The sequence below is a fragment of the Dermacentor variabilis genome, chromosome 2, assembly GCF_050947875.1.
Source record: "Dermacentor variabilis isolate Ectoservices chromosome 2, ASM5094787v1, whole genome shotgun sequence".
Classification (NCBI taxonomy): domain Eukaryota; kingdom Metazoa; phylum Arthropoda; class Arachnida; order Ixodida; family Ixodidae; genus Dermacentor; species Dermacentor variabilis.
The window spans coordinates 103,086,737-103,230,915 of record NC_134569.1 but is presented as its reverse complement, the minus strand read 5'-3'; the positions used below and the strand labels follow the sequence as shown (position 1 = coordinate 103,230,915).

Here is a 144,179-nt window from a genome sequence, read left to right as displayed (position 1 = left end):
CCTTGGCTGTCTGTTCACGCCGCTCAAAGAGCGACCAGACCTTCCGCCGATCCAATATGACCCCGTCCAGTGCACCCGGCAAACGTGCCGGGCCATTCTCAACCCTCTGTGCCAGGTGGACTACCGCGCAAAACTGTGGGTGTGCAACTTTTGCTTCCAGAGGAACCCGTTTCCTCCCCAGTACGCTTCCATCTCAGAGCAGCACCAGCCGGCTGAGCTGATCCCGCAGTTTTCGACCATCGAGTACACCATCATGCGGGCCGCCTGCGTACCGCCGATATTCTTGTTCGTTGTTGACACCTGCATCGACGATGACGAGCTGACAGCGCTCAAGGAGTCACTACAGATGTCCCTTTCACTGCTTCCTGCTAATGCTCTCATCGGGCTCATTACCTTCGGCAAGATGGTTCAGGTGCACGAGCTAGGAAGCGACGGGTGTGCCAAGAGCTACGTGTTCCGAGGCACCAAGGACCTGACGGCCAAGCAGATCCAGGACATGCTGGGCGTAGGCAAGTTCGGGCAGCAACCGCAGGGCGTTGCACCGCAGCAACCGCGCATGCCACAGCATCCACAGCAGCCGCAGCACCCACAACCCGTGCCGCCGGCGAGCCGCTTCCTGCAGCCGGTGCACAAGTGCGACATGAACATGTCCGACCTCTTGGACAGCCTGCAACGCGATCCTTGGCCCGTGTCGCAGGGCAAGCGCCCGCTCCGGTCCACGGGTGTGGCGCTGTCCATAGCCGTCGGATTGCTAGAGTGCAGCTACCCAAACACGGGCGCACGAATCATGCTCTTCACTGGCGGCCCATGCACCCAAGGGCCAGGAATGATTGTCGGCGACGAGCTCAAGATTACCATCCGCTCACACCACGACATCTCGAAAGACAATTGCAAGCACATGCGCCGTGCCATCAAGCACTACGAGGCTCTGGCTCACAGGGCTTCTGCAAACGGACACGCTGTTGACATCTTCTCCTGCGCCCTTGACCAGACAGGGCTGCACGAAATGAAGTTCTGCCCCAACATGACCGGCGGCCATATCGTTATGGGTGACTCATTCAACTCCTCGCTGTTCAAGCAGACCTTCCAGCGGGTGTTTGCCAAAGATTCGCGCGGCGAATTTCGCATGGGCTTCAATGCACTGCTTGAGGTTAAGGCGTCACGGGAGCTGAAAATAAGTGGCTGCATAGGGCCGTGCATTTCGACGAATGTCAAGAGCTCCAGTGTCTCGGACACCGAAACCGGCCTTGGCGGCACTTGCCAGTGGAAAATGTGCACCCTCAGTCCTAGCACGACCCTGGGGATATTCCTTGAGGTGGCGAACCAGCACAATGCACCCATTCCTCAGGGTGGCAGGGGGTGCCTTCAGTTCATCACACAGTATCAGCACCCGAGTGGTCAGAAGAGGGTTAGGGTAACAACTGTAGCAAGGAACTGGGCAGATGCATCAGCCAACCTGCATCACATTTCTGCTGGCTTTGACCAGGAGGCTGCAGCAGTGCTTATGGCACGTCTGGCATGCTTCAGAGCACAGGGAGAGGATGACGGAGCTGACGTGTTGCGCTTTATTGATCGGACTCTCATAAAGCTGTGCCAAAAGTTTGGCGAATATGCCAAAGACGACCCAAGTTCTTTCCGGTATGCAGAGAACTTTTCCCTATACCCCCAGTTTATGTTTCACCTTCGAAGATCGCAGTTCATACAGGTAAGCAACACTGTAAATCGCACTGTAAATGTTGTTTGATGACATGTAAGGGTTGTGAAAACTTGCAGCCATGACCAGTGTTCATCAAAAGTTGCCTGGATGATGTATGCGTGCACCCTACAGGATTTGAGGATAGGGATTGGAAGCAGTGATATTGGAGTTAAATATTTAAAGTCTGTGCGATGGTTTCCCAAGAACTCGACTGCATTCATGGCAGGCTTGTATGTAATGAATTACATGTAATTAAATACTTGTAACCAATTACATTTCTTGGTACGCTTGTAATTGGCTTATTACGTTTTCCTCAGTAACACTCACAGTAATTCAGTTATTTCTTTCTGTAGCCAATTACACGTAACCATTTACTTTATTCATGAGACAAACTAACAAGCTGTGTGCTCTGAGCACTCTGATTTCATGGAAACTACAGTAGAACAGCCACAGGTGTGCCACCTCGCAGTTGTATCACACAGCACCCTCATAGATGTGCATGTTCAGACAGGCAAACCTGGGCACTCAGTATTTCTTTCCTGTACTTAATGGCAGGTTGTGTGACCTGTATTGTCAGTACCACATTCTGCTTCTCGTGATGGCTTCATGTCTCTGTGCTGCACAAGTGCCGCCATGTCGGGACAATTATGTTCACTGAGTTTGGACTTCACCTTCGTCATTGGATAGTTGCCGATCTTTGCTCACCAATTTCCCAGTCCATGCCTCGATGTTTGTGTTGCTGAAAATGTTGGAGCACCTTCTCTGACCCTTAGTAAGAATGAACCACTGCCCTACAAAGAGGACCCAGACGCCAGCATTGCGGCAGTAGGTAGCCACAATCTTGTGCGCAAGGTTTTCACATGTTACAGCATCACCCTTCCTCCAGCGCACACGTCAAGTGAATTTTCACTTTCAGAGCTATATCTTAACAAGAAAATGGGGAAAGATGACCAACGAGAATTTTGAAAACCAATTGTTAGTGAAGATAAACAATGTGTGACTGGCTACAGAAGGGCACACTGAAGGTGCCAGACCAGCTCATTATATTCACTATATTTGGGCAATACTAATAAAAGTTGGGAGAAGAGTAACATAAAAGTGATTGATTACCTTTTAGCAATTGCCCAGTTACTTTCGTCAGGCAGTGATTAGTCTCTCTAATTGCCTACATTTTTTAATAAAGTAACCACACTTGTAATTGGCATTTACATTTACATTGTAATTACATTTTTTTGTCTCGGACTTGTACAAGGCTTATTGATGCTAGATTGCTTTTAGCTAGCATTCACATTCCTTCACTGCGAATTTAGAAGTACAAATGCAGCCTAACATACATGTGCATTGTTATTTCTAATACTGCAGCCTAATAGGCACTTTAAAGTTCAATTAACAGCACGAGGACATCAGAGGAAACAGAAGAGAGAACAGAGCACTTCTGTCTGCTCTGGTGTCCTTGAACGGTGAATCGAACTTTAAAGCTTGTTTCACCAACAAGGGCCCATCTTACACCCTTCTAATAGGCACATATTAAAGGGCAGGCTGATGCCTCTGCCTACTGTAATGAGATGGTGTTAGCTTGGAACTGTTGCTGTTAATCAATTTATGTCATCCCACTGGTCCATTTAAATAAGGTGGTCTTTCTATGACACTCTCTTGGCAGCTTTTTATCAAGACCTACTGAACTAGGTTACAGTGCATCAACAACCTTTATTGCTTATTAGAATATGCAAGCCAAACCTCATTATAAGAAAACATTGCATCCAATATGGAAATATCATAGTTATGTGTGATATTTGTTATAAGCATATGTTTGTTACATGCTAAAATATCGGCACTAAAACATTTTAGATTTACTTCATTACATCTGATGATTCGTTGTATCCATGCTTGCTATGTCGAGGTTGAACTGTATTGCAGTGTTTCAGGCTATGAAGCTACATTGGCGTACTTGTATATTTGTTTTATCAATGCTCAATCTTGGCTTCTGGAGATGTGCTGAGAAGTCTTTTTCTAGTGAAACAGTGTTTTGATGCCTTTGACTTTTTTTTTTACCTGAAGACAGTTTGCACAACTTAGTGAAAGTCATAGGCGCAAATTGCTTGCTTTGTATAACTGTTGCAGGTATTCAACAATAGCCCCGATGAGACCTCGTACTACAGGCACATGCTGAACCGTGAGGATATGACCCAATCTCTGATCATGATCCAGCCCATCCTGTACGCATACTCCTTCAATGGACCACCTGAACCTGTTCTGCTTGACACAAGCAGCATCCAGCCTGACAGGATCCTGCTCATGGACACCTTCTTCCACATTGTCATCTTCCACGGTGAAACTATCGCTCAATGGCGCAAGGCTGGCTACCAGAACTCACCCGAACATGAAAATTTCCGGCAGCTGCTTCAGGCACCCGAAGACGATGCACAGGTCTAACTGCTGCACTTTTTCTCTGTTGCGTTATTGACGATTACTGCCAATTTATATACTCCATTTCATACAAAGCAGCCAATGCTGAAAATTCCAAAGAGACTACTCTAACTGTTTGCATTTATGACCAAAAAAATTGTACTTTATGTATGAAAGAAAGGTATAGGCATGCATTATGTAATTTGGTGAAAGATTAAGTCTTGTACTTTAGTGTTGCAAAATATGACGTAATTCATACATGGAAGGTGTTGCAGATCTGAACCAATTTACCACAAAATGAGAGGAGCGAGGCATTTCTGCAACCAGCCCTAGCCACAGCTCATTGCTTGCACTTGTGACTGAAACATAGTATGTCACATATTGGGAGCACTAAGGTGCACAAATAACATGCCATTGGATGTAACATTATGTTCACAAGTTATGGTATATGAAGTAGTTGTTCCATAGAAAGCATCACAGATAAAAGAACAACTGCACTGAAAAATGCAGGGATTGAGACTTCTATGACTGAATTACTTGCAGTAGCTTCTGCAGTGTTGCCTGCTAAGCATGTAACAAAGTATAGGTGCGTCACTTCTTGACAAAGAATATAGAAATAGTCAGTGAAATTTCCTCACATACTGTGCATCTTAAGCAATTCATGAGAAAGTTTACCAAGTTTGTCGAGTGCTGTTTCAGGCATTGGATGACCTGTTTTGTGAATTGTGTAACGGCTGAGCCATCGTTTACAACTGAGACAAATTTTTAACAGAAATGGCAAAGCATTGCAAACTTGTTGAAAACAGTCTTGGGCCTCACACAAGTGAGCAATGACATAACATGTAGTTGGAATACCCTCTGTGCCCTTGCATATTTCCTTAGCATCATACTCGGCGCTTAGTCCTCTTGCGGACTGGAGGTCAGAAATTCATCATAACTGTGGTGACAAAGGAATGTTGCAGAAAGGAGTCACTTTTTAGCACTGAGCTGCCTGGCTCAGTATTAAGTGGCAGTTGCTCTGAAGTGTGGGAAGGTGGTTGCCACTCACTTTCAATGTCACCGCTTGCTGGCATGCATCCCTACCCTCTGTGAGCTTTCCTATAAAAGAGGTCTAACAGTGCTCCAGAACCCTTAATCACTGCAGTGCACATTTTTTCCCCATGCATTGCATTGAAGAGCGGCAATTATCCGGTGCATTCGTGGCAATGCCCACTAAAGAGTTGGTGTGAAAGACTCACTGAAAAGCGACACATACCTAGTGCATTTTTGGTGCAGCTTGCCAAACCGTTGCTGTCTTTAAAGAATGCATGTGGGATGGGTTTGATTCGGTATGGGAGAAATTTAAAATGATCTCTAGTGGTACATTCTGCTAGTCGAAATTTCCTATTGCGAAAGGATCCTTCTTGTCATTATAGAGGAGCATATTCCCAGTGGCAGTTACCAAAGTTGGCATCAAATATTTTCATTGAAGGGTGGCACGCATCTACTGCCACATACCAAATTGACCCAGGCTGGCATCAAAGAGGTTCATTGAAGAGTAGCACAGACTGAGTGACAGATACACAGTGCTCCAAGTCATCTTGAAAGAGATTCATTAAGAGTGGTAGATACTCATGCCACATACCCAGTCCTGCACAGAGGCTGAGCCCCATACATTTATAAACGTACACTGTCGGCTCACTACATGTTGGTGCTATCGTGCCTCATTGGCTGACCAACTGACAACTTTTACCCTGGTGACATCATGCGTGGGGCCCTTCTGCCGTCACGACTTGCAAAGAGGAGACCGGGAAAGGCCAAGGAGCACAGGATTGGCAAAATGTGAACAGCATTCTTAGGGTACTTGAAGCACTTTCCAAGGCTTTTTTGTCTGTGTCTCTAACCGTTGTTCTGCCAACTTAGGTCACTGAGCAGTCCATGGTCTAATGGGTAGCGCATTGGGCTGCTATGCTGAAGGAATAGGGATTGGAACCAACTGTTGGACCAACTTAGGTCACTGTGCATATTCCACTGGGTATGTGCTGCTCTTCAGCGAACCTCTTTGACCCCGACTTGTGTCACTGGGTATGCGGCACTGGTTATGTGTGGCGGTTCAACGAACCTCTTTGATGTTAACATGGAGCACTGAGTATGTGTAACTTGGTCTGTGCCACTCTTTATCGAACTTCTTTGACACCAACTTGGGACAGAGGGTATGTGCGCACTTCAGTGAACCTCTTTGACGCCAGCTTGGGTCACTGGTTATGTGTAATATAATAAAAACTTAGAGCGCTAAAAGCACAAAGGACGTAGAAGAAGAAACACCACACGCTCTCACTCACAGCTGATGTTTATTGCACGTATGAAAAAATACGTATTGCATAGACAATGGATGCTTCGTGCATGTCAAGACGAGGTACAAAAAACAGCCGAGGTACAAAAAAAATTTTGTTGGTGCTTGGCGGAATATAACCTGCGCCATGCGAGAACTTCGCGATGCTGCTGCTGCTAGATGGTGCAGTGTGTGCGGTGAGAACCGCAAGATAGGAGACCTGCTGCAGACATGTTTTGGCTCTGACAATGCTATGTGTCAGTACAATGCTTCACTGCTGACCGCATCGACATTCGTCATGATGTGGGTTCTGCCCGAATTTTAGTTTGTGGCGTCCACGTGGTGCATAGTGCTTCCATGTTCGCGGAAAAAAAAAAAATATATTGTCCCGGTGTACTTCGTGCAATGCCTGTGTTACTTGCCGTGGTAGCTTAGTGGCTACAGTGTTGCGCTGCTAAGCACGAGGTTGCGGGATCAAATCCCGGCTGCAGTGGCCACATTTTGATAGGGCCGAAACGGAAAAATGTCTGTACCGGGCATTTGGTGCACTTTAAGAGAACCGCAGGTGGCCAAAATTTGTCCATAGTCCCCCACTACAGCGTGCCTAATAATCAGATTGGAGTTTTCTGGAACTTAAAATACCAGAATGAAAAGAAGAAGTGCCTGTGTTTATTTAAAATCTGTAAAAATTTCACCGACAACTACGATGCTCTCTAATGCAAATTTCGAGTGCACCTATTGTTTATTGTTTTCAATTTGTCATATATTATGGCAAACAATTCGATTCTGAAGGACAAGGTGCTCTCGGTGGTGGCGTTGAGCCTCTGCTCAGGCAGCTCGGTTGGCATCAGTGGCAGACTAAGCATTTCCACCGGTTGCTTCGCTCATTGTCCAGAAAGAAAGTGTGAACATGGGAACGCATGGCTCGTGCGGAGTGCATTCCCTAGCGGCAGTGGAAGTGTAGCCAAAGTAGCGCATGCGCAGTGGGTTTAAAGCCCACGCCAGCGCTTTGTTTCCATGCTGGCCACATGCTTGGTCGTGCCAGCACTCCGTTTTCCTCGTCACCCTTTTTGTCATGCCCTCCTCCGCTTTCCTCCTCGTGTCTTTCGTCCCCCTGCTGTGCTCCGCATTTGCTTTCATCTTTTGCTGTGCGCGTTCGCTCGGTTGTGCCGAGGCCAACGCTGATGCTCGCCGCAGGAACGGGCACCTAACAGCTGCGCTGTAAAATGTGTCGGAGGTTGTTCGGGTCCCTTTAACATTTCATCTCCTGTTGGCAGTGATTGTGGTACGTGGTTGCTGGGAATTAGTGGTGTGATGAAACAATGAATATCTTTTAGGGATATTTTTTTATGTGTTGCTCTCCATTGCCTGGCTTTACAGGAGATCCTGCAGACACGCTTCCCGATGCCCCGATACATTGTGTGCGACCAGGGTGGCTCCCAGGCCCGGTTCCTGCTCTCCAAGGTGAACCCGTCAGTGACGCACAACAATGCCTACAACTGGGGCCAGCAGGAAACCGGTGGTTCCCCTGTCCTCACAGATGACGTCAGCCTGCAGGTGTTTATGGAACACCTCAAAAAGCTGGCGGTTTCCAGCTCTGCCTGAGTCTCACATCAGCAGGCTCCTGTCTTCATCAGATGCCTTTCAGCATTGTTCACAAGTTTTGAGAATATATCAAAGACTGCTTGCCACAATACCTTCTTGCAAACCTGATCCAATCCGTGCTGTCGGAGTTCTTGTGCTGTTTTCTTGCTTTTTTTCAAGCCAAGAAACTGGCCTGCTAGACTTAATGTCAGTTCACATCTTGCTTATAGGTGGCACAGGTTGTAGTAACACCACAGAAAGTGGTTACAGTCATGCAGGTGTCTTCTACCGCATCAACAAGAACACTAGCGAAGGCACAAAGCCGGTTGTAACAAACACGCTGTTCAGGCAGTGACACAGTGGGTCGCCGTTTTAATGACCACAAGTGAGCCCATGAAACTGGTGGGGTACAAATGGCCGAGAATAAATGCAATGGGCCTAAGCTCTGTGATGTGCAATTCAACAGTGTGCCACAATCACTTGGTAACTGCAACGCTCCTTATCTAGGAGTTCACTGTGGCCTTCCTTAAAATAGAGCACACAGTGCATGTAGTCATAATGGTCAGGCACCATCTGGGACTGTAAAAGAGTTAGCACAACCTTTTGTTTTAAGCTGTTACTGACAAAACTATCTTCCCCACAATTGTTGTCATTCTTTTACACAGTCTCCTTCATAACTATGTGATTATGCCACACTGTCCATAGCCCAACAACATTCCTGTAGTTCACAAATTTATTTTGTGTAGAGATATTGGCCCCAACATATATCAGGATGAACCCAAGAAGAAAAGTCATCTGCATTACTCTATTTTTTTCCTTTGTTTTTATGCCATCTGGTGTTCCAATGCCGTTATGATCTTGGTTGGCGTAGTTGACATCTTTTCTTGCACATTCTTGTAGTTGTATGATGTGTAAAAACAGAGTGGGAATAAATTAAATTTTCGATGGAATCTTGGGTTATGTTAAAGGTGCTGTGCTACATTCATTTGACAAGCTGGTAAGTGGTACACACTAAGCAAAGTTCGCACCCTTTGGGGTTATCGTGTCCCCATACAATAATTGTCACCCTGTGTGCCTTCCTTTCCTTAAGGCACTGTACTAAGGCACTGTACTTAATGCCCTGTACTTCCAGTTCATGAATAGCATGCACGCTATCAGCGTGGCATAGCATTCTTGTCAGGAAAGTAGCGAGTACAGAATTTTGAAGAAAGGAAATGCAAACAAGGCATGTGACTATTGTTTCGGGATAAGTCTCGAAGAGTGTTAATTTTTTTAGCGTAAATTGATGTAGTACACCTAGCTATTTTCATTTCTTCTATTTGGGTTTCTATATACAAGCCTCGACACTGTTCTGCTGCAGGTTCTAATGTGCCTAAAGATTTTCTGTATGGTAACTTTAAAAATTGATGCTGGCATAAGTGTTTTTATTTGTTCATAAATAAATGATTCAATTTAATGAAATCATTCATTTCACATTCACTCTATGCTCTCTTAAAAAACCTATTCACCTTTTGTTGAAGTTTCTAGGGTCAGCAAGCATATGCAACCCTTATGAGTGAAGACACTGCTTAACATTGGTCATTTGGCTTTCATATATAGGTGAACAACAAAGTGTGTATGTTTGCGCAAAGAAGAGAGACTGAAGAATGCATCCTGCCTCTCTTGCATGCTCCATACTTTATGCAGGCAGTTTGGTAACGTACCAACAAGCTAATTTTATTAATGCTCTGGCATATGACACTCCAGTGTACTCTAGAAAAATTTGGTTGAAAAAAAACTTGTCAAAATAATTTTAACAGAAAAAAAATAATTATTATTTTTAGTAGAAGTAAATCTCATTCTGAACCTCTAAGAAAGCAAAGCTGTAGCTCATGTCCACGAAGTGGCCAGTATGCAAGGATTTGTGTGCGCTTCTTGAGATACTGGACACATACAATAGCGAACAGCTCTTAAGAACGAATATGTGTCTCACAAACTGCAGCTCAGAACTGCTGTGGGTACGTGTGGTGTTCAGCTGGGGTCTACCAAAGCAGATAAAAAAAAAACTTGCATCAAGAGGTACATCGAACCTAAGTTAATAAAATTACAGAAGTGTTTATTTCGCCTTGGATATTGGTCAGTTTGACGTAATGGTCTCTCCTAAGCTTTTCCTCTATGGCGGGGTCAGAGAAAGGCTAGTTGGAGGTGCCGCCGCGTGATTTGGCGTGCTGCTGAGAGTATTGTCGAAGCGCAGTATATTCGAATTAACCATCGCAAATGCTTCTGTGTTCGAATTACTGGGCGTTTTTGCCCATGGGAATACACATAGCTTTGTTGGGACAACTGCGTCAGTTCGAATAAACCGAAAGTTCCAATTAAGTGTGTTCGAATTTGCGAAATTTGACTCTGTGTGTGTGTGTGTGCACGTGCACATGTGTCCGTGCATGCGTGTGTATATATATTGGCAAACATTTGCCTGGAGTGTCCACATAAGTGCTACCACAATAAAAAGCACATATGGATCACAACACTTATATCATAATTTTTATTCGTGGTTACGATACTTCAGCACAAACGCAAGGGACAAAGAAAGGAAGTGCATGACATGAGCCGTGCACGACAAGAGCGCTCGTGTCGTGCACTTGTTTTCTTTGTCCGTCGTGATTCCAACTAGCCCAATCAGCAGTCTTGATTCACCATAGCTTAAACTATTGATGGAAACCTGTCATAACGATTGCATTTAATGGCTGAAATAAATGAACTGGAAAGTGTTATCACACAACTTCTCTTGGAGCATTAAACACAGTAACATGCTAATGGTGTGAAAGATTACATGCTATGAGTGCAAGCATTGAAATGTTAACAAGAATTAACCACGCACATTCACAAAACAGTAAGTTATTTAATGCACTGAAAACAGACTTGCAGAACTAATTCTGTAATAAACAAATGGTTAATTGCTGCAAACATGAGCTTACATGCAAGAAGACAATGAAAAAGGTGACACCATCATCATAATGAAAGGAACAACTCGCATACGTACTAGAAGCTCAAGGCAACAATAATATGACCCCAACACGAAAATATTGCATTTTATTGTGCGCCAAACAACAACAGGGTGCATCCAGATAAGTCTGGTCTGGTTAGGTTAGGTTAGGTCTAGTGGCCATATCGAATTTTTACCAAAAAAATATATTTTGCCGCCTCAGTGCCAAAAAAAACTAACCAATATCCCACAGTTGTTCACAATGTGCGCTCCAATCTGTCGGCTCACTGCAAGTTCTGGTGTGAGCTCCTTCGTTGACCAAGTTACTACCCGGTGTACAGCTAAAAACATTGTTTTTGCATACTCTGCGCTATGTTTCTAATGAATCGCATGCATGACATGCTCTTAAAGGCCTGATATCAAGAGCAAGTGCTCCAAACCTTGTGGCAATGCCCCATGGTTCTGTCACTGCGCCCATGCATAGATTATGCAATTCCTGTCTATAAATGTGCCGAGCGTTTTCACCCCCACACTTTCTCTTTTGTCAATCCTCGCTTTCAGAACCATGCTGGAGCATTTCTGTGCCACGAAAGAAAGGAACTTGCAACCATGAGCCGACCCTGCATGTCGCAGCAACAGTACCATTTATTCGGTCACATTTTTCACTTTGTAATCCTGAAACAAAAAATTAGTCAAAATGTTTTTTCCAGATTACATTAGTTCAAGTCAGACTTAATTTGGAAAATTACAGACATTTTGGTACAGGATGATGAAATTGGAAAAACGTGCTCTTTACAAATATGGAGGAAAAAGATCTGGACTTCGGCCAGTATTGTGCAATGTTTCATGCAACGTTACTGACCCATACTCTATCAATAAATATTGTTAGAGCCATAGCCACAACACTTTTTATTTGGGAGCTAACCCAAATGCGGATTCAGCAAAACTCACAAAACGTGCTTCCCACTGACTGGGCGGTTCCATATTTTTTTTCTGAAGTCAGATCCTTTCCTCATAAAGCTAAGTTTGGTGTCGTTCTTCTTGGTACTCAAGCGGCAAAATACATTTTTTGATCAAAATTAAATATGGTTGTTACCAGACATGGCTGGCTGAACTTGTCTGAACACATCCATCTACTCAAGGCACCAATGACGCAGATGCAAGAAAATTAACCGAGCTACAGCCACTAACAAAAATCAACATTACAAATTATGACCATGGCACCTACCAGTCACATAATCTAGGTACAAGAAATAAAAACAAAGGTGTTTTCAACAGTGAACTTTCAAGGCCAGCATCAAGTCACAATGCTACATGCACAGTGCTTGTCAAAAGAAACAAAGCCACTGTGTGAATTATGGCACCCTAATCTGAGAAGTCTGGAAATTTTTCTGCATTGCCATTGCCCAAAGCACCCGCAAGGAACATGAGCACCACTTCTCCCTCTTAACAGCTTTTCAGCACCTATAATTCATTTCTCCATTACACTCACAATGACTTGCTTGATGCTCTTTGGCCAGACCTGGCCCTTGTGCCATTAAACCTTACACAACAGTCAATCTATAACTCTTCAGAACTAAGCAAGACTCATGCTCTTACTGGTGTCATACCTTTTAAGAAAGAATATGTGCATACCAAGGTGCGCACAGTTGTGGCACCACATAAAGAAAATCACATGGTTATTGCCACTGTGATATGCCGACACTTATGGCAAGAGACATCTCTGCAACATTTAATATAGCTGGCCTCAGTTACTGTCTCAACAAAATGGAACAACTTGCCGATTTAGGATCTGTTCATTCCCACCACAGGTGCCATCAAAACTTCACTATGGTATCATGTTATAATCCGAACATGTTTCACCTCAGGTCAAGGTTATGCATTTCACTATATTTTAGCAGGATAGAACAACTTGTCAGATGATGCAGGCACATTCTGCAAAGTCACTTAGCAGTTGTACAATAATAGCGTACAACAGCCCCTGCGCTTCCTGATGCACCAGAATGCCATGCAGCACAGTGCACATCTATTCAGGTCCCCAGTTCAGACTGCATTTAAAATGTAAAATACACCTACATGGCTGGTGGCATACTTGATGGTATAATGGTGCTGTGTCTTCAGATGTGTTCAAGTGAGTGGCTTGCACAAAGGATTTGGGGCAGACAATGCAGCAGTATGGTCGCTCAACTGTGTGGATACACAAGTATTCCTTGAGCTTGTAACATACAGCATATTTGACTGGTCAGTTCAGGGCACTCCACAGGAAGATAAAAAAAAAGTCACGCAAGATAGTTGTTATGCTTTACCGCCAAGATAATGTTGCAGTTGTGATAATGCAGCCATATTTTTTATACTAGAACCATGGCTTTATAGTTGTCTTCAGACTCTCTTAGTACTGTCAAAATGTTCTGGAACACCCAGATGAATATGCTATTACAGAAAGGCTCCGACAGCAAAACTAGCACTGAAATGGTCACTTGCGGTTGTCGTGGTGCAGGTGCCTGTTGAAGTGACTTTTATTCACAAAGGTCTGAGGGCACAAGTGGCACTCGCGTGTGGCCTCTCGCTTGTGTGAGTGCACAGGTGATGCTTCACTGAGGAACTTTGCGAGGAGCTCCAAGGGTATTCAGGGCATTGAAACGGCCTGTTGCCTTTGTAGATGTGCAGGTGTTCCTTGAGGAAGTAATTTTATGAGAAACTCACGAGCACAAAGGGCACTAAAAAGGCCTCTTGCGTATGTGGGTTCGAAGGTGTCTTTTCAGATGACCCCTTTGTGAGAAGCTGTGGTGACATGAAGGGCATTGAAATGGCTTCTCACCTGTGTGGGTGAGCAGGTGTCTTTCTAAATGACCCCTTTGTGAGAAGCTCTGAGGACACAAGGGGCACGAAAATGGCCTCTCGCCTGTGTGGGTGCGTAGGTGATCACTCACTGAGGAGCTTCGTGCGAATCTCCGAGGGCATTCAGGGCACTGAAATGGCCTCTCGCCTGTGTGGATGCGCAGGTGTTCCTTGAGCACGTACATTTGCGAGAAGCTCCGAGGGCATGAAGGGCACTGAAATGGTCTTTCACCTGTGTGGATGCGAAGGTGTCTTTTCAAATGAACACTTTGAAAGAAGCTCTGATGACATGAGGGGCACAAAAATGGCCTCTCGCCTGTGTGGGTGCGCACGTGATCATTTAGTGTGGACCTTTTTAAGAAGCTCTGAGGGCATGAAGGACACTGAAATGGCTTCTCGCCTGTGTGTGTGCACAGGTGTTTGTTCAGCGTTTCCTTCAGCGAGAAGCTTTGAGGGCACAAATGGCATTCAAATGGCCACTTGCCTGTATGAGCCCTGTTATGTGCTTCCATATTACACTGTTTATCTGTCTCACAGTCATGGTCGACGTATTCTTGATGTGGTATCTCACGATCGACAGTTGCTGGAGAGCTCATCTGCATAGATGCTGCACAAGGAAAGCAAGACAGGTTATTTAAGTAATGCTTTTCATTTGAAACAAAACAGTAATTATGAAATGCCAGATAAATAAAATAACATGCATAATAATTTCAAAGATCAGCTTTTTCCCTCATTCAAGAAGTATTGAGGGTGGAGTTAGATCTGACAAAACAGAGCACTGCAGGTTGACCATATTTATTTGCCCCAATATATTTGAGATTGCTCATTAACAAAATTTGCAAAGTCCACACCTATTTTTGCTACAAAAATATTTCGAATAGCAAAATATAAAGTGAGAAGATGTGGAGTGTAGTATTAGTGCAAGCTGCTGCTGGCGGCCAAGTCTGACAGGATGTGACTTCAGTAATATTGTCATGGGACAATTACTACAATAATGCTGACAGTGATGATGAGCTTGGCAATCAGATGAAGACGACAAGGCGGCATCTCTTTTTGAGCTAAGATTCACTATATTGTATGTAATGATAAACTGCTACATATACTAATGATAGTAAATATATTTCAACCTTTTCCTTCCTCATTACAATATCTTGATGACACCCTTGATATTTTTCACCAAATAATTACACACACAATACATTACAATAAAAGTATGTTGCTGCCAGTTGTATGAAAATATTTTAATGCTGGTCCTGGGTTTGATTCTTGATTTAGGCCAAATTTTTCTTGAACTGGTAAGTTTACTTTATGAGAAACCCAAAGTACAATGCCAGAACAAGCATTCTGCTGCATAAGCATAAGCCCCTGAGTCAAAAACATAGTTGCTGGCATCATAAACATACACACATGAGCTGTACCCTTTCCACTGACCATACAAGAGCAACTCTTTTTTTTAATACAGGATGTAACACAGCACGGTTCCACATGTGACAAGAAGAATGCTTGCACGATGTAGTTTTGAACTGACAGTGGTTGCCTTTGGTCGAGTCTGCTGTGTTATTACCAGAATTTCGCACGTTTATGGTTGCTGTGTATTCTTTGAGCTATTTACTGCATAAAACTCTGTCAAATAAAATTTCTGTGGCAGCATATGTGCCATGACGTGGTGCCTGTTACAGACACATTTACTATGACAAGGCTCTGCAATAGATTGTACACATCTCTACTACACATTTAGAATATACAGCAATGTTCAACGGTCAGTAAGTATGCACACAGTGACCGGGTATTGCTTCAGCATGGCTCTTTTCATTTTCATTATCTGAGGTATTGTTACATACATTCTCCTGATAAGCATAAAAGACGTAAATAATCTTAACAACACATAGATAACACATGCGTAATGAAGAAAATGATGATGGCTAACATTGCAAAAAAGCTGAACCAGATATAATGTCTCGAAGTGCAGGAGCTAGCTTAACTCAACGTAAACAATGCACAATATCAGTGCACAAATCAGAGGCTTGCAGTACTCCAATTCTTGATGAGGAGCAAACAGCCACAGACATGCATGCATGGCGGACATGTACAAAAAAGGCAGCCGCACCAGATTATACAAAACACCAATAGAAAAAACAGCAAAGAATGGAAAGGCCCTGCTTGTCTGACAGTTGCGTTAATGCATGGCTCTTCTACCTTAACAATGCAGCGAATTTAGAATTGTGATGCCGAAACAGTAAAGATAAAAAAACAAGACTGGTTAGCATACAAATGATTTGTTTCCATTGCAGGACTATGGCTTTAAAAAATAAGTGTACCTTATAAAAAAAACAGAATAACAGAACATATGCAATTCTGTGTAATAGAAAGTAGATTAATAACTCTGAAGCTACCAGAATTTCACGGGTTCCAGGATGGTCCAACTCTTTTGGTGCAAACAACTAACATGTCGTGAACTCGCTATGCCTGGCCTGATGACTATATATAATTGTATGGTTGCAAAGGGACGAGTTCGTAGTGCTGCAAGGACGTGGCACCAATATAAAGGCCATGCATACCGGCCTCGTTTGCAATGGACTGGACCTCTGACAATGGTTTTCGAAAAACTCGTTAATCTATTGAAGACGCAAGCTCCATGGTCACGATTGCTTGAACAAATGACGGCACAAGACCACAAAATAACGCCATCAGATACACCCCAATGAATAAACATGTGGCAGAGAAGTGCTGTCACTTTAACATTGCTGCCTAGGGCTGCTGCAATGACAATGCAGCAGAATTGGACACTAGTTCCCACAACCATTACTCCTATGACTCGCCTGTGGGCAGCTCAGCTACATGCGATGTGTCATCAAGCTGTTATGATTCAAGTGCATGCCGTGACTGCGCAAGTTTGCCTGTTGCCAAAAGAAGTGTCATCATGCTGTGGCACAGATGACAAAACCCTGTATACAATAAAGAAGCCTGCAAAGCTGGAAGCACATTCTGGATACTCCTGCTGTTCTAAGGTGTCCATGCAGCTGGCAAGACCTTGACAACACCTGTTTACAACGCAGATATTATGCATCATTACGCAATATTACCTCCTTGGTGTCACTGCGATTTTCTTAAGTGAGTGGAACGAATGCTGAGGAAGCTCTCCATGTGCCTAACACACTGACACAATGAATAGTTAGGAGTGTGCGAATAGTAATTTTTAAGACCAAATTGAATCCAAATCGAATAGCACCAGTAACAAGTTGAATAGAATATTTTTTAAATAGTTTTCGAATAATGAACACCCATTCCTAGAATTAATATAAAATGATGTTCCCATTCTACAGTGTTCATAATGTTAGCATATTTCTGCCATTGCATTGCATGTCATGAAACATTGATTAAAAACGCAAGTGGAGCATTAGGAACAAATAATCAGTTTCTTTGCATGCACAGGATTCTGCAGAGGGCAAGATTTATTGTTAAATTCATAGCCAGTAAAGTAAGGCTCACTCAGTGACATAGCCTCCTCCACAGTGCAAGTTTTAATGTTTATTGCCTATACTACACCCATGGGCATAAAACTGATTGTACTTTTGCCCCAATCTTATGTTTAATTGCATACAGTTATCATTCCGAAATATTCGAAAACTATTCATATGTACTATTTGAAAACGGAATAGAATAGGACAATATTCGATTCGTTATTAAAAATTTTCTAATATTTGCACATTCCATTCAATGGTTGTGTGGACGGTTTCTCTGGTTGTACAGAAAATCAGAGTGACTGACTCCAGTTTCGCTTCCAAGATTAACCACATCCTTTCCCGAGCAACGATAGCATAACCGTCTATGACACTTATGACCAACTGATAACAGCCAGTTCTGCCCACCAGAGCCACCTTCGATGATCAAAATGCTTTTTAATAACAACCCTGACTACCAGGATTCGCAAACAAAACAACCTTTGAGCAAAAGACCTGAATTATGTGCATTCACGGCCAAGTGTGAAGAGGAAACACTGGGAAAAGAAGAGAGATAAGGAAGCATAGTAAAAGCAGGCATTGCGAGAAATGGCTGACTGTCTCTTCACTACAATATTAGCACTGTCTGAGAATGAAGTACAGATAAAGTATTGCTTCAGTCAAGCTAAAGTGAAAGTGTTTCAAGATGTGCAAGGTAACTTTCACCAAGAAGAGAGCTTTCCTATGTGCCAAAGTTAACGGAACGTAGGGCCAGATTAAGGGCCACATTTCAACTTCCACATAGTAAGGTTCAGCAAAGTATTGGTCAAGGAGAAGAAAAAATCACTGCCCAAGTGCTCTGTACAGGTGGTTAACCAGCGAAGCTGAAACATGGGGCCCCAGTGTTTGTCAATGGGTTAATCCCGACGGTTCATTAAACGACGGTTGGGTAGGCTACCGGATCCTCGGTATGCATTTGCTGCTTGTGTTCGGCTGCCCGAGCCTGTTGTTGTGCCCGGGCAAACGAGCTCAGTCCCGATTCTACTTGCGGCACTGCTGATCGAAAGCTGCCTGCTCCTCAGGAGTATGTATGGTGTGTGACCTACCCATTTCAGAGCCAGAAAGAAACTGCTGCGCGCTGGGTTGTGACAGAGAGCGACGTCATCACTACTGGCGCAGCCATGCGCGCCTCTCTATCTCTCTTTTTTGCCCACGCATGTGCATGGGATTGTGCTGGAGGAGTTTTTGGTGTACAGGCGATGGACGGATGGATGAATTGGCTAGCCATATACAGCTTTGCTGTAAAAAGATCCAATAACATAAATAAACAGGTGCTTGCATAAGTGCACTCAAACTATTCATGTTCTTGTGACTTGGAAATACTCTTAAGCTTACAAAAGAAGAAAAAAGAGAGAAAGAGAAGAACAAGTCATTCGCATACTGGTTGTACCATAGCACACAGGACTTTCCTACAAGGCAAGGCTATAACATCTTGGAGAAACGACATAATATTAGGTTTTTTTTGTGCACTCATAAACTTCTCTCAACTCTCAAGAATGTTTAAATAGGCAATGGTACACTATGAAGGACACCAGAAGATCCCAGTGGGAGGCTTAACATTCACTATTTATTTTATTTATTTATACATAATGCAGCCCAATTGAGCTATTACAGGAGTGGGTTTGTACGTTGGATATAATAACAAAACATTTTTTCTGCACAAATTAGCTTCAACACCGTAGGAATCATGACAACTTCAAAATAAAAGATACGAGTAATAATAAACACAACATGAATCAAGTTACATTATACAAAAATTCCTCTAAAGGCAGTGACTTAGTGTCACCTGGTAGTAAGTTCCATTTTTCAAATGTACAAGGAAAGAAGCTATACTTAAATAGGTTAGTATGCGGTTGAAATGGTGCAAGTTTAAGTTTATGGCTATACCTAGTAGGTTTCAATTTATCAGGAGAAACATAGTTGTTCTTCAATGAGTAGCGTGGGGTGTTAATGAGGTTACGCAACAAGGCGCTCACGATCACCTCGCTCGGACAGTTTGTAGACCTAGGGCAACAAGGTAAGATGTTCCAGTCATAACGGCAGTAATGAAACGGATCGCTTTTTTTTGAACTGATTCGAGGGTGTTAATGTCAGATACATTATAAGGGTTCTAGATGGGGCAACCATATTCGAGAATGAGTTGGATCAGCTATTTATACATTAGCAATTTTGTTTCGCGCAGAGTTTTCACAATGTGCGATTTAAATAGCCCAGTTTCTTTAGCGCTTTATCGCATGTGTATTCAATATGCCTTGACCATGACATGTTAGGTGTGGAGATGAGGCCAAGGTACTTGTATTCAGACATCCGTTCGAGGGAAGAGCCATTAAACGAATAATTAAAGAAACAGAAGTGAGCTTACTAAAAGATAAAGTGACTGTTTTTACAAAGTTTACATTCATTTGCCATTGGTCGCACTATTTGCAAAATTGTGTAAAAGAATTAATTGAAAGGTGGTCAACATTCCTGTTAAGTTATACAGCACACAGTCGTCAGCATAAAGACCTATATTAATGGACATATCATTCAGAAAACCCTTTATGTATGAAATAACAAGTGGCCCCAGCACTGAACCTTGTGGAACTCCAGACGTCATATTTACTACAGAGAAGTTTGAGGAATCAAATGAAACATACTGGGAACGGTTACGTAAAAAGCTAGTGATCCAGTCAACTAAGGAAAATATTAAGTATGGCACAAAGCTTATGGAGAAGTTTTGAATGTGTAACAGTGTCGAATGCTTTGGAAAAATTTATGAAAATGGCATCTATTTGATTTCCAATGTCAACAGCATGTGAAATGTCATGCGAGAATTCTACGAGCGAAGTTATTGTATTAAACCCGCGACGAAAACCATGCTGGGCATCACTCAAAATGTTATTAGTTTCAAGAAACTTCTCAATATGCTTAAAGATTATATGTTCAAGAAGTTTACATGATTGAGACATTAATGAAATCAGATGATAGTTTAATGGTGACTGCTTGTTGCCGGATTTATACAAGGGAATAATTTTTGCCAAATTCCAAACTAAAGGATCTGTCGAGGTAAATAAACTCTTTTGAAACATTACAGCCACATATTGACTACTCCAAACACAATATCAAACAAGAAAAGCATTGTTAATGCCATCAGGGCCACATGATTTTTTATTATTCATGGTTTATTATTTTACTGCATACACAAGTATTTCTAGGGTGTAGATGATGGCTCAGCTGTTCTAGTCGTGCGTTCACATGAAAGACAATCACATGAACATGGAAGCTGTAATGTGCTTCAAACTCTTAAAGAAACATCGCTCCTACCTTCAATATGGATTTAGCAGGATGGTGAAACTGATTAAATAGGATGTTACTTGGACGCTAGCCGGGAGAAAGCCTTATTATTCTTAGAGCTAGCTTCTGCAGTTGGTATAAATAGGTCAAATAAATTATGTAAGCTAATTCCCATGTTTCACAACAGCAAGTCAGGTGACAGCAAAACAGAATTATACAGAAACCAAAGTAAATCGCATGCAAAATCTTGCTGGGTACAATTAAAGGTGCAACAGGTAAAAGCAAATTTTTTTAAAACGCTGGACTTGCTCTTTCAATGTGGATGACACTCCAAAGTAACCCCAAGGCTATGGAAAATGTGATATCTCCCCAGCAAGCCGTTATCCAAGGCTTATTTGAATGATGAATATTTAAGTTTTTTTTTTCTCTCTGCAGTAATTGTTTTTTGTTTAAAGGAGCCCTAAGATACTTTTTTAACTAATAAAATGACATCATTACATAATTATGTTGCCTCACAAATCTCCTGCTAAAAATTTTTTTTGGATCCTACAAGCACATGGGAAGTTACATGTTATTGGCTCAATGAGCTGTTCTTTCTTTCTCCCTTCATTTTCACTAGTGAGCTGGAAGCTACACAGGGGCAGACGCTTTGCATGTAGAAGCTACACACACAGCAGATGCACAACTCTCATGTGTAGACCGACAGTGCAAAGATGAAATGGTTTTTCTGCTGTTTCAAGATCACAGACATATACATTTTTCATTTATTTAACTAAAATGAGCAATAACTGCATTACAGACAATGCTCTCGCAATCGCGAAATCAGCGAACAGCTGTTGGTGGGTCTAGCTGCTTGCGATGACGCTGTACGACATCTTGAAGGACATACCAAGTGGTTTTTCACTGCTCTTGAAACGAGATTGTAAATTTGTTGCTGCATGCACTGCAATAATATTTGGCTCACATGTTCACAGGAGCCTCGTTAACAGATTAGATTTGTTTTCTTACCATGTTAAAAAAGTGTTTCAGAGCTAAGTCTTGAGCACCGATTGACTTCCTGAAAACCAATCAGATACCACAAGCAGTTGGCAAGATATCGTGTCCTGCAATTCCAAGCACACGTTGCCTGTGTAACTAGGTCTCATCTGCACATAATGTGAAACTTGTAGATGAAAGGGTAAGGGGAATATAATTGATATGCAGGGAGGGGAATGGGGCTAATGACAGATCCTTGTGGCATGCCAGTTTTTATTGCTGAACACCAAATGATACTTATATAGTACAACTTCATTACTGCCTTAATTACAAAGTAACTAGGAGATGAATCAGAGTGAGTTTCCAACAAAGCAGTAAGATTTTAATTTTTTCTAAGAATACGAAATGGCAAATTGTATCAAAAGTCTTTTTGACGTCTAAAACAATTGGAACTATGATATTCTGCTTAATAAGGGTGGTGCTGACGATTTGTCGAAAGGTTGAAATAGCAATGCTTCTTGATTTGCTGTTATGGGTTAATAAATATGTTTGTCATAAACCGGGCCAGCCTCCTTGACTGGCCAGAACAGCAATGTTGGTGCTGCGCTCCATGCTGTTTGATATAGGGGGGTCAACTGCACACCTCCTGGTGGCTCTGCTGATGCAGCAGCATCTACAAACGCAACACTTCTTCCCTGCAAAGTTGTCTATGGCGAGTACCACTGAACTGGTCAGCACATCCTGGAAGACCTGCGAAGTGCCGTTGACAATGCCACACGCAGATTGTCTGTACATGCTGCAGCTGATTGGGTGCAAAATGTCAGTGGCACCGATTTCTCACAAGGGCCACTGCTTGCAAGCCTCCACCTGCCTCCTTCACATGCTTACATGTACCAGATTCAGGACATCACTCATCACTCTTCACAGTAAAGGCCAAACTACATGTATGCTTGCCAGCGCGTGCAAACTTGTGTCTGCAAACCTATGCAAGCAGAGATGGTGCACATCGAAGTGCAGCAGGAGCATGGAGATCTGTTCCAGACAGGTATGAGCTCTCAGGCTGGCTTGCATTGCTACGTGCATGGAGCCACGTCATGCCTATAGCACGACGTTTGCTATGTGCACAACCGAGGTGGAGTACGCACTCGTGCTCATCTGGGCAGGATGCATGGTGGGGAGCAGATTTGCCCTGCACCAGCATAACAGATAGAAGTCAAATCCACATAATGCACTTTGAAGCACTATTGCTAGCACAATAAAAGGCAATGTCTGCCCAACTAGCCACCACTCAAAGATTCAGTGTGCATTGGTGTGCGTCTCTTCTAGATGTGATGTGCCATTCTACAGGAGGCACAGTAGGTGGAAGGCACATAGATAAGAGCTTGTACTTGTCAGCAAGTGTAGGTGCAGTCTGGGGTTAAAGAGTTGTTCATCTTCCACCAGGATCTGATGGCTCATGTAGTCACAGTGACGGTCCCAAACCAAGCAATTAACCAACTTCACCTTCCTGGACAACACGCGGGTGGCTTCTCCAGAAACTGCAGGAACCCAACGAAGACCTGGCCTGAAGTTCGTTGCCGATATGGCCTCATCAGGGAGGGGTAATGGCTCCATTCTTGTCCCGTGGTTAGTCAGCAACTTCTGCTGAAGTTCTCAATGCTGCCTTTGGTCTCGAAGGTTTGGCTGCAGCATGTCTAGTGCAGTCTTCAGACACCGTCCCATAAGCAACTTTGCTGGAGAATGTACTGTGAGGCTGTGTTGGTAGGATAGCAACACCCTGTAAATCCTATACCCGAAGTCTCCAGGTTGTGATTTCTTGAATGGTCCTTGAATTATACACTACGAGATTTGCAGAAGTTAGGAGCCTTTTGCTTTCCTTAAACTCGGGTCGTTGCTCCGGTCCCCAGTGCCACTATCGATGCCCGTTTCTTTAACAGCTAGTGCAATGGCTGCAGTGCACTAAACAAACGTGACAAAAACCTTCTGTAGAAATTGAGCACTCCCCAAAAACTGCAGCTCATGCACAGTCCACGACTCCCGGACCTTGAAAATTGCCTCCACTTGCTCGGACGCCGGATGCACATTGTTCTTACTGATCATATAGCCCAAATGCTCTGCGCTCTATGCTCCAAAAAGGCACTTCTGCAGTTTAAGCTAGAGGTCCTCGTCACTCAGTCACACCTCCGAATTGTGGTGGTGGTCTTCGTCCGATAGCCTGTTATCAGTATACCATCAAACTAGACCACCACTCCGGGTCAATCTCGAAACAACTTTTCCATTTCGTGTTGGAAGATCTTAGCTGCTCAAGCCAACCTGAACGGCAGACGTTCACCTGACTGTACTGGGAAAGCCCTCGGCGCACGTTGAGCTTCACATATACTATTTTGTGGTATCGTATAGCTCTGCTTGATGATAAGCACCTCGAAGGTCTAGCTTCGTGAACAGATCCCCTCCCACCAATTTCGCCTAAATTTTGTCCATGCGCGGTATTGGGTATGTCTCGATGTCCGCCGCCACGTCCGCCTCCTTGTTTACCCACTCAGACGTCTGCACGGGGTTCACGATGGCTTCACATTGAAGCCTTTGAACTTCCTGGTCTTCAACGTCATGAAGTGCGAAGTACTGTCTTAAGCCAAAAAATCGCTGCTGCTTGTGCTCGGTCATTTCTACCTTGGCCTTACACCACGCAGTGTACCCATATCCATCAGAACACAATTCGGGAAACTTGCTTGTCCAGTCTGTCGTTCCGTCGACGCGATCGATACACATTCAAGAGGCTATCCAGCAGCACACCAGAAGCTACTGTTTAGTTTCTTTCAAGCAGGGCGCGACAACCGCTTCTGACGATGAATAACGGCGGCTGGGTCTGCTTTCCCCCGAACTTGGCGAGTAGTGTTGCCTTATAATTGCCAACGACGGATGACTGGTAGCCGAAATATCCATTGGACACTTCGAACGTTGGACACTTTGAGCGGCAACCCGGAAAAACGTATCACAGAGTACGGCGGCGAGTATGACACCAGTATTGCTGACTGGGAGAGTTGGTGCACCCTGTTCTTGTCTTGTTTTAGCGCAACTCTGTTTGAGTATGAAAGGACAGGGACAGGTGACAGGATGAGCGCTCATCCTGTTACCTGTCCCTTCATACTCAAACTGAGTTGTGCTAAAGACAAGAATACGGCAGCAGTGTCAACTTCCACGCGCACTGCGCACCGGCTGACACGCGCAAATCAGCACACACGGCCGGCTCTTGTGATTACAAAGCGTTGATGGTCTATCCTCCGCTGACGGTGCCGTTAAACAAGCCCACAGGCGGTCACCATCTGTCACTGTCAGCATCCAACCATCGCACGCCTGGGTGACGCCATGTTTGCAAACAAAATGAGCTCGCGAAAGTTGCATCCATCCAGCAGGCCCAGGCCTCAGTGCACTACCCACAATAAATGCTTCTATTGGTTTTCATTACACGAGGCTCACTCACATCAGCCTGGGGGTCGGTAGGGTCAACTGTGGTGATGGGTCTGCGCTAGGTGATGCAAGGTTACATGTCACAGCGACGGCTCTTTCTGGGTAACAAAAAGCAATCTCAAATGCTGTGCTTTTGCTGACTCCACGCACACAAAGTAATTTAGGCTGAAACATGTCATAAACGCCATGATTTCAGCACTATGTATGCCTTTTTTTTCGTTGTAGTGTTTTTAAATTATTTTATTAACTATATATATATAAATAACTATAAACATTCCATAATTAATTATCACCGTCAAAATTGACAAAAATAATACAATGAATAAATAATGTCCTCAGAGATTTTAAACAAAATAAGCTCACTCCGTTGCTTCGCTTCAAAGGGGGAACAACTTCAAAGGGGAAACTTCGCTTCATAGAGGGAACCTTGAAGAGTTTATCCACTTGCGACGATATATTTATTGTTTACGTTTGGTGGCAGCATGCGGCAGCATGTTATCGGAGCGAAGCTAGCGAAGTTGTGGCGAACTACCGTAGAGACCGCGAAGTTTCTATCTTGAACTTGTTCTGAAAACTGCTATGATTTGCCATTGCCACTACCAAATGTTACTGTAGTTTTTCTTCAGATAACAGCCTGGCGTGCGCTATAAATGCTGCGATGAAGTATCAGCGCAATATTTTTCTGGAGTTTCTTCCTGGTATGAAGTGCAAAGTGCAGATAAAGTGGCTGTAACTCGTTTATTTTGTTACTTTCATAGCCGGTTTAAATAAATTGTATTCAAGGTGTACAATATGGAAGCACTACTAGTGGCAACTGTAAGGTATTCTCGCTTCTCGTCGTGCTTTATTCGTATTCCTAAAGAATGGGCTCGACAAGCAACAATTTTCAATGTAAGTCATTTCACATGCGATGTGATAATGTAGTATTCGTTGTTGTCTTTGGCTTTCAAAGTGTGTTCTACATTTGTTAAATCTTAGAATCGGATCGCAGCTGCTTAAAGGTGTCGGAGTCATTTAGTTAAAGGTAACTGTCTCGTGGTACTGCATAATTAACTCGTGATGAATGACACTCGGTCCTGCTTCTTTTTAAAAGCGCTACAGGAAGTTGTATGCTACTTATAGAACTTGTTAAATAAAACAGCAAGGTTTTACAATAATGTGTACTTATGTATTTGTTTTGAATTAGAGCAGTGAGTGTTCATCGCGAGCGGATACTATTAACATGTATTCTTTTCAAGTAGCAGCACATGATAACAATGTTGGAGATACACCTGCTGGCTGTTACAAATGGTAGTAACAGCAGAGTGACGGCGACCAGATGAACTACGAGCACTTCGGGGCTATCACTTCAAGCCACAAAAAGAACACATGTACCTTGCAAAACCAGTGATGACACTTTATCGCGAGTTAGAGACACCTTATTGTGCTAACTCGTGCGCGTCAAAATCTTGCACTTACGCCCTACTTATTTATTTCGCGCTATGTTACAGAACCCGTGTTTCTCTAGTTGGACGTATGAAAGAAAAAGCTTAAAAACCAACGTAATTAAAAGTAATATCAGTTTTATAAATCTGCAGTATAATTAAAGTATTTGCATGCTATAGTTCTTTATTTAACTTCATTTACTAGCAGCTCTCTCCCTGCATTGTAGGAACAGAGAGTCTCAGCAACTTGGCTTCAGTACAGTGACCTTGTATGCTTGCCAACTCTAATGGTTTCTAAAACCATAACTGAGTAGTGCATAGGGCGACGTTAAACAATTTGAATCTTAGGAGGCGTGTGAGGCAATGACGTTGCTCATTGGTTGTGTATGTGCCAGCACTACTTCAGCCTCTTGGCAGTAATACAAAAGTGTGGAATTTACATTGACCCCATAAAAAAAGAATAGTCCGGTTGTTTGTCTGATAGATTGTTGAAAAGTCATGTTCTTCAGAACCATTTGCTTAGATGCGCATGGCCAGAACAAGTTTTATGCTGGTTTAGACTGAGGAGTTAATCTAAGAAAACTACTCTTATTGCCTTAGAATGCCTAGCATGTGCAGAAATTCCTGAAGTTGTATTATGCAGGATGCATATTAAAAGTGGGCTTGTTCTTGCTTTTGTTTTCAGGATGAGGTGGTCATCTACGAGTTAAGTTCTGTTCAAACAGCATGCAAGGCCTTTGTTTCCTGGAACCATGAAACAACATGCGATTATTGCATAGAGATAAGCACCCAGTTTGCTGAACTGTGTGGTTTTTGTGACGGTGAAGAGGTGAGAACAAGGCAAGGCAGGCATTGACAGGAGAAACGATTCTTCTTTTTTTTTTCTCCAATTACATTCCAAAAATTGTGATTGTAGTTCAAAACTTCATGCGCCTTGTTTCATGCACAAGGCCAGGTGCGATGGATTAAATCTGTTAGGTCATCTTTCCGTGCTTTCTTCTCTTTGATGCTTTTTGTTGTGGCTGTAGGGCTATGCCATGTCGCTCTAGCTGAGATGTTATTACAGCTCATGCATACTCTGAGCTACAGTTTCTGTGTAGTGCTGCACTTTCCTCCTCCTCCTCCTCTTGCTTTTTCTTTCGTTCTTTTTCTTTTGCCATTCCCGTTGGCTTGCAATATTGCCCATATTATACGTCAAGTTCCATGCAGTATCATCTTGTACAGGGCTTGGGATGTTATATCACTATTCCTGTCAAGTTTCGGTGTCAGTAGGCCTCAGCTTGGTAAGCAACATCAAAAAACCACCATAACACCAACCAAACCTTTGAAGCGTATTTGGGGCTTGTGTAGGATTGACTACCGCCTCGAAAGTAGTGGGCCAGTCGTGTCTTTTGAGTAAATGCCCTGCGTCCCGACTTTACAAAGCTGGGACGGCCAGCTGTCCAGACTTTCTTTTCTTCTGAATAACAATAAATAGACAAAATTTCCTGTTTAGAATGCCTGGCAGCTTGTTTGCACACTCTTTCTTGTGTTGTCATAGACATAAAGGCAGTTTTGTTTTTTTCATGGCTCTAGTTATGTTGTAGGCCCTAACCATTCATATTACCTCTATCTGTATTGGTCACTGTGTTAGCCAAGTAACTATACTGCGCCTTTCTTGTTTTAAATCATGACATGGTAGGACTAAAGAAAATGTATTAATTTTATTGCACATACAAGCTGGTGGCTCCTAGCACTGACAGGGTCCGTCGTCACGTCCCCCCTCCCACCCTGTCCCTACTTCAGCCACGCGAGAGTTGGTGACCCTGGGCTTGCATATTTGTACACTTGTAGTTTGAGGCTTGTCTGTTTATTGACATAAAATTGTTCTGTTTAGAGCTTAGGTCACCTGATTTACGCGTGTTTCCTTCGTGACGTGATTTTCTTGCAAAGCTATATGACTATTAATTCAATCTTAACTTTCGAAGAGGTGACCTGCATGTCAGAAATTTATTTAATGGCATCTCATTTATTAGGAGTTCATTTATCATATTTATGTATGCTGTCCTTTTCTGTAACTTAAGATAGGTTGAGTTGATGGGAAGTGCTTTGTAAAATGCATAAAGTAATAAGTTGATTAGTAATGGATTAAAATGGGATAAGTGCACTTAAGCCTTGTCCAGCTACTGTTTTGCCTTTCTTCGTTCCTGCAGGTCACAGCAAAGAGAAGAGGAAATGTCCATTGTGCAGAACAAGTCACAGTGCAGACATCAAGTCTTAATGACTATGAAAAGCTTGTAAGCACTACTTTTTACTGTTTGAAGTCATAAGCTTTTTCATTGGGTGAGCATTAGGAAAACCAGAAGATGAAACTGTCATGAGGAAAGTAGGCAACTCAACAGGCCTTTAACTTGCAGCTGAAGCAAGCTTTTGCTTTCTCCATCTGTCCTTACTATCGCATTGGGCTGTTTCTCTTGCATAATGTTGCTTGCACTAAGCCGTGATGCTGATAACATTTTCTTTGGTTTTGTAATTTTTCAATGAGGGTTTTGGATCTTATTGAATGCTCAGTCAAGGCCACCTAAAAATTTGACCAACAAGAATGGCTAATAAATGTGAGAATGTGAATCAAAGTATCATTTTCAAATAAAATATGCTTGAATGTAAACTAATCAAAGAAGGTGTCACAATGCCTAAAGGATTTTACAAGCGAATCTGAGAAAGCCACTGGCCCCCATATCCTCTTGTAATAAGCAAAATGAATCATGCTACTGCATAACTGCGTATGCAGTATGCATACATAACACTGTATGTGGTTATAAAAGAGCTTGTGCTTGTAGAGACTCATCCCCTGTGAGAAAACTGCAACTGTGTTGATACTGGGGTTTTCTTTTTTACTAGTAATAGCAACGGTTCACACTTAAGTAGAAAAATGACCAACTGTGGTTGGGCAGCCTGTGAATGAGCAAAATAGAGGAAACAGAAGCAAAATATTTTAGATTGTAACGATTGGAACAGCAGAAGAGAGAAGATTGCGCAAATGCAGCAGTGTGAGACATCGCTTTGGTGATGCATGCATGGTGCATTTCATTAAAGTATTTTCATATTAGTGAAGGCAATGAATCATAATTAAGCTCAAGAGCAACCCTTGTTGGTTAGGTCACAGCAGCTTACCCCACAAAAGGATTGAGTAGCAATAATAGTTGATGGAGTTTTGCATCACAGGGCCACTGTTTGATGAGAAAGGATGCAGTAGTAGGTGGCTATGTGTTAATTTGACTACCTGGGATTCTTTAACGTTGGTGAAATATTGTCACCCTTTAGTGAACGTGATGAGACAAAAATGCATCCTGAAAGAGTTAATAGAAGGTCAAGCTCTAGTGGGCGAATTGGAGCTTTAGAAAACAAAGCAACAATTAATCTATGATAGTGGTGAACCCAGTTGTAGCTCATCAAACCAAATGGTGGTGCTTAAGCCTGTCTGCTATTCATACATGTGTCATCGTACATTCTAAACCAATTGATGATTGTCAAGTATAATTATGATTGGTGCGGCATGATTACTGTTCGCCATGCAACTTCAATGGGGATGCCCGTCTTGCTATCGAATTGTTGACAACGTTTGCGAAATTTCTGATGTAGCAAGCATGTCTTGTGTGAGAGCGATAACAGTGATAATTCCATCAAAGCGATCACTGGAATAAAGTGAAACGATGCATGCTTGGGAAAGGGATGGAAGTGCTGCGGCAATTGCGCCATCTTGCGCCAGCATGTGCCAAAACACTAATTTTGAATGAAGTTGCCAAATTTCGCGGGATATCTGTGTTGGCAACTACACAGCCACAGAAATGTGTTGGTTAGTGCTTAGCCCTGCAATCCAAGCCTAAGCAATCCATTTCAGCGTCAGTGTCTTTGGAGTGTGGGTGTGTTTGGTAGTGTAATTGTAACTAGGCCACAAGAAAATGAAAACCATTTTGTGCTAAACAATGCATTACGAGTATTTTATAAAGGTTTTATGCATTTGTGTAAATGCGGAATTATTTGAACTGGCGCTCATTCCACGGGGCAGTTGGGAAGGAAAGCCACGCTGGATGAATAAAATCGTACAGTCTACTCATCGTGTAGCTCATCAGTTTCGTTATATATTTTAGCATTCAATTTTGCACCTTATTGGTGCATCAGCATTGATTAATGGGCGAACGCTGTGCGTGTGGCATTCTAAATCTATTTCGCACATGCATCACATTCAGTTACCGGGATGATAGTACGGCACACCGTCAAACGGCCTGCTTGCATTCATGAAACTTCTTGGTCACAAATATCCAGTGGCAACTGCAATCATCACTCAAATTTTGCGCAGGCTACGCTATTTTCTGCCAGGCCACACCACACAAAATCAGTTTCTTTCCGCCGCAGTACGCAAGCCAAAGATGTAAAGTTTCATGTTTAGTCACCCTTAATGCCCAAATTGTGATCGTAATTAAACGCTTGGCAAAACCGAAAACCTCTGAAATTGCGTTCATGGCAATGATGTTGCCAGATTGAGTAAAAAAATTTCAATAAACCATTGTTTGTTGCACAAAATATAGATTGCCATTTTACATTGGCTTTGTGGCGCCTGTGGCAGAACCACAAATAAGCCAGAATAATCTAGCTTATTCAAGATATTGGTCGACAACGCAGACCGGAAAGCCAGTGAACATTTTTATCCCGTTACTGTTTTCAAAAATATTTTGGAGCTTTTTCTCAGCAAGCGATGTGAAATATTGGCAAATGCACACTGACCAGCACCTCACTTCGCATTTATTCTGCGGTTTTCTGCTGTCTTGATTGAAAGGTACCAAGAATTAGAAATTACCTTAGAGCACTATGTGAACAGCATTCACTGTACCTTGATGGCTGTTGTTCATGGTGGCCACTGTGAATATTTCTCGTTCATTGTGCACGAATACGTTTGATTAGCAAAGTTAATAAATTTATGTAAATGATGAAATGCTAATGAAAATGCTGTGGATGACGTTGCCAAATGACCAATAACAACATTCGAAACATTCTAAGATTTGTGAAGACTTTTTTAATAGAAAGAAAGCCTTTGAAATAAATAAGTAAAAAATAATAAAATGCTTTGACTGTGACAACGCCTCTGCACACCAAAGATTGCATCAATCTTCACGCAAACCTCGTCAAATAGGGGCACTCGGAACGAATGGCCATGCTTTTTTCTTCAGCAGTTTTTGGTGCGTATCTTCGGTCCCTATTGAATATAAAGTAGCGAGATCGTGTAACAGTTTGGGAAGTTACAAGATGATGACCCAGGTTAGCACGCACGTAATATACGCAATGCACTGATTATGACGTTTATGTCTGGGATTAATTCCATTACTGGTGTGGGGACACGTCACGTAGACTTAAAAAAATTAGCAGGCCTTTCTCTTGTTCTTTGAAAAGAAAGGACCACGCAAGACCTGGGTTACTATATACGCTGTTATCGGTCATTTCTCAGTGTATTTCACAACCTTTGCAGGAGAGTTGTGATTTGGGCCAGTTGGTGCACATTCTTGAGATATAAACCAGTCAAAAGACGAAGGACAGAGGAGAGACGTAGCACACACAACGACTGGACTAACAACTGTTGTTAGTCCAGTCATTGTGTGTACCAGGGTGGTCTAGTCATTGTGTGTCCTCTGTTCTTCATCTTTTGACTGGTTTAATCCACAACCTTTGCATTGGCACCTTATTGAAAAAAGTAAGGTAATAAATGTTAGTTCATGAAAATTAAATATTAGTTGCTTGTTCACAACGAAAAAAAAAAAAATAATCTTGGCTAGCATTATTAAAACAGGCCTGTCAGCATAGAGTAGGCACTGTTCACGGAAAGCTCTAGGTTATTTTTTATTGGCCCACAATTGGCACATCTGATATGCAATTTAATGCTGTTTCTGAGAAACTTGTGTGTGGGCTTCCTTTGTAGATTCATGCTACAGTCGGCTGGATAATAATTTTTCCCTGTCAGAAATATTTCTTGCTCTGCAGGCTTCTGCAGAATTGATCTGCTGTAACCTAATAGTGTTCTGCAAAGGCAAATAAAGAACACATTTTCTTCATATGCCTGTATTTCCCTCACATTGACATTTACCAAGCTGCTCCAAAACATACAATTCATGTTCCAAACCTGCTTGAAAGTGTCAAATTTGCTGCTCCCAGAGCTGCTGCAAAACTTCCTTGGTTGCTTCCAACCATGTTAGAAACATCAGTACGGGAACGTTTTTGTATCGTGGCCCCATTAGAATGCTGCTGTCATGGTAGGGAACTGAATCTGCAATCCTTGCACGTAAAAAATAAAATAAAAAAAATGATTGCTCCACAATCTTGTTCACTTTTGAAGGCTTGCAGCCAAAAGGCACATTTGATGTCTTTTTCCATGTTTGTGCATGTGTTTGTAGTCATTCCATTTTTGGACATGGCACAGGCTATTCCTTCAAAACTTTCAGTAATCTATGCTTTCGAGCATTAGCTACATACACAAAATAAATTATGTATTATTGTTAAGTGAATTCCAAATGTGGTCTTGTTTCATTTATTACCTTTGTGCTTCTATTGTTTAGGTCGAGTGCAGTGGTTTTCTTGAAAGTCACCTGATGAATCAAATTCGAGTAGTTTGGCCTGGCATGAAATTTCTCATGTGGACAACACCTTCCTCCTCAATTTTAGTTGATGTCGGTAAGCCAGTACTTTCTTTTTTTACTCAGCTGCAGTTTTTTATAAATTGTTTAAAATGGTTGAATTTGTTTAAATTGTTAAAATGTGCCTCTAGTGACTTAAGTAAATCTTAAAGTTGGGCTGAAATACTAACAAACTTTGTGTATGGCCACTTATGATGAATACTGAGGAGTTCACTTGTAAACATACACACAAGTAAAGTAAATGTTTATCAAGTATGGCATTTATATTGACCACCTTTAATTCCGGTTTGTTCTTTCTGCTCTAAAATCCATACATTAGCAAAAAATGGGCTCTAAGGATATAGCTGCTTGCTGAAATTCAAACACTTCTCATTGCTATGCAGAAATACCTTGAAAATGTTGATTAAAATGCTGATATCATTAAAAAAAAAGAGCAATTGAGATTTCCAATTATGTTGACATTTCGTAAGCAAGTGAGACTGGTTGGTACTAATATAGCCATTTGGCCTCTTTAGGTCTTATTGGGACAAACATATTGAACCAAAAAATGAAGAAAAGCCTTTGATGCTTGCAATATTGACTGGTTTGTAGTACTCAAGCATCAAGCTCTTTATTTATGAAGGCTATCCCTGCGGTAACATGTAATTACAATAATCTTCAAAGATGCACCCACTATTTCACAAAGTGTAATCTCTCTAGCATGCTATACGAGGTGTCCCACGTAACTTGAGCCAAACTTTAGAGATATGCAAACGCCATGTAGCTGGACCGAATCAAGGTAATGTTGTTTGCCATCACTTAGAGATACTCAAATTGTTTTTGTCATTCTGCCTAACTAGATAATTATTATTAATTGATTAATCAGCTTCATAATTATTATAAATATATAAAAAGTGTCAATGAGAAAATTGTAGAGCAACATGAGAAAGTCCCGACACAGCTTTTTGTTGCTCAGTACATGCTAGATAAAAGTGTTTATGTGTTAACTTCTGTGGAATTGTTTTATTTTTCATTACGAATGGGCAGCTCTTTGAAAAGTTATTCATCTTTCTTTGTTCTGTGTGTAATTTCATGCATTTAGGCTTACTATTGTAAAGATAAGGAGGCTTACCCTTCTTTTTCAGTGTCTGCTGTGCCGAACTGTAAGCCTGTTCTCCTCATCAGGAACACTGCTGTGTCTGTAGTCCCAACCACCGAATCTCAAGCAGTGGTTCCAGGTCATACCTCACCACTTAGAGCCTCGAACGAAGGCAATAGCCTGCGCAACATAGCATCTGTTGTTGGGGCTTTCCCCTCATGGGTTTGGTCTTCGGTTCTGTCCAACCGAGTGGCAATGCCTCCGTTGCCTCATTCGAGACGTTCACATCCATCTCTACCTCCAGAGCAATGCGCCGAATCATCACTCACTTGGCGTGGCGACATCTGCTTCACTTCCAGGGTGATTCCGCGCAAGTTCTTCAGGATCGAGCCACTACCTGTACGTAATGTTGAAAAGCTGCTGCGCGAACATCCTACTACAATTTTTGTGTCAAGATCACAACTTCACCCATGTGATTTAGGCAGTGATAGCCAGTCTGCTGTGACTTTTGTTGCCAGCATTTCAAAGATCATCTCGCCTCAAGAGAAACTGGCAAAAGTGACTTTGGACTCAAAAGACGAATCAAGTGCTTTACAGAAGCAGGCAGCTCAGACGACGTTGCCTGATTGCGAAACTTGCTTTGTGAGAGTGTTTGCAGCTCCTACTTCATGGAGAGATTTTCACTCATTACATGGCTCTGACTTGGCCCTCGTCCCCGATTCTCTTCGACGGCAGCTGGGACTGGACTATGCTAGTAAAGTGAAGGTTCAGTCATTGTCAGCCTCTGAACAGCCTGTTGCATTGAGCTCAATCACCCTGCACCCAATAGGGAATACGGTAAGTGATATCGCCAGCATTTTCAGTGCTGGTGTGCTTATCGCATATTTTTTTTTTTGCATTAGTGTGTCTTAGTTGCCAACCATTGTGTCATTGTTAAGGGCAACAGTGCTCCATTATCATGTGTTACTAACATTATACTGTCTTAGGTTGAACAGGGACACTGTTCTTTGTTGACTTTAGTTGTGATTCTCTAATTAGCATAAAACCTTAAGTATTTGAGCAATTTAGGTTATTTCTACTTTAAATGTAATTGTTAATATATTTGGAATTACATTTCCTCATTCTTATCTCCAGTTTTAATACCGCATCTACAACTTTGTTTATTTATCATTTAATGTTTGAAGACCAACCACAAGACATGAAGGCCAGGATATCTGCTATATCTGTGTAGCACATCTGATGCTTATTAGTTTGCAAAATTAGATTATTCACATAACATAAATAAAGTAATATTCTTTAAATTTTCAGGACTCTAAATATCACCATTCTTAGCAGTAAGTTCTAGCGGTGTTTTGCTTGGTGAAGCAAATTTTATTTTCTGCCTTTTTTTAGACATTCACAGAAGAAAACATTGCCAGTACCTTCTGCTCGTGGTGTAGGGACATCTCAGCTTCTGGGTACCCACTTGTGCTTTCATCTGGTGGCCTTTTGAGGCTGAAATGTGGCGAGCATGGTGAGTTTAAAGTCTGACATAACGTTAAGAGGGGTATGTCTGTACATTCCTTTCTGGTTGTTCAGAATATGTAGCTGTGTTGAAGAAGTTCCAGGCATGTTTCAAGTTGATGCATCACAGGTGTTATCAATATCTAGTGGCAGTGTGCAGCTCTAATATAGTTAAAAAATGTGCCACATATTGTAAAAGAAGTTGTTTCTGGCAGTACAATTTCTATTCCAGTGAGCTCTGACACACAAGCTATCTATTTTAATCAGCAGCTGCATTGCTAGTGCATACACCAGGGCTAATTGGACATAATGTGAGCAAAGTTCGGAGGAAAGCCTCTGTGCTTGACTACCATGCCACAGATAGTGTTGGTGAGCATGTAACAGTAGTTTCACATAAGGGGCATGAATGAATGTCTTGTGGCTAGTCAGTGACATAAGGGATGCCAGTTCATCTGTGTATGTGGATCAGCCATGATTGTTTTTCTTGCAAGCCAGCAAAAGTAGACTTTCTAAGGGAGAGTAGCCGGCTTCTTATTGCAGAATTTGTGCAGTGTGCTGTCATATGTGCAAGCTCATAGCATAACGCAAATGTTCACAACATTGAAGGGGCCCTGTGATGTTACCCAGAACAAGCCCGCTAACCACTACAGGTTTCTTGCATAGCCCTTAGGTGAATGCAAAAAGAATGACAAAATATAACTTTCCATTCAAAACACACCTTTCATTCAAGTGACAGAAGCTGTTGTCTCATTGTGGCCTTCTTGTGACAACCTGCAGCCGCCTTTTTTGACGGATGTTGTTACTATGGCTACAGTTGCCGTGTGTCACACGTTAACGCCGTCCACATTAGCGCAGCACTGGTAGCAAGATCTTGTGATGCTTTCTTTAATCACAAAAACCTAAGGAACCTTTGTTCTTTGTCATTGTTCTCGCAGAAGGGGAAAAAAAGGAAAATCTGGTACATACATGTATGCTATGCTGATGATTCTTTCTCCCAATTTGATTGCACCAGCAAGTCGGCAGAACATGTTTGTTTCAATCAGTGCTGCATGCCCTATTTCGCGTCCGTGTCACAGGATGGTACCACCAGTGTTGCTGCCTACGTTTGTCCCTAGTGTACCAGTATTCAGTAAGCTATAATGTGTATACAGGCAGGTTAACACTCTCTAATAAGTTTCTTTCATGTGACGGAATTGTAATGCAATATATTGCAAATAAATGAAGTACTATGCATTGTCCTGTATGATAAAATGCCTTTGGATGACCTTAATTGCCACCAAGCCCGATTAGCCTAACATGATGTGAGGTGAAGAGCGTGCATTCTGTAAACTCTGCAAACTGTTGGACCTTGTGTCAGTTGTAAACGTTTCTTATTTATATTGCACGCTAGTGAGGTCTCCTTTAGCTCTAAAAAGCATAAAACATGCTTCTGTTTAAAGGTCATGACTACATTCATGGCATATGCACGCACGTATGGTACATGCACTACATGTGCATACTGTAGGATATTCGTGTCCAACCAATCAGAACGAACAGCGTAAACCTATGTGTCACGTGCTGTCTGCCTCACATCCACTGCCAAAAATCATTGGTGTGGGTTGCTGCAGTCGATGCAAAAACTGATTCTGGGGCAAATTAAAATACTAAATGCTCTGATCTTGACACTAAATTGGAATAAAAGGAACATGCATAATTTGTGTTGCAGTGCTCCTTTAATGTTGCTGTGTCTATGGTTTCATAGTGAAACTTACTTTTGCACGTAGTAGTGTACAAAATGTTTTCCTTGATTCCTTACTGGTTTTGAAAATGAAAATTTATCATCCGCCTGACGAAGCCAAAGCTACAATTGAAAACCAAATGACTATCTGAGAAAGAAAGCCTCGTAATTGAAAAAAGGTGAAAGGATGAATGACAAAATTTTCCTTCCATGATTGTTCCTCCATTTTGCAGATTTCAACAGAATTTGCCATATCCTTACTGATTTTGTTTGCTTTTTCAGTGTCTTATTATTGTCCCTTTCGACCTTGCTGCACATTCTTCTTCAAAACTGTTATTAAGACTACCGCAGCATTGCAAGTCATTCAGATAGTTCACAAATGATGGAGTAAGCCTGATAGAGCAAGAGATCTGTACATTTGCTACATTTCTGGATTAATGCATTTCCTCCCAGCACCACTATTTTTTTCCGTGCTTCTTGACTTGGAAGAGTTATTTTACATATTACAGCATACATATCAGCTACCTTCAGGGCAAGGCCCATCATTGACCTGTGCAATGCCAGTTTCAGACACAGCTTTTTTATTTATTTATTTATTACGTACTGCCAGCCTGGATGTCAGGCTTTAGGCAGGAGTGGGGTACATAACAATACAGTATGTAGGAATACAGTGTACATTTGGTCGAGAAAGTACGGCATTAGAAGAACCGACATAAGACATAGAAGGCGAAGTACAAACAATATGCCCCGACAATGTGATTGATTGATTTGCCTCGACATTTTCAGTGCTGACTGGCAGTTAATAAACGATGGATTTGGGTTAACCTAGGTTCACATTACAGACTGAACTGCTTATTCAGTCCATGGACTGAGCATGATGTGGCTCAATGGCACTGAATTGCAGCACAAGCAGGTTACCCAAGAAAGGGATGAGTGCAGGAGCACAAGGGCACCTTGTCACACCATGAAAGAAACTATTGAGATTCTTCAAAAACTGTAGATTACGGAAGACCGGATGTGCACGAAGCTACATAGCTCTGATATTTGCTGTATTTTTTTTTTATTCTGCAGGGGAACAAACAGACTTTCTGATAAAACTCTCTCACCAAAGGGGTGACACTGAAGATGCAGCAAATGATCACCAAAGTGATGAAAGTGAAATGAAGTATTGTTTCCTTAGCGATTCAGTGTCAGCAAATGTTAGCCTTGGGAAGGCTGTCAAAGCTCAACGTTCAAAGAAGTGCACATTGGAGCTCCCCGTGTCAAACATTAGCCTTCTCAACCCGGATCTTCATGCTCCTAGGCTTGAAGAACTTGGGTGAGCGAAACGTCTGCTTGAACTTGTGCTGTGCTAACAAAAATGAAATTATTGTGAACTTTGGGTGAAAGCTATTGGGCTTGTTTACGGGTTTCTTCATACAATAGGCCCTTTTCATAAAAGGCAAGGTAGCCTTTTTGCCCTTCTTCATGTTTAAAACACAGCAGTTGATGTACTGTTTAACTGGCAAACACATGTGTCGCTCACATGCTTTTCTTCATGTGCATGCATGCGTGTGTAATACATAACTGCTTAACATGCAGTAAGCAGCAGCAAATGCTGTTTCACTGATGAGTTCTGCAACCATATTTTGGGGCATGCTCTTATGTGAGAAATTCAATGAACCAGTTTTTAAACAAGCCTGTTTCTTCTCTTTTTCATTGAAATAGCAAAGTGAAGCATTTAATGCAAACAACTTATTTTCTAATGTCATTGGCTAACCACATTACCTCTGGGATATATGAGTACATGGTATAAAACCAAACTAACCCCCTTTACTCAAAATGAATGAATGAATGAATGAATGAATGAATATGCTGACCAAACTTAGACGCACCTGGTTAAGGGCCTTTTGTTATAGTATTTAGTAACTTTGGAGTGTTAAAGTGCTCATTATGGCTTTTCTTTTTGTGTGTGTATGTGTGTACCTTGTATCAGTGGTGTGAAGGAGCTCTGTGAGAATGGTCTGGCCTGGCTGAGGTTGCTAACAAGAGCTCAGCCCACGGCAGTGCAATTGTGTGGCCAACAGCAACTTGTGGGAGATGTGCTACTCATCACGGGCCAGCGTGGCAGTGGCAAGTCTACACTTGCCAAATCACTTGCCCTGTGTCTGCTTCAGAGCCCTCCATTCGCCCATGTTGACGTCATCGAATGCAGTTCACTGCGGGGTAAGAATTTCTGGGCAGCTCTTTACAAGGCACCTCCTGACATTGGATCTATACTTACAAATTTTACTAGGCTGGTTGGTAGATGTGATATGAATACATACACTTTCCCAAGCCCATCAACCCAAAGTTCTTTGAGCTTAGAAAGATGACCTGCACAAAAGAAAGCCATTAGGTAGTGCTGATAATGACACCATAACTGCGTCTTGTCGCTTTTCTTTTTTGCTCTTGACTTTTGCTGTGGGTTTGCTTAATGTTTTTTTCTTGTACTTTGCTTGCCTTATATACAGGCTAAACCCGATTTCAGTGATTGGACCATGCAATGTGTGGTGAGAATATGAAATGGCGGCAAGTGACAGCTTGATCATAGTGCATTTTTTTTTGTTATCAGTAGCACAAAAACAATGATTCTGGATCTTAAGTTTGTGGTGCTCATTACCTGAAAGGAGAAATGTACTTCAAAAATTTTAATATGAGAATCCACAAGTTCATTTGAAATGAGAAGGGCAAAGTTTAGGCAAGCTCATCATTCCCACGCTTTATGAACAGTTGTACTCATGGCACATGTGGGCATAGTGCTATATTTTTCTCTAGTACGTTGAATGCGAAAAATAATGCATTTTGCAACTTAAGCCCTGCTCAGAAGCCCTCAAGAGAGCAAACCTAGTTTCAAGGTGCTCTGTTTTCCCTTCTGTGCAAACCCGGGTACTTTGAAAGTACACATGGAAGACAGTGTTCAGTCTTTGGAGGTAAAGGTTACCTTTTCATGTGCTTATAGTGAAAATTTTAAAGCAAGTAACTTTCTTTGGCTTTTCCACCCGTTTTTGTGGTCGGTGGTTAGACTCACTGCCAGTAAAATGATGGTGATGCAAATGGAACATGACATTGCACAACTGAGTTGCAGGGTGAGTTCATCACTGAACACCAACTATTAGAGATCTTGGATGCCCAGATGCTGTCCGCCTATGCTACTGCCATGGATGTGATGGTTAACAGCTCTGTTATCAGCCGAATTATGCAATGAAGCAACAAGTACTACATAAATATCCTTACTGCAGTAAATATAAACCATCAAGGGCATCATTCCTCGGGCTTGGTGGAATAACATGGTCCGCAAATAGCATACGCTGCTGTGAACATCTCAGCCAAGTTTTGCTGTCGTGCGCAGTGAGTGGAGCTCACAAGCAGATCGCGAAGCCGTCTTTCTCTCAAACACTCTTTTTTCAATAGAAGCCTGCCTCCTTACTCTCTTAAGGAGGCAGGCTTACGATTTATTTCATAATAAAGTGGATTCCCATACGCGAGGGCTATTGGTAGCTGCGGTCGGCTACATAGCGTAGATACCATGGCTGCCGCGGGGTGCTGCAACGAGTCCACTGGCTGAGTGCGCCATGGCTCACTGAGGACAGCCGCGTTTGTTTTATGTTTAGTGGGTCATAGGCACCAAAATTGGAAGTCGCGGTATCTACGTTAACATTCAAAATTAAATTTGAAATGCATGCCACGGCGACGATTGGAAGGCGAGGTTTGTGGGCATGGCCCACTGCAGTGTAGCCTTTGCAATGCAAGGCATTGAAGAAGGAACGAGAATAAAGTGGAGGCTGCATTTGATTGCCAATAACTCCGCTTCTGCTGAGTGCATTGAAGCACTGTTGAGCCAAAGTATTTCTGAAATAGCCTATTTTCAGTTCAAATGCCTTTCTCTACTTCTATAAAAAGTGGTTCAGGGCCCCTTTAACAAAGGGAATAGCTTTCTAGAAGTGTTCAACTATTTACTTATATTGATAATCATCATCGATGGTTTCTATGTGGCTTTTCTTTTCCGTTTAGTTTTTGAAGGTTCCTTTAAATAATGATCCTCCCAATTTAATAAATTCCCGACACCTATTGATGTCACTAGATTGGGGTTTACCAACTGTATACAAAATCTAATCTCGACGAGTATTAGAGGTTGAATGTGGTGTGGTTGACTACATGACTAGATGTAGGTACAGTATCTTTGTCCCACTATGTGCGTGCAGGAAAGCGTCCCGAAAAGATAGCCAAGATGTGGGAGAATATAGTTTCTGAGTGCTGCTTCAGAGAGCCTGCTGTGCTAGTTTTTGATGACCTGGATACACTGGCTGGTGCAGTAGCAGGGCCTGAGCAAGAGAAGAGTCCCAATGCCCTCTACTTCAACAAGGTAGCTGATGGTAAGACTTTTTTTTTCTTTCGCTTATGGTCACATGACATGCAGAAGCACAGACAGATGAACAAGGGTTCAAAAACATGCATGTGAGCTGTTGATTTGAAAGAGCTTGCACCTGTAAAGCAATAACGTACCTTGGCTGTGGAGTCAACATTAACATGGTCGGTAATCATTAAGTATCATGGCTGACATACAATTACTGTGTAACTGTCACTGCACATTGTAAATAACATTGCCATTATTGCAACAGCTTGGAAAGCATCCACCTGCATTGCGTTGAAGATATAATTTGACACTGCAGCCATGACATAAGTAGGAACTGAAACGCATTAACATCTCTAACATTTCATGTCTGCAGTGATGCTAAAAGGAAGCAAGCATGATACGGTACATGTTAGACTACACTTCAAAGCCGTGATCACACCTTGCACAGATACATGGACAAATTACTTGATATTTCATGCATGTTTAAATAGCGCCCACGGTAAAGCCCTCTCTTTATGCTTTGTCAGATAAGATCACATTTACTGTCAATGAATAAAAAATCAGTGAACAGATGCTTACACAACGAAAGGAATGGACAAAATGAGCTCTTTACTTCATCTACGAAGCATTTTCTGCAGGAAGAAGCAGCACACACTGAACACCCTCTGGCACAGACACTAACACGAAGCATAATTTGGCCTATCAGACCAATGTCTTATAAATGTAGTTTTATTCGTCTGTCAAAAATGATGATACACTCACACATCTTTCGTGACTGAAATATTTCATTTGATACACTTAAACAATCTCACCCCTCTAATGCCTTTTAATTTTGCTGATAACAGTGACATCATTGAAATAGGGAGCAAGCTACACTTTTTAAAATGCTAGGGCAAATTTCTTCCTGTGCCTGATGGGTTCAAGGCATGATGTTTACACACTCCGTTGTCTAAATGTCCTGTCCCACCTAGGTGCATAAAACATTCTGAATCTTTGTGGAATATTGAAGACAACGTGCATTGAATATATCCACACAATTTAAGCATGGTGGCTGCATAGGATAATGTAAAGCTAGTTCTTGTGCACTGTGCAAAATTTCCAGTCATATGTTCAAGCGTGCTCATAAATAAATAAAAAAAAAAGCTGAAGGTGACATGTCGATTGGCGCATAACATGCCAAGTACTCCATGCATGTTCTTTGCCAGATGCTCCTTGCATATGGACAGTTTACACATACCAGATAGGATATTGTATGTATGAACAGATTGCGGGAGCATCACAACTTGATTAGGCTAAGCACAGATAGAGGTTTGTCCTTGCAATGTAAATTGTGCAGTTGCACTCTTTCTTTCAATGACATTACCTGTTATTGAACCAGAGAAAATGTTTAGATTAAGTGTATCGCATAAGAAAGTCGAGCCATTAGTGTGTCTGAGGGCACCAACATTGCTTTTTTTAGAGGATTGTAACTACAGTATAACTTCATTGATACAGTCCCATTTTGTACAATTTCTCAGTGCCAATATTCACTATTGAGAACACAAAAAATGACCCATAGAGTTGCACTTCTTTTTTACCCGTTGGTATGTTCCCAGAAAACACAGTCTTTTGGCACTAAGGTTCAGTACGTCGCCAAACTATGGTCGTATGATACGTTTTCTGGCTGTTAGATCCCATGTAAACAAAAAAAGGCGTGAGTCACGTGATTCGAGAACAATAGCCGACTGCCACAGCAGCTTCCCCACAGTACTCGCTCGCCCATCTAGTGTGAAAACGCTAGTGCGTACTCAGTTTCCTGTTCTAGTAACAGCAAATCTCTTCATGGGTTGTCACACGTCACACTCGCAGCTATCGCCGCCACTTCTATTGCGATAAGCAACTTCTGCTGTGTCACAGCACACGTGGCAAAGTTCCATTAGAAGCATACTGCACGCCTTTTAATCGCCCAAATGCACCTCCATTTCTTGCTGCAGGCAGCACAAGGTGAGCATCATATTTCGCTCTGTTGGCATCATATTTTGGCGACACCCACCAGCTCAACTTCATTTTGGTTTCTTGGCCATCGCTGTCTTAAAGCACTACTCAATAGAAAAGACGACAATACATGTTGTGGGCTGCTAACACTGCAACGATTTGTGCCAAGTGAGCATGTAAAAATTTACCACCAAAATGTCCCACCCGAACAAGCTGCTAACCAAGACCGAATTACCCGGCGTGGTGTCCTAGTGGGTTTTGCATAGTGCTGCTAAGCCCAAGGGCGCGGGATCAAATCCTGGCTATCGTGTCCGCACTTCAATGGGGACAAAATTTAAGAGCACCTGTGTGCCGTGTATTGGGCTCATGTTAATGAATCCCAGGGGGCCAAAATTAATTAGGAGCCCCCCATTACGGCATGCCTCATAATCACCTCATGGTTTTAGCATGTAAAACCCCAGAATTAAATTAATTTAATTAACACAGGCCAATGTAACGAGCAAACGTAAGCTTGCTGAAGAGTTGCAATAATGCCAACCCGCACCTTGGGCCACTTGCGTCCCACCAATTTGGTGCGTGTCGGCATCTCATGCTGCAACGATTTGCGCAATGCTCCGTATTACGTAGATGTCAACGACAGTTGAGTCTGTCATATTTTTTAATGACTTTGGATTGTACATTTTCCTGTTTAGTATATATTTCTTGAGTTCTTTTTCTTTAAAACGTATGAACCAGGTTATACTGTATGTTGACAGTAAATTAGCAATACAGGTTTTCAGTGTGCTTCTGCACCAAATGTTGTGCATGGGCTTATATTTTTGGTAGGAGGACTATCCACAAACAATGTTAGTTGCAAGTCCAGTATGTGTCCCATTAACTTCTTTTCCTTGTGTGAGTGCCCATTTGCTCTTAGTTCACAAGTATGTTCGCAAGTTCACAGACTCGTCCAGTAGAGAGCTCTACTAAACGTTTATTTTTTTTTACATAATAACCAAAGTGATATCTTATAATTGCAGCAGCCTTTTTATGTATGAATTGCTCTATAAAAGGGTTAATTGTTTTCTCAGGTCTGTGTTTTGCAAAATACAGTAAGATTGATCTTCATGCATAACATTCACAGCAAGCTTTCATAAACATAGAAATGAAACCTGCCTTGCATCACCACCTTATATCATGGCTGTGATGGCTGGCCAGTACTGTGGTATATGTGTGTGTTGCAGCCTTCAACATAGGCATATGTTCTTTGTTTACAGCATTCTTCAACACACTTGTCACGCTAAGGGACTCGTGCACCAGGGTGGCTGTCATTGTTACGGGTCGCTCAAGAGAGGCCTTCAACTCGCGTCTCACTGCCAGCCATGGACAGCATATCTTTTACACAATGCTTGCCATCCCACCTCCAAACAAGGTGTGCTTTTATATCAGTGTTGAACATTCGTAGAAGGCAAATAAGATTTGATGGCCTTTAAATTCACCTCTACAGCTTTGTCAGATGGTATGGAAAACTGAGTTTTCTTACGGCAATGTCACGCATACGTCTTGAAGGTCCTTGAAAGGATAGCCTATTTACCCAATAGCCAAGCAGATATTGCTATCCAGGCAGTTTCTATTGCCGTCAAATCAACAGTCTTATAGAGTCGACAACGTTTATCAAGGTTTTAAATACCTTCGAGTGGCAGGATGTGCATTCTTATCTGTAGCTTCTTTACACTCATTTTCAAAATTTCACTCTTGAAGCAAAGTAATTGGAATAAATTACAGTAGGCTTCCGTTAATTCGACACCAGTTAATTCAGTTTATCGCTTACTTCGATCCCGACAGTTCCCGGCACGCGCCCACGGCCTTTGCCAGATAATTCGAACTTAACTAGTCAGCTTTGTCGCAATACAGGTGTGTTATGCGGTGAAGCATATTAAGAATGGAAAGGGGCCACTGCTACGAGACATAGTACGCGTTCCTTAATTATAAACGCGTGCACGCGCCGTCGCCAGTCACAGTACGAGAACCTAGGCGCTAAATAACTGTACTGGAAGCCATTCAGAGCTCTTTCTGACGTTTCTATGGCGATATTTGAGTCGTTTCGCCCACCATGTGTGTCGTATATGAGACCGTTAACGGGTTTCCTAATTATACGAGTTCCTTAATTATACACGCGCGCACGCACCGTGCACCGAGGGGCGAATAAAAGCAATCTGTGTTTTGGCAAAGCTCGCGAAAAGGAGGGCAGTAAGATGGAAAACTACGAAAGTCTAGGGGATGTTTAGGGCCAACAAAAGAGCGTGGGTCTATTTCAAACTGTGGAGGCCTGCCAGTAAAGATATTAGGCGTCCCCGTGCGCGCACTGGGACTTGAGATGGTGCGTGTGCGTGTGTAAATTAAAGAACACGTCCTATGTCTAGTAACAGTGGCACCTTTCCCCCCCGTTTAGTATGCTTCGCCGCATAACACTACTGTACTGTGGCGAAGCTAACTCTAAAGGCAAATACTGCCAAGTGAATATTTATCGTATTTATGTATTCTTTAAGTTCAACTCGGCAGATAATTCGACCAGCTTTTCGGTCTCGTCAGGGTTGAATTAACAGAAGTCGACTGTGTTTAGTTCGTAAAAATAATTTATTTCCTTGTCAAGAAATAGTTTGTTACATGTTTTGACAGAATGATAATAATAAAGGAATCCGAGAGGTTGGATTTTGAGTTAGTCAGTCATACAAAGAAATAGACAATGCAGCCAGAGAAAGCATAGAGGAAATAAATCGTTTAATTGAAAGGTATAAATAATAAGGTAAATGGAAATGAAAGTGGACGAAAAGATTACTTGTCTAATGTTACCAGAGTGCCTAAACTGCAACCTACAGTTGATGAAAATGCACAATAATGTGACACTTGTGCAACCATTGAATTGCCTGGAGTTTGCTTTAGGAACAGCCCTCCTCAAGTATAGAAGTTAAGCTGTGCTGGACTGTGACTATTTACACGACTTAAAAACAATGGTAGGCACACAATACGGGTACATGAATTTATTTAATACTAGTATGTCTATCTTTCTGGAGCTTCTTCAGCTGAGTCCTGTCCAGATTTGGTGCAGCAGTGTTTCATTGGTAGCATTCCTATGTGAGCTGTTTTAATTGCCATAATATTTCAAGAGTTATGGTAACTCACTTTCTTAATTTCCTTTCTTATTTTTCTTTGACCATGAGTGTATAAGGTTGTTTTTGTTCAAATATAATTGAAAATCATTGAGAGAGGCCTTTGTCCTGAAGTGAACTTAATTAGGGTAATGGTAATGCCAACTATGCTGCCATGGTGGCCTTTGCTGCCATAAGCAAATGTAGAAAATGAAAAGGATGCGCAGGTATAATTTGCTAGGCAAGGGATGGGAAAAAGAAGTCATTTCGATTTCAGAAAACATTTCTGCATCTTTGTCTGTTGCTTACTCTTGTTCGTTTGGGAAAGCATTAGCAAGAGATTTAGGGCTATCTGCGCAACATTCAGCAGCTGCACATCATAGACAAACGCTGCCAGTATCGCTTGACTTCATCAGTGGTTAACTTTGGCAGTGGTTAATGGTTGCCTTATGCAGTGTGGTAAAGTGCAGCAAAGGTGAGCGCAGAAATGTGCTCTCTTTAGCAAGTAAGAAACTTGCAGTTTTGCCCAGAAGGCAAAGCATCGATTGCGATAGCAAATTAGTGGACAGCTATACAAAGTAAGGATAGTAATTTTATGAGCCGTATTAAGTTGTAAACATTCACTTACTAACTAAAGTGACAAGCATGGTGTCATGCACACATGTGAACATGAACAAATCGTGCTTGATGACCGCGGAAACACGCTGTCAAGACGCTGGAGTGAGGAAACTTAGCAGCAGCAGCGAGCGAATTGACCTTCGTGTTGTCTCTCGCTTCAACGCGAACTAAACATAGAAAGCACAGCACATACAAAGCAAGTGGCACTCGGCGCATGCACTTTGTCTACATTGCAGATCGCTTTGAAGAAGAGGTCCACGTGGGCATGCACTTTGTCCACAGTGCAATCACTTTCAAGATAGGGCATCCGCACAGCCAGGCCGTAAGCAGCAGCAGCTGCCGGAGTAGAATGCTCCCCTCTCCCTCGCCTCCCCCTCATGCCTCGCGTGCGCAATATTGAACCGTCATCGTCGGCTGACCCTCACAAGCTTTCACTCGCACGTATATACAACGTATGGCGCATGGTGATAATGCTATTGTGTTTTGACTTTATGCAGAACATCACGACGATGGCGACAGCAGAAATTCGCTTGGAGTGTCCACATAATTGCTATTGCAATAAAAAGGCAGAGCGTCTTCAGTAAAGAAGCTGAGGGCCTTTACGCAAGGCATGGAGAGAAAGCGGGCAGAATTGGTGCTTGCAGCAGAGACAGCTGTTCTTTGTAAAGCAATTCCATGTTTCTTTAACCAATTCCCTGCCGCGCGCACATGTCAGCCATCCGTACTGCACATTTTTTTACTGAAACGGAGCGTGCAAGCCGCACGCTCATCTTTCTGTGTGTAACGAGCCACTAAGCAAAACATTTGCTGGACAATTATAGAAATACATTTATTGACATTTGAGAAATATTAACATTTTATTCTGTGAAGTTTTTTCAAGTCATAGGCATTTCACTGTGTGAAAAATCTTGAAACACTCTGGCATGTGCAGAGCAGCACCACACTTTTCCCAGCGGCTTTCACTTTTCTTTCCTCTGGCCTTACACACCTGGCATTGCCTTGAGGGGTTCTGCTTGGCGGGATTTGGCGTGGGAAATGGGCCCATTCGTTAGCCTCAAGGCGCATTGGAGATGGTCCCGTAGTGCGCGCACCTCGCCTTCGATATCCCAGCGCCGCTGTCTCTTCAATGATTCCTTCTGCAAGACTGATCTTCCATTCAGTGTAACACCGTTTCGTCCCAGTTTTCTTAGCTTGCAAAACGTAGGAATTGTAGATGGCAGTATCAAGAACATAAACAAATATCTTCTTGTACCCTTTCGCATACCGCCGCATAATGGGAAAGGAAGCCAACTGCTGGTCTTGACGGTCAATGCCTCCCATTCCCTTGTTGTAATCTTGTACAACTCATGGTTTCAGCACTGGCTCATTCCCCTTGTGTCGCCTTTTTCCAGTGTCTATGATGGCTGCTTCTCTGTGGCAAGTTGAAAGCATGGTGACAGGCTTTCTGTCCTTCCACTGCATCGCCATGATTCCATGAGAGAATGAAGTTTTGCACTTGTCCTTCTTCAGCTTCAGCTCTTTGAATTCTTTCGGCATGTTCTTTCTATTCGTCCTCACGGTTCCAACAGCGTTTAAACCAGCACTTCTGAGAGTCAAGAAGAGATTCAGTGACGACTACCAGTTGTCCGTATAAGTAGTGTGCCCGTCGGCAATTCTGTCTCCAAGAAGATCAATTACAACAGCCTCACTGCACAGCATTGAGCTGGTAGCACTTGACTTCGTGTCTTGACCTGTATAAATTGAAAACCTTAGGCAGTATCCGCTAGAAGACTCGCAAAGTTTGTAAAATTTTATACCAAAACAAGCCCGCTTGCTTGGGTTGAACTGGACATAGGGCAGGCGTCCGCGGAACTTCATGAGGCTTTCATCTATCGCAAGGCTCTCCGCAGGGGAGTAAGCACTCTCAAATGCCTTTAGCATATAATCTAGGACAGGGCGCAATTTGCGAAGCCTGTCTTGGGTGGCGGTATTTTGACAGCTCCCAAAAACGTTTTCTTGGCATTACTGATCGAAAAATTGGTGTGTTTATAACACTCCTCTCAGACCAGTATGAGTTTATAGATGATTTCCTCACTTGACTCATCAGTATACACAACGCAGTGTACACAATTTGACTTCCATGGGCTTTGTGGCGAACCAAGCCGGGTCTGGCGCAGCACGCTGCTTCTCCAGGGCAAACGCATTTGTGTACTCAGACACCGACTCCCAAAACTCTTCCTTTATCAATGCATTTAGAGATTCAAGAGGTGAGCTGTTGTCATCCAGGGCCGAGCTAATTGCTCTTTTCAAGCTCGGTGATCCAGAGAAAGGAATTTTGCTCACATTTTTGGAAGAATCATTGACATTCCAAGTTCATTCATCATTCTTGAATTGCTTTGGCTTGATAGGGCACGGAGCGTCGTCCTCTGATGGATCCGAGTCGCCACTACAATCATATTCATTTTCTTCAGAAGAAGAAGTCTCAGAGCAAGCATTGTCACCGAAAGGCTGCTCCTCGTTGTCGCTATCAAAGACGATATCCAATATCTCGTGCTCGGAGAGAGCATGCCGTCCACTGGGCGCCGCCATGCCTCCTGCTGCCGGAGATCACGAAAAAAAAGAAAAGATTGAAAAGTGCATTCAAACGACACAGGGCAGTACTGCCATCTATCGGTACTATATCCAAGTATTTTCAGATAATGTGACAAGTGCTGCTATCTGTAAACAGCTTCAGGAAATCCTAAATGCTGCAGCCCGGCGATTCGCCGGCTTTGGCAGCGAATGGGTTAAAAGAGAAATAATGCTGGGATCACAAGAAGTTCTGAAAAACATACTATCACTATCGCACTGAAAAGTAAATGGGAAGGAACAGAGTAAATGGGAAGAACCCTTTATGCTTAACTGATCTTGCAATTGGCAGTCCTGGAGTAACCAAGTCCTCGTCTTCTAGCCTTTAACCCCTCCAGGTGCAGTGTGCATTATTGTGCATGCCAAGATAACACATAAGAAGGAAAAGCACTGATGAAAATAATTATATATAAAACATGTCACCTACATATTTAAATTTCCCACTGGATCTGTGCCAGGGGTGTAGCCAGGAGATGTGCTTATGGGGCTTAGCCATTCCCCACCCCCCTCCCCCCAATTTTTTCATGCTGTCATGCACTGCCAACCAAAACATGTCCCGGCAATGGAAATAATTGTGCCTCAGCCGTCCCCCCTGAAATTTTTTTGTGCTGTCATGCGCTGTTGACCAAAACATCCCCCAGCAATGGAAATAATTCTGGACTTTGTCTAGAATGGTCTTTCTCACACTCGAAAAGCCATTTTGGTGCAAACATAGCAAATTCGGGCTGGATTTCGTGGCAACGACCATGCGCCTGGGGTTGCATAATTCAATGAGACCCATCTGAGGACCGAGCAGAAAGTTTCAAGTGCGTTTTGATGGCGAGCGGGCTCATCACGGAGGCCGTGAGATTCAGAAGCACATGGCTTTCAATTTCGAAACTTTATGGGCATAAAGTTGTCGTAAACTGGTGATGCAAAAGGTGCATTGACATTTCCAAAATTGTGCTTTAAATTTTCAATTCCGGAACTTAGTGGGTTTAATGGTCTTATAAACGTTTAACGCCAAAGATGCATTGACTTTTCTAAAGTTGTACATTGGGCCGTACAACAAGACAAGCTAAATTAACACACTGTCAGACAAGTTGACAAAGCACACAGCGAGGTCCGATGAGACGAAGCGTTGTGGTGGTTCATTTGTGCCGTCATGCCACAGAAAAGAATATCAACATTTTTTTCACCTGCACCAAAGCATCCATGTCAAGACACTAAAGCCACTAAAGGTAACTACATTATCTTTCATTTTTTTTTTTACTTTGACTTTTATTCGCGAGGGCATGTTGAGCCTCTTCAATTTTCTCGGGCTGCCAGAGCCCGCCAGAGTGCACACGTTTTTCTCGTGTTGCCCTGACCACCGCGCGGCGCACTTTGGTGTGTGTTCGTTTCTCTCTGGCTGAGTGGAGAAAAAGAAACAATGGTCGCTCGCCGCCATCACTGTGGGGACTTGATGGATTGTAACGCGTTTGTTTGAGGATATCACCTTAACTTTGATGTCATCGCGACCTCTCTGGAAAAGTCTTTTGTGTTGCCGGTGTAGGATACCGAGCAGTATGCGTATGGTTCTCTGTGGACCAAGTGTCTCACGTTTTTATCGATATTCCTTCGGTAGCCATATTAGGTGCCTTAAGTAGACATTCAATTGTGGCCAACATGCTTTCCTTTGCGTTTTTTCATTTCGGTGCCCCCGCCCCACAAAAAAAGTAAAGAAAAGAATTGTTGCAGCGCAGCGAGTTGTCGCACGGTGAAAGTTCGATTTTGTTACTTTTGTGGAAAATAATGGGTCACGGGACTGTTCAGTTGCCGGATGCTCTTATTATATTATTGTGATAGCAATTATATGGACACTCCAGCCGCAACCCTTGCTGTCGCCGTTATGTTCCATATAAAGTCCAAGGGCAATAACCTTGTCATCACACGCCGCATGCTATATGTTCTGGGGATGCGCGACTCTCGCACATCCCCTGATATGTTTTTCCCGCATAGCGCGTCTCCTGTAATCCGGCTTCGTGGCGTGGCCTGGCGCCCGCGGCGGTCGGAGTGGTTGAGGCGCAGTACGAGAGATGGCGCGAGTGTTGCGCTGCTAACGCCGCCGACAGGTGGGGTTACTTGGGGCGCCGAAAGACAAGGCGCTTGCTCTCTTGGGTTCGGGACAGCAAGCAGTACGGACGTGCCGTGCCGCGCATGCGCCGATCCATGCTTCTGCGAGACCGTCTCGCGTGGCCGCCTTGGAACGCGGCACCGTTTGCGTGACCGTACGCGCGAACGACCAGGCGTTGGGATCCAGCATGGGGCGAACATATTCGCTCGCTTTCCTGTCGTGGTGAGTCGGACTTCTAGGTTTGTCGTGCGCCCATCGGCATGTTTTGTGGATAGCAACTCGGCTAGCGGGCATTGATCTATGAAAGGTGCAATAAATGCCCTTGTGATTGTTTGCACTACTGTGTTGTCGTTCCTTTGTCCCAAGAGCACGGGAGGAGAACTCCACAATGTACAAGCGAAAGTGTAGGAGAGGAAATGGGTGAGCCAACGATGGTGGCTCTTTCTTGCGTGTGCAAGGGAGAAAAGTGGGGACGAAGTGTGCCGCCTCATATCGCACATGATGCTTTGGGGGGCATGGAGGAGGGGGGGGTGAGGTTATGCAAAAAAGATGTGAGGCATGCAGACAGTACACAAGAGATTGCACAACATGTTTATTTGCCTTGTTTGATGCATTATATATAGTGACTTTTTTTATAGTGGCTTGCTGGCAAGTGTGCATGGGGTCTGACCTTAAGTTGCGCGTTGTTCGAGGCTAGTTGAGTGTTCAAAACTACTCGAAGTTAGCAAGACTTGTCGGCTATGACACCGATAAGTGGGATGGCAAAAGTTTAATTCCTGTGCAGGTGGCCATGGCTGAGCGTGAGCAGACGATGTTGGCTTCTTCCGGAAGTACATAATTATTATCGAAATTCGAAAGCAGATATTAGCTTACTTCAGCCTGTTCAATAAACTGTGTCAATAAATATACACAGTAACAGTTGGAAGAAGTGCATTGATCCAAACACCCTTCTTGATTGATGTCAGCCGCCTATGGGGATCTACTATATTACGAAATAAAGTGCCAAGAAAAGAGTGAGGAGCAGGCTTCTGTTAAAAAGAGAGCATTTAAGAGAAAGGTGACTTAGAGACCCGTTTGCGAGATCCACGCGCCTCACACGACTGCAAAATTTGGCTAAGATGTTTACAGCAGCGAATGCTATCTGCTGACTTTGTTTTTTCACCGAGCTAGAGGGATAGTTCAGGGCCCCTTTAAAGCTGTTTAATTTTGCAGTTCCTTGGCAGCACTGGCGAAGCCTTGTCAAAATGTTGGCTCCAGCAACATCCCTTGTTTGATGGCTGTTAATACCCCGGCATTTGTGACATAGTTAGGGCAAGACAGTGGTCCTTAAATGGGGCTAAATCATATGAGATTTATGGGCTTTGTCAGGTCATTGTAGTTCATACAACCTTCTCAAATGTTTAGTAGCAACAGGTTACAGTGAAACTTCCTTACTACAAACACCACATTAACAAACTTTTCAGATTATGAACTTTTCATAAATCCCCTGCTGACTGCTTACAGTTTCATTGTAAAAATATCTCCATACTACGAACTCAGAATGCCAAACCTTCAGAATAACGATTGTACTTCAGTTTCCGTGTCACTTTAACAACTGCTCAGTACTATGAACTAATATTCCGAAATTTGGGAATTCTTAAATTTCCATGTATCCGTTACGGCAGCCAGAACAGTAGACTAACAGACGGCAAGGCATAAAAAGTGTATGCCACGGCGCATGGGTTCGGAAAACCTGAGACGGCGCTGGAGGAAAAAAAACGCCGGGAGGGGACTTAATTGCGGAGGCGACGCATCAGGTTTTGTGAGTGCGTGCTCCGGCTAAACAAGTGTCGCCGAGAAACGGAGGTGCGTCTCTTCCTTCTTTCACCCTTCTTTCTGCGCACGCCTCTTCTTTCTTTCACCCTTATTTCTGCGGCCATACCAGCTATGCTCGCAGAAAAGTGTAAACTCCATGATCACGGGGATGTTACACATTTGCACTTTCCAGATGGTGTTGTTTGCTCGTGCTTGCACTTTGGAATAGTTCAGGTGTCCGCTTCAGGTGAGACAGTTGCAGTGTCCACGGCAAGGAGTGTGAAAAAAAGCAAAAAACATTATGCTTTATAGGCGACGAAGAGCTTCTTCATTGTCGGTGGTTTTCTCAGCGTCGGCATCTCTTTTGCTTGCACCATTCTATTACGGGGGTGCATGGCAGCAGAATCTATGGAAAACAGCAACAGCGCGGGCTTAGAGCCAACAGCGACATTTTAGTGGATAGCTCATAGGGTGACAACTGATAAACTGATGGGTTGATGGTCAAAATGGTTATCTTTTGGTCTTTCACTATAATGACTTTCCAAATAAGGAACAATTTGCAGCAATCTCCTGAAGTTCGTTATATCGCGATTTCACTGTAGTTGGTTTATGTCAGCCCAACATATTTTCATGGGATATTAGAATCTCACCAATCTGGAAAGGACTTGAAGAATACAGTGTTGCTGTGTGGTGATATTTACACTAATAAAAAATATAAATAGAGCGACCTAAGCCATATTATATTAACTTTCTGTGTGCACCAATGAGCAAAATGTTAGCTTCCTGGCCATAACTAGTGATGCTGTCTCCTGTCATAACCTTGTGCACTGTACTCCTTGACCATGAAATTGTACTCATCCTTTCTTGCAGCCATGCCCGATGGTTCTCCAATACTGTAGTGTTTGAGTGCTACTTATCAGGAATTTGGGATTTTATATCTTTCATTATTTTCTATGAGTGGACATTGATGTAGTAAACTATATAGAGTTGCACATCCTTTGCTGGTCTCTTTATGTTCACGTCATCATCTTCAGCTTTACCTTTTACCACATGTTTGATGCCACAGATTTCTAGCATGCTTTTGTGTTATCTGGCTGTAAACGATTCTCCAGCAGCCACTCGGCAAAATTTTTACAGGCAGAGCGCGAGGAGGTTCTCAGGTGTCTAGTGAAGATGAGACCACACCTCAGCAATAGCCAGTTTGACTACAGCAAAGTGGCTCACCAAACTGAAGGCTGCTATGCTAAAGACCTTGTCGCCATATTGGATAGAGCAACCCATGCCTTCTACACTGACACAGCGAACGGTACCATGTCCACAGTGGGGACACACGGTGAGTAACCTTTTCGAATGTTAACTACAAGCATGTTGTTCACAGCATACGAAGCTTCCAGGTAGCAGGTGCTGGAAATGTCGAAACTGGACACTGGTACACTTCAGTTTTTTGCTGTGAGCTGAGATTTTGAGCTATCATATTAACCAAATCGGGCAGTTAAGCCATTACATTGTGCAAGAAGGTTGTGTATAATGGACTGTTGAGCCAGCAAAAGCTAGTTTAAAATGTGTGTGTATCAAGCATGGGTTGATGTCCGCTAGCTTAGGTATTTCTGAGCCCAAATACTAGTATGGGATAAAAGTTGTAACTCATCACAACATCTTGCAGTTTGCTGCTTGTGGACCTAACTGTCCAGTTACTGCAGGGCTCACTTGCAACAGGCTGTTTTGTGGTGCAGAAAATGTTAACTGTAGAAATTCATTATAACTGCACTTGCCCTCAAAATGATCTGTGAAGGATACAGCAAATTGCAGGTTCTATGCCCCAAAATGGTGCAGAACAATGTACCATAAATTCACTATTGAGATACAGTATTCAAATAGTGCCTAAAATTCATGGTGTATTGCAATTAATGCATTGGGCCATGGTGCAGTAGATTTTGTATAGAGTAAACTTTGTCGTAAAAACTTACTTTATTTTAGGCTTAACTTATCACATAACTCGGTGCAGATATCCATGTAGTTCCTGTGCATGTACTTGGCCCATATATGTTAGGCATCCAAGGTATGGGAAATTCAAGTCTGAAGCAGCCTTGATGTGAGAATCTTTATAAACAATTACAACATGGCCCTTTAATGTTAAACTGATAGCCCAGTACAAGAAATACTGCAACTATCTCTGTGCACAGCTGTAAAGAGTCAACAGCAACAACGAAGCTACTTTGAACAGAAAATATTGGAGTGTGGGAACAACTCTGATATAAAAATAGAACATACGGTAGTAAATTATTTCCTCAATAGAAGCAACAACCAGGGAACCTTAACTAGAATAAACCACAATGGCAAGGAGTATCCAAATCCTCGAGACGTTGCAGACTTCTTCAGTGACTTCTTTTTTTCTAACAACTTGGCTTCAAACAAGCTCTGCGATAACCAATTGACATGCCTCCCACATTCCTTTTATATGTTTCCTACTACTCCTGATGAAGTAATGTCTATAATTAATAATCTAAAAATCACAAGTGCCGGTCTCTTCAATATTAAGCCATGCCATATAAAAATTGCTTATCAGATGTCTAGTATTCTTGTGGATATAATTAATTTAATATTTAAAACAGGGAGGTTTCTTCGAGAACTCAAGCATGACAGCGTTACCTCAGTTCTTAAATAGGGAGATCGCTCATTATTAACAAACTACTGACCCATCTGTGTGCTGCCATTCTTTAGCAAGATAATCAAGAAAATAACTGAGAAATGCTTGACAAATTACCTCAACAAATTTAAAATGTTTACATGATATCAGTTCAGTTTTTGATCGTGGTATTCTTCAGATCTTGCTCTAATATTTCTCACAGATTACATAAAAAAAACTATGGATGATGGTAGCTTTGCCGACACTATTTTTGTAGACCTAAGTAAGGCCTTTAACACTATTTATTAATCGCCAGATACTCTTACTAAAACTAGAAGCAACGGGAATATATCTGCTCCTGCCTTGCTACTAATCTGCAGTTACCTCCATAATAGAAACCAAGTTGTCAGGGTTTCCAGTACTTACTCAAAGCAAAAAAAGAAGACTAATATAGGGGTACCATAAGGGTCCATTTCGGGCCCACTTTTGTTCTTACTTTATAATAATGATCTACCTAATTTCATCATGCACTGTAATTGTTTGCTCTATGCTGACAATACTACAATATTTAGCTCTGATAAAAGCATTAACTGCCTAGTAGATAAGCTTAGTGCGGACCTTCTTAATATATTACACTAGTGTAAACTAAACAGATTAGAGTTTAATCCAGCTAAAACTAAATTCATTGTCTTTAATTCACGTCATTGATCGTTAGTTCCTGTTCCTTCCATCTTTTTGCCACAATACTCGATCCAGTCTAGTGAAAACTGAATTTATTTGGGCGTCAGACTAGATAGGAACTTAAAATTTCATTATGACATTTCAGATGTAAAAAAGATGTGCTATGGTATACACATCCTCAGTCGAGCTCGTCCCTTTTCTTTTTCACATGCCATTCTCTTATCATTGTATTATGCATTAATTCATTGACATGTTAACTTTTGTACAATTACACGGGGTAATACATACAGTGTACTCATCTTGTGCCACTACAAATCGTTCAGAACAGAGCAATAAAAATAATAACATTTACCTCACACTACACCAATGCCAAATAATTATTACAAGCCAGTAATATCCTCACAGTGCCTGACATAATTAAATATAGTCTAGGTATCTGGTTATTTATATATATCAACAGTTGATTCCCCTTCCATCCCGTCTTCCTCACTACACAACACTAACAGCACAAGATTTGCTCTTTACAAGAACCTCATCTTGCCCAATGTCCGAACTAACAACAGCAAGCAGACCGTTCATTTCAGCACTTTTTTATTATGGAACTCACTACCATTTGTTTTAAAGTTGATGACGCCACTAATTTATTACAGAATTAAGAAAGTTCATTTTGAACCAGTCCAGTCCTACATAACATTTTTGTATATATATGCTACATAATGTACGCATTTGCATTGTCGATGGTAAATGCTACAGTTTACTATATTATGTTTACTAAACACATGTGAAACTATGAAAACATGCTGCTTCTCTGTTCTATATTTGTTCATATTTCTATGTTTTGCTGATTGTCCTGTGCATTAGAGGCACGTTAAAGATCCCCTGTTGGTCAAAATTAATCTGGAGTCCCCCACTACCGCATGCCTCATAATCAAATCATGCTTTTGCTGATTTTGCTGATTAAGCTTGTTGTATGATTGTTTTAATTCATGTTCTAGTATGTTTTTATAATTGCTGCATTTCTAATTTGTTCTTATATGTTTTTTAAATTTCATTGTCCTTGCTATTTCTAAGTTTACTTTTCGTCTATACCATGTACAGGAGGTCCAATTCAGTCTCTGGTTCTGGAACCTGCTCCTGTATATTGGATTTTGTGATAACTTTATATATACGTAGTATTAAAATTTTATTCTGATTTCGACATCATGGTTACCTCCCCCCCCAACCCTTCCCTCGTTCATTAAGCACAGTCATTCACGAACTTTTGAACCTGCAAGATTGAATTGAATTGCTTTTATTTCTTTACAAGTAAAAGAACCCCTGCGCTAAAAGCTGCTGCGCAGCTTTTAGCACAGAGTGCGCAGGTGACAAGGACGGTGACAGGTTTTAGCGCAGGTGACAAGGACGAGGAACCATTTTTTCACTTGGCAGCAGTATTGTTCACCTTGTCAATCTCAATCAATCAATCAATCAATCAATCAATCAATCAATCAATCAATCAATCAATCAATCAATCAATCAATCAATCAATCAATCAATCAATCAATCAATCAATCAATTTTACTTTTTCTTTGACAGGAGGGGCTAGGACTAAAAGCTGTAGGGGTCTCGGCATGCTTTATTTGGTGACACATTGACTGATGGCAGTGCAGGAAACAAACAAACAAAACAAGAAGCACAAGGAGGAAAAAAGGAAAAAAAAATCATGAAATGTACGTTATGCATGATGTACAAAATGCATTAAAGATGCAGTGAAATACAGAGTACACATTAGTTAAAGATCACTGTGGTAAAATCAGCTTGAAAATGACTCCATGAATATCTTCACATCTGTTTATCATGACAAATGCCTAACCGTATTACGTAGCAACAAAATTTTAGCGCCTAATGCCACTGTCATCGTGCCAGAAAGATTCCAGCGGCACATGCACCACCACACCACAATGTACAGGTCAACCCACCAGCATGGTACAGTAACATTGTAATGCTATGCAATGAAAAATAAGAGTAAGAAAGTATACATCAAGTGATAGTAAAGACCATGTGCAAAACACTTCAACACTTTAATTGCATGGAATTGAATTTGTTGACCACAGTTGGCACATCACTAGCAAACACTGACGTTTCAGCACCCTGTGTTGAACACAACAGTTCAAAGAAGTAAAACAGGGACAGAAAATGTATGCAGATTTGTTTGGTGACTGTCGATCGACGTAAACTTTTGTATTTCACATAAACAGATACACTAAAAGGTAACAAAATATGCACTTAAATCCTCGCAGCTAGCATTGATATACAAATACTACCTTAAAAACATGCATTTTCAGCAATGCTTCCTCTTCTTGTCTTGGTTTGCACAAAGAGTAACTGTGATGTCGATTTGCCATGTTCTTTTTAACTGAATTGGCATAGTGACTACATTTTAGAAGGACAGCCTTGTACAGGTTTCTTGCAGATATGGTTAATGAGCGTTATAAGTCAGCATGACAGTGAGCGTTATAAGTCAGCATGACAGGGAAAAATAGCAAATAGAATGTCTTCTATACTAATTTCTCTGATGGAACTTTGACTTGAAACACTGTTGGAATACATCCATGCAGATAATGTCTAGATAAAGGCAGTTGTCAAACTGTTGACAATCTAGTGCATAACGTGGCTGAGCTCAAGACATCGCTTGTTGACGTGAATAATAGATCGAGAATAAATAAATTGGTTCTTCTGGGCTTGGATGGCTCGGCTACAGAAGCATGGAGTGAATCCGAAGAAAAGGCTCAAGCATTCTTTCAAGAGCAGTTGGGTGAACTCATTCATGCCGAAGGTATTGAATGTGCTCACCATATTGGCCAGTTCCAAGACGATAAAACAATGTCCTATGATTGTTCGGTCCTGCAACTTTAAAGACAAGAAATGCACCTTGTCTTGCAGAGGTAAATTGAAAAACACAGACTTCACGATCTGAGAGGATTTCACTCGGGCTGTGCGAGTAGCTCGGGCTAAGCTTGTAACCTATGCTCTTGCCAAGAAAGTTTCTTTCAAACTTTGTTACAACAAAATGCTCATCAATAAAAGAATTCTTCGTTTATGACGCAGTTCAGGACTAAGTCATCGAACATAAACCCTAGCAAAAGGCGAGGCAATTGCGCAGTAGATTCCAATGCCACGTTCACTGCAGTATGCGCAGGATTCATTCCATATCTGATCTTACTATTTGTATGGTGAACTGCAGCAGCATAAAGAATAAAACTGATGACTGCCACACTTGTTTTCCAGTCCAACCGCATGTAGTCATGGGTACAGAGTCATGGCTGGACGAATCAATTCACAGCCTTGAAATCTTTCCAGCTGATTTCGATGCTTGCTGCTGTGATAGACACTCGCGGGGTGGTGGCGTATTTGTACTTATTCTCTCGGGTCTCCGTTCTGCTTTGGCCACACCTAATGGCTGCAAAGAATCTGTATGGTGCAATCTATGTCTGAAAAATGGGCAGCTCTTGACAGTTGGTTGCTTCTATCGTTCCCCTACGCAAGCTACCCTAGGTATATTTGTATCTTTTCTGAAGTCATAAATAAGATACACAATGATTTCATTATTGGAGGTGATTTTAACATGCCTGACATTACATGGATTGACAATAAACCATTCCTTACTAACTTATCCAAACTGTACATTGATTTCTGCGTCATCATTATTACAAACGACTTGAGTAAATTTGTTATGGAACCAACTGGGGCAAGTCATGGCTCCTCGTCTATTTTAGATCTGCTTCTTTCTAACAGAGGTTTGCTTGTGGGCGATAGCTATATTATTTCTGGTATCAGTGACCATGACTGCGTGGTTGCACACGTGCCAATGATCCAGCCTACACAGGAACACCAGCTTGCTAACTTCTTACAAGATGTTGAATTCCGGAACCAGTTTTTAGGTACTAATGTGTTATGGGAAATATTTAAACAGAAGCTTGTAATGCTAATTGATAAATGCGTTCCTTTTAAGTACATGTCAGCTAAGCGGCGTAAGGACAAGCTGTAGGTAAACTGTGAAACTAAACTATTGATTAAAAAAAAGCATTGTCTCTTAAACACATTTAGAAAATTTCGGGATCGGAAAGTACTAGAGAAGGTGCAAGGCCTTGGAACAGAAATATAAGTAAAATCTAAAGTTGCAAAAGGGAGATACCTAAACGAGTTGGGCCCCGAACTTCAGAATAGCTGAAAACTGTGGAAATTTCTAAAAAGCAATGGCTATCAATCAGTCGGCATTCTGGCACTGAGTAATGGTGCTGAACATGTTACTAATCATTATGATAAAGCATCTTGTTTCAGTCAGTATTTTCAGTCTGCCTTCGCAACGAATTTGCGTCATGAAATCCCAGATATGGCCATCCAGGTGCAAGGGTCAATGCCAGAACTAATTATAACTCACAGCGGTGTGTTAAAATTGCTCACTTACATAAACGTTTCTTCGGCCAGTGGGCCCGACAATGTTCCTTGTTATATCTTTAAGGTCTCTGCAGAAATTATTGGGCATTACTTCATTATCCTCTACTCAAAATCTTTGGATGCAGGAATGGAAAAATGCTGATATAGTGCCCATTCATAAGAGTGATCCTAAAAACATAGTTGGTAATTACAGGCCGATTTCGCTTACAAATATCAGTTGCAGAAATTTTGAACACATAATTTATAGTGCAGTGATGAAACATTTGGAACAAAATCAATTCTTCACTCATGCTCAGTATGGTTTTAGATCAGGTTACTCGTGTACAAGGCAGCTCATAGAATTTAGCCATGATATTTTTTCATCATTCTTGGGTTACAAACAGATTGAATTTTCTTTGATTTCAAAAAAGCGCTTGATTTGGTACCTTATGACTTGCTACTATATAAACTGTCTTCACTTAACATGCCTACTTCTCTTCTAAACTGGCTACACTGTTATCTGCAGGGATGTAAGCAATGTGTGCTGATTAATGGGTCTCAGTCCGATTATGCTGCTGTGTCTTCGGGAGTGCTGCAGGGGTTCGTTCTAGGGCCCCTGCTGTTTCTTGTGTATGTTAATGACATTGTGAAAGATGTGACTTGTAGAATACATTTAGTATATGCAAATGATTGTGTTGTATACTGTGATGTAAACAATTATTCAGATTCATTTCATTTGCAGAGCTACTTGGACCATATCCAACAATATTGCATTGTGCTTGTGTTGTTTGGAGCACACAAACTTTATACAGGGTGTTTCAGTGAACACTTTAAAAATTTTTTAAAGGCTGCCTATGGCAGATAGCTCAATTCTAGTTTATGAGCCGGTCTACTTGAGGCGGCAGACACTACTTGCACAAAATATTAAAATGCAAAGTTGACAAATTAAAAATAATTTACTAATTGACTTCTAAGCTAATTATCTTATGACCCATATTGCAATTTACAAATTCTAGCAGTGGACTTCGCAAAGTGGATCCACTTGGAACAAATTCTCAGGATGACACCAGTTTCAAGATATAAATTCCCGAACTTTGCGGAGAAATGCATTGTCATTCCAGTTACTTGTGTGCTTCAGTGTATGAAATGACGTTTTGTTAACAAATTAACTGGAACGCCAATGCATTTCTCCGCAGAGTTCGGGAATTTGTTCCAAGTGGATCCGCCTTGCGAGGTCCACGTCTATAATTTGTAAATTTCAATATGAGCCATAATGTAATTGGTTAGAAACTTAATTAGTGGATTTTTATTAATTATTTGATTTTGCATCTCAATTTTTTGTGGATGTATTGTCCACTGCTTCGAGTAGACCAGCTCATGAACTAGAATTGTGATATCTGCCATGGGCAACTTTTAAAGATTTTTGAAAGTGTTTGCTGAAACACCCTGTATTTAACTGATATGCTGGAACATGTACAAAACTGTGCCACTCGATTTGTATCAAGAGATTATAACTTCTGTAGTAGTGTTACTAACATTAAACTAACGTTTGGATGGAAGCATTTATGTACTTGCCGAAGGAACTATCAGTTAGAAATGTTGAGTAACATCTTTATTGTAAAATATTAATATACAAAGATATTTATTTGTTTCCATCGCATTTCGGGTCTAATTGACTTGATGTAAATGTAAAACTAACACTTATCAAAGCACATTTTTTCCACTTATAATTCATGAATGGAACCGGTTGCCCAAACAAATTATTGAGTGCCGATCTGAACCAATGTTTTGGGCCTTGTTATCAGATGTATGAACGAGTGCAGTTGTCTTCATTTAGTACTTGCTTGTCATGCCTTTTACTTTTTGTTTACTCACCTTTTGCTTAGTTATGTATCCTCACCCCCTTGCAGTAATGTCTGTGGGCGCTGTAGGTATTTGGAATTAATAAATAAAATAAAATGAGGCTCACTATAGCTTTTATGTCTTGAATCTTCGCACCAATGGAGATGATGCTGTTATAGGTTTGAACATCATTCTGCTGCGTGTGCTCTTTTAGTTTATTTACTGTCGTGGCGCATGCGCAATTTTACCATGCTACCATTTGTGTTGGGTGCACATAGAGAGTGCCAAATTGATGCCTTGCCTTTGTGATCACAGAATCTTCTTTTCTTTTTTTAAAGTGTTGTGGTAACCTCTGATATAACTAGAATTTGAGATGGCATTCCTGCAGTTGGCGTCCAGAGTAGTCTGCACAGTGACAACTGGCGGCAGGGCTCGGTGAAAATGTGCCTTGTATTGAGTTGAGTGCTGAGCGTGTCCGTCTTATTTGCATTCTATACCTGTCGCTTTCTTTCTTATAACCAAAGGGCTCGAAAAAGAAATTGTTCTCTTGGACGACCATTTTGAGCGCGCCTTGGAAGAGTACTGCCCAGCATCCCTCAGAGGCCTGAACTTGAGGGCAGAGCACACCTTGCACTGGCGAGATGCTGGTGGTTTGGATGATGTGAAGCAGACCCTGCAGGAGGTTTTTCTCTGGCCTACAAAGGTCAGCCTGCTTTCTGCGTAATAGTGGTTTGTATTAGGGGGTTCTGTGACCCCGCTCGGCCCTTTTTCTGCGTCGCAGTTCTTCATGATGCGTATATTTTTGTCCTCATAGTGTCACAGTGGCGTGTTATATAGTTATCAAATATAAAAGCCACCATTGATAGGTGCAATTGAAGGGTGAAGTGGGGCACATTTGCTGTTTAGTTAACAAAAGATAAAATACAAACATGCAGTTGCTAATGGCTTATCAAGCATTGTGAGCACCACACATGCTGCAGCAGGCTTGCTTTAATAATGTGTTTGCAGTGAGGAAAGTGGGGCAGCAAGGGTAAATCAAAGAGACATCCTAGTTAATGAGAGATGTTGTAGAGCCCATTTAATTGCACATTGAGATGGTCAGTGAATAAAATGGAGTGGTACGTTGCTGTTCTCGGACCTTTGCATCATTTACCTCGCAGGAAAGGATGACCCTACTGTGAATTAAATCATAGTTTAAGGCCCAAACTCCCATTTCCTCTGTTTCTTTATAGGCAGACAGCGGCACTGATAATGTCATTGTGCAGTGTCTATATTTCCCCTTTCTCTGCCAATTTGGGTTGTTTCTTCACAGGTAAAATTCTACATAGGTTACTAGGTTGAATGTTGAATAATTTTTGTAGCATAACATGTTGAGCTATATATATGAACACGTCAAAACCATTAAATTGAACAAAAGTAAACGTTAAAGTTATTAGCAATTAGTTCTGTTTGTCATTTGTGGTGTAACAAAAAGGTGCTTTAATGATTTGCATGCAATGTAACAGGCTTCTTGCTTTCGTATTATTTTGGGGCAGATCCCACTTCCCTAAGTGAAAGCGTCCATTGACTATTTAATTAATGCACACTACCAATTTAGTTCGATATCATGTTTCCATTTAGTATCCCTTTAATTTGAGCAGCATTTCTAGTATTTGATCTTGCCATTAAGTGCTGGAGTTGGCTGACTTTGAGGTAGACTTTGAGAACGGAAGGTTTATTTACATTATGTACAGGACTTAGAAACAAGTAAAATAACAGTAAAAAGTCATTGGCGGCGGGCAGCAAATCATATGCTGCGGTCCTTAGCAAGAAGAATGTCTTTCCCTTTTCGATGGTTCTCGGGATTATACCCCTTCAGTTCATTGAGGTCACGTCATTTTCAGCCAATCGTCGAGGCCATGCAGGTGTCATCATTTTTATCCAGTCATAGGGCCCGTGCAAGTGGTGTCATGTTCGGCAAATGGATACACTCCCTGGGCACTATTCTCCGATGGCCGCATTTGTCCGTCGTTGCCTCCTTGTCTGGTCATCCTTGAGTGACCTTCCAGTGCTGCAAATTGGCTTTTCTTGTGACTAAGGTCAACTAGCTCGAAATATGCTGGCCTCCATGTACACTTTCGGGAAGCGTCCGCACAGGGGAGGAGGGGGGAGGAGACAAAACTTCCATGCGCGACACATGAGGGCAGGATAACCAGCATGTCTGGCAGGTTCGGTAGCATGATAGATGCGCACCGGCGCACTGTAATTGGGATGCGTGGGCGATTGGTTGAGCTCGGAGAACTTGACTGATGCTGATTAATGGTCTGTATCTAACGCTAGGCTTCACTATGCTGCAGGTATTTGCAAGCATGTCACCCGACTCAGAGTCCTCTGGTGGAGTGTGCTGGTCTGGGCTGGTTTGTACATCATTAGGATGGGAACAATTACAATTAAGACGGGAACATTAGGACTGAAACGAGAGTGCCAGCGCCTTGTCTGTCGTCCTCACTTCGTCCCATCCAAGTGCTGTTTATTCCCATCTTCTGGTGCTTTTACAGGCAATGATTATTGTCTCTAATGCCATGGGCATCTCAGCTTAGTGTGTTTTTCAAAGCACCTAGCATATAGTGGCAGTTGTTCTATGAAAACACAGCTACTGATAAGGCTAAGCAAATGTGCCGAGAAGGGAGGAAATAAACTATCCTGCATGTTCTGCAACTGGTCAAAATTTTCCACATCAGTATTAAAGGGAGATGTAGCTTTCACGCTAAAAAAATATGTTTTCTATGGGACTAAAAGAAGTGCAGTAGCCAGGATAATTATCAGACAAACCTTTCCATAAAAATTTAGGTAAGCGTAAAAAGTACTAGGCTTTAAGAATTTTGCATTCAAGAAAACATATCAGGTCAGAGGGAATGTGCTAGTGGAGTTATATAATATTTTGCTGTCTGTTAATGTGCTGTTCCTCCACTTACTTTTAGAGAGCATTCATATTGAATTCTCCAGATTTGGACGGTTGTTAGCGTTCAAGTTCTCATCACATTTATCGGGAAAGGTCACTGGCAGTTTCTAGTTCTGCTATATATCAGGATGTGATAGCTCACATTTTACTGCGATAGCAATTGTACAGACACTAGGGGAACGTTTTTAGTGCTGCCATGTTGTCAAGGTGTCGATGGCCACAAGGGTTAAAAGGTCTCCTAATGTGTGAGTGACACAGTGTGTTTCTTCGCTGCAAAAGTGACTTAGCCAAGGGGTGCACCATCACGCACCGCTGAATCGATTCTGCACGGGTGACAGGACAATGTTCTGCCTAGCGCTACTGGCATGAGCATTGTGCGCACAAACACTAGCGTTCCTGCTGATCAACTAACGCATACCACACCTGGGTGCATATACTAGCATGAGCATAACAGATGGTAAACGTCAGGCTAAAACAATCTAAATTTTTTTTATTGGGTACTGACAAACCCTACTGGTTTTCTGTTGCTGTTGTCCTGAGTACCATTGAGGTGTGGCACCTGCGATGCCACTGGTGATGCTCCTCTTCACGCTAGTGTTTTGAGACGCCTGGTAGCTGACAGGGTGCAATGTCTGCTGCACAGCTGAAGTTGCCTCATATGCTGTGTCGTACCAAGATGTTGCCCCTGCTTGTGTTAGAACACTGTGTGAAGAGCTCGAGTGCAATGCTAAATCTTGCTATCACTTTCTGTGCTTCGCCCTTCAGCTGAAACTGCCAATATTTTATCATGGAAATTGACATCTTTACTGCAGTACCCTGAGCTGTTTGCAAACTGCCCCATTCGTCCATTGTCTGGCCTGCTGCTGTATGGAGCCCCTGGGACTGGCAAGACACTTCTTGCTGGCATAGTGGCCTCGGAGTGTGCTGTCAATTTCATCAGCATAAAGGTGACTAATCGCTGAATTCTTCATGTAAGCAGCTTCCTAGTGAAAACACTTCGTCCGTGGGACATCCAAATCATGCCCCAGTCTCCGTGCAGTGCTTTGGAGACAAATATAATATGCGATGGAAAACCAGGCTCAGACATCCTATTGAGGTCATCCCAGGAAAAACTATTTCTGGACCTTTTTCGGCCCAGGCATGAATAGTTGTCATTTATGAGCCTTTGTCTTTGTTTCCTTGCAACAGATTTGCGTTTTCTCATATAGTCATATTACAAGCCAAGGCTAGATGTGTCCAGCTCATATGCACATCATACTTTGTAAGTTTCCTGACACAACTTACTTTGAAAATTTCAAGTATTGTTCAGTATGCCATTTGGACCTGATGGAAGGCCTCGGACCTGATGGAAGGCCTCGAAGAATGAGGAGTACACTACACCTCAGTGCACAAGCGTGTATGCATATGTGTACACTTAATGTATCTGATATTGCTGCTTGGGCCTTCTGTTCATTGCATCTGTCAGGTACAGCATCTGCTGCAAAAGGAATATTCATTATAGCAAACACTCTGCAAAAGGCCTTGACATGCCAATGCAATGCCCACAGTATATCCCTGCGATGTCCGTCTCGCATATGCAAGGAATTTCTGCAGGACACAAAAGGTGTGGCCATATGATCATGTGGAGGATGTCCGCTGGATGTATTCAACGTATGCCTGGCATATACATGTCCTGGTAGTAGATGTTCGTAGAATATCCACTGGACGTCCTCACAGTCACTGTTTTGTTTCCACTGGGAAGGTGGCAACCGTTCACAGCCTGCAGCCTGCATAAAGTATCCTAATGTAAATGGGGACCTTGTTCACCTGTATGAAGTCTTCTATATAAAAATGGTGGCTTTGTTCCCTTTAGTCATAGATAACTTTTTTATTGTGACAGCTTTTATGAGCTTTTCTCATCATTTTCTGTGCCGTCGAGGTTGACCACTCCATCGGTGCCACCTCATTTTGGAGGCCCAGATTGCTTTTTGGAGCAGGGTACAACAACAGGCTAGTTGGTAATCTATATTCAAGCAACTACATTGCAGAAAAAGATTAATACAAGTAACCGGAGAGAGACACAAGTGCTCTTGTCTGTCCTTTGTTATTTTTCTTCTGTCATTTTCTGGCTGCAGTTGTTTGAAAACATTTTGCAGCCTTCCAGAGAGTGTGCCCTCCACATTACTGCCGGCATCTAATGTCATCGGGTGGTTTGACTTGCGGGTGCCTTGTGAGACATAACGGTCCCTCTCTGTTTTGAGAGACAGGGATAAGTGAAGGTCAGGGAGCTTAACCAGGACTGAACCCACTTGGCTACCATACGTTGAGCAAGGGCGAAAGGGATGAATAGATAGAGAAGGAAACAAGGACAGCTCACACATGCTGGAGATACAGAGGAACTGGAATGTTTGGCACTGCTCTAGGTGTCACTCAGTTCAGTTTGTTTTAGAAACCATGGTAGCACTCTTGTGTTTTTCTGTTGCTGAAATTTGCAAGGCTGGGGTTTGGAGATTTTGCTGTCTGAAGAAGTTTTTCGATCTAGCTCACTGCCATTATATGCTTTATACTTATAAGCAGAGCTTGTTTGATTTATTGAAGAGACTCTAAAGGAAAACAATAAGTCGAGTTAAATTGATAGCTTATTTGTCTGGAAGTCTATCACCATTTTCTTAGCCCCAATATATGACTTTGTTGCATAGAAAACTGCCACCGAACCTCCTGCTGCTGCTTCTTCTCAATTTGAATGGCCCGTGTCAACACTGAGGCCATGATATAATCTTCACGTTAAGTTCTGGGGTTTTACATGCCAAAACCACGATCTGATTATGAGGTATGCCATACTAGGGGACCTTGGATTAATTTTTACCACCTGGGGTTCTTTAATGTGAACCCATTGCACAGTACATGGGCATTTTTGTGTTTCATCCCCATCAAGATGTGGCCATCATGGCTGGGATTTGAGCCCACAACCTCATGCTTAGCAGTGCAATGCCAAAGCCACTAAGTAACCACCTCTGCTGCTATCTGCGAATCAGCCACACCTCTCTCAGCTGTCCGGCCTTCTCGTGTATACATCTACTCTCTATCTCCCTTCTTGCGGGCAGCTGAAGCCGCCCAGTGCCCTGACGGATTGCCATGTGTCATACGAGAGAAATACCATACTCTACTCCAAGTGGCACCACTCTGACTTTTTATTTTCATCATTTTCTCGCTTACAAAAGCTCTAGTCTTGCTGTGAATGACGAATTCATTATTGCGGAAGTCCAATGTGTTAGTCTAGCTCAACTTAATATTTTCCTTTAGTGTCCCTTCAAGATATGTTTAAAAGCTTGTATGGTTTATTTGCAGTCAGTGTTTTAGGCTCTTCTAATAAAGAATGAGTAAGTGTTAACAAATGCAAGGCCCAGGTGCCAGTGACAGAGTAGGCTTGAAATATGCGACAAAACATTTTGCAGATCATATATACATGATATTTGAGCAGCTTTATCTTCACTGCCATGTAACATGTTCATAAACATTTGTTTTGGATGTGTTCATCTTGCAACCATATTGCCTACTTTTTTTCTAGGGGCCAGAGCTATTGTCAAAATACATTGGTGCGAGTGAGCAGGCTGTTAGGAATGTTTTCCAGAGGTGAGTTTCCTCACAAGATTATTTTGTAATTCCTATCCTGTGTTAAAGCTTATGTAGCAGAAAATATGAACACTTAGGCTGTGATGCTTGCAAACTGGCCTAAAGAGAGAAAGGCAATATACTTGCTCATTATGCATAGTAGATGCAACTCTGTGTATATATGTCAGCTTTGCATATTTAAGGTATGCCAGTACACCACGGCTTTGTCATAAAAATTTCATGGTCAGAGAGGTGAAAGCTACATGTGTCTTAACCAAGGCATTAAAACTGTTTATATCTGTGAAACTCCCACTAATTTGTGTAGTATTGATTACATAAAAAAGTGTGAAAGTGCAGTCAAACTTCAGACTTGCAGTTAAGTTAAACCTGGATATAATGAACTTCAATATAACAAAATTCTCTATATAACGAAGTATTTAACTTTTCATAACCTCTTGTCCATAAACACCATGCATTTAGAACTTCAATATAGAGAAGTGTGTTTGTATGCCATTTCAATATAACGATATTTCACTGCTGCTGTAAAGGAATGCCAAGACAATAAATGGAAATTTCCATACACAGATGGTTGCATGAGTGAATTACAAGCGGCTGCTTGCAAACGCACCTCTCAAATCGCGCGTTGTGCGACAAGAGCGACCGCCAGAGTTGGAGCCGCATCATGTGCTGTATAAAGTACAAGTGTGATAAGACCCTATCGCGCCCTGCGCACCGTGTGCTTTAGGTGTGAGTGAAAGTGTGTGAGGATGAGACAAGAAAAATTGTGGCTTCACAGGTGTCGCCTTTCTGGCAAGCAAAGGGAAAGGGGGGAGATTAGCGAGCTCGCAGTAACGATCAAGCGCGTGCGAGAGGGCAGGGGGGAGTGGGGTGTAAGTTGGCGTTCTTCTCGGCCATGGCTGCGCATAGCTGTAAGCATGGCTGAGCGCATACACAGCTGTGCACTCTGCTTTTGAGGTAATCTGCTGCATGGGCAAATAGTGGGTGGGCCAAGTCGGTGTGGCACCTTGTAAGCTGTCTTACCGTGCGCTTATAATTGGAGGTTGCGTAACCTCGAGTTTCAGCGACCCATTGGAGCGAGAGGCAGAGCAAGCGTTCACTCCCTGCTGCCTGTGCTTCTTTTCCTGATAGTAGCATCATCCCAGTGTGGGCGACCCTATCAGCCGCGGGGGTAGAGCGCATGCGAAAGCATGGCTGGCTTTGCTCAACTTGTAGTGCTAGGAAGATATCGTCGACGTACGGGCCATCAAACCGTATCACTCTTCGCCGACTCCCAAATTCATCAAAATGATTTGTTTTCTCATTCAAATTAGCTTTTTCGATTGCCCTATAATTCAGAAAATTCTGCGGCCCCTTTCCATGCAAGAAAAATAGATCGGTGACTGTACTTATTTACATAAAATGTCGAATTTCACTACAACGAAATTTTGATATATAACAAAGGAAATTGCCGATTTTACCGACTTTGTTATATTGAGGCTTTACTGTATATTGAAATTTGGGTAGTTTATAACAAGGGTGCTTAATTGAAGCAAGTATAAAGTGTTTCTTGTTCCAAAGCTGCTCTATTCAAACAGACCGCTTATAGACTACAATACATAACTAAAATAATGCAACTTTTATGGCCCAAATTGGATGAGTTGTCTTGAGAAGTTGTGCTGCCTTTGTCTAGGTAATTAACTGTAGTGAATGTACCAGAACACTTGACGGCTGCTAAAAGTGAAACCCTTTATTTACAAATATTCAGTAGCCTTTTTTATAATGTTATCTCATTCTGCATTGCGTTGAAATAATCCTCTGTCTATATCCATTTGTTTATACTGTATCTAATCATTGTTGGACACTATATCTCATGCTGTGTGGTTTTTCATGCTGTACAGATCTTCTGATAGTTGAGAGAAAACTCTTGTCCGCACATGTCAGTCTAGCCACTGTACCATTGCTTCTCAGTATTGCAAAAATTCCTAGTATTGTAAATATTGTGACTTCCTGCTGTTACTTCTTTTGCCAAGTATAATTATTTTATCCTGGATGATTTTGTTCAGATAAGATTGTAAAACAATACCAAGAAAACCTAAGGGATAGGCTAATGAAAATCCAAAGGCCACATTTCTTGCGACTCTTCTGAATTTGGTGAAAAAGCCAGCTCTTTTCTAGCATGTCGTCAGCAAGCCTCTGCTAAATTTTTACAGTGCACGGCAAGGGAAATGCACATACAGTTGTTTTTCCAACTCATCTGCTACTCCTATAAAATATTGTCACATTGTCATGACTGGGAAGAATCGGGCTATGACACAACTGAGAGTCTCAAAACTAACCCTTTATTGGATGAACTTGTGCTCATAAAAACAGGTTGCACTCAAACACAGTGATAGTGGCAAGCACGGGCATTGATCGTTGAAATTTTGTCCATATGTCAATCGCATTGTCTATTTATACATGGCTCGTTGTAGATTCCAGTGTAACTGCTGGTGCTCGCTATTTACGTAGTGCATGTAATCCGATGACACAAGGTTCGGCAACAGCATAGACAACATATGGAATTGGTGACAACATTCGAGAAAGTTCCGATACAGAAAGGCTTGTCTTACTCTGAGCATTTTAGCATTTATTGGCCGGTGCAAAATGGTCACTGGAAAAAAATATCAAGTACACCTCTGGCCGCTGGTGTAAACAGAACATGAAAGAGAACAAAAAATAATAAGGTAGCAAAGAAAAATAACATTGCAACAAAGAAATAAAGTCCCCAAGTTGTTTAGTTCACTTAGCGTGGCATAAGACGCACAACGTGAATGACTTCAGGTGATATGCAGTGCCGCTGTTGATTGTGTAATGCCGTCCGGCACGGCCAGTACGCCAGAGGATCTTGTATGGTCCAAAACACGGTTGCAGTTGCTTTTCACTCTGTACACATTAGTGCATCTGGGTCCAAGCCCAAACATAGTCGGTGGGCTGGTATTTCATGTAGCGTCCTCAAAGATTGAAACGTTGGCTATCAATCCATTGCTGGTGATGCACAGGTGGGTGAGTTGTTGTGATTCTTCGGCATGCTGGATGGAGGCAGCGACATTGAAATGTCTTCATTGCTGATGTGCGACAGCATGACATCAAGTGTGGCCACCAATTTCCTTTCCAGCTTGAATGGCATCACCTGCATTGTTTCTTGCACTGCCATGTTGTATAACACTGCATGGCACTGCCTGCTGTCTTGTGCTCGATGTCGACGTACACTGCTAAAATGCTGATGAGGGTCTTGTTTAGTTGGTTCGTAAGACCATTCATTTGCGTATGGTAGGCAGTTGTCTGTCGGTGACTCTTCTGGCTGTATTGTAGAATCGCTTGGATAAGCTCCATTGTAAAAGCTGTTCCTTTGTCGGTTTTAAAAGGACTTCAGGGCCACCATGTCGAATCAGGATGATTTCAACAAAGAATTTCCTCACTTCGGCTACTCTGTCTTTGGGCAGGGCTTTTTCATTTAGGTGTAATGGGTAGGGTAGTCTGTAGCCATGACGATATACCTATTCCCAAAAGTTGATGTTGGAAAGGGACCTAACAAGTCCATTCCGATCTGCTGGAATGGTTGGTAAGGAGGTGCAATAAGCTGTAACAATCCCACCAGCCTTGTTGGTGGTGCCTTTCTTCGCTGACAGTTTTGACATGTTTTGATGTGTTGCGTGATGTTGATGGTCAAGCGCGGCCAGTAATACACTTGTATTCTTGTGAGCAAGGGGGGGAACCTACGGTGCCCATCGTCGTGTAAGGCATGCAGGACCTCTGGCCGCATTGCTGAAGGCACAGTGCGAAGGTAGTTGACACGGACTGGTGAGAAATTTTTTTTCACAAGGACGTCATTCTGAAAAAAAAAAGACAAGAAAATGAGAGCAATCCACTCCTGAATATCCTAGGGCAAAGTCTGTCTTGCCTTCCAAATACTCTACAAGGCTTCTGATTTCTTGGTCTGTTCGTTGCGGTTCAGCCAAGTTTTTACCGCTTATTGTTCCCATTAATCTGTCATCCTGTTCGTCTTGATGTGGTGGGTTGGTAAGGATGCAAAACTGACAGTCTACATCGAAGTCACGGTGATGTGGAATCGTTGCAGTCAGAGGCTCCATAGTGCAAGGCGGCATGAAGGGTCTTTTAAGTTTGCTAACCGACATAATGCATGGTTGTTGCCTATGATTTTGAAGGGCCTGCCGTATAGGTAAAGGCGAAATTTCGCCATAGCCCATATAGTGGCAAGGCAGTTTTTGCCCATTGTAAGATAATTGGCTTTTGCTAATGATAGTGATTGGCCAGTGTAAGTTGTGACCCTTTCAAATCCATTTTTTTCTCTGGAAAAGCATGTCACTGAGTCTTATGCTACTTGCGTTGGTGTGGATTTCTGTATCTGTCCTTGTCGAAGCGTGAAAGTGCCAGTGGAGATTGCGAATGTTTGAACGCTTGAAATGCTTCAACCTGTGGTTTCTCTTGCTTTAAATCGACGTCTGATTTTGTCAGAACAGTGTAAGAGTTGGGGTCGGGCATGAAATAGGTGGTAGCTGGCCCATGCCGTCATCTGACTCATCCACGCTAAGGACGTTGTTGAAGGGAAGGACTTGTTCTCATCGAGAACGAGGAATATGGGATTTATTTACAATATCTACATAAAGGGTGGAGAACGTTACATTTCATCAGTCTAGCATGACTGAAAGAGAATGCACCCCAACAGCCGACAACGGCTGCTTAAAAACACTGTCCTCCCTAGATCCCTAAGTGAGGGAAAACTGCCGTTCAACCAATGGTAGCATCCAAAGTCATCGTAGTCGACCCACTTTTGAGGGGGAGGGTTCACACACTCGCTTCCACACTTTGGTTTCACTGAACACACCGAGGTGAGAGGGTTCTTGTAGACAGAGGTCTTGACCCAAGCAGGCGCCTCTTGATCCCAGACCTGACCCTGCAGTCAGTAGCCACCACGTCTGTCCATTGACTGTGACAACTTCGGGGGCCCGTGAGAAAGCACCGCAAAACATCCTTTTCCAGGAGTTCTCTCGCTCCAAGCAAACCGTGAAAGCAACAGTGAATCAACTAACAATACTCGGCCCGCCGAACGTGGCTAGACATGCCGGCGCCGTTGGGCTGTTGAGGCGACACATTGTTGCCTTTACAAAGCAGGTTGTCGCAGTGGGCTGGGAAGGGTTTGGAGGTCGCTTCTCTGAAGATCGCCAGCCCCTGCAGGCCGACCGTAACAGAAGTCAAAGGTGAAGCAATGCAAGAGAAGTCCTTGACAAAGTGCCTTGAATAGGCACACATACCAAGGAATCTGCGCATTGCCTTCTTGTTGATGGGTTGTGGGAGCTTGGTAATTGCAGCTGTTTTCTGTGGGTTGGGAAGGACTTTAGAGTTGCTGATGATGTGGCCTAGGAACAGGAGCTCACCATCCACAACACGGCACTTTTCTGGCTTCAGGGTGAGCCCGGGTACTTTGAGTGCCTTTAATACTGTCCAAAGCCACCTAAGGCCGTCATCAAAATTCGTGGTAGAGATGATGACATCATCCAAGTAGATGAGACAAGTTTGCCACTTCAAGCCTGCCAAGACGATCTATCCCGCATTGGAACTTCGCAGCTGCTGGGCGAAGTCCAAATGGCATGACCTTGAATTTTAGAGGCCACCTGGCATGATAAAGGCGGTCTTCTCTCGATCCCTCTCGTCAACTTCAATTTCTCAGTAGCCAGCCTTGGTACCAATCGACAAAAAATACTTGGCATTACAGAGCTGATTCAATCTATCGTCTGTCCATAGGAGGTGGTATAGGTTCTTCTGTTCAGGCAATGATAATCGACAGAAAACCAGAGTTACATTTTCTTTATTTTTTCACCAAGACTACAAGAGTCGGCCACAGATTCTTGTATGACCGGGTAATTTTGTCGCATAGCATTTCATAGACTTGTTGCTTTATGGCTTCTTGTTTTCACATTGAAGCTCGATAAAGGCTCCGACAGAGTGATCGAGCTCATTCTTCGGTTATTATGCGATGCTTAGCAACTGGTGTTTGTCGAATATTTGAAGACAACGAAGAGCAATCCTTGTATTACTACAGGAGCCTCTTGGGTTGTTACTTGCTTATGCCTGGGCAGGCTCAGATTAATATCGAAAGCTGGTTCAGAAATGTTGTAGGTTTGGTAGAATCAGAGAGGACAAATGCATCACTACTGTAACTTCTTGTATGCAATCTTCGTGCCCATTTTTAGGTGATTGTATTCGTAGCTGAAGTTTGCTACCATTAACTGCACATTTCCTCCACACAATTGCACAATCCCCCTTGTGATACCGATTTCAAGGTCAAGCAGCAGGTATTGGCCACTCTCAATAATGCCTTTCATGTCTGTGGTTGCTTTTGCGCCGACAGCAATCATGATGCTGGCACGACGTGTGATGCCGACAAGTCTGTTTGACTGACTTGTCTGACTGCCTTGGACACTGACGTCTTCAAGTACACTCGAGGCATGGTGTCTGAAAGTCCTATCCAGCAGTATCACTTGCTCTGTGGACAGTGTTGTGATTGGCCGTTCACCCCGCGACACCCCTCGGTCACGGCTCGCATGATTATGGGGAACGGGCCGATGGCCTCATCAAAATGGTTCTCGACACAGATGAATCATGACCAGCGTGGGAATACCTCGTTCAAGAGAGGTTTGAGCAATTCGCAATGATACGGCTGTCACCTGTCAGCAGCACAAACTGGCGTGAACAAGCCGGAGACGCGGTCAGTGCGGTGATCCTGCCATCACCTGTCAGAGTACGATCGGAGTCAGTGAAAAGGGCAACCTACCTCCGGATTGGTGGGACCTGATGTCATTGGTCTCCTGACACCAGATTAGTGGGATCTGATGTCATCGGCCTCCTGACACCGGATTGGTGGGAGGTGACTAAGCAATGATCACGTGAGGCATAAAAGGAGCTACGGATGGCAGGAGGGATGAGCGACTACAACTTCATCATCAACTTCTCTGTAGTTTTCTGCATTTTCTTGTACTTATGTAAATATATACATGTTTTTAAAACGTCCTGAATATCAGACCCAGCCTCATGTTCACTCACTCCTCCCTGAGGAAAGAGGATCCCACGTCTTCGAACCCCCAGTCGCAACAACAGTGTTATTGACTTGAAATTTAGGTTGATGACTGGGTCGTGTTGGCTCCAAAAGTCCATGCCAAGAATTAAGTCTCGCAAACATTTTTTAAAGATAATGAAGGTCTTGGTGTATGTGCAGTCACGAATGCTAATTCTTGATGTGTGGACTGCAGTTGGCGTTGCAGTGGAACCTTGTTCATATGATCCCATTTTGTAGCACATCGCGGCACCAACATTCGTGATTGAGATTACAAAAGAAATGACCCAATATTATAGCTATTGCTTCTGTTTTTTTACCGGTTAATACTGGTAAATCTTCTCGTGGGTCATCGCACATTGCATTCACAGCTATCGCTGCCAGCCCTTTTGCAGACCCGCCGCTGTTTCTTAGTGTCTTTGGCATTGTTACACTGCTAAGCAAAAGGTCATGGGATAAAATCCTGGCTGCGGCGGCCACATTCCAGTGGGGGCAAAATGCGAAAACGCCCATGTACCGTGCATTGGGTGCACATTAAAGAACCTCAGGCGGTCGAAATTGATCCGCAGTCCTCCACTGTGGTGTGCCTCATAATCAGAGCGTGGTTTCGGCATGTAAGACCCTAGAATTTAAAAACACTATTGCGATAAACTTCTTCACCTGTCTGTTTCACAGTGAGTGTGATGTAGAGCCAAGCGAACTGCACTCTTTTAATAGGCGATAACCCAAATGCGGTGCGAAGTGAGCGTCATGTTTTGGTTTGCTGCTTTGACATTGTAGGCATCGTATTCCGATGTTGCCAACCAGCTTGATTTCTTTTCGGTTTCCTGTCACCGTCTTAAAACAGTACTCAATAGAAAAAACAACAAAGTCCATCTCTGCTCACTCAAGTCCCACCAGCTCAAGGTGCGTCCGCACCTTGTGCCACAACAATTCTCGCTGAGTAAGCACGTCAGAACTTCCTGCCAAAATCCCCCCCCCCCCCGAGAAGCAGCTGCTGACCCATGCCGAATTGGAGGTGTGCAAACATACGTTAGTCAAAGCAGCAAGGACTGTAAAGTGCTGTCTCTAGCCACTCGGGCCCCACCAGCTCAGCATGCATTGGCATCACATGCGGCAACAATTTGTGCAATGCTCCAAAACAGAGATGTCAACTATAGTCGAGTCTGAGAAATTTTTTACTGACTTTGGGTCGTATGTTTTCCCGGTTAGTATGTTCTTTCTCGTGTTATTTTGCAAAACGTATGAATGAGGTTCTAATGTATTAGGTGTTCTCCAGCTGTCCAGATTTCAGGGCCATCTCATGCAGTCTTAACTTTCCTCAACTTGGTGTGAAGGGTTTACTAATGACGTATTAGTTGACTCCCGTGTAATCTAGAGCAGTGACTGCATGGCGATCAAGAAATATGTTGAGGTCGAGAGTCTTTCGTCTTACATCTCAGTTAGGTTGCTGCATCGGATCCTGGCTGGGTCATATATTCCCACTGGTGGTGTAGCCAGGCAATGGCACACCAAGCACATGCCACCCCTCAAACTTCTGTGTTAGTAATTTTTGTGTGTAATGCCACCAGGGCACCATTACGGGGCCCTGGCATGGACACAGAGGTTGAATGTGATGGCAGGTGGTAATGTAATTCATCATTTCTGCCTCAGGTTGCGGTGGTTCAGGAACTCTCCATGACTGCTGAATTTCTTCATGGCCGATGTCAGAGACAGAGGCCATTTGAGGCTGCACAAGGGACACTTTTGCAGTTCTTCGTGCACAAGGGCTGTAATGGACACCTTCACGAGCATAGAAACAGGTCTCGCGTTGTCAAAGTAGACTCTCAGTTTTCAAACAAAGTCCTGGCAGCAGCGTCCGATGAAAAATAGACATGCTGCAGGCCCCAGCTTGTCATTACAGTTACAGTTAAATGTAGCGATCCTTTTGTAGGTGTCCAGCGAGTTTTCTGGGTCTTTAAAAAATGATCTGTGGAAAGGCAGTGTATCTTTTGGTTGTGGCGGCATGATCTCTGCAGGCAGCATCGGCGCTGTCATTGTAGCTGTTGACTGGGCCGTGATCCTCCTGGTCTTCTCGGGTAGAAGTTCATACTTCGGCAGCAGTCATCGTAGCCTGCGGTTAGCTCGCTGGTCCATGGCAATGGTGGCGTTGTCTTCACAGCTTGGGCTTTGGCTTGCAGAGGGCGGCCAGTCCACAGCAAAGCACCTCCATTATATCCCACATTGTCACGATGGTGAACAATCAAGCTGTGTCACAACTGGAAGTCTCGATGCTAACTCTTTACTGGGCGAACTTTTGCACACACGAACAAGTTACGCTCAAACACGATAGGGGCGAGCACAGCCATCAATCATCGAAATATGATCGACGGGTCAAAAGCGTTGTCTATTTATACATGACTCATTGTACATTCCAGTGTAAATGCTGGGGGTAACGTACGTTCTAGAAGGTACAACATTATTTACGTCATGCAGGCAATCTGATCACGCAAGATTTGGTGACAACATAGATAACAGATAGATTAGGCAACAGCATTAGAGAAAGTTACGACACATAAAGGACTAAACGATAACTTTTAGCATTTGTTAGCTTGTGAGAAATGGCTACCAGAAATAGATAGCAAGTACACGTGTCTGTATTGACCAACATGTAAATTATGTATAAAGCACCTGTGTTGCCAATCTTTTTCTGGTCTTTTTAGCCAGCTCTGTTGTTTTAGAATGTGGATTTTCCACCAACTAGCCCAACTTCACACTCTTGTGTAAACAAAGCTTTCCTCATTAGCCTGCTTGTGCCAACTTCAGCTAAAATATGTGCTCTTAACTAAGCCTTTAGAATGTGGAAGCTTACAATGGGCTGTGACACATATTCTTGCCACTTTTGCGTGCGTCATTTACTCCAATAATGGAAGGAATTTAATTATAAAGACCGTGGGCGGGGTGATAGATGAATTTCGCATAGGGTGCAGCTTTGCCTTAGAACGCCATACATTGCTTTGAAAGTACTTTAAAGGCAATAACTTTATGAGAGCAGCATTCCGGGCATGTTGGTAATCCATTCCTCAAGTGATATTGCACAACAACAAACGACACAGACCTAAGAGAAGAAGACATACCAAGCGCTTGGTGTGTCTTCTCTTACGTCCGTGTCACTGCGCAATATCACTTTAGCATTAACGTTGTTGCAGTGCAGGTGCAGCTGAAGGTATAAATTGTCATGAGGCCACACTGTGGCCCAACAGACCGCACAAGAGGGAATGATTGAACATACAACAAAAGAAGATTGTTTCTGGAGCCCTGCTTTGTTCCAAAAATAGCACATGGTTGATTTTACAAGGATTTTAGCATTTGTGTATGCTAATGTTTGGGAGGGTTATAATGCATTCTTCCTTTTCTTTTTAATTCTTCAGGGGTTGTCACTGGGGCGCAAGTTATATGCAGAAGTGGGCTATAGGTATAGAAATGGTATAAACCGCTGTGTTAGTGGTGCGGTGTTTGTGAATGTCATTATGTGTTGTCATTTGAGCAGTTGAACTCACTGTGAAAAAATGGCAACCAGAGAGGAAGACAGTAGCAGTGGGCTGTTATGTAATTGTTGTATTTTTGTTCCTTTGTTCTTGCTACAGTGCCTACACTGAGGTGCTGCCCTACACTCCTTCATTCTCTGTCATGCTAACAATTGTGCCATCCTCTGCATTAGCGGAGCTCGTGCCCAATAGTAGTAAATAATGATGTATTTTTCACTTCATAGTGTTGAGTAAAATTGACATCTCAACTTAATAATAGGAGAGGACAAACTAATTTGTGGCCTTCCTTTTCTTTTTTTTTTTTTCAGAGCTCAGAGTGCAAAGCCCTGCATAATCTTTTTTGATGAATTTGATTCCATTGCACCGAGGTGAGTTGCCAGCATGATAGTTACTCTAGGCTGCCATGCTAAATGAACAGGCATAGTTAACATTTAGACAGTGTTTATTGCTGTTTGTTGATTTTTATAGTTATGGACTTGCATGCTTTATTATGAGAATGTGTAATCTCTACAGACATTTGTTTTTGCTTGCAGGAGAGGCCATGACAGTACAGGTGTTACTGATCGTGTTGTTAACCAATTGCTTACGCTGCTTGATGGTGTGGAAACTAGCACTGGTAAAGGTTTTGACCTGCTCTCTAAATCTTTTTTTATTTGTTCTTGTCCCATAGCACATTGACATTTAGTTGACTCATGAAGATGTGACCACAATTGTACTTAGATTACACATCCATTAACATTGTCACATTTGATGGGTCATCAGCTCGGGTAGCTTAACAGTTGCACATGTATGTTGAGGCGCATACTATTTATGCATGTTATTGTCATTAACCATGATGGTAGTCATGTTCTGAATTTGATGTGTAGATGCAATTGGCCTGAGGAAAACAATTCCAATTTGTGATTGTAATCAGTGAGAAGCCAGGCAGCAACGCATTTCAAGGAATAAGATGTTCAACACCTAATCTGCGTATATTTTTGTTGATCCACTGAAAATGTGGGCTCTTGTTAAATCACTTAGCAGCTGCATTTGGCACCAAAGAAAACAGATTGCTACCTTGTGAACAGATTTGCAACAAGTGAATCTTCACTGTGATGCAACTGCAAAGTGGTTGCTTCTACTGTAGTTGCTGTAGCTGCACTGTGAACATGTCTTATCAGCAGCCAGGGCAATGTAACAGAGAATTGTAGTTACTACTTACTCTCCCGACAATGTCAGCCCATAATATAAAATGTGCTGCACACTTTCTTCTAGGTGTGTATGTTCTGGCTGCAACAAGTCGTCCTGACCTCATTGATCCAGCGCTGCTTCGACCTGGTCGTTTGGACAAGTGCCTTCACTGCCCACTGCCGAACACGGTATCTACCCTGCCATTTATTTAACTTGTGTTAGTTACCTCTAGAGCACTGAAGGAAAACAGTGGAAATTTCCATGTGTGTAGCTTCTTTTTATCACGTTTGCCTAGTCACCACATACCGCCTCGGTGAAGTCTACAAAGGATCTTATGATTCACCTAACAGAAATGGTTTCAAGCAAATTCTATTAATCATTTTAAGAAGCATATTATCATTTTATGACCTGAGCTTGCAGCAAAATTGCAAGCATCGTCTGCTCAACTGAAGTGAATGCAGAAGGCAGATGCAGTACTCTTGGAAATTAAGTATCAGTATCCCACTGCATGAGCTTTCAGTCTTCAATGCAGGTTCGATGGCTTGGAGATGATATCACATGGTTTTCTCATAAACTTGATTTGATGCTTGCATCAGTTTCGAACCAGGGTGTCTGCCAACCGGGGAAACCGGGAATTCTCAGGAATTTCGAATAGTCTGGAAATACTCGGGGAAAACTCAGGGAACTTGTGCTACTGTCAGGGAAAATTAGCTGGAATTTTGTTGAAATGGAACGAAAGTCGCGGTAATGCTGGCTGGAGTTACACTGAGGAATCGTAACGAGTCGTCTTTGATGCCATGTTGTCGGCTGGAGGAGTTGCCAGTGTGCACTCAACGACCGACTTTTCAGACGCCGGATAATTCGGACGGCTTCGCGGCACCACCAAGTATCCCATAGAGTCAATGTATAGATAGGAACGTCTAAAATTTCGGGCGCAAGAACCCTTTGCCGTCCAATTTTCCGATATTTTTGCCGTGACCGCAGGTCCGAAACGGCATTAACCAAAGCCACCACCGCCGCCATTTTTATTACCTCGCTGCCTCGAACAGGCGCTCTTGCACGCAGATCCGCTGGCCGCCGCAGCCACTAACGCCGCAAAGCCAGGCCTAGCAGCTTTGACGTTCTCTGTTAAGCGTCTTGCCGTTCTGTGCCGTCTTTTTTCATTAAAAGAATGCGCCACTGCCAGCAGTGGCACCGACTCCGTCTTTGTAGTCCTCGCGACTGGGGTCGAAGCTCGGAAAGCACGGTGCATTGCATGAGCCGGTTCCCGAAAGTGAGCTTCGCCTCAACACAGAAATATTACGCGGTGAAGCATAAACGTGGGAAGGGGCAATTATCACGGCACACAGTATTATTCCTTAATTATACACGCATGCACCCGCCATCTCCTGTCACAGTACAAGCTGTCACAGTACGAGCTGTCGCAGATATGCCTAATAAGTCTACTGCCAGGCTTTCGGAGCTGTTTCGAATGTGCCTGTGGCGACTTGAGCTCTTAAGGACAGGGAAACACATGCATTCATTTTTTCGAACTGACCGATTTGTCGGACGTCTTCACGGCCCCTAGGCAGTCCAAGAGGATGCTTCAAATGGTCCGTGGGGCGAACGTGTGGAACAAGGAGGATGCGAACAGGAAGGACCTACCTACACATTGAGGAACAAACGGAAAAGGAAGCATGCCGCTGCTTCTTTGAAGGAGCATGAGTTCAAAAAAAAAAACCAAGTGTTGGCTGAAGCCAAGATGCAGGTGTCCCCCTATTCAAACTAAAATAAACTGTTTAAAGCAGTGAAATGCAACACTGAGGCATTGTGCGCGGGCTGAGAGTATGTCAGGGCACATCATTCTCTCGGTAACAACGCAAAGGACATGGACGAAAGGAAGAAACACAACAACATGGGCACCCGTGTTGTTGTGTTTCTTCCTTTTCTCTGTGTCCCTTTGCGCTGTTACCGAGAGTAAGATGAATCTTAACCAACTTGCCCACCTTGCTATCTTGCTTCAGCATATGTCAGGACAGTTGAGGTTGACTTACCAGCTGTTCAGAGAGAATATCACTTGTGACAAAGTTTGGCCTTGTGCCAATGAGCTTGCTATTAGTTAGAAATAGCTCATGTTCGAAAACATTGGTTTCTCTATGCCTATTCGTATTATTCGTATTTGAGAATGTTAGACTCAATTTGCAATGGGTTTTACCATTCTTTTCTAAGATATTTTATTTGCTGTACATTTTACTAACCCCTGCCTTCTGTTTCCTTTTTGAATACAATAAACACTACTCCTTAATATTCAAACTGGATTAAATCGTCTTTTTTTTTTAACATGTTTACTAGGGAGTTGGGCAACATGGTGTCAGCCCGTCTTGACATAAAACAAAGTTCTGTGTCACTCACGCAATATTGCAAAGACACCCAGGAAAAATCTGGAAAATTCAAGAAATTTAGAGATGTTTACTTGGTAGACACCCTGGTTCTGCTCATTGTTGTTCAATCTAGAGGCACTTTGTTTCTGGCTAAAGTTTTATTTTCCTTGAAATGGCAGAAAGCACCGTAGAATGTCCTTGAAAGAAAAAAAAACTAGATTTTTTATAACGGTGGATCACCATAGATATATGGTCTTCTGGTGTCCCTTATATAGTTATTCCAGTTACTAGAAGGGTGCTTGTAGAGAATGAAACAACTAAGAAAATGTTTGAAAAGGCAAATCCTACAAACTATTATAAAACTGCTCATGTTGTTTTTGTCCAGGTGGCACTTTTATGACATGTTTGAAGTTTTTGTGCATGTAGTAATGTTCTTCATAGCGAGCATACTTACATTTTAGTACAAATTATCTGGCACATGTCTCATGTTTGAGATGTTTGACAGAAAAGCTTGGGAAAAAAATGACTGTCTTCATGGAGATGAGCTTGTTTAGTACAAAAAACAGCAATGACATTTGAAAGAACACATAGCAGATACATAAAGCAGTCATTTTATAGTGAAGCTTTCTTTGCCTCTTCTCCCGACTTTCCGATGATCTTGCCGTGCATTCCGCTGGGTTTCTTGCAATACCACCAGATGGCGCTTGCCTCCTGGTCTTGCTCACACGCTGTTGGGTTTCTTGCAACACTTCTAGATGGCTTTCGTTTCTGCACATATCAGCCGCCGCTGCCGTGGCAGCGTTTCACAGTTTGTGCGTATTGTATGTGCTGTGCTTGCTTTTCTATGCGACAAAAATGCAGTTGCTTGGCAGTGGAGGTCGTGTGCTGGGATGGGATAGTGTAAACATTGCAATCGTCCATAGCCTCAAGAGAGTGCTTGTAGCTGGCGCCTCAGCAGCATGCTGGCCACGTATGCAGAAGGAGCACGTAAACACGTGCCAGAAAAATGACTTCAAAGCGTATGCTCAGTGCCGAGGACACCCAGGCCAGAAAGAAGTATTGGGCGGAACAGGAACATCCTCGCTACACAGTGAAACGTGGCGCAGACTGTGAATGTATGTGTACAATGTATACGTACAATCATAATAGTTTAATTACAAACAGCCCTGTAAATCAATTAAAGTTTAGCACTTTTGCTATGATGTGGTGTGCCACGTGAGGTAATGATAATGCTGAACCTTCCGAGAGATTATGAACAATGATGCACAACAATGCCTCAAGCAAACGTCTCCCTATGCATTCTGTGGACTATGCGGACAAATAGCAGTGGTGCACGCAAGGTAACGTTTAAGATAAACTTATCACTCTCGTATTTGATTGAGCACTGAAGAAACTACACATTCGCCGTCGACATCACTGCTAATTATCGTCAATTGCAGCAAACCGCATACAAAGCTTCGCTTACGTTGAGTCCCACAGTGCGTGGGATCCACACATTTTTCTTTGGTAGCTGTATCTATTCTCTCAGTAGCTGTGTAGGGCCCCATGAACTCTGGCCTGTTCAATATGAGCCAATTTTTCGTGTCCCACTCTGTTCTGATCTATCTGTATCAAGATCTCTTTAGTATTATATTATTTGATTTGGCAGTTATGCATGATATTCTCTTGAAATGGAATCATAAATCTGAAATGTAATAATAATAATAATAATAGTAATAATAATAATAATAATAATAATAATAATAATAAATCACGGAATTCAATTCAAATAAATTAGAGTTGTTTTTGTCTCTTCATTATAGTGCAGCCTAACCGGTTCTCATGTGTGCACATTGATGCAGGAATCAATTGAAGCAAGTAATTTGCTTGCTCAATTGTGCTAAAATCTTGCTGGTGCCTGTTTTTTCCTAGTTATGCGCTGTATGACTGACTGTGCCTCACTTGTTTGTCGCCCTTTGTAATTAAATGCTCATAAGGCATTATTATAATGAGGTCCAACATGTCAAGCTACTTTTTAATTTCACACACACTATTACGTGCTAAATCCTCTCTAATTGAACGAATATTTAAAGAAACTTGCAAATTTTTTCAATATGTGTGGATTTCTTTCTTGAGCTGGGCAGTTTACGAATGCATTAAAAGGCTGTGACAATTTCCTATGTAGTGAATGGACTTTTTGAATGAACCAATTTCATTCTTGCAGGAAGCAAATAGTATTTGCCAGGGAATACGCTGCATCTTCTGTGTTGACTGAATAATAATAATAATAATAATAATAATAATAATAATAATAATAATAATAATAATAATAATAATGTTCTGGACTCACAATTTAAAGTGAGCAGCATTGTACCTCTGCCACTGCTGGTAATGAGAGGACGAAATGAGGTGATAGAGCGGAGGAGAAAGGTATCACAGGTGATGCGATCTCGACCGGGTGAGGTGGGTCTTCACCGCAAGAATCAGAAAGCGACGACGAAGGCAGGCAACTTGAGGATGAAAAAAAGTAGAAAAGATTGTATTCACTTCATTGGTACATGGTTGTGACTGTATGCAAGTCCGAGTCGTTCTGATTAACACGGTGGCCAAGATGGCCTTAAATAACTCCTTGTGGTCTTGTAGTCGTCGACGTCTTCTTGGGGAGCCTGTGGAAGTAGGTTGTGCAGTCAACGACATCCTGCCCTTCGGGTTTTCTTTCCTTCGTCCTTCCCTTTGTGTCAGCTCGGGGAATAAAAGGGGTGACGCTGTTTCGGAGAAGAGGGCAATTATGTCGACATGGGGACGCCCACTTGAACGCTTCTCACACTTGACAGGTTGATGTCCAGGCCTACTGTAACAGTCTTCTCTGGGCCGAGGCAAATAATCTTGTCATGGCAATGTATGCCTGAATGTCTCTCACAACGGACAAGTCGATCATAACAAAGGACACACTGCGCAAGAGTATTATTATTATTATTATTATTATTATTATACATAACATGCCAGAACATGTTGGTAACCATACATCCAAAGATATCTTCTTAAAATCGAAAGGCCGCAAATTCCGGCATGTTCAACGTTGCAAGCGCGGTCAATAAGGCGCAGATGATTTCGGTTTCAGTGACCGCTACCGCTGCCTGTGAGCTCCCACTTGAGTGATTTGCGAAGGTACCTCGAGGTGACGACATGGCTTCTCCGCGGAGCATCTCTGTCAGCTGTAAAGTACCCTTTACAGGGGCATTCTACATGCTTGTTTTGATGCCTCATTGGTCGCATACGCGATGGCAACAGTATGGCAGACGCGCCCTACACTTGCCTTCACCTGGAGAAGGAAAAATCATGAAGCAGCCGCTTCCTATATTTTCGTGGTTCCGCTAAGCTGACAGGTTCAGTTGGGCTCGCACGAATGACGGCCGGAGCTCTCGTGCCGTGCTGTTTTGTTTTATGCTTCACCCGAAGAAAATCAGCTTTGGATGTGAGAGTTGCGTTTGCCCCTCAACTGTTTCACGCGTCGCTGTTGCGAGATGTCGCTTCCAGTGTAGCCCTCGTTACCTGCCGAGGTTGAATAAAACGCTATTGTATTGTGTGCGCACAAGTGCACTATTGAAGCCCGGATTAAAGAGGCAACGAAGCAACCGTCACTTATAAGAAACGCAAATTATACTGTTATTTAAATGTTTATTTGTGTGTGTGTGTGTGTGTGTGTGTGTGTGTGTGTGTGTGTGTGTGTGTGTGTGTGTGTGTGTGTGTGTGTGTGTGTGTGTGTGTGTGTGTGTGTGTGTGTGTGTGTGTGTGTGTGTGTGTGTGTGTGTGTGTGTGTGTGTGTGTGCGTGCGCGCGTGCGTGCGTGTGTGTGCGCGCGCGCGAATTTTGAGTGCTTATCCGGCAGTCGACGCAAGACGGCATAGCGTCGACGATCACTTTCAGACAAAAGCGATCGGAGCCGGTCATGATGGTTCGTATTCATGGTTCGTCAAAGTTCGCGTTATCGTTATTTTCACATTGTTTCCTTTTCGAGAGCGTTGACGGGGGGGGGGTGAAACAAAGATGTTGCGGCGCCGAAGGATGGCGGCGGACGTTACGACAGGCTTCAAAAGTTTCGAGTTGTGCACCCGTAGACGGTTAAATCCTTGCGCGACCGCGCGCTTGTGCAAGCGAAGTTTCCGTATCGCGTATGGATTCACTCTTTCCAGTAATACACGCTTTCACGTATCTTTGCGTGTCTACCGACGTCCGACATCGAAGCCGGACTTCCGTGTGAAAAACGGGCGCACTGCCTCTTCCTCTGCTCAGTTCAGTCGTGAATTAGGAGTAAAAGAAGGGATCTATACACTTCGCCTCGTCTCATTATTATTTCCGTTTCTTCGAGCCGGCTGGCGCACGAGCGCCTGTCAGGTCGTCACAGGAGCTGCTTCGGCGTAGAGAATACGAAAACAGATCCGACGCAGGGGAAAGGAATATAAGCTCCGCTGCCTAATCTCCTTCGGGAGACGACATTTTCGCCATTCAGTATTTATTCTACAGGGGCTCCAAACGGAAGCCAAAGCCGCGTTGCGGTGCACTCGGCTCGATTTATCGTACCTTTCTCCTCTCTAAGCGGAAAGAAAATGTGAGGAAAAACAAGGAACAAACCTTGGCGCGAAGGATCGCGTAGTGTATATAAACTCGGCGTGTGCCGAGCAGCAGAAGCCTTCCATTCTTCTTTCCGCAGGCCAGCGGCTGCGGCATTTTGCGGAAAATTGACGAGAGAGAGAGAGAGAGAGACAGAGAGAGAGCACTATGCACGGCATATGTATATCGGGAAAAGTGAGAGACCAAGACGCCTTTTCGTTCCTGGCGGTAAGGAAAATCCATCTCGGTCGTCGTGCCCTTCTGAGTATTTGTCTCCTTTTCTCCGGCTTTTATGTTGAGGAAAGGGAACAAAAGAAAGGAAAAAAGGAAAGAAAGAACCGAAGAGAAAGATGTAACCTTCCTTTTGTAGGCTGAGATAGAGAGAGCCCGGCACAAAAAGTGTCATCATCCGCTGTGAATGTGCCGCGCGCCTTTGACGAGGTTTCTTTCGCGACCGACCGAGCCGTGTGCGTGCCAGTCCGGAGATATAGTCAGTCGGCGCGGAGGAGCGGCTTATAGCGCAGTATGCAAAAACGTTCGTCCACGTGGGGCTCCCAGCAACGTGCGGAGGCTGCCTACGTGCCCGTTTTCTTTACTTTCTTTCTTGCTTTATACACGAGGAATAAGGGACACAGCGGAGAGACGTCGCGGCCGTAGTGGCTGTGTAACTTGCAGGATTAGGCTTATTGATGTCACTTTTCCCCCGTTCGTACCCTCTCTCTCTCTCTCTCTCTCTCTCTCTCTCTCTCTCTCTCTCTCTCTCTCTCTCTCTCTCTCATTTTAATGTGTGTATATGTGTGTCGTCTTTGGCTCTATCCTGGGGGAGAGGTCAGGTGTGCGCGGAGGAAGTGAGTGTTCGGAAGCCGATTTCATTCTCTGTGGCAGATCCCACAAAACAGGTCTGTGCGCGCATATTCACTTTCCTGTCTGTGCTCTGCACGGATGACTGGCGCTGCGTGTCTTTTTTTTTTTCTTTTTTCTTTTTTGCTGCTCCGGGAGAGTAGAAAAAGAAAAGAGGGGTGGAGGGGGGGATAGAAGTAGCTTTTTTTCGCGTCTAGTGGAACTGTGGTTGGCCGATTGGCTTCTCCCTTTGAGTGTCATAAGTATATATATATATATATATATATATATATATATATATATATATATATATATATATATATATATGTGTGTACACACACACACACATCCCTGTTTCTCTACCTCTCCGCACACTCCTCAGTTTCCGACACGCTCGACTTTCGATCCGTGCCTTTTGTTCGTTTCAATTCGCCCTTTATATCCGCCTTGCGCGGCCCCGTCCCCGTTGACTTTTAATCAGCCTGTTCACTGCCGCTGCCGCGCTTTCATGCCCTCGTTTCCCGAGATTGTGCGTGCAGGCACGAAGTTGAATTTGAATTCGCGTATTAGAGAGCGACGCGTTCGTCTACCGTCTTCTCTAGGTCAGGTGCTGCATTGGCTCGAGGTTTTGCCCTTTTGTTATCTACTATGAATAATTTTGTCGATGCGCGTACGTCGAGACTTTATCTGCTCCGCTTATTACGGGGCTTTTCGTTTCGCGCTGCGTCATTCTCCGTTCAAGCTTTCCTCTTCCGAAGGCGCAAAAATTCTTGCTCGCCATTCGCTCAGAGCTAATGAGCGACAGCCTTAGTGTCCACGTGTTTCGAATTCCTACGGACTTCGCTCTTCTCTTTCCTGTCTGCTAAATTTTCCTGTCGTTCTGGCGCACGAAAACTAGGACTATATGTTTTTGTTTTTTCGGCGATTGCTTCCCAACTTCGTTTATTTTAAACGAAAGTAAAGGTATAAGATACAGCGATTACCTTCAGTGTTTCTTGATGACCATAGATATCTTAATGGTTTCGTCCACGTCGCGGATATAGATCATTATAAACCTGGAACTATCGGGAAATTCTAACCTTGCGGAAATTCTACCGCGGAAAGTTCGTGGCCACAGTGTTCTGCCACTGGATTGCAAGGTCGCGGGTTCGACTGTCTGTCACGGCAGGCGCGTTATATGACGAAGAGGAAATATTCGGAATGAAATAATGTTTCTATACGTCAAGGAAACCGAGGTTATCAAACTTAATTTGGAGCTCTGTCCACTGCAGCTTCATAGTCCGCCTCGTGAATTATTGCTATTTAAATAGAGATGCTTATACTCTGTGTTCTATCCGTGTCAGCCATCGGAGCATGTTGTCCTGTCTTGAACGCGACAGGTTTCATGTCCGAAAATATGTATGGCGTCCTTTGGAATGGCGTGACGCAGTTATAGAGCGCCGATTTGCAACGTCCGCTTTACTTTGCGAACTCTAACCTCCGGAGCAACGGTTCGTTCGTGTTATATCTTGTGCGGGTCTCACACGTACCCTTGGGACAAAGGAACGACAACACAGTAGCACAAACAATCGCAAGGACATTTATTGCGCCTTGTACGCACCAATCTAGCCAGCCGAATCGTTACCAATATTACATGCCGATGGACGCTGACGAATCGAGGAAGTTCGACTCGCCGCGACAGGATAGCGAGCAAATATGTTCGCTCGCATGCTGGACACGAACGCCTAATCGTTCGCGTGTATACAGTCACGCGAACGGTGTCGCGTTCGTACGATCGATCCCGTCCATTCCGGTGTCCAGCTCCTACAGGCCTTTCGCAGGACGGTCCCGCGAACGGTGGGCGAGTGCGCGAAACGTCCGCGCCTCTCGCCGACCCCCGAGCTGAAGAGGAAGAGCCTACTCACTCTCGCACCCCACGACCCCTCCGTTAGGTGGCGTTAGCAGCGCAACACTCGCGCCGTCCCCTAATATCTCCGTGCCGTAATATGCTGTAATCCTGCTGTAACCCTGCCGTAACCACACCTGCCGCCGCCGGGGCGTATAGCTAAGCGGAGAAGCCGGGTTACAGGAGACGCGATAGCCATGCGGGGAAAACAACATCTAGGGGACGCGTGAGAATCGAGCGTCCCTACAACGTACAGAGCTGTATTTCGCGCACTTCGGCGTTGCACGATTTATTTTATTTTTTTTTCCTCTGGGCACATCACACACGCGCGCGTGCGCGCGACTTACGCATATCAACATCGAAGAGCTGTTAGCTTTGCCCGAAGTATAAGACCGATGCATCGCACGACAGTGTTTAAACCACACGTCCCGTAGCTGGGGCATGGTCCTGCGACATCTATTTTGTTTGAATCTTCACGTACATGTTTTCATTTGCCGTTGACTGCGCCCATATACGCAGGTCGAGGAAAGGTGTACACCACGGAGAACGCGAATTGCGATTGGCAACCAACCGTGCGCACGGGAGCCCGCTACGCGCTGGTCGCAAAAATCCTTGTTGACACTGCAGAGGCAGCCTCGCAGAAACCTGCGCTTATAGTGAACGCTTGTACACGTGTATTTTGTGCACGACGCTTTCCGCACGGCCTGTGAACGCTGTGTTTCTCTTGCGTGTGCGGGGGTGGCAGCAGCAACCATCCGCGCCCTCGTGCATGCCGTACTCGCGATCCTTTCTCACTCCTCTAAACAGATCTGCGCCCAGAAGCCACCTCGCTATTCGTTCGGGCACAATGCCGCACCGCGTCGCACTGTGCCTGTTTCAGTCCCTCTGGGCGAGATTGAATTTGCCATTTTTATATTCGTACGGCCACCCTCTTTTTCTTTTTTATTTTATCGACAAGGTGCGCCTCACGCATAAGCCGTCTGTGGCCGGCTCCGGTATTTTATTGTTATTTCTGCCTATTGTCATCTGCAATTTTTTACCCCGTTTTCTTCGGAGTTGTTTTGTTTGGTTCGACCTCTTTCTATTTATTCTGCGTGCGTCGTGGCTTGTTTTGCATGCGCATAGTCTCCGAGGATTTTATTTTTTATTGGAGTGAGAGGGGATTTTGCTGGAGCTTTAATACCTTTATCGGTGTTGTGCACCGGGTGCTTATTTAATCCGACGACCGCCTCCTTACTTCGCGGCGGACTCTAGAAAAAAAAAAAAAACAAAGAAAGGTGGCGGACAAGAGGGCGCAGCAGAAATCGAGCAGCGTAGAGCAGTGACTACTTTATTTTCATTTTTTCCCCGTCGTTCTGAAGACTCAGAACCAGGTTGTATGTACAGTTATCCTGCTCAACCGCAGGTAATTTGCGGTAAGTCATTGCGCTGCGTTTTCGGTGCGAACTTGCAATCGCCTCCGGTGTCTGTCATGTTGGTCACCATGCTTAGGCATTACGGTGAGATGCGAGCTGTGATAAATGTGGTATCCCTTTTGTGGAAGACGCCAAAAATCAGTCGGTTCCGATGCTTTCCCAGTGAATCGCTAAAAGTTGGAGAAAGCATCTGTAAACCTTCCAATTAAATTTAAATAAATTCTGGGATTTTACGTGCCAAAACCACGATCTCACTATGAGCCACGCCGTATGTACGGGGCTCCGGATTTGCCGTGGTTGCTTAATGACTTTGGAGTGGCGCTGCTATAGGCACGAGGTCGCAGGATCAGTACCTGTATTATTTTTTCTTGCTGATGACGTGGTCTCTAAACTATTGCTTCAGAGTGTACGTGCTTTTTCTCATCAATAGCAGATTTAGGTGCTTTTTGACATACTTTCGCTTGATAGGCGCAGATACTGTGTACCTTGAAGAAGCCTCCGAGTTCACTGAGTAGCGCGGTACTGTGGCGCCATCTAGCACACAGTCGTTAAATGGCAGCTGTGGCCCCGCAGGTTTCGGTGTAGCCCTCATGTCTTTTCCCGACTTAAAAAAAAAATAATATTTTTAGGCATGTGACGCACAACAGGCTTCAGACAAGTAGATGCGATCTGCTGCAAACACTTCGTACGAAGTGCTTTAGCAAATGAAATTGGGCTTGGTCACGCATCTTGGAGGCACACAAGACGTAATAGAGGCCTCAGCAAAGCGGCTTGACGAACCAGTGCGCACACTGAGTATGGCTCCCTGTCGCAAACGAAAGAGCTTGATGTAGCGATTTGACGCCCCTTTCCGGTTCATGCAAGGCGGAGCGCGCGAGCATCCTGGTCGCGTTGAGCCGCAAGCTTCTGCTGGCCGACGACGTGGACCTGGACTCCGTGGCGGCGCGCACCGAGCATTTCTCCGGCGCCGACCTGCAGGCCCTGCTCTACACCGCGCAGCTGGAGGTGGTCCACGAGGTCTTCCCCCAAGACGGTGGGTCATCTTTTCTTCTCCCCGTGACAACATTTGGTTAGCTGGAACGTTAGGGTATTTCACTGCTCCGGGAAACACTAGAATTTCGCTCAGCAGTTCGCATAGCTGTTACATACGGAGCTTTCTTTTTTTTTTCTTTCTTGTTAAGATGAAAATAAATAGGAGTTGTCGCTGGTTGCTGGCAGCGGCTGTTCCTTTATACTTGGTTAATAATATTGGATAAATATAGAAAAGAAGTACAAATTCTTGAATTAGAGAATGCTTAAATAAAAGAGAAGAACATGTAACGAACATGTAACATGTAAAAGAGCTTCCAAGACGTTCGACGCCGGCACAAGTGCTCGTACTAAACTAGAGGGCTCGCCAGTACTTTGGTTAGGCCAAGAAAAAAAAGTGCGTCTCTATAGGTAGCGCAGGAAAAACGAGGATGGAAGAGAGAAACTGGAGCACGCATGTCGCTAATGCAAATTTTGTGTACCTGTTGAGAATACGCGAAAAACTACGTCTCCATCCCTTGCGGTCACAATGGAAGGGAGTTCACATTTCATGATGCCACATTTAATGTGAGCCGTTAAAATACTTCGGGAACTGCAGGGAAGAAGTTAGAACACTTAACTTTTTTTTTTCGAGCAGAGCAAGGCAGTTGTGAAGTAGCGCGTTTCTGCAGACGTCTTGTTGTGCTGTCTCTCCCTCCATGGAGTTTTTTTCTTTTTATGGTGTTACCTGTAGATGAAATCTGCCGCTTCTGTCTATGCGAATTTCCCAGTGGGCGTTGCGTCACCGTGGTTATGCCGATATATGGACGATTCATCCATCTTGTCCTGAACGGGGCTTGTTCTATAAAGCAGGACGACCGCTGTACGAATAAAGCTTTTGCAGAATGAAACCTTCATAAGAAAACTCTTGGTTCTCCCGTCGTACTTCTTGAATTAACGTTTATCTACACATAGTATTACAAGTAAGCGAAGGAGACGGAAAGATAAAATTGAAACCGACGCACGGTTTGCGGGGACCTCGTATTTCGCACAAATTTAGCCATCATCCGATACATGTTCACGTTCGGTCGAACTGTACACCGCAGCGCGAGTGCCTGCTTATGTTTTATCAAAATATTTCTTTCGTAACAGGGCAGAAAAGGAGCAACTTACACGGGGTTTCAGAAGGAACTCGATAACTATGAAAGAGAGAAGGCGCTGTTTGTCAGACACGTCTGGTTCTCCGAAAAAGATGTCCATCCGAAACCGCCATTTCCTAACATTACATTCACCGTGGTGGCATATATAGTGGCTATGGCGTGGCACTGCATAGCCCGAGGGCGCGGGATCAAATCCCGGCCGCGGCGGCCGCATTCCTATGAGGGCGAAATGCGAAAAACGCCCGTGTACCTTGCATTGGGTTCACGTTAAAGAATTCCAGGTGGTCGAATTTAATCCGGAAACCCCCACTACGGCGTGCCTCATAATCATACCGTAAGTTTACGTGTAAAACCACCATTTTACTTTTCTTTAAATCATGAAACTGTACACGATGATGATTCCTAGTTGCATCCCCTTTAAATCTGGGCAGCGGCAAACAGTCACCTATAGGCTTTGTAAGTTTACGTGTAAAACCCCCAGAATTTAACTTTTCTTTAAATCATGAAACTGTACACGATGATGATTCCTAGTTGCATTCCCTTTAAATCTGGGCAGCGGCAAACAGTCACCTATAGGCTTTGCGCCCTACCTTATCGTAATCTAGCGCTTTGCCTATCTTTATCTCGTACTGTGTTAGCCATGCTTGACGAATCGATCCCGCCCCCTCCCTCCCTCCCGTCTCTTCATTGCTTTTCTTTTTTTCATCAATACTCCAAGCACCTCTTGCTCATCTATAGTGCGTCTTACAACCCAGCACGGCAGAGCCACCTTTCAGTCTAGATAACCATAAGGAAAACTTTTGTTTCTCTCATCTTTTCTGTTGTGCGTGTCTCCCGTGACGCAGAGCTCCAGGGAGACAGTCCGGGCCGACGCTTCGACTGTTCGTGGTCGTCGGACGAATCGCCGGGCCTCGGAGAGTCCGAGTTCTTCTACGCCCCGTCGGTCAGCCAGGGTCCCACCGAGCCCGTAGCTGACAAGGCACGCCAGCTGCAACAGGAGGTCCGTATACGCGCCTTGGCGTTCTCGTGACCTTGACTGAATTGGAGGTGCATGCGCCGGAGGGAATAAGGAACATCGTGCGCGTAGCTCTTACGGTATCGCTTTTGATCGGCACAAAGGAAAGGAAGTGTGTACCCGCTCTTATAGCGCACGAAACATCTCTCACTCGTGGTAATTCTTCGTATCTACAGTTTGCGAGTGAACTATGAAAGCCTCGTGCTTCGCTGCGGACTTGTCAGAAGCGATGACATTTTGCGCATCACCAGTGCACGTCTTTCTTTTTCTTTTCTTCTCGGGGCATTTACCAATCGCGAATGCATGCTAGCCGATTTGCCATTTCCTGGTGCGCGCATTGTAATAATAAACTTTGTTTAGATATGTTTAGATAACCGCAGCTGTTTCAGTACACCTCGACGCCACGACAAATTCTGCAGCATACTGTCGACGATGCACCGCGCATTTCATCTAGCCCGCACAGGACGCTTAGCATAGTTGGCAGGACGTACACATTCGGTTGTAAATAAGCATTTATTTTTCATTTTAATTTTTACGCCGCCGCATCAGATTGTCAATGTAGGACGTGTGGCATATACAATTACGTTGGCGTGTCATTCACGTTGCACGCACAGTCTTTAATATACCTTTTTCAGCTCTAATAAATATATATTGACCTTTAGTACGCACTGCGCGAAATATCACGTGTAGTCTGTGTACCGTAGACCATAAAATATGTGCGACCCTCCTGCTCGCCTCACCGCGGTAAATGAAAACTGAACGGGCGACCCTGGTGAACCTCCGAAGCGCCTCTCCTGGACCAGTTTCGTTTACCGCCACGAGTTGGCTGAAGGTTGCCGCTAGTTGGCGGGATCGCCGCCAGTCGGCGCCAGCGGCACCGCAGCAACAGCATATTGCAGTGGAGAAGCGATGCGTCTAGGCTCGGACAGTGCACCGCTACAGATGATTGGCGGCGGCTGAAGCTGTTGCAGAACTGTTGCGTCTCGTATTTCACTGTCTCTAGTTAGCATCCTTTCCGTTTTAACCGAACAGTCATTTCTTGTTTTTCTCGATAGTTAGCATCCTTTCCGTTTTAACCGAACAGTCATTTCTTGTTTTTCTCGATAAAGGCACGGCGTTTACAACACTGGCGCCTACTTCATCAGACATTTCTTGCAAACTTTTGTTAAGTTTGTGCGTATTCCTTACCTCTACTCCCAACTTTCCGAAATTGTCTCGAGGGCAGTCACTGTACTAGACGCGCGCGCAACGGCAACCACATGAAGCGCGTCACCGACGAATTTTCCGCCCGGCACGTCGAAAAAGCGTTCCATGTTTTTGCTGCCTTATGTTCAGCTGCCCGGCGCTTTGACCGGGGATAACGTGCTTGAGAGATATTCGTAATAAAGAACAAATGGAAAGACGTGGTTGGCTCATCGGCAGTGAGGTAGCATTGCTGCATCGTAGAAAAAGAAGAGAGAGAAAGAGAAAGAAGGGTGCTCAGGATAACATGAAGCAAGCAAGGAAGATAGTGACGCCCAGTCACATTCACCACAGTGCGGCGCACTGTGGTGCATGTGAACAGTGCGGCGCAAGAAACAGATGCAACTACAAGGATCAGCGCTCTTTCCGTGTGGCACCTGTCTCCTGTGCCGTACTGTTCTATACCTGCTCTTTACCAAGGTGTACCAACCGGTCCACTTCATTTCAGCCCCCTGTTAGCCTATAATGCTGCACTGATGCACGTACGGCCTGTTCCAGCGCTGTCTATGACAACGAATTTCATTGTTGCAACTGATTACACACATCGTGTTCTGGAGAGTCGCCTGGGAAGGAACCTGAACTCTTTAGGCCAACGAAATTTTGGTCCGCGTCAACAACGCAGCTTCAGATATATATATATATATATATATATATATATATATATATATATATATATATCAGCCTCCGTGCTGCATTTCACGTTTGAAATACGAGCGGATGCGCCACAAAGAGCTCGCGATACTATACCTTTTTGGTAGCGAAACTAAAGAAATTGGCAGTGGCTTAGCTCGACTATGCCAGGATATATGTAGCGAAAGCTAAGGCATAGTATGGTTAGCCTTGGTTAATCTTGATTGCAAATCCAGGTTAGGCAGGTTGTCTAGCTATGTTGCGGTGTTTTTAGCCAGTCGTTTGGCGCGCGATTCGTCTGTTTCCTTGGGCGATTCGTTTCCTCTTCATCTCGTTCCGATGTCGATTCCGGGCCTCCTCCTGCTTATCAGAATTGTCGCCGTCCATACTGCCGCCTCAACTGAGGTGGCGGCGCACGCGAGCTCTCCTTTTCAATCCTCCGACATGTTATCAGGCATGCGACGCAGCTGGCGAAGCGAGCGGAGGCGAACGCAACGACGAGAAACGCGGTGTGACGTCATGCGCCTCCTCGGAGCACGGCCACGGCGAAATCGCAAGTTCGCGGCCGGTAAAGCTTTCGCTTTAAAAAGAAAAAAAATTACCGACGATTACGTTACTTCCTAATGCGAAATTTGAGCGCAGCAAATAAGCTGTTTCACCTTTTCGATAGATTGAGGCAAAGAAATCGAGCAACACATGTATGCGCTATCACAGAATTTTTTTTTATTTTTCACACGTATTCCTTTAACAAAGACTCCACTAACAGTTCTTGACAGTCATGAAGGAAGCTTTGTGGTCGGAGAAATATACTGATATATGTTCGACTTGGTACACCAATGCTTGATTCTCAAAGACGAGATCTATACAAGTGCCTCGCGAGGTTGTCACAGCCGTGGGACGCGTTACGAGCGAGAGGAACGGGATGTTCTCCCGCATAAGTGTTAGGAAATTGCTGTTTGTCTTTATGTCAAGCCGCCACCGATCTGGCTCTCTGATTGCCACCGCACAGGGCGAACGGCAGCGGCAATTTCGGCTCGGGCGGTGCACATATACAGATCCGCCGCCACCGATCTGGCTCTCTGATTGCCACCGCACAGGGGTTGCATTGGAAGAGGAGCGAAGAAAGGAATTAAGTTCGAGCCGGCGCTTTGACAACCGGAGACTCGCAGGAAGAGGGGGGAGGGGGGCGGCGTGTACACCCAGCGGCAAACGATGGGGGCAGAAGCGCGCGCAGCAAGCGGACAACACGATAAAGGGAGGAGGGAAGAGATAGCAGCGACTGACTGATGCCGCTGACGCCGATAGTGAGTCAACCCCAGCTGCGGAGTTGGTTTCAGGGACAACGAATAACCGGCGCGTCGGCAACTGAAGAGCACCCTATCCGCCACACAAGAACAGGGGGGGGGGGAGGACCCTTTCCTCCTCTTTCTGCATGGCGGCGACGGTGTTCTATGCAGTCACGTTATCTTGACTCTCTAGCGGCGTCAGCGGCATCCAGCGGTATCAGTCGGTCGCTGCTAGCGCTGGGGGGATGAAAGGGGGGCGGAGCTGGTTACGAGGCCGACGACGACGCGAAACCCAGGAACGGACGCCAAAGAGCTGCGCTCTAAAAAAGCCACCGTTACCGTTCGCTTGAAGTGGCGTACACATGACCAAGAACGTTCAGAACCAGCGCGGACGGCCGTGCCGAAAGAAAATGTGCACAAACCATCGGAGATGATTGTCAATGTAAGCAAATTGCCCGAACAAACGATTTAGCAAGCGGCAGCACCACTCGGTTGCTCGAGAGCGCGTGCCCTTTCACTCGGCGACTTCCCTCGCCTTCCCGCGGAATTCCTTCGTGGCAGCCGTGGAGAGCGAGCGCGTCCACTTCATGCTGTCTTCAGTATGTCGGCGTCAACGCCGTGAGCGTTCGGCAGAACGCACGCCTGCGCCTGCAGTGTATGTGACGGGCGTCTACTTGGACGGGAGAACATAGACCCCTACAGCTTCGGCCCCTCCCCTTTCTGAAAAAAAAAATGCAAGAAAGTTGCAGTTTCGCCCGAGAGGTGAAGCATCGATTGCGATAGTAAATTAGTAGACAGCTATACAAAGTAAGGATAATAGTTTTATCGGCCGAATAAACTTGTAGTAAACATTCGCTTACTAAATAAATTAACAACCATGGTGTCACGCGCGCACAAGCAAACAAGAACAAATCTCCCGCGATGACCGCGCACACTCGCTTTCAAAACGCTGGAGTGAGGAAGCGCGGCAGCAGCAGCGGGTGGGTTGACCTTCGTGCTGCCTCTCGCTTCAACGCGAACTAAGCGGCGAGAACACAGTGCACGCAAAAATATAAGCATTCGGCGCACTCTTTCCCTATGGCAGATTGCTTTCAGGACCCCCACGTCCGCGCCATACGCAACGGCCACCGAAGTAGAACGTCCCCTCCCCTCCCCTGGTTCTTTGCGCGCGATGGGAAGCTGCACGCTACCTCCCTGCTTTCCTCCTTTGCGCGCGCGAGATTGAGCTGCCGCCGTCGGCTCGCCCTCGCACTCTTTCACTGGCACATACAATATACGGTGCGCAGCGACGGTGTTATCGCAATTGGAGTGTACACGCAACATCACGGTGACGCCGACGACGGTGGAAATGCGCCTGGAGTGTCCATATAATTGCTGTCGCAGTAATAAATTTCATTCATTCATACTTGGTGGGCGAGAATCCGGTGTGGAGCAGCAGTGGGCTGGGCGACGGTGCCCCCCCCCCACCCCTCGTTCCCTCCCCGCCACCTAGTTGCGCGAGAGTTCACGCACGACGGCCCTTCCTGCCTTCCTTGACCCGCCTCCCCATTTCGCAACTCCGTTGCACGAGAGCACACGCCCTTTCTCTCGACTGGTTTCCTCGCCTTCCCTCTCCCAAGTACGACCACCGTCGTACCACCGACACGTCACGAAAGCGACGGGAAGAGCCAAAGAAAGTTATCCGCTTTAAAATCCCGGAGGCGACGGGCTCGAGCTTACGTGATATGCGCTAACCACTAAATGCACGCGGCGGCTAACAGAAAACTTAGACAATCACCAGCCCTAACAGCTTTGGAAAGATTGCTTCAATATTATGTACCACTCATTGATAATCGATTTTGCCAAAATGAAATTTCTTTGAAGTTAGCCTTTAATTGTAGCAGGAGCTGTGCTTTTTCCCTTTTACCACTTTCATATATGCTTTCTCCTTCGCTAAGTTCTACACTTGCCGTGTACTCAGACTCAATGGCGCATTTGGTAAGTGGCACTCAGATGGAGATTTTGCCGGTTGTATTTGCAAGACAAAACCTCGTGCAGCCATTATGGTGTAGCAGTAGTCCAAACCCGTGGTCCAAACTATTGCGCTTCCCAGGTCTCGGTTCAAATCAATTGCGGTCGCCTAGCGCGCTTTGTGGACTTCGCGCGTTGATAGCTGGCGTTTATCGCAGGTGAGCGCGCTCTCCGAGAACTTGCTCGGCCATGGCCCGAGACGCCAGCAGCATCGCCGGTCGCGGCGGGACAGCACCGCCCTGGCGCTTAGCATCCACCAGCGGCACTTGGAGCAGGCGCTCGCCAACACGTCCGCCTCCATCTCCGACTTCGAGAGGAGGAAGTTCGACACCATGTGAGACGCATTCTTTGCCGTATGCATGCGTTGTACCCAACCTAAACCAAACCAACGCGCCTTAGCAAGATTAGAATGGTGGAACGTACTTCAACGCAAAGCGTCGTCGCAAGTGAGGTCATTGTTTACTTGAAGCTTGTCGCACGTGGTTTCTTTAGTGGTGGTGTTCGGAGTTGAGCACGTCACCGTTGTCATTTATGGCGGTCTCCATGCTGCTCAACTATATAGTGTTGCAATGCGGGCTTGTTGGCATAGCATCTTGGAATACTCTTGTAGCGGATACAGACGAGGGCGCAAGAAGGCACATGGCGCCGTGTCCGCGTCTTTCGTGTGCATTATTGCGTCCTCGTCTGGATATATGCGCTGCAGTTCTACTCTTGCTGCACTCTGACCAAATATTTGCAGAAGTGCGCCACCGGCGTACGGCATTGCCGCCCCAACTGTAGGCGTCCCCTGCGACTCATCGAGCCTGGTGAAACACCGTGTTCATGCCACGTTTTTGCGTAGCGTTACCACTTTACCCTTACCGTGGCCGGTCCGCACCTGGCCAACTCACCGTCGACGCAGGTGCGACTATCGCGCGCTCTCTAAGCGATGGTAGAACATGACTGTTGAGGCAACGGGTGGTAGCGCAGTTCTATATAGGTGAACCTTTTAACACACCGTTACCGTTACCCGCCGTGGTTGCTCAGTGGCTGTGGTGTTGGGCTCCTGAGCACAAGGTCGCGGGATCGAATCCCGGCCACAGCGGCCGCATTTCGATGGGGGCGAAATGCGAAAACACCCGTGTACTTAGATTAAGGTGCACGTTAAAGAACCCCAGCTGGTCGAAATTTCCGGAGCCCTCCACTACGGCGTGCCTCGTAATCAGAAAGTGATTTTGGCACGTAAAACCCCATAATTTAATTTAATCGTTATCGTTCTATTGCAGACAGTGATAAGGCGGGTCAGTTGCCGATTGCGCAGATATACGGCCGTAGCGTGTCGCAAACACGTGGGGGACTCGTGGTTGACCAGGTAAACATGTGGCCACAGTGGAGACGTAGAACAATGCTGAATGGTTTGTTTAACGCGACAAGTCTTGTTATCCCGCTTCTTCAATGATTGAAATACAGACTAAGAACTACCGACAAGTGTGATTCCTCTGTTCGCGCTTTCTTTCTTTTATTTCCTTAACTGTCCGTAGATACTCTCTGTTCCAATCGGGTTCGTCGCTTGCTGAGCTTCGAATGGCAGCTGGGCAGCGTGTGACGCTGGCCTGAACGCCCCCTGGAACGGTGGTGTTCTCAGCGGATCTCGTTCTTCGGTGAGTTTCTTTTCTTTCTCTCTCTTTTTTTCTGTAATCGGCAGCATTTTATGAGTGTGTCTGCAGGCAGTTTGTATGTCAAAGTACTGCTATAATCTGAAGCGCACGTCATTGGGATATAAGAGAGAACAGAGGACGTGTATGCATGGTACGTTTACCACAACAAACTTACCGCCTCCTAAGAACCATACAGGGCTGAATGCGTCCTAGCGAGAATGTCGCCTTATTTAACCGCGGTCAGTGACAGCTCTTCAAAACGTGCCGCTTTGGCACCACTTAGTGCGTTTCCTTACGCGCATAACTGATATATAGTAACGATTTATTAAGCGGGATTGCGTATCTCAATTTAGTGCGATACTTCTTAGTGGTTGCGCACATTCACGTTCAAACTTATACGTCAGATCTAAAATGTTAGAGGCTCTCATAGAGCTGTCCTTGTGTGCTGTATACCTGCCGAGTGTTGCGTACTCCAGGGTAGCGTATCGTACTGTTGCCGAGTTGTAGCGACGCCTGCCTATCGAAGCTCGACCGACGCTTACTATTGGGTAGCGTGGCGTTGTCGGCCGGCTGCAGGCATCCGGTAGACCATGGCGACCGGGCAAGGGCGTGACGATTTCTTTTGCGAAACTTGCACAGTTTATTCAAAGGTTGATGAAAGATGTTGAGAAGAGAATGAAGTGATCTAAAAAAGTACATTTCGGAGCCCCTTAAATAGGCTCTCTACAATCGTGGGAGGGATCTTGCTTCCGTTGACGTCACGTGACCGGCACAGAGTCTGATTCGTGGAAAGAGGGCCCCTCCTCCTCCGGTTATACCGAGCCTGCTACAAGGAGGAGGGCGTCCCGCTTCCGGTTATGCCAAGCCCTAGGTCCGGGAATCGCAGACGGTTATCCTTCTCTTCTGGGCGTTGCTGGTTCGCGGAAGTTCCCCTGTAGAGCTTGACAGTTCGAGGAAAGCGTCCCTCTAAAGTCGCACACACACACACACACACACGCACGCACGCACGCACGCACGCACGCACGCACGCACGCACGCACACACACACACACAAACAAGCAAACACACACACACACACACACACACACACACACACACACACACAAGATCCCTGTAAACACTGCGGGGCTTCCGCCAGACCGGCAGACACTCGAGATGACCATGGCGAATTAGGAAGTCACGCTTCATTTTGACGAGGCATGGTGCGTGAAAGTCCTTTCTGCACGAGGTGCTAGACGCCAGCCGTAACACGAAGCACTAACATTTTGTTCTCTTTTATAATATATCACTATTACTAAATAAATCTTACCCACCTAACATCTTTGCTAATGATACCGTATTGCAGACGTATCTTCAGCTTTAGACCATATCAGTGTTCTGTAGATTAACAGCTTTTGAAGTGGACAGGACTTTGTAAAGGTTACGTCGTAAGTACCTGAGCATACGTTTAGCATTGCTTATGATGTGCACGTCTGGATAGACGTCAGCAAAATATGCGTCGTGAAAATCCGAGGATTAGCAGCCGTGTACAGTACGCACTGTTCCCGCCGGCGCGCCAGCTGCTCAGAGGTATACTAAAGAGGAGTATGATTTCTTCTGTATCAGTACATTACCATTCTACAATATAAAAAAAGACCACTCTTATCACTATAAGATGCTTGGTAAGCAAGAAAAAGTGCAATAACAAAAGGCGGGTGGCGACGCCGCCGTGAAGTTACCGCACCAACTCTCCGTGACGTCATGGATTTTGACAGCGTGTTCTATATTCGCGGACAACTTTCTGTGGCAATGAAGGGAAAGCCACGGGCCCGTGTCTGCGACACATGTGTTATGGCGCCAAGTAGTCCGCCAGCATTTGACAGCGTTTTTGGTTGCTCGGAACAGACGCTGAATCGACGCAGCTTCACGTGTGACGGTTTCGCGTTTTCCCAGACGCGGAAGGGAAAAGCCGCAAAATAAGTAAACTTTTACATTCAGTGGTGTGTTTTATCTGATTTAACTGTTGCTTGTAAGGTGTTTATGTTTTCTCTTCCCCAGCTTAAACTAACGTGGATGAAAACACAGAACTCTTTTCAGAAGCGCTCTTACTTGTGTGCGCTTTTCCTCCGTAGCTTTCCCTTCATTGCCACAGAAAGTTGTCCGCGAGTATAGAGTATAGGGGCTAATTAATTGTTTTGCGGTAAAAATAAACTACACTGTGCGCCAAAGGAGCCATAGATTGAACATGGAGAATATCGGGAAGACAATAAAAGCCGAAGCGGCATAAATGCGTAAAAAAGAAAGAACTTGAAATCCGTGGCGTCACAGTGACGTACCGGAGTTGGGGATTCAACGCGAAATTCAAAAACCGAAACTGTGACCTTCATTTTCTCTTTTTATAACCGACCTATCATTTCAAAATTAACAACAGAGTTTTCAAAGTGCGCTTTATCCGTCTAAACTGATTCTGTGTTTTGCTTATTTGATATCGAGATTTTGATTACTATTGCACTGTTCTCGTTTATATCCAGCAGATTTTTCTTAAAAGCTGTATTTGCTCGTGCCCTGTGTGCTGTTAAGGGCGTCGTCCAGCGCATTTGATGGCTTTTTGACCGTCTTCATCTCTCAAAATCTCAACCCCCGCTATTGGAATATTGATTGATTGATTGATTGATTGATTGATTGATTGATTGATTGATTGATTGATCGGTCTATTGATTACTCGATTGAAGTGACAAATAGAACGAAGAAAACAAGACGCCACCTGAATGTTACCGAATTGGAACGAGTGTCTATTCTCAGAGGATTAGCTTCGAGCTCGCCCGGTTACGCTGCAGCGGGTGAACGATTGACCTGATCTTATTGAGCGTTTCATTTTGATCACTTTCGTAAATATTTCCTCTTCTCAACACGTTCGCTATTAAGTTCACTTGTGGGCCCGAGGGGGTGACATGGGAGGGCACGAGCCAACAAGGAAGACGCGCGCGTCTTCCGGGTGCGACGCCGCCAGCCCTTGCGTTGCAGGAAGCGCCACCGTGTTTGCTGTCAGCCCATTTGCGGCGGGGTCAAACAAACCGAACTGGCTGCCCGGCAGCGCGGCACACGCGCACACACAGGGAATCGTAAACGCGGCGGCACGTGACAAGGGCCTCTTGTTAGGGAAGCGATAAGGAGATAACAGGGTCCGTGGGGTAGGAAGTGGCTTCAGGCAAGGCGTAATAAACGCAGCATTAAGCAACCTCTTCTGCGGTTTGCCTGCCCCCCGGCAATCCTGCGGAACGGCGCGGCGGTCCGCGTTTGTCTGCGGCGGTGGAGTAAGAGGGAACCGTTGTCAGATGGGAAGAGGACTAGAGGGAGCTGTCGCGAGATCCGCGGCGCGTCGTCAGAAATGTTTTGGTCAACCGAGCGTGCGATCATCCGATTTCTCCGGGTCCCTTAGGCGGGCCGACCTGCCCGCCCGACTGCTTGCGTTCTGTGCACCGCGCAGGTGGAGGAGTAACGTGTGTATTGCGCCGATCTGTAATGAGCGGTGTACGCCGCCCCCTGCTTCCTCGTTGTCGCAACCGCGTCTGTCTCGCGTGGCGCTTGCTTTCCCCGAGGTTGTGTCGGAAAAAAAAAGAAAGAAAGAAAGCAGGTAAATAGAGAGGGAGAGAGAGAGAGAGGAAAAAAGGACGTAAGGAGAGGTGGAAATAAAATGATGACGGCCTCTTCGTTTCGCTTTCTCGCGCTCCTTTTGTGGGATGTGCCAAAGAGGGATGCGGGCCGGCTCCTAGCCTTGCTCCCGTCGGCGTGATGTTTGTTGTATACGCGCGGTCGCTTTATATGCGCGTTTTCTTAGCCTGCTTAGTGTGTACCAGGCGGCGCCGTAAACGCTTTCACCCATCGCGCCCTTCTTCGTCTACACCTCCCACTCGTGGCTCGAGAAAAGCAGCCAGCGGTGCCCTTCAGGCTTTTGTCGCTCCTCAGAGCACTCGACGACTCGACGGGGAGGAATAATCAGGAGGCTCTTATTATGACTCCCTTTCCGCTTTCCCCTGTTTTTGTCGTTTCCCTACTTGCTTCTTCTTCCTCATCTTTTTCTCCTTGTAGTAGAAGTCATCGTACCGTGTGTTTGCTTAATACGCCACCCCTGGGGTGCCTTTCTCAACGCTCCTCCTCGTATACGCTCGTGTGTGTGTGTGTGCCTGTGGCCTTACGACGTGCCCACGGGGGGAGGGGGGGAGGTCTTGTTTCTCTTCGGCGCCCCCTGCTACTCCGCACGATGATTGCTGCTTATCGGCTTGCGCTTCTTCTTCTCGTTCCGTTGTCGGCCCTGGGCGTTTCGCGCAAAATTGAGTTTCGTCTTCCCTCCGGCGCGCCGGCGGCAGCGAGAGTTTGCTTTCGCTTCCTCGACCTCCGCCGATTCGCTCGGTGGCTTGCTTGCTTCTTCGTTGCGCTCGCTGCACTTCGGGTCGCCACATCTTGTTCGCCGGCGCGATTTCTTTTCCAGTTGCTTGCTCTTTTGGCTCCTTCGCTCGTTTTTTTTTTTCTTCTCCTTTTCTTTCACGGTGCCTTTCCGAACACTGTATGCACGGAATGACTTTTGTCACTCTTTTCTCGGCGACAACGCTTTTCGGGCGGTCTCTCCTTAGAAGGGCGATCGCACGTTTGACTGCTTGATGAGTGGGAATTACCTACGGATCGGTGGCTTTTAAGGGTGTTTGGCAAGGCATGATCGACAGTTTGGCGTCGTGTTGCTTTTCTTTTGCCTCCCCTCCCTCTCATTTCCTCACAACTCTCCTTATATTTCTTCTTGTTGGTCACGTGGTTTGTGCCCGACCAATGACGTTCGTCTTTCTTTCGGGTGCAGGCGCCGAAAGAACAAATCGGCGCCCTCCGTTTTCGACGTCCTCCTCCGCCTTGTCTTTCGTGTCAGTCCGTGTTTGTCCTCTTTCTTTGCGGTTATTTGTACCCTGAGCGGCGGGCTTTTCTGCAAGCCTCTCAAGCGTTACACATCTTAGCGGTCGGTTCAATTTATGTGCTATTTCCTGACGGGACTAGCTAACTGTTAATTTTTTATTTTTATGTTAAAGAGAAATTTCCTTACGGGATTGTTCACTTTACGCTACAGTGACTACTGGCATTAGAGTAACCATTGCTCACTCAACATTTTTAGTGCACATGGTATTCAAGGGAGGCGTAGCTTACGACAAACCAACGTCTTCCTTCGTTGCGGTTCGGGGAGAGGGTGGTGGTGAAAGTTCTCGGCATTACTTCTTTCTTTCTTCCTTTCTTTCTTTCTTTCTTTCATTCTTTCTTTCTTTCTTTCTTTCTTTCTTTCCTTTTTTCTTTCTTTCACATTTAAAGTTCACTGCTGTACTGCTCCGAAATGCGGCTTTCATTCCACACTTCTGCAATTGTCCGCTACCTGAAAGTCTAGTCTGTGGGCCGCTTCATAACATAAATGTTGCAAGATGGGCTATATTAACCGTTGTGGGCATACTCCGTGGAGAGGAGATGGAAAGGAAGGATACGGATGGCTACCCGACGCCACCCTTCACTGGGGATGAGAAGCGTTTGCTAAACACGTACAGTTTACCCAGCTGGTAAGAAAGTCAATAGAACCGCATTCTTTATCGGAACAAGTCGCTGCTATGGCGTGTTAGCCATATATCTAATCTTTATATGAAATGGTTTACAGGCTTTTATGCCAGCTGTCTAACTGGCGCGGAACACTAATATCCATTCTCTTTAACTGTGTGCTATACTGTGTTTATGGTCTCCGCCGTCCTTATCGCCCATTTCCTTTTCGATTTGAAACAGCTGTCTTGATCATTACCGAAGCGCCATACGTGCTCTTGTAATTGCTGTACAGAATGCATTCAAGGAACGTACAGAACTTTTTCTGCTTATTTCTGAACCTCGTACGAGAAGGAATGTATGCGACCGCTTTACGTATCTCAGAAACGCATCCATCCTTCAGATATTTCACATAAACCAAGTATATTTGCGAAACGCTTTTATTTAATTTTAGTACATTTTATCGAGCCAAGTTTTGTTATGTTGGTAACTGATTCCTCTTTACCAGTAGTTGTTGTTTTTGTCCTGAGTGGCCGTGGCACATACCCACAGTGGGGGATTTTTTTTACCAGCAGTAGGGTAGCTGTATCTAAATCAGGGTTAACTTCTTTCTCCTTCACCTCTGTGTCCTTCAAACTGAAAAAGTGGATGTTTCCCACTGACCGCAAGGCCTCAATCGAAGAACTCACACCATCTGAGCGAACGTGAGTTCTCTTGAAAAGTTTACCGGTAACGGCGCCGCCTTGCTTTAACTACAGCACGTGTGCGTAAGGCAGTTCTTGATCGAATGGGACGTCTCGCGTGGAAGCCCGCTGTTCGCGCGGTGTTTGACTTTGGCGAGAAAGCGATCGAATGCACGATGGAAGTTTGCGGGCTAACGAACCTGGTGAACAAGTCTACGGAATACAGAAGAAGCAAAAAAGAAAAAGTATAATAAAGAAAATAAAAAAAACTAGGGCGAGCTTCTATGCGGCTTTGCGGCAGTTTCGCATTGAAGCGGACACAAAACCCGCCGCTAGGACGAGTCGTTACTTCCGGTCTTGCGAACCACAGTCGCCCCGGGGCATGGACGCTGCGTAGCTCAGACTTGCTCGGCGAAAAAACAATAAAAAAGGCGCGCAAGAGCGCAAATTGACGGAAGGCGACGAACGACTGTGGGGGGCATCTTGCGTGCGCGCACTGTTCGGGGAGAACGGCAAAAATAGGGCGGCGGCAGCAGCAGCAGCACTGGTAGAAGTGTGCGCGCTGAGTGCAAACAAAGTTTGCATAGTCGAGATTGGAAACGAATTAAAGAAGTGAAGGGAAATGCGCAGTGAGCTGGAGAGACCCCGACTGCTTTTGGGTCTGGCTGGTCGTGTTTCACGCGTCAGTAGGCATGTTCGTTCCTCCCCGCGGGCGAGCAGTCCGTGGTGGCGCCTTTATTGGGAGTGGTGCGCGTGAACAACTTTTGGGGGTCCGGGCCTTTGGAAAAAAGGAGAAAAGAAAGAAAGAAAAGAAAAAGACGAAACTTGGTCTTGTCTCTTTCGCTGTCTTTTTCACTTCCTCTTCTCTCTCTCTCTCTCTTTCCTGTTAGCGTTAGCAGTTTCTTGCTCCTTTTGTGGCGCCTTTTGAGTTCTCGTACCGTTTCGCTGGGTCGTTCAGTGTTGTCGTCGTGAGTTATTTAGGCCTAGGAGGAGGGCGTGGAGGGGAGGGGGCGTGTTAAGGGCAGGTGAGATGGTTAAAATGTTGTGAAATGTTGAATGAATGAGAATGGTGCAATGTGTATACGGTAGTAAGCAGTTTCACACTTTGAAATCCCTGGACAAATAACAAGGGGTGAATCAGAGAGAAATGAAGGAAGAAAACTTGCCTCTTGCGGGGTGTAACTGCCAATGCACTCTATTTCTCAGCAGTTGATCGAAGCCGAAAATCTCGCGTTCGACAGCTTTTGAAAGTTATTTAGTCTACGTTCCATTAGCGAACTAACGTTGTGTTAAGTTTCCTTTACGAATCGCTACGCTTTCCAGCTACTCAATCCAATGTTGTTTCCATATTGGAATATATCGCGCTTGAGCTCGTGCATGCTGGTGGTCTCAAGCGCGCAATTTCATGTGCCATTCGAGTTTCGTGCAAAATGTCAATATTTACCTTCTTCAGGATCCTTTGAGAAGCTGTGTCCTGCGGCTTAAAAGAAATCAAGACTATTGCCAACGCTAGCACTCGTCACATGTCCTGGCAACACTGTCCAAATAAACACAAAGATGGCTGCGACATCCAGGGTCACGGCGGCTCTTTCGTTTGGTGCTGTGCTCAAGTTTCTCGTTTTTGGCGTCGAATCGAGATGTTTCGTCGAATCCGAAAGGGTCCTTATCGCCGATAACATTATTTCAATCTCTCTCAAGAATTTCAGTGACGAAGACGCGGAAATAGTTGCGCCGTGCGTGTAAACGTGCGGCCTGCCCAGCGAACCGCATCAGACGTCTTCAAAGACAAAACGCCTTTCAAGCGATCACGAGGTTAAAGAAGGGAAGTGTTCGTGCGTAGCGGGGCTCCCCGAAAGGTACAAGCAGTTGTTCGCGGCGTCGCTCCAGTGCTCCATGTATACAGTGCTCGGCTGTTTTAGACCATCGTGTAAGAAACTTCGCACTGCTACTCCTGTTGCAGTATATCAAAAAGCGCACTCCATTTGGCACTAACGTCTGTCTAAAAACGAAAATACGAATATTTTGCACTGATCGAGCGAGGTTAACAACTGTAAAGTTAGCTGGTTAGTGTGTGTTGGGATAAGAACAAATGAGAGTTCCGTTTGTGAATCGGGGTGCACCTTTCTCTTTAGATAGCTGGTCCGTGTGATAAGGTCATTCGCGTCCGATGACTGGTGCTTCTTCGTGCTCGCAGTACGCAGTGTTCGAGGTAGGGTCCAGGCATGGGAACGCAGCAGACGCCCGCAAAACCCGGAAAAACGTGAGAAATAAATAACGAACAATCGGACCAAGTTGAGTTTCTTCCGACAGGATTCCTAAATTTAGCGAGGGTTTTCTTTTAAGCTGAGTCGCTTATATCTGTGTAAAGGCACGACTTGGAAACGAATCGAAGCAGTCGTAATGGAATTTAGCTGTGCCGGAAAGCAAACTATAACGGCGCTTTGCCCAAGTCGAATGTTCCAAAGTTGGAACGAGCGGCGTTTGCTGTTGCTTATAAATTTCTTGCGAGCTAATACGAGGGTGAATCAGAATGTCCTTGGCCCTATTTTTTATTTATCAAAATAAGGTACATACAGGTAATTAAAAATATAACGTGCTATTCTACGTACCTTGCACTATTTTTCCACGTAGTCCCCACACCGGTTCAGACATTTGTCTCATAGCAGCAATAAAATTGGCATGCCCCTGTGGTAGAATTCTTCCGGCTGACTGCGGAATGATCGGAGCTTGGCGACGATTCTGATTGCCGCATGTGGCTTTTTGCGAACTCACAACGCCACCACGTCTCGCATCTCGAAGCGAGACACGTGCACCTTTCCCCATATGTGGGCTGCATTTCCCTGTGGATTTCGATGGGCGTTCGTCCCTTCCGCCATAGAGAACGAATCACACTCCGTTGCTCGTAAGCCGTGGACGTGTGAAGCACAACTGCCATCATCAACCACTAACAGCGCTGTGCCGGGGAGGTATACCAGCAGCAGGGCGTCTACCAACCGGAAAAACCGGGAAAACCAGGAATTCTCAGGGAATTTGAATAGTCTGGAAATACTCAGGGGAAACTCAGGGAATTTGCGCTTATATTAGGGAAAATTAGCTGTAACTTTATTGAAAGGGAACGAAAGTCGTGCTAATGCTGGCTCCAGTAACAGAGGAATCGCAACGATCATTGACGCCGTGTCATCGGTACGAGGTAGTTAGCGACCGATTTTCCAGACGCCCGATTTTTCGAACAGGCCCGATAATTCGCACGGCTTTTCGGCACCACCACGTACTCCATATAGTCGATGTATATTGCCCTGACTGCAGGTCTGAAATGGCATTAATCAAAGTCACCACCGCCGCCATTTTTATTATCTCGCCGACTCGAACCGGCACTCTGGCACGCAGATCCGCTGGCAGCCGTAGCCACCACCGCGGCAACGTTAGGCCTAGCTGCTTCTACGTTCGCTATTAAGCTTCTTGCCGTGATTAGCTGTGTTTGTCATTGAAAGAATTCGCCGCTGTCACCAATGGCACCGACTCCGCCTTTGTAATCCTCGCGATTCGCTTCGAAGCTCGCAGAGCACAGCGCGTTGCGCAATGCCAGTCTCCGAAAGTTTGCTTTACCTTAGTACAGCAGTGTTACGCGGTGAAGGATAACAAGCGTGGGAAGGGGCAATTGTCACGGGACACAGTATGTATTCCTTAATTATACACGCGTGCACCCCCAGCACCTGTCACAGTACGAGCACCGATATGCCTAATATGTGTACTGGCAGGCCTTAAGAGCTTTTTCGGACGTGTCTGTGACAATTTTAGCCGTTAAGGGCAGTTAAAGACATGCATTCATTTATTTTTCGGACTGCCCGATTTTTCCGATGTTTCTGAGGCCCCTAGGGGGTCCGAAAAATCAAATGTTGACTGTACAACTGGCCAAGAGGATTCTTCAAATGATCCGTGGGGTGAACGCGTGGCAGAAGGAGGATGAGAACAGAAAGGACCGACGCACTGAGGAATTAAAGGGAAAGGAAGCGTGCCGCCGCCTCTTTGAAGGAGCTTGAGCTCAAGAAACAAAGTGTTGGCTGACGCCGATATGCAGATGTCCCTCATTGAAACCAAAATAAACTCTTTAAAGCAGTGAAACCCAACAATGAGATGTTGTGTACGGGCTGAGGGTATGTCACGGCAGTTGAGGTCGACTTTCCAGCTGCTGAGAGAGAATCTTAGTTGTGACAAAATCCAGGCCTCATACCGATGAGCTTGCTATCATTTGATGGAAATAACTCGTATTCAAAAATATTTACTTATGTGTGCATCTCCTTTTCATTCGTATTTGAAAATGCTCGACTCAATTTGGAATGGGCTTTACCATTTCTTTTCGCTGTGCCCCCTGTTTTCTTTTTAAATAAAATAGATATTACTCCTTACTATTCAAACTGGATTAAATCATTGTTTTTTGTTTCAGCATGCTTACTAGAGAGTGACAGCATAGCGCAACATGGTGTCAGTCTGTCTTGACATAAAACAAAGTTCTGGCTCATTCAGGGAATTTTGCAAAGGTGCTCAGGGAAAACCTGGAAAACTCAGGGAATTTGGAAATGTCAGCTTGGTAGACACCCTGAGCAGGTAATGCCGGGCCGGTCCAAGAAAGGTCCACTGCTGGGAATGGACGTGTTGTCTTCGCGTTTACAGTCGTAATTTATGCCCCCCTCCTCCCCTACACAATATAAAGGGAAAAAAATGGGCAACTACTTTCTGATTCGCCCTCGTAAACTTACAAGTCATCGCGTTGAATGAGAAAACGAAATTTTTCGGCTGACAACGCTTAACTAAATATTGCTATCAAAACGATATGTCGCCTCTCCGCATACAACCTGCGCCGTGATCAACTTCAGATTTTCCAAGCTAGTTACGTTTCTTCTGCCGTGCCTGTCGACAAAAGTAGATTAGCGTGCGTAATCCTGCTGCTTAAAAGCATTAGTTACACTAATGCTGTGGTAGAAAACTAAACTAGCAAAACCAAATAAAGCTTAAGCGTACATCACTATAATTTATTAAAGCACCTGCCTAAGCGAAAGTGAACTCCGCGATTTGAAACGCCGGCATGATATTCAAAATATATAAAAAGTAAGCAATCGTTTACTCGCCGTGAAGAAAGAAGCCGCCCCGAGTGAAATATTTCGAACAAACGAGCATAATGTCAGCCACCTTTGCCCAATGCGCGAGTTTCTTGTGCATGTCGCTTGCCGACGCGCGTCGTCTGTTTCTTTGGGGAAACAATGAGATGCTACATTGCAATCTTTGAACCACGATGACACGCATAATGGCATACAACAAAAGTGTTTTGGCATCTGTATTGTTGTTTTTTTTGTTCTTTTTTTGTGTGTGGGGGGGGGGGGTGGACTTGTGCGCCGCGGCATCACACCGATTTGAGAACTACGGGTCATTTAGGGAATGCTGTTATAGGAGAAAATCTCGCTTAAACCCTGAAGCTGGAGAATCGGTTGTTTCTCGGCGCGGCAGCTTGGTGGCGAGTGATTATGTGGAGTCGCGCGTGTATGTATATATATATATATATCGAGAGAGAGAGAGCGTTATGTTGAAATCCAATACTCTATCCGTTTGCGAGTCTATAGGTGACGCTACGTTGTCGTCTTAGTCGGAATTGTAATCAATGTATATATTTAGGTTGAAGCTGTTGTGCGGCAGATTTGAACTTTTCGCGCCGCACTGTATATTTCGAGCACGTCGCTGTGAAGGTGCATACATAACCTTCTCCGAATGTTCTGCAGTGTTCTGTATAGCAACTTTATTACGTAACTAACTCCGTGTGATTCATGTATGCGATCCGTACAGTTCTTAAATATTGCGTTTCAACATTGTTGTTTCATTGTCTCACTGGGGACGCATTTTAAGACTTGCCTGTATTACTAGAAATTATTAGTAAGCACTGTAAGGATTGGGAGGTCAATCCCACCGCTCGTAACCAGTTGTCAAGATTGAAGTCGGGCATGAATTAGATGGTAGCTGGCCCATGCCGTGGTCCAACTTATCCACGCTGAGGACGTTGTTGAAGGGAAGGACTGCTTCTCATTGAGAACGAGGAATATGGGTTTATTTACATTGTCTACATGGGAGGACGTTGCAGTTCATCAGTCTAGCATGACTGCGAGAGAAAGTACACTGAGCAGCCGCACAACAGCTGTTTATAAACACTCTGTCCTCCCTAGATCCCTAGGGGAGGGAAAACGTTCGACCAGTCATCGTAGCCGAGCCGCCTTTCAGTGGAGGGCTTACACACACACACTTCCGCACAGGTTTCACGGTCCTCACCGAGGCCAGACGGTCTTCGCAGAACTCGGGGCTTACGTCTGGAAAGGTGCGTGGGACGGTGCCGCCAAATACGTTCCCTTGGGAACTCCCCCGCTCACGGTAGACCAGATCGGCGGTGGCGGGTTCAGTAACAAAGCCTGGTTCGTCGAACTCATCTCGGCAATCCCGCGACGAAGAGTCGCGGACGCGGCGTATTGTCATCCGCACACAGTAGACTTAGTATCCGAGACGTAGTATCAGTAACTTAGTATCCTCTAGCCAAACGGCGTTTGGCTAGAGGATGACGGTGGCTTTCCAGAAAATGTCGACGCCGCTGTCGCACCTGGCTGGCAAAACTTTGCATGTTGGCACCTCAGCAGGCCGTTCTTAACAGCACGGAGGGCAACGTTGACGTTATATCACCCCTGTGGGTCTTCGAAGCGAACGGCGACATTTTTGGTAGCTCGTAATCGTAGCGCGAACCGTCTTCTTAGTGGTACAGAGGCCTTCGGTAATTTCCCTAGCCTATATATTTCAACAGTTAGCTGCTCCCTTCATACCCTGGACCCCAACTTACAGCTCCGTATTCCGCCCGAGCTTCCAAGACGTGAATGCACCCTTCTAGTCCGTCTATGGCTTGGAGTAGCATTTTCAAATCCGTACTCTTATCGGAATGGCAAACAGCTCACTTTGTGACTTCTGCGGGTGCAATGAAACAATCGCCGACCTTTTTTGTCAGTGCTCTCGTTTCAACCCGCAAAGAGCAGTCCTCTCAGCCACCCTAGACCACGACCGGCTTTATTACTCGCGACCTGCTCACTACGCCGGCTCCTATGGCGGCGCGTGTCCGCGCAAATACCACGTGACTGTTCAGGAGGGACGGCGCGCCGCAACAGGTGGCGCCACAACTTACCCTCATTTCGGCAGCGCCCGCCGTGCGCTTCTGTTAAATTCAGTACGCTTGCGTTACCGTGTTGCCGGTAGGCCGAGTTAAACCGCATCGTTTTTTAAGCACGCACCGCAAAGACGTGTTAATATTTATAAGATGCAATAATCGTGGACAGCTTTCTGTATACAGTGGTAGTTAAGAGCGCGAGCTGTCAGCTAACACGCTTAAGTCTCTGGCTCATGAGCGTGCGAGAACAGCGCAGAAGCAGGCGTCTCGCGCTCGTAGCAATTCCCCTGCATGGCCACAAAAAGCTGTACCCGACTAACGGCTGATAGCGGTAATATTTTTCTTTCTCAGCGCAGCAGTTTTGCAGCTAAACAAGCTCAAAGAGCGGTTGTAGAGGTGGGCGCGGCTCTGGTGCTACTCGAGCGGCTTTTTTGCGCGTACAGCTGCACAATCTCAACATGATTGCTTCTGCTCTGTACCTAGCAGCATCCCAGGGCGAAGCCGCGCTACTTTCCGCCAATTTACGGCAAAAAGCGCGCCATGCACACTTACTCATTTTCAGGAGCATTCACCCGATTGTTAATCATTTCAAGACGCACTCTACATGAAAAATGAATAAAACCAGACTAGAAAAGCTTGTTTGCCAGACACAATAGCCGGTCGTTGCCAGAACTTTATTTCAGGTCAGCCAGATCCTTACACTTTTAGGACCTTTCGAGATTTCGGTTTGGCATTAATTAATTTCCGTTTGGCGTGCACTTCTGTGAGATCAGAGGCAAAATTAGACAAAGATGGCCTCATAAACTTGTGGACAATCAGCTTTAGCAGTGCCCTTCTGTGAGGCTCTGTGGTGTCCTTCGAGCACACAAACAGCGGATTTTTTGTGAGTGACGGCAGCACTAGGTCCAGTGGCGTAGCTAGGTCGTCTGGCACCCGGGGCCCATAGGTCTTCTGTCACCCCCCTCCCCGGGTGTAGCCGGCGGAAAGAGGGGTGTCTTCAGACGTATATGACACCCCCCCCCCCTCACTGGCCCCTTGCACCCGGGCCCACGGCCCTCCGGCCCCCCCTGTTGCTACGCCACTGACTAGGTCTGCAAACTTCTTAAGCGGCGTTGGCCCCCTAACAAGCACAGGAGCCAAACTTGATGCAGCACCTTCCAGGCGGCTGACGAACCCTACGAAAGCTAAGGTAGGGTACGATAGCCCTCCCCGGTCCATGCCTGCTATGATGGCAGTAGTGGTAGACTGAGAAGCTGGTGCCCTCAAATTACTCAGGCAGCCCTCACATGCAATGCAATCTTGCACGGCTCTGACCAAGAAGCCAGCAATCATTGCCAGTGTGCTGGCTCGAAGGCTTCGAAACTGCCCACGAAATGTTCAGGCTCTCAGCAGTAATTGCGTTCTTGGCACGTATGCGGGCAGCAATCAGAACAGCCGGAAACACGGTGTTGAGACGCGCACAAAAACACAACGAGGAAGCCGCCACTGCTACCGCTACGCCAGCCCGCACTCGGCGTGGGGGTAAGTTGTAGCGCCACGGAGAGCAGCGGCGGTCGGGCGAACTAAGAATGAACTAAACAAGCAGTAAGAAATCGGGGGCTACGGAGGCGGCGCCGGTGAACAGGTCGCCAAGTAATAAAGCCGGTCGTGCCCTAGACAAACTGGACAAGCGCCCAATCACAGAAAACAAGATCCTTGGAAACTGGCTTACGCGAACTTCAGCGTGATCCGCTATGAAGGCGCTGTTGCGGTACTTAAAAAGACACTGGACTTTCTGACAAATTGTGACTACACTGTGTGACGTAGGATTGTACGGTGACACTTCGTAACACTAGGAGCGCCTTTGCGGGCTGCGTGACAGTGCCTACAGAAACAGCTTGTGTGTACGTGCGCGTGTGTATGTGTAGTTTTTAACGCGATAGCGTTAAGGAGCTCGTGTCGCAGAAAAGCCGGTGTCGTCGGTGTCGGCGTCCGCGGCGTTAGCCGTGAGCGATAAATCACGGCAGGCACTTCATAAATAAAAAGCAACTTCCAAGATGGGCTGGGTGGGAATCGAACCAGGGTCTCCAGAGTGTGAGACTGAGACGTTACCACTGAGCCACGAGTTCGATGCTTCAAAGCGGTACAAAAGCGCCTCTAGTGAACGCGGTGTTGCCTTAGAAACGAGCTGTTTCTAAGGCTCAGGCGTGCGTCGCTTGCTCAGGCGCACATTTCGTTGTCGCGCCGAACGCTGCGTTGCTCGACGCTCACCGCGTCCGATGCGGGGCGCGTAGTCGCTGCGCCGTAGCCCATTGTCTTACACCCCTTGGCGGGTCGACGGGAACGCTGTCGCGTTCCACTCTTGAAGGCGAAGCTTAAGCGTCCTCCAATTTTTTCTTTATCTTTCTCTCACCTATCGCATCCCCTCGCCCATCCCCTAGTACAAGGTAGCTAACCGGAGATAATCTCTGGTTAATCTCCCTGTCTTTCCCTTGCCTTTCTCTCTCTCTCTCTGCTCCCTACAGCTCTTAGCACTCAAGTGATTCGCGCTGCATGCATATATTCTACAATTAATGAGACCGCGAAGTTTTAAAGGAGGCGCTTGTCTCTTATCATCTGAGCACCCTGTAGTGGCCATTGGCGTGCACCAGGTTTCTTATTTTGCTCCTTACGGATTGTTTCCAGTGTTCGCTTTCTCCTTCCGGGCATCGTTTGACGTCGCCGAAGCGAGGGCGACGATCGCGATTGTGTCTACGAGAACAGCTCGCGACGCGCTGTCGGCCGCCGTGGGGTTCCTGCTTGCACGACGTTCGAGCATCGCGCGGATAATGGAACACCTCGGCCGCCACAAGCGGCGGCGGCGTTGCGCCGGTGCGCTTTTCCACGCCTCCGCACACCACGCGGACGTTGCGGTGACAGCGCGCACATGTGCCGTATAACGGCTCGCCACTCCCGGCCGCGGGGTGGCGTCGGACGAGATATACGTAATGTACCGCGTCGGGGGCGACGGTGTGCGCGACGCTGAATGTACTTTTCCAAAACGAGTGCGGTAGCACCTTGGTGTCATCGCGCTTCGCGAGGGACGCTTGCCTCCGCGTTACCGCCTGTCGCCGCTGCATTGGGTTCCGACAATGGACAGGACCGACGACGCGCGCGGTTTCGAGATAACGCGCGGTGGGGGACGGTGGGAGGCCTGCCGCCGTTATTCGGGCGGGCGCGCGTTTCAATTCTCGGTCTCTTCTATCGCGGTGGGCGCGAGCGCTTCAGGGTGTGGTGTAGTGTGCGTAGGAGGGGAGGGTCTGTGTGTGTTCGCACATTTAATCGTTCTTTCGTATTACTACACCGTTTATTCCATTTTCTGTTCCCCCCCCCCCTTTTTTTTTCTGAGCCTGAGCTGTCAGTCAGGCATGCTCCCTCCCGTGCGCGCGCGGGCAAGCCATTGCCGCGGCTTTCTTTCTTTTTTCCGACACTTGGCGCCTCCCAGCCGATGGCGAGCTTTATCGGTGACGTCATGTGGCGCTCGAGGACTTTGAGGCGCCGCGTGCCGTGTGGCGGTGGCCGCTTTACGGGGTCCTCTTCCGGACGCGTTCTCCCGGCTGAATGCGATGGTTCTTTCACGCTGTCTATTGCCAAGTTCTGTGGTATGCTTCCCTCTTTTTTTTTTATTTTGTTGAACAAGTCGAGAGGATAAAAGCTTTGTTGGGCGGCGGGGCTACGGAGAGAAGAATATAGACGACATTTTGGCTTTTGGGGAGGGTTGTGAGGATTCGCCTAGAAATATATATATTAATGTGTGTATGTGTGTGTGTGTGTGTGTGTGTGTGTGTGTGTGTGTGTGTGTGTGTGTGTGTGTGTGTGTGTGTGTGTGTGTGTGTGTGTGTGTGTGTCGCCTTTATGCTAGAAAAACGGCGGAGGCTGTGGTATTTGGGTGGCGAAGGTCTCTAAGCCGTGCGGGCGCGCGGATTAAGCCTGGTCTATGGTTATTTTTCTGCTCTAACGCCTCCGTGCCTCCCAAACAATAGAGAGGGCCGCAGAAAAAAAGGCAGAGGATGGAATGGCCTCAAAAATTATGCGGACAAATACGTAGAATGGGCCGAAAAAAATGCGGCCGCGGCGGCACGCAAAGTCGATCGCTGGGTTTCTCGCCGTGGTGCATGTGTCGCGCTTTCTGCGGTCGTCGAAATGAGAAAAAAAAGGAACGAGGAATGCAAGTAAGGTGAAGGGGAAAGGCTTTTTATCAATTATAATAATACACAGAGTTCTCAGCGGATAGAGGGAAAACCGCGTCGTTGCATCTTGAATGCTGCTGACGCACTTATAATGTCGAAAGACTGCATTTGTCAGAGACGAGGGTGACGTTAGCAGTGCGCGCGCACAGCGCTTTGTTTATGTTGATGCGTTTTCTTTCGTCCTGCCTTTGAGTGTTGCAGTACTGTGACGGTGAGTCAGCTAGCCCGGACAGCCTATTTTTTGCTGATGTCTGCCATGGTTCTTTGCCCAGCGTCGTTTAACGAAGGGCATAACGAGCACTGTGAAAGCATTAAATGTGCCAAACGTACTATTTATTTCTGATAATGCTAGTCTTTTTAAATGTTAAGCGGAGAAATGGGCAATTTCAGATTTCTCCAACCTTGTTTGGGAATTGTGGGAATTTTCATGCAGCAGTAAATGTTCTGGTGTTGATTGGGGCTGCACAACGGAAAACATAACGTTCTAGAAATTCTGCTGATGAAATCCGTTCATTTCTTTCGTACGGAAGGATGTCGGTGCTGGAAACCGGCGCCACCGTTGTGCACCTTTTGCTGACGTTTTCCAAATTGACCAAAACTTTTTCTCTCTCACACACACACACACACACACACACACACACACACACACACACACACACACACACACACACACACATATATATATATATATATATATATATATATATATATATATATATATATATATATATATATATATATATATATATGTAATCACTTTGTTGGCATTCTCTCAGTATCCCTGTTCACTACATATACTTTGCAGTAGCCGCCACCTGGCGACAGACTGGATTACTCAAATAAGTGTTTCCTTGTCACATGCATTGCAACGTCTCTTCGCAGGTTGTTTCATCCCAGAATTACGGCGAAACAAAACAAGCGTGACAAAAGGGAGGAAATTTTTCCTGCTTGGCAAGGAGGAAGATGCACCTACCTGGATGTGCCTTTTGACGTTGCTGCCTGTGATACCATGGCACAGCACTCGGTGGAAATGTGGACCCGTTTTTATTGTTATAAATGTGCTTTTGCGGCTTGTTCGGTGAACCGCTTTCTAAGGAGAGCAAGCGTCTATGCGCAATTGTGTTTCTAAAGGTAGGATTGTTGGGGGTTTTGTGGGGCCATAAGCGACTCCCAAGTGTTGTTGTGCGGCCAAATAACGGCTTGGAAACAGACTGGGTCGTGGACGACGAGTAAGCGAGAAGAGGGAAGAACTCGCAGCCATAGGTGGAGTGTTAGCGTTTGGATGGTGTAATCTGACGAAGGGAACGCCGAAGTCTTGAAATGATAACCATGAGCCTTATGCTTTCAACAAAACTGTTTGCTGATGAAATCGCTGTGTAAGAGTTTGGATAGCTACGGTGATACCGCATGCGTTCTCCTTTCTCCCATTTGTGTACTTGAGCGGCAAACACGTTTGCGTAGAAGCCCACCGATCCGTTATACATCTGGTGGCGCCAACAAGACAAGCTTCCAACAGGTTTTGAACTGCCAGATCAGCCTTCTCGACTATGTTTATGGTTTTAACGCAGGTGTGTTCACTCTGTTAATATTTTCTCAGCCAAAAATCCATGTCAGCTGCAACAATCGCAATGAAAGAAAAGTGTATTTCTCATATGATCGCCTTCTCATTTTATCATCGTAGTATCGCGACTACAAGTGCCTCCTGATCCTGAGGGATTGTTAACCTCTTCATAAGTACTGCCCGAAAAGTGCCTCTGCGATTAGCATTCTTGAGCGGCTTCACTCAGTTCTTGGTCTGCGACCACCTGGGTATATAACCGCTTTCCCCGCCCGGCCTCTCTATAAAAAAAGAAAACCTTAAAAAATTTATCCCGCGCTGGACGGAACGAATCCATGTCACACGGGTTCGTTAAGCCTGACTCTTTAGCGAGCTGCACCACGGATACACTGGGTATACGCGCTGCTCATCAATGAACTCTTCACGCCGACTTGGCTCACTGGATGTGCGCCACTGGGCATGCGGCCAGCGAGGGAACGATTTTAGCGTGCGCACGCACCGGCGCGCAACACATCTCTGAGGCCACGCTCGGGATTCGTGGCGGGCAGCGTGTCTACACAGCGCAGCGTATCTTAGACCATTTTCGCGGAGCAGTTTGCTGTAGAGGAACGAGATGGCGCTTTCGGCTGCGCGCCGCACGTTGCCTCTGCGAAAGCGCATGAAGACAAAACCGTTACCGCTTCTGCCCTGCTATGTGCGATCAGCTGTCGGAAATCCACTGGTTGTTCGCTGATGCGTTGTGCCCCATTCATGCTGCAAAATGTGGAGCGGTAGAGTGAAGACGTCTGCAACAGTTGGCTGCACAAATAGTGACCGACTTTTTAAGGAATGAAAGGAACCTATGTGACCAAGTCCACGCACCGCTGCTACATAAGGGCTGTGTTGAATCCTTATATTCATTTCTGTGGTATATTCTTTTTTTCTCGCCTACCTGCATGTATGTTTAGACTGCCGTGAACATGTCAGTATCGTGGCCTTTAGCGCCAGCGTTAAGATGTCACGTGCGCGAACTAATTTTAACTTGGTTTTATTTTGTCAAAATAACAAATGAAGACGCCGGCACTGGATCTTTAGTCGTGATCGATAACGACAAGTCTGGTGTTTGCCTACTTGTCACGACATGCGATGCTATGTTGTTCGCCAGTGCCACCGCTTGCGAGTCAGTGAAATGAACAAGCCCTTTTATCTCACGAGACCCCTTGTTCTCCGTTTAGTTGTGCTGTCTTCTGCGATTTGCATCTTCCGCGTTTCCCGAAGTTTAGAGTGCTTCGGGATAACGCTACTGTGCTAAATCCGGTGTCACATGAAGTACCTAAGTACGCAGTGCACACTTTGCGATTGGGACAGGCAAAGTAGAGCTGTAGCCATTTAAGCATTATACTACATGGTTACTGGGTAGCTTGCAGCGTATACTTCGGTAATGCACAATGAACCTGCACAAAACGGCGAAGATGCGGTGATATGGACTCAGTTTCACGGGCAGCTGCGGATCTTAACTGATCCTGCACTCGCTTGCGACCTTTAATAAAACCTGCCCAGCTACTGCTTTGACTCATTGCTATAGTATGCGTCGTGCGACTTGGTAAATGTGGCCGAATGCGCGTTTTGCGTCCTATATGTATATGACGATTCGCGCATCTTTTGTCGACTCTTTGTTCAAAACCTATCCGTGATGGGTGTGAGCTAGAATTCATGATCGGGAACCTCTCTGCTGACCCGCCGCGGTAGCTTAGTGGCCACGGCGGTACGCTGCTGATCACCGAGTCGCGGGTTCGATGCGAAAAGCGCTCGTGTATTGGGTTTAGGTGGCGAACCTCAGGGGGTCAAGATTTATCCGGGATCGTCCACCACTGCCGCGTGCCTCACAAATCAGATCGCCATTTTGGCACGTTAAGAGCCCATGGATTTAATTTTAACATTTCTGCTGCTTATTTGTAAGCGTTGGTCGTTACCACTGCGGCCCTTCGAGTCAGAATGCTGTCCTTCGTACTCGGCGGCCGTTTAGTTTCCTACGGTGTGCGAGCACTCTTCGCACCAGGCGTCCACCCCTCCCCTCCCTCGCTTTCCCCCCTTCGCCCATTCGGCATGCAAGTATCCCCAAGCGGACTCGTTCGTCCGGAAAGCTGGCGGCAAGTTCGGCGCTTACGTGTCTTGGCAGCATCCCAAATGAATGACCATCATGGCGCAGCCGCTGAAGCTCGAGAAACAGCAGCAGTTAATAAATAAGAAATGGGGTGAACGTGTATGACTGTAGGGGGTACTGTCTCAAAGATTGCAGGATTCTCTCATAGCTTGTGGAGTTGAGGGTGTTTCCAATCCCAAATGTGGGAGTGCACATGCGCCTAATTAATTACGCGTGTATTGCGAGTTACACTGCGGTTCGCCATCTGGAACTCGCAATAAATATGTATAATTGAATAAAAGGAATAAAAAGCCACGGAGTAGTATTTCTTTTTATCTTTGTTTTTGGTGACCAAGGCACAATGGCGCATATTATAGGGAGCACAGTCAAACGGCCCCCTGTGATCGCAGTGCAAATATTTTATCCGTGGGGCTATAGTTGGTCCAGAGGTGAAGGAGGCTGTATACTGAATTCAGACGACACAGAGAAAAAAAAAAAAAAAAAGCACGAGCGCCTGTGTGCCCGCCGCGGTGGCTTAGTGAACATGGCGGTGCGCTGCTAAGTACGAGGTCGCGGGTTAGAATCCCGGCCACAGCGGTAGCATTTTAAAGGGGGCAGAATGCAAAAAAAAAAAGGGAAGGAAAAATAAAACGCTCATGTTCTTCAATTTAGGTGTTCACATTAAAGAAACCCCATGTGGTTAAAATTATTCGAGTTTCCGACAATGGTGTGCCTAATTAACGAGAACTTGGTTTCGGTACGTAAAATCCCAGAGCAATAAAAAAGAAATAATGATTCGTGCTACAACGTTAACGTCTGGGTCAAGTAGCTCACCAACAAACTGTTCTAGCTCTTTTTTTTTCTTTTCTGATGCGAATGCAAAGCAGCTTGATATCTGAGGCATCATACCCTAAGTAGACCTTGCGTCATTAAACACACTCTATCTAAAGAGTTCATCAGCCCTTTTACTACCAGTGCTAACGGCTGTATAAGTGTGTGGCTAAAGAACTCTGACGTGGACCTGTAATGATACCATGTGAAAATGGAACTGTAACTTGAACGATAACGAACGCGACACTGTATCAAAGTGTTTTTTTTTTTTTTTTTGCGCTATGCGCTCAGCGAGGCCCGGTTCGGTATCGAGTGCGCCGCGAAGCGCACATGTGCTCCCACATTGTAGCACGGCGGTCGCCAGTCAAGTTAGAAGCCGGTCACGTGTGCCTCCGGCCGAAGTGCCGGGGTGCCGTCGCGAAATCGCTGCATGTAAAAGCAGTTTCCTCCTCCCGCATGCTGGGCGGCCCGATTCACACAGCCGTCAAACGCTCCGTCATGGCACCGGAACCCGTCACGTGACAGCGTTTTCTCGCCGGTTTCTTCTAAAAAATGGCGCGCCAGTGACACTGGCCGATGTTGTAGCCCGCGTCCCATTCTTGAGAGAAAAAAAAAAAAAAACGGCGAGGAAACGCCGTCACATGACGGGCGCTGGTGCCAGGACGGTACGTTTGACGGTTGTGTGAATCCGGCCTTACAGGCTTGCTGCTGATGCGTGAAGTGCAAGAACTGGTTGCCCATGACAGCATCCACAGCCAGGTGGGATCCCCAAGGTGAGGAACCTTCTCCGTTCAGCAGACATACGAGCATGATAAGGTGAACGACCGTATAGTGTTCAGTGACTCAATAACCATTTGGAATTGGGCATACCTGACAGCGGCATGGAATTCTAGCTGGCCCTACATAGCCGGCATTACTGGCCGTGTACACCCGCGCTCTGCTTCCACCACAACTTCTTGAGACGAGCGGACTGCGCTGTTAAAGTGAAATCGCCGAAGTTACATGGAGCTTGCCACCTTGCCTGTTTTCCACCGGCGCAGTCGGTTTTCCTTCAAGGTGCCATCTGCCGGAACGGCCTCCAGAGTGGCACGCCATTTGCCGGTTCTCTGGTTCTTCCTCAATCGGCAGATATAACTTGCATCACAATCGCTCCGCCGGGAGTTCATACATAGCTAAAAACTGAATTGTCCCGAGTGGATTTACTCCTAGTAACTTAAGCTGTGTCCAAGTGCAGTGATATCTGAAGTTACCGAACTGAGTCGTCCATGCCGTCAGTTTTATAACTTCCGAGCTTTCTCTCGCGAGTCAAAGCGCAACTTCTGCTTCTCTTCGATGCGTCCTCTCGGTGACCACCCACTGCTGGCACGACCAGTTTGGGCCACATGAGCGAAATATATGCACATTGCCTGCTCCCATGCCGCTACACGACCTCGGGCTGTAAAAAAAGACAATCGGATGGCTTTTGGCTTTACCGCTGGTCTATTTATATGTGTATGTTTTTTTAGAAAGCGTTTCAAGTAATTCCAGTCATGCAGAGTTAGTGCTCTGCGTTTGGCCACATTTTGTTTTAACTTTGTTTCTATTTCTTTGTCTTTTGCAAGCAGTTTACTATTTATGAAAGAAAATGAAACGCCTATTTAGGGTACGTTAGTCCCAGTTCGCCAGGCTTTGTGCGAAGGTAATCGGCTTAAAGTCCCCAAGGACTTCAAATCGGTTCAGGGAAGGAGCCTGCGCTTTCAAGCTTCTGGCGTGCCTTCTATACACACCGCTGAATATGGGTTACATGCAGTTTCCACTACAATAGTTTAACGTGCGCCGTTACGAATTGAGCTGACATTGTGTTTGCAACTTTGGATATGCACTGCCCTCCTCCTCCCTTTCTTGTTAACATTTCGTAATAGCTGAGCACGAAACCGAAGAAACGGACTTGCATGCCGCTGTTGCGTGAGCGGGCCTGTAGTGACGAAGGCGAAAACATTTGGGGCGACAGTTGCGTTGTTGCACATTTGTCTACAGCCACAACCGTGGCATGTGCTCCGACACATCCACGGTAAATCTGCACTGACTACGTTGAGTGTAAACAGGCCGCGTGCGCTGTCACACAAACACCAAAAAGCACAATGTGCGTCGCTTGCGCAAATCGGCGGGCACACAATGTGTCGCCTCTCAAAACACGTCGAAGTAGAGCTACAGCGATATTGTCACGAGCTAACTGTCCGGACTGAGCTACAAGGCGAAGCAACAACGCTCAACAACATTCGGTGAGCAGGGGTTACACGTGTATGCTCGCGTCCCTTTTCATGTCATTTACTCGGGAAAGTGAAGAACTTGACAGGTGTCTGCAGACACCGGGTGTTCTTAACACTTTTGCGGCAGTGAATACACGCAACTGTGACTCAACAGTACTGGACACTTTGGTTAACCCACCGTCGTGCAACCGCTCCCAGCCATCGCGAAGCAACTTTAAAAACGCGTGATCACGAGCGCCTGGTCTGGTTGTGCCGGCACGCTAGATGGATGATGCTGCGGCTCTCCGCTAGGGGAGGAGTGGCGCGCGCCTGCGCTTGTTGAGCAATGACGTCACGCGCCCGCGTCCGACACTAGTGCTCGGCGTTCCCGTGATAGCTCAAGCGCTCAAGCTTTCTGCTACCTATGTTTTGGGGCGTTTTCTTTTCTCGATTTGAGCTCTGTATCCAGCATGCAGAGTGGCTATTGCCTTCGAGGTGTTCGCGTTAGTACAGGATGAAGCGAAAATGGACGGAGAGTGTACGGCGGGCGGCGCTTGGCCCGTGTGTTGTTCCTAGCAAGTTTCCGGCCGTTTTCTTTCTGAGGTTTTCACCACAGCCATTCAAGAGCTGCTCTTAGTTTTCTCTCTGTTGGGCCCATCTTTGCGTGCTTAGGCAGCGTCGACAGTAAACTTGAAGCACTCCGCAGTGGTGACAAATGCGCCCGTGTCTTCAAAGGCGCGTTTTGCAAACACTGGCGGCCGTGACTCACCACTATACTTGTGGAACGGGAGGCCAGGCGCGAAGAGAAACACTTTTTTTTCTTCTTAGCCTGTTTCTTTTTTCTTCTTCCTTAGAAATTGCTTCTATTCACAGCGACTCTATCACAGCCGCGGGTGGAAGGTTTTTTTTGTGCGCAAGAGATTACCTGCGCACGGACCTTCTTTTTTCGAGGGCATTTCTCCCTTTGCCTTCGAGCTAAGTGAATAAGCTATGAAAGGACGAATTACGTGGACAATGGTGAAACAAAATGAGGTGTCAGGGTAAGCGCTGACGAAAAGGGGGAAAATAAAAGAAAAGAAAGCGCGGTGTTTAGACTCCTAGCTCCGCTACGACTCCCCCCTCCTTCGTCTCCCGCTCTCACCTTCCTCGTGTTTCCCTTATTCGTTGTATTGTCCTGTTGGGCGCGCGTGGTCCATTGTGAGGGCCCTAATCGACTTCGGGGAACGGCCACGGTTCGTGATCGCGGCTTCGTTGCGACGCCGTTTTACTTTACTTCGCGCCCGGGGTGCGGCGCGCGCGCGCCCGACGCCGCCACACGCATAGCGTACACCTGCGCGAACCCCGTGTCACGGAATTGTGTGCAATGCTTTCTCTGTATAGGTTGGAACTTCACGCCCGCCGTACGGCTAGGAGAACGGAAAACACCTTCGGACTGATGAGAGAGAGAGCAAATGATAACTGAAAGGTAGGGAGGTTAACCAGGACTGAGTCCGGTTGGCTACCCTACACTGGGTGTGACTACGCTGCTTATGAGCTGGCGCGGTATATCCGTATAGTGGTGATTAGGCTCACGTGACGTTCTGCTAGTCGGAGTGACGTCACCGGTTTGAGTCACGGGTTTGTCGCGGTGACCTGATTTTGACGAAGGCAGAACGCGAAAATGACTGTTGTAGCTTATGCATTGGGTGCCTTTCCTCTACATTTGACGTACTCTGGGACGCAGGAAGTCCACGAAAGAGTACCTAGGGGCGTAAAGTTGAGTGGTAACCAACCTGAAGATTATAAATGATGAAAGAAAAAAAAATAACTATGACTCATGAACATTTCGTAAGTCGTTTTTACAGTATCTGCACGAAACGGGCCTCCGCGCTTATATGTAAGCTCATCGCGAATTAATGCCGCGCGGCAATCCATGCGAACAACAAATATTATAATAAATACCTGTGTTTAGCGGCTCGTTTGAGGTACCCCAGGTGGTCAAAAGGAATTCTCGCCAACTACCTTTTCCTCTTTCCCCAGAAACATGTGCACGCAAACACGTAGCGCTGTGCCCCGTCTTTTTATTTCGTCGTCCATGTGCTTCTGGACTACAGTGTAAATAAGCACATGGCAGCATGCATCACAGCGCAAGAACTTGATCAGTTATTACGGTTGCTGTCTTTCCGACAAGGCAGGTTTGTCCTACGGCCTCTCTCATAGCTAGGTGCAGTTACGTTTCATAAATATCTGCAAGTCAGTCGACCAGTCGGTCAATCTCTTTTGTCCGCAAAGATACAACGTGGAAAAAGGGGGGCTTAGAGAATATGTGCTTTTCGGGACCGTTTTGACCAATTTGCTCCTTGGTTAGTTGCTGCAAACGTTCTAATTTTGAAAGTGCCAAGGAAGTACGAAGGAGTTCAGCGAACACGATTTTACCCTTTGATGGTATTTCGTAACACATGGGAGTCTATATGTCACGCCATGATATCAAGTTCCGAGGCGTCACGCTCTCAGCGTCAGCGGCGCTGCACATAATTAGCGTGGTGGAATATACGCACGCCGCATTATCTATACGCACTGTATCTGTCGCGTGCCTCGCTCCGCGGAAGGACTGAGAGGGAGCAGCGCCTGGGACAAGACCGGATATTCGCGAAGGGTTTCTGTTCTTTACTTTCTTTCATATTTTTTTTTCTTTTTCCTTTCCCTTTTCTTTGCCGGCGCTGGGGGAAGGGATACACGCATTCACTAGAGGTTATAAAACGATAAAGTAAATTTAGAAGCGCAGACTAGACGTGTGGGACAGACACCGCAACCCAAATTTCCTGCCCCCGAGTTGCGCACTCTTCAGGCTTGCGCGGCCGGTTTTTGTTATATTCATGAGCTTTTACCGAAAGTCTCTTCGCGTGCTCGTTCACGCCTGAGGGCTGTGACCTCGTTGTTTCAAAAAACATGTTTTTCCTTTTGATACGTGCCTATTATGATCTATTTTTGGGTCAACTGAGTGGGCGTGCGTCCACATTTTCGCTCGCGCTCAAATGCACACTGCGCAGGCTTACGGAGGGGTCGACCGGCGATCACTGCATGCTTGGCGACATGTGCGCGTATGCGGTCACTCGCCGGCCACTGGTCAGGACAAGACGAGTTCAGTGTTGCTTACCAGTGTCGTTGGTGTGTACCGTGTGCGACTTTTCAGGGCGTCGGAGAACACGACTATCCGTTACCTCATGGGCGCGTGCGGCGAAGTATGGAAATATTTCGGCATCGAAAGTCACTGTGGTTATATTTTACAGCAATATCTCCTAAGGGTCACCTTCGCAAGCTTTCGCTGCCTTTCACGCCAGTATATTCGTGATGTTTATTGTTGTCACGTTTTTTTTTTTTTGGCACATTGACACGAGTCGCTAGAAAAAGACGTTATTATGACGACCACACGAAATGGTAACGGGCAACAACGATGCCGACAAGATGACGGCATGGTAACTTCGGGGATGACACGGAAACCTATAGGATCGTGTTTTCATTGAAGTTGTAGTCATCGCCGACGTGTCACCGTCACGTCGATGCTGACGTGACGTCGCGTCGTCGTTGTGCCGTCGTTGTCGTCATTGTCATCGGTGCCATTGGATAAGCTGCTTCGGTTTAAATGAGTGTTAGGTTTTCCCGTTGAGTTTCGCCTGTACGATTTTCTAAAAGAAACATTTTTAAAACTTTTATTCCGCGGTAAGTTGCGGCCGAAGCGGTGTTGTAGCGCTTTGCCGTTTTGGCCGCTTCGTATGCATAGGTTTTTTGGTCACCGCTCTACGCGAGGACCTTCGGCCTTCGCTGACCGGACCTTAGGACACTAGGAGCTACCGTGCCCACATATTATTTTTCTAATTGGTTTTTGTCTCAAAATTAAGCGCTTTAGGTTTATTTTAAAAACACCCTTATTCATTTAATGTCAATTGGCTTTAAACCCGTTATTGTATATAACAGCAGGAACGGGTTTCCCCACATTTATTTAATTTATTCTACGACAACAGGGGACCAGAGACAAAACAGGGGCTGGTTGGGGGTGTCGGGGAAAGCAAGGGGATGGGTTGATGTCAGGTTGAAAGTGGCGCCTGGGGCGCGCCGAAAAATCTCGAAGGCAAATTGCTAGAACTTACGTCATAGCGAAAACGTCCAGGTGCGCGCGTCTACTAGAAGACGCTATCGCGTCGCGGCCTGGAGCAACCATATGGATGCGACGTCGCGAAAAATGTAGCGACAAATTTGCATTGTTCTCCGAATAACTACTACCTTGCGCGCGTGAAGAAGAATCACAAGGTCAATGCTTTAACCTCGGTGTATTAATCTAGCTTTGATATGCTGTCATCGCCAGTGGAAAGCCGTTCCATGTCGTGGTACCATCTGGTGAATAAAACTTAAAACGTTTTCGCGGCTTTCGATGGCATCTTAGGCCTAACATCGTCAAAACAAGCAACCGATCTCAGTAGTAACTACTAGACAATTCTAATAGTTTGTACTCAGTGTGAGATGAAGCGATGGATGATTTTACTATATTTTGCTGTCACGGCCAACAGCTAATTTGCAAGAGCGCATTCAGATCGAAGCGGGCGGACTGGTTGCTGGCACGTGGTTGCGAAATCACGCTGTATCGGCGGAAGTCGCCGCGTGGACTTCCGGGCGGCAAGCGAAATTTGTTGGCTGGCGAAAAACCAGCGACGCGACTATATACAGTGACGGCAACGGATCGCCCTCCACGACGAGAAGAACCTGTCGCCTACGCCGTCGTTCGAAAATCGCATGCATGCGGTTGCGCTATACTGTTGACAAGAAAAAGTATGCAATCATCAGCCCTGTGGCTTTGGAAAGTCTGTTTTAGGGGTATACGCAGTTATAACGAATTTAGCAAAAGGGAAATTTTGTTGTAGTTTGCCTTTAAGCGGGACAGCTCTGCTCTGAGTAATCGGTCATGAAGGTGCGCCGGGCAGAATGCGCCAGATTTCCCTGCTGTAACATACGCATAAGGATCGGTGCTTTTCACTCGTCTTTATAGTGCGCAAAGTATCGCTTAAGTTTCAGCCGCAAGAAATTGATCTAGTTCGTGCGTTGATTCAGAATTCTTGATGCTAATTTAGGCAAAGCCACAACGGATTGTTGCGCCAGCTCTCCTTAGGCACTCGCGCACTTGCGCTGTTGTAGTTATAAGCATCACGAATGTCATTTTCTGCTTGCAGTAAGCACACTATACGATAACACTACGAAAGGTAAACTACGAGAGGTAAACGTGGAAATTGAGAGAGGGCTTTTTTGGGGCAAGAACGGCGGATAGATTGGTCAGAAGAATTGGGATGACGAGGTATACAGCGAAAGTGACGGAAAAATGTGACATGACGACGTAATATTACAATGGCTGTCAACGACGTGCCCATCCCACGATATGATCCTCACTTCATTTTATTTCCTTAAAGACCCTCGTGTGAGGGTATTACATAAGGGGTGGGACACATATAGATTAACAACAGAATGCAGCAAAATTTATACAAATAAGAATTATTATCGTGACGCAAGCATGAGGCAAACAGACGCCTTATGCATTCTTAATTTATACGTATGTATACAGCTTGCACATTTGAACTGTGTGCAGCTACTACACCGAACAAGCACACTAGCTTATTACACACAGTCGCAAGATGTGCTAGCTGCACTGGTACAAACTTGATCGCTATGTAATAACTCACTGAAATTGCATGTCGCGCATTGCACGATTCTATTTCTCCTTCTTATATGCGACCCTCTGTCAGGGTTTGGTGCTGGTTCGCGTTTCTCTTCCGTTGTCGTTATTTAACCCGCCTTTCTTCTTTCTTTTTTCTTTTTTTTTTTTCTCTTCAGAGAGTCGAGGTCCTCTCAGCTTGCTCCGTCGTGCGCGCAGCGGCTTTCATTCAGTGCTGATTTGCTCATTGTTCGGTGCAAAATTGAAACTCGCTTTCCATGAAAGGCAGCCGGAAACAAAAGTGGGGATCCGCGAAAAGCAAGAAAGGCGCTTCGGATAACGGGAGGGAAGTGTACAGGCTGCCTATAAAGAGCCGCATATAGTAAGGCCCTGGTCATGTTAGAGTTTGCACATTGGTGGTTTCTTTGTCACTTTTCTGTCCGGATACTTTTTATTGTGTTCCTATCTTTCTGTTGCGCCTCTCTTGCCCTTTTGTTCCTGCTTTCGCTTCATGAAAAGATTGCGTGGCAGCAAGTAGAACGCAGTATTCTTCGATATAATGCACTTTTGCACGTGTCACGTTTGTCTATAGATACGCATTCCTCTACTTCGACAGAACAGGGCCCCATAAATAGTCACGCTGGGGGGATTTTCGCGTCTCTCATTAAAGTGGTTTTCCTTATGCAAGAGAGAGAGAGAGAAAGAGAAAGAAAAGAGGTAAAAAAAGTAAGAAAGCGATGTGATCTCGACTGGGTGAGGTTGGTCTTCACCGCAAGAATAAGGAAACGACGACGAAGCCGAGCATCGTGATGATGAAAAAAAGTAAAAATGTTATATTCACTTCATTGGTACATGGTTGTGACTCTCATCCGAGTCTCGAGCGGTTCTGATTAACACGGGGGCCAGGACGGCCTTAAATAACCCCTTGCGGTCTTGTAGTCGTTGCTGTCTTCTTGGGGAGCCTGTGCAAGTATTAGTACTTTCGTCAGGTTCTGCCGTCGACGACCTCCTGCCCTTCGGGTTTTCTCTTCGTCCTTCCCTTAGTGTCAGCTCGGGCAATAAAAGGGGTGATGCTGTTTCTGAGAAGAGGGCAATTACAGGTATGCCGACATGGGGACACCCGCTTTTTTTTTTATTGAAGTGAATGTTAGGAGAGGTTGGCGCCTTTATGTGGTGGCACCGGCTACTCCTTGTCACTTGGCTGACGAAACAAATTTGCGCAAAAAGGGAGAATAGCGACACTAAATATAACACTCAGTAGAACACCGGAGCAATAAAAAATATACAGTCCAACAGTACATGAGTCGCAAAGTTCTGTGCATGAGTTCAGTCCACGTACGCATATATGAAGTCCGATGTTTTGAACAGCCAAAACACACAACAACACTTGTAATACACTCCAAGTACAGGACAGAATTATACGTATTGCGTAAAAGTTGCGATCACCACATAAACCAACTACGCACCACGAACAACGTTTATGTAACTCATTTAGCGTATTCGGATCATCCAATACTTAATATTTCCCCAAAATGTTGGTCTCCTCTAAAAACTTTTTCAGAGCAAGAAGCGCTCTTTTTTGAAGGCCCGCAGTTGGCCATGGGCCAAGTATCTTTTTTAGAGTGAATGGTCTTCTGTCTAATATAAACAAATTAGCTTGCAGTACCGTTCTTTGTGTATCGTATTTCGAGCACTCGAGAAGAAGATGATGCACATCTTCGTCTGGATGGCCACAAGAACACTGCGGACTAGAGACACGTTTTATTCTGTACAAGAAGTGTCTCGTAAATGCAGTACCAAGACGCAGCCGGTGTACCAAAGTTTTAAATTTTCTGTTGTCTCTTAGAGTTTCAGGCATTGATAAGTTTATACATGGGTCTATTGAGTATAACTCCGAGCTCTTAGTTTGCTGGTCAAACGAGGTAGTTTTGCTGAGACGACAAGAAATCTGTGTCAGGATCAGACAGAATTCACTACGCAATAGGGGAAGATTGGTTGTCTCTGCGTTATTGTGCGCTCGATTCGCAGCTGCGTCCGCTGCAGTATTACCAGGAATATTGCAGTGCCCAGGAATCCACTGAAATGCAATTACGTGGTTCATTGCGCTTGCTTTTGTAAGTTCTTTGAGCGTCTCATACAATATCGAAGTGTTCAAAGAATTTTTCTTATTGCTCTGTAGTAATGTGAGAGCGGCTTGCGAATCGCTAAAGATAACCCATTTTTGCGAATGTTTTTCTAAAGTTATGAAACACAAAGCACACAGGATTGCAAATAGTTCTGCCATGGTGGAAGATGTCTCCCGGGATAATTTAAATGTTTGCTCTAGCGCTAAATCTGGAATGACGAATGCGGAAGTCGAGGAATTTTTATGACACGAACCATCTGTATAGACGTGGATGTACTGGGGATATAATGAGTAAATTTGGTAGAGTGCCAGTTGCCGTGCGGCTACTATGAACATGTCTCTCTTAGATATAATCCCGTCAACCGATAACTCTATTTTAGGGTGTGTTAACATCCAGGGAGGGTAACTAACATCCACTTTGCATAATTCAAATCTTGGTAATAATGCTTTATGTTCTCGAACAACATCGTGAATTTTGCTTTTGTTTCTTTCGGTGAGCGCGAGGTTTAATGGATGCTTCTCGTGTTGGGTTAAGATGCGATAAATATGTCGGCATGTTTCAACCGTTCGTATGACTGGAAATGGGGGGTGACGAGCTTCAGCAATTACTAAAGAACTCGAGGTAGCCTGCGGAACCCCAAGACACACTCGCAGCCCCCTTGCTAGTAAACGTTGAAGACGTTCCTCAGAAGTTTGCGATAAACCATGGAGAATAGGTGCCGAGTAAGCAATTTTTTGTTTTATGAGTGCGTTATGAATTTGTAGTAGCGAAGAGACTGATCCCCCCCACGTTGTGCCTGCGAGTCGCCGAAGTACGTTTATTACTGCATTGGTCTGTTTTTCAATTGCGCGGATGTGTGAAGCCCATGTAAGTTGGCGGTCAAGAATAACTCAAAGAAATTTATGCTCTTTCACAAACATCAAAGCTTGCCCGTTAAGCCTAAGTTGGAAATTAATCAACTGTCGTCTAGTGAAAGGAAGTAAGGCTGTCTTTACGTATGAAAGACTCATGCCTCTTTCTTTTAAAAAGGTGTCGATACTATCAAGGCCCTCTTGCAGCGTTGTTTGAATGTCTTGTATATTAGAACCAGAGGCCCATATGCAGATGTCATCTGCGTACAGGGAATACCGTAGGCCAGACGGGAGCTTTTGTGGCAAGGCTGCCATGACACAATTGAATAAAAACGGACTGAGAACACTGCCCTGCGGAACGCCCTGCGTGATGCTGTGATAATTACTTTCTCCTTCTATTGTTTCCATAAATATTTTTCTATCTTTCAAGAAGTTTGACACCCATCGAAGCGTTCGACCGTGTAGGCCAAGCTCTAACATGCCAGCAAGGACGTGTATGTGACTTACAGTGTCGAATGCTCTTTGAATGTCTAAGAATACTGCTACTGTCACATTTCCGCAGCTTCGTTCATGTACGACGTATGTGGCAATATCTAATACTGCATCCATTGTACAACGATTTTGTCGAAAACCGGTCATGTGGTCGGAAAACACCTGTGTGTGTTCACACCACCATTGCAGTCGACTGTCTATCATCTTCTCCATTAGTATGTAAACAGCTTGTGAGACTGACGGGTCGGTAGGAGTCAAGACAAAGTGGAGTCTTTCCTGGTTTTAGCACTGGAATTACCCGAGCTAATTTCCATGAATCCGGTAGAGTCTCTCTTATCCAGATATCATTAAATATCTCCAAAAGTGTCATTCTTCATACTGGACCTAGGTTCTTTAACATCACATACGTAACACCATCTGGGCCTGCGGTTGTTTTTGTACGGCATGACGAAAGAGCACTTTTCAATTCATTTAAACTAAACTCACAATCAAGTTGTGGATGTTGTGACATAAAGCACGCACGAAGCTTCTGTTCTGCTAGTGTTGTCGAACTTGCAAATTGTAGGCAAGTAAACGGAATTCCTGGTCTGGATATAAGTTGACAAAATTCGTCAGCAACAGATGTTTCCGGAGTGCTTCGAGCTACGGCAAGGGCTCGAAAGGGATGGCTCTGGGTAACCGGACCACTAAAAGATCGGACAACGAACCATATTCTGGGAACTGGAGTAAACGGAGACAACGACGCGCAGTATTCTCCCCATTTTCTTGTACCTAATTTTTGTAAGCGTCTGCGCGAAGTTGACTGAACTTTCTGTGCCATTTTGTAGTCGTCCAGCTTTCCACTGCGGCGGTAAGCCCGTTCTGCGCGCCTTCTAATTGCTCTTAGGCATTCATATTCGCCGTCGACTGCAGCGTATTCATTTGGAACAATGACTTGCTTTGTGCAGTTCTTGTAGGACTCACACAATGTATATGCAAAACTTTGAAAGTTCGGATTTTCACCCAATGAATTACTTAAATGGTGCCGAAAACTTTGCCAATTAGTATACTTTGAGTAGCGGCGGGTCCCTTCACTCTGTATGAGGCGATGTTTGACCAGGATCGGAAAATGATCACTACCGTGCGTTTCTATGTCCGTTGACCATTCAACACCATCAAGAAGGTCTTGGGAGCAGAGCGTAACATCTATACAGCTTGAGTAACTAAACCCCCGCAAGAACGTTGGAGAGCTGTCATTTAACACAATCAGATTACTTTTTTCTGCGGCAGACTCTATAATGCTTCCACGGGAATCATTATATTCACTGCCCCAGATGACGTTATGTGCGTTGAAGTCCCCACAAACCAGCACATGTGAGTTTGCGATACCAAACACATTCACCAAGCGGTCTACTGATATTTTGCTAGAACATTGTAGATAAATACTGATCACTGTGACGCTTGTATTTCTAAAAGATATCTTGCATGCTACGAACTCCGGTATGTTTGAATCGCTCGACTGTATTAAATAGGACGGCAGGTCTTTTCTCACGCATAACATCGCTCTACTACTTCCAGCAATGCGCGATGATTTATATATAACATAGTTCGAAAGACGAAAGTCATCTCGTACGCGTGCTTCCTGTATGCATAAAACAGGAAAGTTATGTTGAGCTAGTAGTTTGCGAAAATCAGCTGACTTATTTCGAAGGCTATTAGCATTCCACTGAAATATGAAAACATTGTTATAACGATTATTCATTGTAAGCCTGCAGTGGAGCTGTTGGTGGTTGTGGAAGCACCAACGATTCCATAAAAAGCAGTGCTTTTACCTCTGGAAGGTTGTTTGCGTGTGGAATGGCACTGAGAATTGCACGCAGAGCTGTGAATAGCACGGGCAGGATCATCTGTGCCACGGGTAAAGACGCGTAATCACCAAACGACGCTGAAGCTCCATGTGTGCTCGAAGCAGGTCGCTGAAGAGCTGACTGAGATGGTCGCTGGGATGACAGGTGTGGTTGAGGCGAATGTTGAGGTAGTCGCTCAGATGTTAGGTGAGGCTGCTGTGTCGATGGTACAGGGCGTTGTTTAGAAGGTCGGCTAAGTTCACTCGAAGCCTGGGCAAGATGAGTAGTGTTCTCTGGAGGTGGATCGTGTCGCTCGCTGCCAGAATGTTGTCGACCTGAGTGCTTTAGAGCTGCAGAATAGTTCATATTGACCACTTGCTCTTTCTCTTTGTTGGCAGTTGGAGGCGCGCATCTTACAGCATCAAGGTTGGGTGGGGGCGCATTACGAGGAGGCAGCCTTCCGTATTTCGACTCATGTCTGCGCAACCTTGAGGCAGCTTTGCTCTGAGGGCACCCGGAGAAGGAAGCTGTATGGTTTCCGCCACAGTTGGCACACTTTGGCTGACACACAGACTTGCACTCTGATTGGTCGTGGTCTTCTGAGCATATCTTGCAGCGACGTGGACTGCGGCAGTTCTTCGATAGATGTCCAAATCTCTGGCAGTTGTAGCATCTCAGAGCAGGGCCGTGATATTCTTCTACGGGGTGACTCGTGAAACCTAGATGCACTCGTTGCGGCATTGGTTTATCTTCTCTGAAATGGAGAATGACAGATCTCAGAGGGCGTGATTCTACCGCTCCATCTTCTTGGCGATTGTAGCGTGCCTGCCGACGGGCAGATGTCACGCCAAAGTCCTTCAGGAAGTCAACCAGTTGTTCTTCTGTATACTCAACTGGCACATGGCGTATCTTGCCGACATTCTTGGTATAAGATGCCGGAATGAATGGTTTGACTCCCAAACCAGCCACTTCGCTCATCGACAAAAGATGTCTCGCAGATGAGACTGAAGTAACGTTGACAGCGAAACTTCCATCTCTGTTCACGCGGAATGACTGTACTTTTTCCTTTGCCGCGGAGACAATTTCCGACGCAGCGCGGTTTGGATTCACTTGCCAGAAATTGCGCCCTTCCTGTGAGGGTCGAAAAACAACGGGAATTCCCTCAGGCCGCTTCTTTTTATACGATACCAAGGAGAACCGCGTGTCATCGCGGTCTATGTCTTCATCTTCACTTAGCTCATAGGTAGATGTCTTGTCGTCGTCAACCCGTGGTTTCTTGGCTTCACTTTCGCTTGTCTCAGCCATATTCACTGAAGGTGCACTGGAAGGTAGGGCAGCGTTGAAAACTAGCGTAGCCGGCTTGATGACATTAGGCGCGTGGTGTGGCACTTCCGAGTGCGGCGCCGATTCTGCGGCACTCATGCGCCTAGGAATGCGCTGTTGGACATATGGCTCGTGCCGGTGTTCTTTGCCACCCACCGCCGTGGCAGGCGTAGATGGGCTGCGGAGCGCAGCAAAACCACGCGATACTGTGCGCGATCTCCAGCACACAGGTATCCCACGGGATGTCCGTTCTCTCTGGACAACAGCGAAGTCTCGACACAGCACTCATTCCTGAAGAAAACAGAAAACAATATCTCACCGAAGAAGCAGCGTCCATGCTTATCGTAACAGCCTTTTCTGGGGCGAGGCAGATCATCTTGTCATGGGAACTTCCGCCTGAATGTCTCTCACACTTGACTGGTCGATCATAACAAAGGTTAATCCGGTTGCACCTTGTTTCCAGCCCTACACTGGGAAGGGGGAAGCGGATAGAAAATAAATAAAGGAAATGGATCAGGAAAAAAAAAATAGAAAGTGATGTCCACGCACATCACCGTTGACTACGAGGAGGGGGGAGAGGGGGCATTCTCGTGGACTCGTTTATCAATGACAATTGCTAAACCTTGTATTTTTTTTTGCTTGTGTAGCGGCTTTAATGAAATTCTCTCGAAGTTTTCCCGCTGTCCTGAGAGAATCGATCGAAGGTGGTAGCAATTCTATATTTGCAGAGAATTAGGGTCATGTTGTGGGTGACGTGGGCCGAAAGCTTTAAGGGGAATGTATGGGTAATGTGTAGGCCAACTAAAAAGTATGTGGATTATTTAGAGCCCTTGCAGTAAATTATATGTAAACAAATGCTCCGAATGGCGCAGAATTTAGCCCACAGTATCGAGACAACTGTAATTGCCACTAAGATCGAGTTTGGTCAGAGTGGGCGGGGGGGGGGGGGGGGTGAACTTTATGGCCAATGAGCATGCGAAGTTAAATGTGTGTTGCTAAATTGTAGCCATTTTAAACACTGCTTTAGCAGGTGCTTGAAAGCGTGCATCGGCCGTTATTCGTAGTTTTCCAGTGTGCATAATACAAAGTTCTCATTCAATGTAAATGGCGGCCACATTAGGCGTGACGTGTAAAATAAGATGTGACGTTCCTGGCTTAATTTCCAACACTGCAAGGAATTACTTAACGCTAGATCATTTTTTTTTGCCCATTTCGATGTTTTTCACGAGGCACGATATGTTTATGATGACCTCGGCGAATTAAGCTAGGGACTTATTTTGTATTTCGTGGAAATGAGGGGGGAAACGTGGGTTCGTATGGTTGAGTGTGTGGGTCAGTTGCGGTATTTCCAGTAAATTACGTATGCAAGTACTCCGGAGCATTATAGGTGTTTTACGAACGGCGCAGAGTGAATGAGTGAAAGCTTTATTGCATATGTCCGGGGATTTGGGTGGGGTGTGGCCACAAGCACCCCAGACTAGGTGACGGCCTCGAGTACTTGGAACGGCGCAGAATTAAAAAACAAAAACAAAAAAACAATATGGGGTTTTACGTGCCAAAATCACGATCTCATTATGAGGCACGCCGTAGTTTCCGGAATAATTTGGAGCACATGGGCGTTCTTTAACGGGCATCTAAATTTAAATACACGGGTGATTTTGCCTTTCGACCCCATCGATATGCGGCCGCCGTGGGCCACAGAATTTAGCCCGCCGTTTTATAATTGCCACCGAAACTAAATACGTTTAAAAAAAGGCAGGGAGGGGGAGGCATTATAGACAATCTGCATGCGCGTAGGTGAATGTGTGTTTATAGCTTACAACCGTTGTGATTACCATGGATGTAATTAATCGGGTGCTCGAGTGCGTTACGCGCCTGTTATCCTCTATGTTCCCCAATGTCCCGAGTAGACTATGCGTCACACCGTGTTCATACCTGGAGAAAATTGGGGGCGTGTTATGTGCAATGTGTGGCGAAATGTTAATGTTTCTGGAATAATTAGGAGCTCTGCAAATAATTACTGAACTGTCGTTTTCTTCCTATTATCATGCGTTATGTGAGACGCCTGTAGTGCAGTGTATCGAATCGGAACTGAACCGAAAACCGCAAAAAGTGTGATTTTTGCTCGAACCGGAATTGAACTGGAACGTTACGATTTTTGTTTTTTCACTCCGGGGTGAAACCGAATTGAAAAAATACCGGTTTTCAGTTCAGGCTGTCCATCCTTTCTGGAGCCTTTCATCCATGCATTGCCTACACTTGTGGCTCAACTATGCATGTAGTTGCGGGAGAGAGGGCAGCGGGTAGACTGCTTATATCTTGCGTCGGTGCTGGTTGAGGAATGCGCATTCCCATGTACGAGGTGGAAGCCGTGGGCTAGGTTTCCGATGCTTTCTGATGTTGCAATCTGGGACAGCGATCTGTAGATGTGCCCGCTCCGCTCAGACGAGAATTATTTTTCTTTGGAAAGGTGCCAGCCTCACAGGTGCCAAACCCGTGCATGCCATTACTCTCCTCAAGCAAACCTTGGCTCCTCATGATTGCAGGTACGTGTTCCGAATAGTATCCGTGGGTCGAACTTACAAAGCGTCTCGTTCGTAAAGGCTCTTTGCCACTGGCTGGCTGCCTTAGCTAATAATATGTCCAGCATAAGGATTGGCTGAAATGTTCTCTTACGAACAATTCTATCATAAGAGCTTTTTGCCATTACGGGCTCCAGGGCGTGTATTCTCAAAACATCTTTGTTAGCGCGAGTTAACAGGCAAACAAAAATGTTACTGGGCCCTTGACCGGATAAAATATCAACGCAGCGAGTCATCGAGGCTCTCGAAGAATTTTTTTTAGTCAACCTCGGCTTAAATTAACTGCTGTGAATGTTCCGTTCGAAACGTAACGAGTCTATAATCGCCATCTTACTACATGCCCTTATTATCACCCCTCACACCCTTGCTATTCTTCCCTTTCCCTTCCCTCAGCAGAGACGAATGGTAGACTAGAGGACTCTCTGCGTTTCCTCAATAAGTTATCCCTCTCTCTCTCTCATACTGAGAGAGAGCAGGATAGTCTTTCCGCACAGCTTTGCAGCAGCGTCAAGTTTTTTTTACAAGTTTTAAGTTTATGTTGCTTTCCTGTGCTCATTCTTCGGTTATGCAAATCAATTTGAACCGGTGTGAACCGGTTCGGAACCGGTTCTCTCCGGAGTTGGGCCGGAACTGAACCGTTGTCGCTGAAGCGGAACAAAAACCGGAGCGAAAAAAGTTGCAGTTCGACACTGTGCTATGGTGTCCTCAATGCCCTACACGAGTCGCCTTGTTTATTTGATTGATTTCCCGTATGTAGGGGGAAGGTTATGGGTGCTGTGTAGGTGAAGTTCAGTGTGTCGTTCAGAGTCCGCCGTCCTGGGAGGACTACCGAAGTCAAATTCGATTGAATAGGGGTACATAATGGCTGATCTGCTCGCGAAGTTAATAGTGCGTGGGAGAAGTACAGCTTTGGCTAAATGTTCCGTAGGCAAAAATAGGAAGAACTGGGCGAGTAGTTGCGGTAACATGATGAAAGAGCTCTAAAGATGAAGGCACAGAGAATAACAAATGCGTCAAAGTGCTCGAAAGCGTTGTATGCGGGCAACAGTGCAAACGGGGCGTGTCATACGCAGGCAATGTTTTAAAATGTGCGGGTTAAATACAAGTAACTGGAATCCGTGAGGCAACTGCTCGTGTAAAAAAAATTGCGTGGAATTGGGCTGTTATTCGGCAAGGTCGCAGAAGTCCGCTGTTTTCTTTTTGTCTTGTGGAAAGTGCTGACTCCAGCAACAGGGTGTCTACCAACCGGGACAACATGGAAAAGCGGGAATTCTCAGGCATCTTGAATAGTCGGGAAATACTCAGAAAAAACTCAGGGAATTTGTGTTTCTATCAGGGAAAATTAGCTGTAATTTTATTGAAATGGAACGAACGTCGCGCTAATTCTCACTCAAGTAACAGATAGGAATCGTAACAAATCGTCTTTGACGCCGTCTCATCGGCTGGAGGAGTTGCTAGTGTACAGTCAACGACCGATTTTCCGGACATGCCCGATAATTCGGACGGCTTCGCGATACCACCATGAACCCCAAAGAGTTAATGTATAAGAACTTCTGAAATTTCTGACGCAAGAACCCTTCGCCGTATAATTTTTCGGACTTTTTGCCTTGGTCGCTCGTTCGAAATGGCATTAATCAAAGCCACCACCACAGCCATTTTGATTATCTCGCCGCCTCAAACCGGCGCTCTCGCACGCAAATCCTCTGGCTGCCGTAGCCATCACCGCGGTAACTGTACGCCTAGCTGCTTCGACGTTTCGCTATTAAGCTTCTTGACGTTTGGTGCCGTGTATTTCATTGAAAGAACTCGCCGCTGTCAGCAATGGCACCGACTCCGCGTTTGTAATCCTCGCGATTGGCTTCAAAGCTCGGAAAGCACGATGCGTTGCATGCGCCGTTTACCGAAAGTCTGCTTCGCCTCAATACTGAAATGTTACGCGGTGAAGCATACGCAAAAGTATTGCGGTGAAGCATAAGCG

General features: G+C 45.0%; 2 protein-coding genes across 2 annotated transcripts in view; both read left to right on the top strand.

The window, feature by feature from the left end:
* Sec23 (transport protein Sec23) overlaps positions 1-9,470 on the top strand; it is a 9,687-nt gene extending 217 nt beyond the window's left edge. The window contains exons 1-3 of the mRNA XM_075681536.1: positions 1-1,705; positions 3,818-4,123; positions 7,794-9,470. The exon at positions 1-1,705 is cut by the window's left edge and continues 217 nt beyond it. Coding sequence (XP_075537651.1) covers positions 1-1,705; positions 3,818-4,123; positions 7,794-8,018 — 2,236 coding nt within the window. The 3' untranslated portion in view covers positions 8,019-9,470. The remainder of the gene's footprint in view (positions 1,706-3,817; positions 4,124-7,793) is intronic.
* Positions 9,471-25,470: 16,000 nt separating this feature from the next.
* Positions 25,471-121,658, top strand: LOC142572432 (peroxisomal ATPase PEX1-like). Its single transcript, XM_075681535.1, has 22 exons — positions 25,471-25,907; positions 27,126-27,269; positions 28,633-28,716; positions 33,025-33,139; positions 34,227-35,017; positions 35,573-35,693; positions 38,472-38,718; positions 39,376-39,605; positions 41,624-41,794; positions 45,003-45,157; positions 55,126-55,321; positions 64,078-64,256; positions 67,307-67,441; positions 70,042-70,106; positions 81,032-81,091; positions 81,257-81,339; positions 81,978-82,081; positions 93,847-94,015; positions 95,996-96,150; positions 101,492-101,667; positions 102,854-102,973; positions 121,468-121,658. Exons 1-21 carry the CDS (start codon positions 25,809-25,811, stop codon positions 102,927-102,929), a joined length of 3,555 nt encoding a protein of 1,184 aa, XP_075537650.1. The 5' UTR covers positions 25,471-25,808; the 3' UTR covers positions 102,930-102,973; positions 121,468-121,658.
* The last annotated feature ends 22,521 nt before the right edge of the window (positions 121,659-144,179 follow it).

Bases quoted from the DNA above. Each gene is read 5' to 3' on its own strand.
- LOC142572432 (XM_075681535.1), top strand. From the start codon at position 25,809: ATGGAAGCACTACTAGTGGCAACTGTAAGGTATTCTCGCTTCTCGTCG. The intron at 28,717-33,024 runs GTAAGCACTACT...TCTATTGTTTAG, and splicing joins TTAATGACTATGAAAAGCTT to GTCGAGTGCAGTGGTTTTCT. The intron at 41,795-45,002 runs GTAAGACTTTTT...CTTTGTTTACAG, and splicing joins CTTCAACAAGGTAGCTGATG to CATTCTTCAACACACTTGTC.